At 45.0% G+C, this 144179-nt stretch overlaps 2 protein-coding genes across 4 annotated transcripts in view; both read right to left on the reverse strand.

Annotated features, from left to right (window-relative positions):
• Window positions 1-11082, reverse strand: part of LOXHD1 (lipoxygenase homology PLAT domains 1) — a 315455-nt gene extending 304373 nt beyond the window's left edge. Inside the window, exons 1-4 of the mRNA XM_065406719.1 lie at window positions 10938-11082; window positions 6339-6497; window positions 4386-4537; window positions 3527-3676 (exon numbers count right to left, since the gene is read on the reverse strand). Of these exons, the coding sequence (XP_065262791.1) occupies window positions 3527-3676; window positions 4386-4537; window positions 6339-6497; window positions 10938-11082 (606 nt within the window). The remainder of the gene's footprint in view (window positions 1-3526; window positions 3677-4385; window positions 4538-6338; window positions 6498-10937) is intronic.
• A 23313-nt stretch (window positions 11083-34395) lies between these two features.
• On the reverse strand, window positions 34396-111714 carry ST8SIA5 (ST8 alpha-N-acetyl-neuraminide alpha-2,8-sialyltransferase 5). Of its 3 annotated transcripts, XM_065406699.1 has the most exons (8): window positions 111584-111714; window positions 80820-80927; window positions 64694-64786; window positions 54463-54549; window positions 52998-53142; window positions 46448-46560; window positions 36303-36395; window positions 34396-34864 (listed from the first exon to the last, which is right to left on the reverse strand). In XM_065406699.1, exons 1-8 carry the CDS (start codon window positions 111712-111714, stop codon window positions 34396-34398), a joined length of 1239 nt encoding a protein of 412 aa, XP_065262771.1. The 3 variants fall into 3 exon arrangements, with proteins under 3 accessions (XP_065262771.1, XP_065262772.1, XP_065262774.1); XM_065406700.1 differs by lacking the exon at window positions 80820-80927; XM_065406702.1 differs by lacking the exons at window positions 64694-64786; window positions 80820-80927.
• Between the last annotated feature and the right edge of the window lie 32465 nt (window positions 111715-144179).

Below are 144179 nucleotides of genomic sequence, written 5' to 3' on the forward strand. Positions count from 1 at the left end.
CTATCAGCGTAGATACTCCATCTTCCTGAGAGACAGTAGCTATGTTGACAGGAAAATTCTCCTGTCAACCTAGCGTAGTCTACACCAGGGGTTAGGTCAGTTTAACGACGTCGATCAAGGGTGGTGATTTTTCACATCACTGAGCAACGTAGTCACACCAACCTAATTTTCTAGTGTAGACCTGGCCTAAGTCACAACTCATCGCTACTTCCCAGTCTGCCACTGACTCATCGACTGACCTTGGGCAAGTCCCTGCACATCTATGTCTCGGTTTACCCATTTGTAAAATTGAGATAATAATACATCCCTCGCTCACAGGGTGTTGTGGCTTCACTAGTTTAGGTCTGTAAAGCTCTTTGAAAGGCTCAAGTGGAAGGTGTTATGTAACTGCAAAGCACTAGGAATTTTTTATATCTTTTTAAAAAACTGTTAAAATCAGCCATTGCCTCTTAGTCTCCAAATCAACAGTTATTCAGCTAGAAAACAAGAGACATTCTACTAAGGGTCTGATCATGTAAACAGCAGTAGCAGTGTATCCACTTAACTCTGGTAACGGAAGTAGTGCCACTATAGCCAATGCGAATCCTCACATGACCAGAGTTAAACCAGTGGTTAAGTGTTTGCAGGATTATAGCCTAAGATTAAACTAATTTCTGCTTTCAGTCCTCACACACGTGTCTTTTTCTGCTTCAGGAAAAAATATTTCAGAAACTGTATTGACTATGTTACCCTGGTGTAATCACAATCATCCAGTCAATTATATAATTTAAATGCATAAGAGTGCCAAGAATATCAAAGACTTCTATTCTGAAGTCTAAAAATATCATTCTGAGGCAGGGAGAGAGGAAAAATAACAGGAAAGATAGTAGTGAGAAAAATGTTAAAGATCTCTATGACACGTTCATTAAGATTAAAGGAGTTATTAAGAGTTAAATATACACTTTATTAGTAAAAACATATTATGAGCAGTGATAAATGTGCAACAGATTAAAGACCTGGATTTCAAAATGTGCACACACAATCACACGTTAAAAATGTGTGCTTAATTTGAAGATGTAATTACTACCACCATGCATGCAAATCAACTAGCAGGGTTATGCTGACCTAAGCTGACAGAAGAACTCCTCCCTGAGAGGCAGTAGCTAGGTTGATGAAAGAGGTCTACGCTTCCATTGACTTAGCACTGTTTACACAGGGACTTAAGTTGACTTAAATACATGGCCCAGGAGTATGGATTTTTCACACCCTCGAGTGATGTAGCTATACTGACCTAAATTTCTAGTGTAGACCAAGCCTAAGTACCCAAGTTTCTTTTGCAAGTCAGATTTGGGCACTTTGGCAAATTTTACCTTTAGTGCACCCAAACAGTCACTGAGATCCAATTTGATATTGTAAGTGCAAAAACGCATGTGCAACTTACACATGCTTCCATATACATTTTTTCATGTTCAATATACAAGTAATATGCTCGTGTACTTTTCAAAATTAGACCCTTGATTTAATTTTTAATCTTTTAAGACTATAGCAGGGTTCTCAGGTGGGGTCAGTGAGAAGCAGACACATTCTTTTAGCCAAGGAATGCTGGTATGAACTCAACTCATGCCTGTGTGATCCAGAGAGTGAACACAAGACACTCTTTTACTCTCATCCCGTTAAAGGATTTTAAATTCGATGTAATTTTCCACAGTAAACAAAACATAGCCTAATAAATCCCACTCTTAAAATTACTGTTGTAGGAGAGGAGAGGCAGTTTTCTCTTTAAGACACAGGCCCAACATCTAGTCTTCCTGTGTGACCCCAGGGAAGTCTCTAAGCACTAATTTTTAAAAATCTTGGTCTAAAAGTTAGGCTCCCAAATCAATATTTAGACACCTAAATAAGTGGCCTGATTTTCATAAGGGATAGGGACCGATCAACTCCCATTGATCTTTAGTGGATTTGTGGGTGCTCAGTGCCTCTGGGGGGAAAAAATCAAGCCCTTAAACCTCTCTCTGCCCCCAGCCATCCCTTCTCCCCCCCCAAAAAAGTATAAACTGGATATATTAATAACTAAGGCTAAGATTAATTACTTAAAGAAAAATTCATGGAAGCTGTGACCTGTCTGTGACTTTTACTAAAAATATCTGTGACAAAATGGGGATCTGCAGGTCCCCACACCACCTGCAGTGGGGCAGCTTCACCGTGGCTAGGAGCTCCGGGGGCCCCCACTGTAGGTTGGGTGTCAGAGTTCCAGGGTCCCCCACCGCCCACAGCTGGGAGCTGCGGCTGAAGTCATGGAGGTCACCGGATGTCACAGATTCTGTGACCTTTGTGACTAAATTGTAGCCTTATCAATAACTACCTCACAGGTGTGTTGTAAGGCTAAGTTCATGAATGTTGTAAAGCTGTTTGAGATCACTGAACAGAAAGGCAACATAGAAGTGCTAGACTACTCAATTAACGGGGCTCATTTAGGTTGTGGTAGCTCTCTGCACTGCCAATGAGCAAGCCATTAAGCTCAGCATGAAGGAAATCCATCTGTCAATTAGCAGAGAGCTCGTTAGTTGCTCAAAGCTAATGAGCTGATAAGTTCTGAGGGGAATCTTGTCCAGTCTTCTTATGCAGAGTTTATGTCTGTTATACTGGGCTTAAAAAGCGGTAATAAGGAATCTTTAGGAACCCAACTGACTCAGGAATAACAGGAGTACTTGTGGCACCTTAGAGACTAACAAATTTATTAGAGCATAAGCTTTCGTGGGCTACAACCCACTTCTTCGGATGCATATCCGAAGAAGTGGGTTGTAGCCCACGAAAGCTTATGCTCTAATAAATTTGTTAGTCTCTAAGGTGCCACAAGTACTCCTGTTATTTTTGAGGATACAGACTAACACGGCTGCTACTCTGAAAACTGACTCAGGCTTATTTTATATAAGTTACAGATGGATAACTGGGATCCTTTCATCAAATATCTGGTCTCCTTCACAGCAAACAGAACCTGTAATCCTCTTGCCTTTACACTGTGATTATGGTTATTTAAGAAATCATACAGTTGAAAATGATAAACACTGATTAATGGGTCCCCCAGCCAGAGTGACAGAACTAATATTGACAGGTTTCAGAGTAGTGTATATATATCTCCTCAATATATGGTTCACTCTATATGCATCCGAAGAAGTGGGTTGTAGCCCACGAAAGCTTATGCTCTAATAAATTTGTTAGTCTCTAAGGTGCCACAAGTACTCCTGTTATTTTTGTAGAACTAATATTGGTTCAGATTAGTGGGTATCAGAAACCCTTGTTTTAATGGCTTCTGAAAGACCCACTTTAGAAACACGTATGACTTACTACCACATTAGTATTAAATAGCACGTACAGAAAATGACAATTTGTATTTTGAAACCCACCAGTAATTGATTTTTAAATGGCTGAAGTTTTATAGCAGATGTAAATCAAATTTATGTTTGAGGATTATTTTTCCAGTATTGCTAAATATAAAGAGAAAAGATCCTATCCGTTTTGGAGGCTTTGACATTTAAAATGTTCTTACCCTAGCATCAGTTCCCGAACCTCTCTTATCTCCAGTCTTCACAGTGACTTTGTATAACACTTTGCTGTGCATTGCAGAACTGGATCTGGTACCAGCACTCTTGTACCTGTATTGGGGTGCACTTTGGTGACATCCCTTCACGTGATCAGACTTAAGAAGTTTAAAAACAGAGAAGAAAAATTATTGCTGAGAAACCTTATAGGGTTTTTTTTGTATAGAGTTTTGTTTTTTGTTTTGTTGTTGTTGTTTTTGGTTGTTGGGGAAAGGGGAATTTGTTTAGTGTATAGAAGTAAAGCAAGTGGGGTTTGCGCTGTTTTTTCAAACATTTAGAATCCTTGGCATAAATATAATTCCTACTCTCTCTAAATTGTCTAATAAATAATGTGATACACTACTTTGAAAGTACAAATTCTAATGTTAAATAGGATGATATAGCCCTATTATTATTTATTTTACAAAACCAGCTGAGAGAGAATGGTACTGAAGTCGAAATGGGATGTATGACATACTGACTACTTGTGACTATTAAAGATTTCACAGCACATTTTTGCAACAGCGTGTTATTCTGTGTCTTGATCAAATTCCAGTTTGCTTAAAGTCCTCCTAAAGCTTGGACACTGCATTATTTTACTATGTATCTTCCAGAGTTGTGCAATGTTATTGCCTGCATTAAACATTTCACCCCAGAAGTGGCTGCATTTCAGCAAGGCATGAAGTGAATGTTACATTTGTATATATTATATACACACATGGCTGTTAAGAGCTTTGGAATTCTTCAGGATGAAGGGTTAGATAAATACATAATATTATTCCTTCTAATGTGCAATAGACAAATAAACTGAAATAAAACAGTACGTACAACTGGAAGACACCTGGTAGTCCCCCGCAGTCCAAACTTCCTGGCATAGTAGTCAAACAAGTGGGGATCATTCATTGAACTATACTGTGGCAACACATCAACACAACCATTTCTATACCTATGACCACTCAAGCCAGCACTTAAGGTTCGAGCTACAAAAACAGAATAAATAAAAGGCATTTTATAGCAAGTATATAAGACCATGTCTTCATGTTATTATATAGGTTACAAGTTTAGGATAATATAGCAGCATCTTTACATTTGATGACATTTTTGTATCTGGATTACATAATGATAGTATATGGGATTTTTTTAAAGGATTACAGAGAACAAATCCCACAGAGCTTCCTTAATCTCTCTTCTACTATTTTTTTCAATTATTGGTATTATTACTGCATCTAGAAAATGGCTAGGTAATGGAAATTAAGAAATATTGAAGAGTAATTGTAGTGATCAGGAATTATCACACCGTATTTTGTCTTTCTAGCTATAATATCCTCTTTCTTGTAGAAGAAATTGGATTCTGTAGGTACAGCATTTGATGACAATAGAAACAAGTTTAAAAGGTCTAAAAAGGTAAAAAAGTCTTCCAGAGACAATGTGGTTGAAGTAATAGCTTTTACTAGACCAACTTCTGTTGGTGAGACAAGATTTCCAGCCACACACAGCTCTTCCTCAGCTGAAGAACTCCATGTGGCTCGAAAGTTTGTCTCTCTCTTACCAACAGAAGTTTGTCCAATAAAAGATATTACCTCACCTGCCTTGTCTCTCCGGTATCTTGGTACTGACATGGCTACAACAACACTGCGTACAAAAATTCTTCCAGACATTTAACGTGAGAATGAATATGTTCACTTTTCCTCAGAAATTAATTCTTCTTCTCATGATAAAGATGAAGCTTCCTATTCATAGAACTAATTAATTTTGGATGCCAAAGCTCAATAGCAATCTCAATGAAAATGTGCACTACCCATGATCAAAATAGCATAAATCACACATGATGAAATATATACGAACTGCAAAGGGCCTGGTTCCCCAATGGGAACTGAATGTATTTAGCACTTCTCAAGACTGAACCCTAACCATATACATGATAAAGACTTTAAAGATGTTTGATAAATGTTTTAAAAAGCAAAAATCATAGAAATCAAAAGTAATAGCAAAGTCAGGGGAGTATATATGTACATGTCTCAGTCAGCCTGCTTTTTGCAACAACAGCTCAGAACTAGCTAACAACATGTTTGAGAATTCATTGCTAAAGGAATTTCTAAATAATGCAAAAGGATTAACTGGTAAACTGGCTTTACAGTCTGGAGTGAATAGTAGTTTTTGATCTACTTCAGAAGTTCTCAGCTTATAGGCAGGGATCCACCTTCCTACCGCTACTCACAGTGGACCACAATCATTTGCATAAGGCTTCTATGGTATTAAAGTGATAGGCACAGTACAAAAACCTGGGTAGAATAAAGTAAGTGCAGCTCATGAACCACCTCCTGTTGGAAGTCTCTAGTCTTCTAAGGACTTGCTCCATTATCATTGCACCATTTTCCATAGTAACTCCACAAAAATGCCATGAAAATATGACACACAGGATTCTGGGGCACACTGAAGGCAAAGCAATTGCAACTGACTGAAAGTGTGCATAGTATTAAAACGTCTGAGAACCCATGACCTACTGTACTGCTTCAGAAAGGTGGCCATTTAGTACAAAATCTTCTGAAATCCTTCTGTACACATTTCTCTTAGTCAGGTACATGTCACAGACAGTGATGTCAGCGAGATTTATTATATTTAATAACAGGCACATTGAAACCCACAGTCAAAATCTGCTCCTTTTACAAAGATTTTCAGTAGATTTAATTCTTAACACCTCATTCAAATTATCCCAGCCAGGGAATCACCAGATCATTACATGTTCTTACTGTGTCAACTGAAACAGAAATATTTACTTACCTGCAAAAGGTGCTTTTCTGCTCAGCACAGATTCAACAGGCCTGTGATTCAAGGTTACCCTATATCTCCGGAGAGACTTAGTCCAAGCATCTGATTTGTTGCGTGGGTCATTCCAAATAGGTTTGTCCCGCAGAGGTGAAACATCTCGGAACTGGAATCCTAATCAGAATCAAATAATCACTAGTAATGTTATGTCACAACTTCTAAAAGTGACAGATGACAAAGAGTTTATAATCGAAAAAACATTGTGGGCTTTGTGAAAGAGGTGAGTCTGTCAGCGAGACGTGTATGTAGAGAGGGTATGCCTTGATGAGCTAGGACTGGAGGGTATTGTGTATGTAACGCACACGTCAGTGTGGGTTACATGTCCCCCTCTGTGCCCAATCCACATCAGATGTGAGTCTGACAGAGCCCCCCAGCTACAGGTCCCAGCTCTTCAGCTAAAGCTGTCAAGACTCGCATGTTCAGCTCCGAGGGTTCCCCAGTTCAGTCCCTGATATACTAGCTGCAATCTTGGCCAACACAAATTGGGCCGTGTGTAACCAGCCTTATGCAGTGTGGCTCTCTCTTCCCCTGTAGTGACCGGTGCATGACAGCCTTTATGCTAACAGACCTAGGCCTTTTAGCACAGGCAGTAGAAGCTCAGGTTTTTAGATTCAGAGGTCCCAGGTGTTGTTAAGTGCTGAAGGCTGGAAAGTCACTGCCTCGGTAATACTGGTCAGGCTGCTCAGTGCTTCTATTCCGTGGACTAGCTGATCATGCTAATTCAGCAGACCTCGATGTTACTCATAAAGAACTATCAGAGTCACGGTTCAGTGACAAAGGCACTCGGCCCGGTTCATTGCCCTCAAGGCACAGTCCTCGCATCCTGGCTCCGTGGTTACAGGTACAATGAACACGAGTGCCCAGTGGCAAGGAGTGTCTCAGTCAGCAGCAGGAGTCTCTGCTAGGCTACACAAAGGATTGAGGCGAGGTACCCTGACATTTGTAGACTGAGACAAACAACGGGGATACACAATTTACGTACCACCTTACGTGTTTCAAGACATCTGTTTGTTACCTCCCTTGTTCCTGATATCTTCGACAAAACATCCCTATTAGTTGTTCTGTCAAACCATCTTATCTTGTACTAGATTGGGGTGTATCTGTACAAACTTTCTGAAATATACTTAACTACCCTTATAGTTATGTAAGCAGAATCTGAATGAGCTCTCCCCTGACATCTAGTGGTGAGCTGTGGAAAAGGACTTCAGGAGCTGATCTTGTTTGCATGGGCACACCCACCCTGCCTAGCTGCTCAGCATGATGGGATTGCTTGCCCAAATTATCACTTTTGGCTGGTGTGGAATCCCCAGTCTCCTTGTTATTGGGGCAGGAGTAATAAATGGTTGTTATCCTTGTTGTGTGAATCAAGGGCAGCAGAACTGTGCTTGGCATTTCCCGATTGAGGGACTCACCCTCAACTAAACGGCACTCGGTAGGCAGGGGACATGGGTTCCAAAGCCCAGTGAGTTGAGAGAGGGTGGTGACAAGTACTTTTACCTGGTGGTGTGAGCGGTGCCTAAAGTTCTAGATGCAATTTGACCCTTCTGCTCTCCACGGTGTAATAAAAGAGCTAATTTAGATTCAATTGAGAGTCCTGTTACATGCTGCAGAGCTGAAATCTCTGAAACCTAGGTGTAAGTTTTAGATCTGCTTTGGGACAGTGTGTCTGATGCAAGAGACTGCCCACTGTGCAGCAGCAGGGAGGCTCCCCCACTAACAGCTGAAATCACTCAGAACTGAAATCACTGACAGCTGTGTTAAGTGGGGGGCCCTGAAGACATCTTGGCATGGCCAGCAGGGTGGTGGGTAGAGAGTGCCAGAGCAGAGCCCCACAGAGAGGGGCAGCAAGTGAGTGCCTGAGCAGCAGAGCGAGTAAGATGCCTCCTTACCCCGTCCCCTGCATCCACCCAAGGTGGGAGGTGAACTCTGCAGATGCACCTCTGAACTCTGGGTCTGCACTGACCAAGGACAGCAACTGTGAGTGGAGTGCAGAGAAGGGACGGGCATGTTAAAGGAACTTTTGGGTTGCTGGACTTGAGAACCTCAGGGGGAAAGGACACTGCCCAACTTACTTGGTGGTGGGTCTTTTGCTTGGGGTTTATGTTTATAAAACCTGTTTGCAGTGTTTCCCCAAATCAATGCCACATTATTTCCCTCCTTTTATTAAAAGTTTTTTTACCACACTCAGACTCTGTGCCTGCAAGAGAGGAATTATTGCCTCTTAGAGGCACCCAGGGGTCGGTGTATAATTGTCCCAGGTCACTGGGTGGGGGCTTGAGCTGGTTTTGTGTTGTATTGTTGAAAAGGAACCCCTAGATACTGAACCCGGCCCTTGTTGCTGCTGGCTCTGACAGGCAGAAGGGTTACAGTTAGAAAATGCTTCCTAATATCTAACAAAAATCTCTCTTGCTGCCGATTAAATTGGTTACTTCTTGTCCTACTTTCCATGGACACGGAGAACAACTAATGACTGTCCTCTTTATAACAACCTTTAACATATTTGAAGTCTGTTATCAGGTCCGTCCATCCCCCCCCCTGCCACCCCAGTCTTCTTTTCTCAAGATTAAACATGCCCAGTTTTTTTTAACCTTTCCTCATAGGTCTGGTTTCCTAAACCTTTTATCACTCCTCATGAATAAGTCTCATTGCAGCACAATCACCCTTCCTCCACATAATGACAACACAACAGACCTCCCAGTATCACTACAGCACCTAGCCAGGCTCACCACCAATTACTTCCTTGTGGTACATTTCAACTTTAAAAACCTAGTAAACTTAATTATATTTTGGGCTTGACCCTACCCTCAGCAATGCAGGCGAGCATAAGTGCCTACTTAGTTCAAACTGCAAATTTTTTACTGTTAAATAGGCTTGTTATTTTCATCCTTGACTACTTTAGGAAAAAGGCTTGAGCATCAAGGAAGGGGAATGGGAGTCAGGACTCCTGGGCAACATTCCCTCTAAATTGTCTTTGTAGTGAGCGGGATACAAACTCCAATAGGCGGTACATTTTTGTCCTCAGGCAAGCTTACAGGTTTATTTTTTTCAGACTTCTTACACTGATCTAACTATATATATATGCACTCAGAAGGAAAGTATTTATACGACAGCACACAAACTATAAAGATGACCAAACTAAAATGAAATTCTTAATTTATCGTCTTTTAGTTTAAAGGTCCTCTTGTTCTTGTATTATTGAAAAAGATAAATAGGAGCACCCACTATATGGATGTATACTCTTCATTATTTTGCATACCACTATTATATCTCCTCCAACTCCTCTCCTCTCTCAACTAAACAGATCCAATCTTTTCATGTCACCTCATACAGAAGTCTCTCCACTCTTCCAGACATTTTCCATCACCTATTTCTAAACTCCTACTTCGGTTATATCTTTTTTGAGCCAGAACTGAACACAGTATTCCAAGCAAGGGCACACCACTGATTTATATGACAGCATTATAGATACAGTAAGATTAAGGCAAAATAAAATGACCATTCATCTCAATAGAAACTTGCAAGTGGCAGAGAAACAGATCTCATGATGAGACCTTAACAGAAACACTGGTTTATATAGTTGCAAATTTCCCAAAAGAATTAAAGCATAATCTCATAATAAGGAAACAGCAAGACATAAGAGAGAATTGCTAGGACTAGTGATGATCAGACTCACACCTCCCTGTATTATTTATTAATTGTCTGTCTCCAGGCTCGGTGGGGGAGACTCACAGGGGTTCACAGACCTACAGTGCAGTTGTGGGGGTGCGCAACCCCTTAAGCAGCAACAAGGGTGAGCCAGGTAGCGAAGGCTGTGTGCCTGCTATAGCTACTCTACAGACCAAGGCCTCTTTCCCCACAGCTGGGGCCACAGCCCTCCCTTCTTGCCAGGTCATTAAATGCACAGGAGCACCTCCCTTTCCCCCTGTGATCTCCAACACCCACCCCTACCAGGAACCCCTGCCTTCCCCACTCTGCTCCTTACTCAGGTCTGACATGTGCGGTAGACACAAGATTGCTGCATGGCCGCACATACAGACAGTTTACAGGGAACGTTGCTCCTGAGTACCCTTTCCAGCTCTGCCACTAATATATTGTGTGCCCTTGGGAAAGTCACATAAGGCCTGATTTTCAAAATGTGCACATAGGGGTGTGCAATTGTACACAAACACCAGGACTACATACATAGATCAAGTATTTTTACATCCTTAAATGGCCATGTATGCATCTAACTGTCATCTACACCTGCACAATCACAATTCGTGGTAAATGAATGCACTACTCAGTGTCCATTAAAAAGAGTTAGCGGTAGTTCTACTTTATTTTTAACCTACATGTTATGATGTTTCGATTACGGAAGGATGCTTACAATATAAGGGATCTGCTTTTCTTGTTGTTGTATGTGTACACTTCAGAAGTTTCAAATGTGCACTGATGGAAGAACACAACTTTAAGACTTTACCAGTTGCAAACTGTGTTTCCCCAGCCACAGAATAAACCAGAGATGCAATGAGAGGATGTAGCAGTTACCGGATCGATTCCATCACACACCCTTACCTGTGGATGGTTGTATCCGTGGTGCAGTATGGCTGGGATAGGGGTCTCTGGGTCTCATGTTCTCAAAGGCACACTGTGCAGTCTGGGGATGCAGAATCCCTGTCACTGAAGGAGAGGAGTTATAATACTGCATTTGGGTTGGCATTTTCAGTCAGTGTCCAGTTGATCACAGGTGACAAATCTTGACTGGGGCTGGGTCTTATTAAATTCCTGAAGGTTCAGTACCTCTCCTGCATTAGTGAAATGGCAAGAACAACATTCAAACCAAGTATTCACAAAGATATTTGTTTTGAAGGTATTTGTAAAACAGAGGTGGGCAAACTGCGGCCCACGGGCCACATCTGGCTCACAGGACCCTCCTGCCTGGCCCTTGAGCTCCCAGCCGGGAAGGCTAGCCCCCGACCCCTCCCCTGCTGTCCTCCCTCCCCTGTAGCCTCAGCTCAGCGCTCTGAGTGGCGGGGCTGCAAGCTCCTGCCGGGCAGCACAGCGGCATGGCTGGCTCCGGCTGGGCGGCGCAGTAAGGGGGCGAGGAGCGGGGGAGTTGGATAAGGGGCATGGAGTCCCAGGGGGCACTCAGGGGACAGGGGGTGGTTGGATGGGGCGGAGAACAGGGGGGTTGGATGGGTGTGGGAGTCCCGGGGGGCCTGTCAGGGGCGGGGGTGTGGATAGGGGTCGGGGCAGTCAGGGGACAGGGAGCGGGGTGGTTGGATAGGGGGTGGAGTTCCAGGGGGCAGTTAGGGGTGGGGGGTCCCGGGACGGGGAGGCCAGGGGACAAGAAGCAGGGGGGTTGGATGGGTCGGTGGTTCTGAGGGGGGCAGTCAGGGGATGGATAGGGAGCAGGGGCCAGGCTGTTTGGGGAGGCACAGCCTTCCCTACCTGGCCCTCCATACAGTTTCGGAACCCCCATGTGGCCCTCAGGCCAAAAGGTTTGCCCACTCCCGCTGTAAAAGAAAAACAATATACAGGCATCAAGGCAAGGAGTTGTAGATGCACCCCACACCATTCAGGGGCACGTGTTGTGTGTGTTGCAGACACATCTAGCACCACATTTTGGGCGGAAAGGGTTTAGACACACCTAGCACCATGATGGCAGAAGGGAGCATTGCCCAAACCGGGCACCATTATTTGGAGGCAGGGAGTTGCAGAAGTACACATTACACCGTGTGGGGTGTTACAGACACAGATGGCACCATTACTGGGAGGAGGTGATGCAACCTGGCACCATTACTGGGGTGGGCGAAGGGATGCAGACACACTTGGTACCTTTATGGGGAGGGGTGGGGGAGAGGGGTAAAGACACACCTGCTGGGGACGCAGAAGGAGGAGTGCAGATAGACCTATCTGGGGGGGACCTACCTGTCTTGAGGGGGATGGTGATGGGGTGCAGACAGCACCTGTCTTAGGCAGGGAAGGGGAGGAGTGGGGATACATACACACCTGTCTTGGGGGGGGAAGGTAGGAGGAGGGGGTACAGAAACAGTTGTCGGGACAGGGGGTGTAGACACACCTGACTTGGGTGGGAGAGGAAGGGGAGGATGGGGTGCAGACACACCCATCTCTGGGGGGAAGGGGAGGAGGAGAAGGGGGTGCAGACACAGTTGTCTGGGGGAGAGGAGGGGTGCTAACACACCTGCTGGAGAGGAGGGGGTGCAGACACACCTGTGGGGGGGAAGGGGGTGCAGACTCACCTGTCTTGGGAAGGGGAGGGAGGGGGCAAAAATATCTGTTACAGGGAAGGGGGGTCACACAGCTGTCTCAGCAAGAAGGGGAAGGAGTGCGCACATACACCTGTCAGGGTGGGGAGAAGTGAGGGGTTGTAGACACACCTGTCTCAGGAGGGGGCGTGCAGACACCTGTCAGGGGGGAGTAGGCACACCTGACTTGGCAGGGAGAGGGTGCAGACACACCTGTTGGAGAGAGGGGGGGTGCACACACACCTGTCAGGAGGGAGGGGGCAGGCACACCTGTCAGGGGAGGGGGTTTCAGACACACCTGTTGGGGGGAATAGTAGGGGGTGCAAACACACCTGTCCAGGGAGATAAGGGGTGCAGACACACCTGTCTGTGGGGAAGGTGAGGGGTGCACACACACCTGTCAGGGCAAGGGGAGGGGAGGGTTTGCAGATACCACTGTCTCAAGAGGGGGGTGCACACACCTGTCAGGAGGGGGGCAGACATACCTGTCAGGGGGAGGGGATGAAGACACCTGTCCGGGGTAGGAGAGGAGGGGTACAGACACCCCTGACTCAGGGGGAAGAAGGGGGTGCACGCACACACCTGTCTCGGGAGGGGGATTACACACCTTTCCGGGGGGAGGGGTACAGACACACCTGTCTGGGGAGGGGGGGTCACACACCTGTCCAAGGGAGAGGGGTACTGACACACCTGTCCGAGGGGGGGGCACAGGCACACCTGACTCAGGAGGGGGATCACACACCTGTCCGGGGGAGGAGTACAGACACTCCTGTTGGAGGGGGGGCACACGCCTATCGGGGGGGGAGGGGTACAGACACACCTGTCTCGGGAGGGAGGGTCACACCCCTGTCCAGGGGGATGGGTACAGACACACCTGACTCGAGAGGGGAGTCTCAGGCCTGTCTGGGGGGGGAGGGGTACAGTCACACCTGTCTCGGGAGGGGGGGTGTCACATGCCTGTCCGCGTGGAGGGGTACAGACACACCTGTCGGAGGGGGGGTCACATGCCTGTCCGGGTGGGAGGGGTACAGACACACCTGACTCGGGAGGGGGGGGTCACACGCCTGTCGGGGGGGGAGGGGTACAGACACACCTGTCGGGAGGGACACACCTGTCCGGTGGGAGGGGTATAGACACACCTGTCTGGGGGGGTCACACGTCTGTCCGGGGGGGTACAGACACACCTGTCTGAGGAGGGGAGGGAGGGGTACAGACACACCTGTCTCGGGAGGGGGGTCACACGCCTGTCCGGGGGGAGAGGTACAGACACACCTGTCTCGGGGGGGGTCACACGCCAGTCGGGGGGAGGGGTACAGACACACCTGTCGGAGGGGGGGCACACGCCTGTCGGGGGGGAGGGGTACAGACACATCTGTCTGGGGAGGGCGGGGTGGTACAGACACACCTGTCGGAGGGGGGAGCACACGCCTGTCCGGGGGGAGGGGTACAGACACACCAGTCTGAGGAGGGAGTGGGGTACAGACACACCTGTCGGAGGGGTACAGACACACCTGTCTGGGGAGGGGGGGGTCACACACCTGTCCGGGGGGAGGGGTACAGACACACCAGTCTGAGGAGGGAGTGGGGTACAGACACACCTGTCGGAGGGGGGGCACACGCCTGTCGGGGGGGGAGGGGTACAGACACACCTGTCGGAGGAGGGGGTGGGGTACAGACACACCTGTCGGAGGGGGGCTGCGGGGCGCGGGAGGCTGCCCCAGTCCGGGCTCACTTGGCCGCTGGGCGGCGGCGGCGGCGGCTGGGGAAGTTGCTACGGACGCCGCGGGGCGGGGGCGGGGCCGGGCGGGCTGAAGGGCGGAGCGGGCGGCGCGGTAGACTGGACAAGCCGGAGCCCGGCGCTCCTGGCACAAACCTCCCCGGACGCGCCCCGCGGGTGGCCACCGGCTTCCTCAGCCCGGCCCAGTAGCCCCCGAGCGCCGTCCTGGGGGGCCTGCTCACTCCCCGCACAGAAATCCCATCCAGCACAACAGGCCTCAGCTAGGCAGGGTGGAGCCCAGTCACCCAGACTGCGGCCCTGGCCTAGCCTGGAAAATCCTGGTTAACACCCGGTTTGATCCCATCTTCATTGCAAGAATAAACCATGTTTCAGCCATCTCAGGAGCTTCTATAGTGTCCCCAGATCCACCGCGCAGTAGTTTTCCCAGCGTGGGGATCTATTACACTATGGTGATGACTGTGTCATATTACCCAAGTACAAAAGTTGTGCCACCGCTGTGATACAAGATCATATTTCTTGTATTTGCATTACGATAACGCCGAACAGCCCCCGTCATGAGTGTCCCTTGTAGACAAGCCCTTATAATTACATTGTGAATTCTGCGGGGCTGGGGACAGCTTTTTTCCCTCTGTGTGTACAGTGCCTAGCACAAAAGGGGCTCTACTCATTTCATGAGGCCTCTATGCTCTACTGTAATACAAATGCATAATAATTATGCCCATAATCCAGATCCAAAATTTGCTGCTGAGCCAGACTTGATATTACTGATATTGATAGCAAGAAGAAGAAAATCTTAAAAATAAACCTTTTCTGGCCTTCTTTATATGTCTTTAAAAAGCAAAACAATGTCCAAATCCCTTTTTTTCCCCCTTTGCGGATCACCTTTACATGTATTTTGTGGAAGGAGAATATAAATTGGAAAGTGTATCTATCTTGTTTCCATTCACTTTTTGTTAGTTTCTCGGAGAAAAAAAAACGCTTGCAGTTTCTGCATCCCCTGCTGGATTTGCAGTAAGATTCACGAAAGTATGAAAAAGTCATGCCTTCTTTTCACAGAGCCTCTGACTGGGATAAGTGAGCCAGCTTCAAACCAAAAAGCATCTGCCTGCAGCTTCAAATGAATGTTTTTATTTCACTGTCTGCCTGCCTCCTTCCATTTGATGAAATCGTGGGCTAGAGTCAAGCTGCTCTAAATGTCTTGCCTTAGTACTATCCAGTGTCCTTCAGACTAGAGCATGTTGTTTTCCCTTAAGACATGCCAAGGCACTGACAACAGCCTCATGGTTTTATGAATTAGTTACCAGCTCTGAGGCCCAGTACAAATCTTTGTCAAGTTGTTGGACACTTCAGTGAACCCCATATGGTTTGTAATGCAAGTTCACAGCAAGAGCAGTGTCATCATCAATACTTTCCATCACTGGCTATTCTAAAAAAAGCAAAGCTATTTCTTAGTGGAATCAGGTGTAGTAGAAACAGGGAAAATTCTTGTCTTACCTGTGGATTTTCATTCTAGGCACCTCCCATGGCAGAAAGTCTTCACGGTGTCACATTCCCTGCCTTCATTGCAACTGGGGGCAGACCAGACCTTTGAGTGTGGGTTTAGAACCACCCCTCGGGAAGACCTCTGCAGAATGACAGCTTCTACAGTGAAAAAATACAAACTATATACAAGTTTAAACATCAAACCATTTGCAGCTGAGCCTTGACATTTAATTTAGGGATTTCCTGGAAGAATACCTTCTTCCCTTTCAAACTACTTAACAAGCATGCAATAGCAGAAACCAATTCTTGGTCCTAATGCAGTCCACTGAGAAAGGGTCAGACTGTCTGACATGGAAAGTCCTTGAGGGAAAATTCACAGGTAAACACTAATTGGTCCATATAGATCCTGCTGGTGCATACTAAAAGTTACATCATGCACTTTAACATAGTCCCATTTAAAAGAGTATTACATTAAAGTGCGCTAGGGAACTTTTAGGGTGCACCAGCAAGGTCTACATGGACCAATTAGTGCACTTTAGAAGTCACAACCCCATATGGCCCATTGCTGCACTCTGTAGACCAGGCCTAAATCAAGCTGAACTGAATTAATTCTGACTAACAGACTCTGCAAGGGGCTTTAGTGCAGTTTAAGTGATCCACTTTAAATTCCCACCTTTAGTTAATTTGGATTAACTTTTCTGAGTGTCCCCATGTAGAGAAGCCGTAAAACGGCCAACAAACAACTGAGGGAGCACAAGGTAGAATCAAAGAATATCAGGGTTGGAAGGAACCTCAGGAGGTCATCTAGTCTAACCCCCTGCTCAAAGCAGGGCCAATCCCCAGACAGATTTTTGCCCCAGATCCCTAAATGTCCCCCTCAAAGACTGAACTCATAACCTTGGGGTTAGTAGGCCAATGCTCAATCCACTGAGCTATCCCTCCCCTCAAGGTAAGAATGAAACAGTTATGATTAACGTAATAAGCAGCAGTCAAAGCTGCTTATTACATTGGTCATAAATCATAATGCTTACTAGCCTCACACGGCTGTTGTGAGACTGCATCCATTAATGTTGGTCAAGAACTTTGACATTCTATGTCCCATTCATAATTTTATCTACTTCTATTTTAGAAAGGCAGGCGCTTTTTAAAATGGTGTTGAGGAAACAAGTGACCAGGGAAAAGAAAATGAGTGGCGTAGAAAATACATTGGACACTTCCATCATGTGAAAATAAGTTGCAAACAACCATCCAGCTGGTAGCAGGCATAAGGCAGGGCAAGGGAGGGAGCAGTTGCCCTGGGGCCGGCGATTTAAAAGGGCCCAGGGCTCTTTAAATCAACTTGGGAGCCCCAAGCGGCGTGGGCCAGGCGGCCTGGAAGGGCTGGTTGAGGTAGGCTGACCTCCCAGCCCCACCCCTTCCACCCAAGGCCCCACCCTTCCAGTGGCCAGAAACCCCCTCCCCCCCGGCCCCGTACCAGTAAGTGTCCTGAATTACTTTCACCCCTGTCATTGAGATGTGTCTACAGAAAATATGTATATCCTGCATACTGAAAATTATGTTCTCGAGGGCTGTGAGCTAAGGCAGGTCACCAAAAGGTGATCCACATGCTCCTGTCAGTTGCCAGTAGACTTGGGCTCATAAAAGAAGGGTCTCTCAGCCATCTTTGTTGAAAATGCTGTGAGAAGGACCTTATTTGACAAGAGAGCATCTTGTTAGAATCAATCTTGGAAACAATTATGAAACACTTAGAGGAGAGGAAAGTGATCAGGAACAGTCAGCATGGATTCACCAAGGAGAAGTCGTGCCTGACTAATCTAATTGCCTTCTATGATGAGATAACTGGCTCTGTGGATGAGGGGAAAGCAGTGGATGTGTTATTCCTTGACTTTAGCAAAGCTTTTGATACGGTCTCCCACAGTATTCTTGCCGCCAAGTTAAAGAAGTATGGGCTGGATGAATGGACTGTAAGGTGGATAGAAAGCTGGCTAGATCGTCGGGCTCAACGGGTAGTGATCAATGGCTCCATGTCTAGTTGGCAGCCGATTTCAAGCGGAGTGCCCCAAGGGTCGGTCCTGGGGCCGGTTTTGTTTAATATCTTTATTAATGATCTGGAGGATGGTGTGGACTGCACTCTCAGCAAGTTTGCAGATGACACTAAACTGGGAGGCGTGGTAGATACACTAGAGGGTAGGGATCGGATACAGAGGGACCTAGACAAATTAGAGGATTGGGCCAAAAAAAACCTGATGAGGTTCAACAAGGACAAGTGCAGAGTCCTGCACTTAGGACGGAAGAATCCCATGCACTGCTACAGACTAGGGACCGAATGGCTAGGTAGCAGTTCTGCAGAAAAGGACCTAGGGGTCACAGTGGACGAGAAGCTGGATATGAGTCAACAGTGTGCTCTTGTTGCCAAGAAGGCTAATGGCATTTTGGGCTGTATAAGTAGGGGCATTGCCAGCAGATCGAGGAACGTGATCGTTCCCCTTTATTCGACATTGGTGAGGCCTCATCTGGAGTACTGTGTGCAGTTTTGGGCCCCACACTACAAGAAGGATGTGGAAAAATTGGAAAGAGTCCAGCGGAGGGCAACAAAAATGATTAGGGGTCTAGAGCACATGACTTATGAGGAGAGGCTGAGGGAACTGGGATTGTTTAGTCTCCAGAAGAGAAGAATGAGGGGGGATTTGATAGCTGCTTTCAACTACCTGAGGGGGGGTTCCAAAGAGGATGGAGCTCGGCTGTTCTCAGTGGTGGCAGATGACAGAACAAGGAGCAATGGTCTCAAGTTGCAGTGGGGGAGGTCTAGGTTGGATATTAGGAAACACTATTTCACTAGGAGGGTGGTGAAGCACTGGAATGCGTTACCTAGGGAGGTGGTGGAGTCTCCTTCCTTGGAGGTTTTTAAGGCCCGGCTTGACAAAGCCCTGGCTGGGATGATTTAGTTGGGAATTGGTCCTGCTTTGAGCAGGGGGTTGGACTAGATGACCTCCTGAGGTCCCTTCCAACCCTGAGATTCTATGATTCTATGGTTAGCCGAGTTTAGGCTTTGTAATGAGTGTTATGATTTTATCTGTAACCCTTTGTTTCCATTATTGATGTTTGTTAACATACAAATCTCTATTCTTTGTTAAATAAACTTATACCTCTTTTGTTTATAAACATATCTCAGTGCCGTGTGGTAAGTGGAGCTGCGCTCTAAGGTGTAGCCTGTGGCTGGGATGGTCAGGGAACTGACCCCCTGGCAGGTGGTAGTGAGATGTTTCCCAACCCCAGATGATGTGATGTGGGAAGCATCACATCATCTCTTTGTCTGTCCTTAGACTGTGTGTTCCTCGCAGCATGAACTTTCTCTTCTTGTAGAATGCTTAGCACATTGCTGGCCACTGCTACAAACAAATAAATTGTAACAATAAAATAAAATAATAAAAAAACATTAAATATTTATACCCCTGATGCCGTTCACTGAATTTGATGCCCAAAGCTTGACACAAGCTTATGCTGCTGTCTTCAGAAAGAGGAACCATGCATGGCCATAGTCTCACAAGTTCACTGGGAAGATGGTATATCTTTCACACCTGTGCACATGACAACCACTCACAGCTCTGTGATGGACATACTACATTACATTAAGAGAAAAAAACATTTTAGAGTAAGCAATGGACAGCTAGAAGGTTTTCAAGTAGGAAATATCACCAATACCATAAGAGACAGTTTGATCCAGTGGATGGGGTATCTGGCAGGCACCCAAGAGTCTTGGGTTCTAGTCCCAGCTCTGCAACTGACCTGCTATGTGACCTTGGGCAAGTCACTTTCCCTCTCTGAGACTGCTTCCCCTCCTAGTCTTTGTTTGCCTCTTTAGCTTGTAAGCAGGGGCTTGCTCTTACTATGTGTTTGTCCAGGGCCTAGCACAATGGGGTCTCACTCTCATGATTATAAGCCATGCAATACAATAATGAAGTCATTGTGACACCAAATCAATTGTTGGAATTATTATTATTTATGAAGGATATTATTACAATACTAATTTAACAATAAATTTCTTTATTACATCCAGAGGCCAAATGGATCCCCTTGCCTCCCCTGTTCTTCTCATTGTCCCATGGCAACCTTCCCCTTGACCTCTGGTGATGCCAATTATGTTTTCATAGGATCATCTGCATATAAACAAATGGGAATGCCCTTGTTTCATGTTCTGTTGTGGTCTGTTCTAGATAGGTTCTTTACCACACCCAATCGTTAAGTATCTGAGCGCCTTCCAGTAGTGCATTAAGCAATATGACTAACATCTGTCATGTGTTGTTTGTTCTCTCCCTCAGCCTCCCCAGGGGGAGAAGTGGGTGTGCAGAGGAATGTTTTGTTTTGGGCAGGGATTTGGTTGTGAGGTTTGTTTGCTTTTTAATGTACATGCTTTTATGACTTTATGTTTGAGAAAGCAGGTCAAAGAAGTGCACTTTGCACGTGGAGTGAAAGGTGGTGAAGTTTGTGATGGTCCTTAGTTCCTGAGGAAGTTTGTTCTACAGTGTAGGACCAGCCCCCGAGAAAGCTTTGTGTCTGCAAAGACGAGCTTTACCCTGATGGTAGAAAGTTCCATTGTGCCTGAAGAGTGGAGGTGTTGACCACAGTCTTCATCCTGGAGCTCTAGGTGGTCTTTTAGATATGCAGGGCCTAGGCAATGGAGCTCCTTTAAGATAAAGATAGAGACCTTGAACTTGACTAGATATTCTAGGGGAAGCCAGTGTAGAGAAAGGAGGACAGGTCTGATGTGCTCATGGTAGCCCATGTTGCTTAGGAGACACACTGCAGTGTTTTTTAATAGTTGGAGTTTCTTAAGGGCTGCGGGTTCATGCCCAGGTATATCCATTGCTGCAGTCCGGGAGGGCGGGGGAGTTGACAAAGCTGTGTATAATTGAGGCCAAGTCATCATCCACCAGGATGGGACAGTCTTCCCTAGCCATTGAATGAGGCAGGAGTGGCATCAGTTGTTCATGACTCTCTTTCACAAACTGGGAAGGGCATAGATAGGATGGATCCAGAGGTCTTGGGCCAAGACTCCTTTAGAGTGTCCAATACTTCTTGATGAGTGACTGTACTGAATTCTGGGGATGTAGGGGGGCTCTTGGTTGGTGGGTATATCCAGATCGGATCCAGGCTGTTTGTGACGCTTTCCTGATCTTTTCAGTGAAGTAGGATGATGGTTCTTCACAGCAATTGGTGTTAGATTCTGTTGTGGGCTGCAGTCTATTCCTGGCTGGAGCAGTGATGGGTGTGCTGATAGCATGGTGGCATAACAACAATAATAATACTAGTCAGGGCTGAGGCCAAGAAAAGGGGTGTGTCTGACATCAGACATCCATTCTGATGGATGGAACTAGACTGTTCTCAGTGATACCTGATGACAGAACAAGGAGTAATGGTCTCAAGTTGCAGTGGGGGAGGTTTAGGTTGTATATTAGGAAAAACTTTTTCACTAGGAGGGTGGTGAAGCACTGGAATAGGTTACCTAGGGAGGTGGTGGAATCTCCTTCCTTAGAGGTTTTAAAGGTCAGGCTTGACAAAGCCCTGGCTGGGATGATTTAGTTGGGGATTGGTCCTGCTTTGAGCAGGGGGTTGGACTAGATGACCTCCTGAGGTCCCTTCCAACCCTGATATTCTATGATTCTATGATTCCCTTGAAATAAGATGTCTGTCTTGTCATGACACCCCTACTGCCCTTATCTGCGTTGTGGGGAAGGGAGAAAGGAAGGGAGATGCTACTTACTATTGAGCAGTGGGGAAAAGTTACCACTGTAAAATGTCCTTTAACCAGGAAATGGAAGCTAAGGCTGGAGGAGCAGGGCTAAGGCTCTGTAAGGGCAGCATAGGCTTTTGGGAGCTCTGTTCCTGGTGGGCATTTCTATGCTGGTAGAAGGGGCTCAGGGAGGAGCCATAGCCTCACTCTCACATTTAGAAAATCTCTCATTTACAATTTTTTCCCAAAGTAAACAGTTTCCCATTCCCCACCCCTGCTGTGTCCCCACTGGGGGAGACGGGAGGGAATGGCTGGAGGATCAGGGACCTGGCCCCCTGAAGGATACTCAGGCTCCCAGGCTGCTTCCAATGGGGCTGGTGGTGGGCAGAGTCACCTCGTCCATGCTGGTGGGAGAAGATTCTGACCTGAATCCATCGGTTGAGACAATAATTTCACTGCCCATTGATGGAGACGAAGGATTGCATGCACTGCTATGGAGGATGACACTTTGCAGCTCCTGCGACGTTAAGGAAATGAACCATTTCTTGCTTGCTTGCTTAGCTGAGCGATCTGCAACCTGATAGACTGCAATTATATCATACAGAGTAAGTTTGTCTACTCGTTCTTTCCCTCTCCACATGTTTCCTCTTCTTGATTGACTAATCACTAACGATAATCACAAGCAGCTGTAGGAAGGAAGCGCACCCATCAGTTTTAATGTCAGCAAGAATGAGCACTGATTCCCTCCAGCATTCATCTTAATGCTATGTCTCCAAAGCAATTTCAATCTTCTTCATAATGGAGCAGTTAGTTAACACGGAGAGGGCAGCATTTCTATTACCAGTCCCTAGTTTCAGCTGCTTGTAACCTGGAGCAATAGTAACCCATCGGCATGGAAAATCTCTGACTTCTAGAAAAATTAGGGGCTTCCTGTTATGTTTTTTTGTATTCTCACAAATTCTTGAAAACTGGTGTTTTAATTCTTTTGGTTCTGAAAAGATCATGTAAACTGATGCACTGTGGCTTGTAAATCTGCAGCCAGACAGAATGAATCAGTAGCATCTAGAGATGCGTAAGCTTCCCCTGTTCATCGCTTTAGGGTCATCTCTTTTCAACCTGATTAGAATCCTTTTAAACAAACCAACCATTGTTAACCATTTCACTGCTGATCACTGTATCAGAAATTGCCAACTAAAATGCTCACCTACTTAATATGCCTTACACAGCTCTCCCCACTCAATTGGAATCATTTTGCTTGGTCTCCCATGTGAAGCAGCATTTGGAATGAACTTGTGGGCTGCAACATTGGTTGCTCAATGTCACTTAACTCCTAAGTGTGATGGGACTTTTAGACTTTTCAGTACAGATAACAGAAATAGAACCGGCTAGAACCGGGGGGAGGGGGAAGGAGCAGGCGGGAGAGAGAGAGAAGGGGGGCGGCCAGGGCTACAGCGGGGCGCTGCCACGCGGCCCCTCCCGCCGCGCCGTGCCGCCTGCAGCCTGATGCCTGCCGGGAGGGCTCCGCTCCGGTCGGCGGGGAGGGAAGGATGAGGACTGCCCTGCCGGGCTTGCTGCAGGGCTCTCCCGTCCTCTGCGCCACCGCCCCCTACAGGGCGGCCGGAGCGGAACAAAAAAAAAAAAGCGTCCGTGCTGCCCTAGGATTGGGCAGAATGCCGCCTCGTTCAATCTGCCGCACCAAGCACCAGCTTGCTCGGCTGGTGCCTGGAGCCGGCCCTGTACTTAGATCTACTTACTGCGGTGTCTTCACCGCAGTAAGTCAACAGCGGGCGCTCTCCTGTCAACTCCGCTTGCGCTTCTCATTCTGGTGGAGTACCGGAGTCGACGGGAGAGCGCTCAGTGGTCGATTTATCGTGTCTATACTAGATGCGATAAATTGACCCCTGCTGGATCGATCACTGCCCGCCGATCTGGTGGGTAATGTAGACAAGCCCTTAGTGACCGCAGGGGTGGGCGGTCTCAGGTGAAAGGCCTTGGTTAATAATTCCCACCTTCAAGGATCAGAATGAGGCCAAGCCTTCTGCCAATATAGATTCCCTATATAGGTGCACCACTATAGTATCTGTACACCAAGTTTTGCTACTTTTGCAGTATGATGCAAGATTCCTCTTTGCAAAGGTTTCAGAGTGGTAGCCGTATTAGTCTGTATCAGCAAAAACAATGAGGAGTCCTTGTGGCACCTTAGAGACTAATACATTTATTTTATCTTTGCAAAGTTACCCTCATTAACAGCTGCTGCAGAACATCCTGAGAAAGTTTCTCTTACAACAGAGCAGCCACCAAGAATGAATTGCACCTAGGAAATTGTCTAAAACAAGAGAGCAGTTGAGAGTCTGGTCCTTTTGCAGGCAGAAATGATATTGCTCATAATTTGGTGGAAGGAGCCTAGATACATGGAGACAAATTCATTAGAGATGCATAGATAGGAGTGGAATGCAGATCAGAGCATTATAAGACTGCTGTTTAATACTGCAGGATTTAACATTCACAGTACAATCATTATGGAGTTGAATCCTCAGATGGTGCAAATTAACATAGCTGCATTGACTTCACTCTCCATTTACAAGCCGGTTTATGCCAGCTGAAGTTCTGGCCCTCTGTGTTCAGAGACAAGGAACTGTAAGAGACACAAATTAGTATGGAAGCACAAAAAGAAGTGGAGCAAAGTTTGCTTTTCAAATGAAACTGTTAGACTGGTTTATTTGATAGTTAAATTGTCTTTCAAACACAGTGACACAGACCAAAAAAATACCCTGATTACTCTTTTAGTTATGGCTTACATCAATTGATAGGTTTTCTATCACACCCATAATACAGCTACAAAAACAATAAGCAAAAATTACAAGGTGGAAGATTTCAGTTAACCGTGAGTCACTGAACATGAGATCATTAACAAACCGGCATGAAACTAAGGAGACTCCGTTTGGATTTTCCCCCCCACTTAAAATTGACAAAAAACAAAACAACGTTTATTTTTGTAATAGCCCAAGTTCCATCAGCATGAAGACACAGACGTTTGCACCAGTGCATTGGAGCATTTGTTTCCATCAGATGAAAATGGAGGACATTTAACCAGCATTTTCCCTCTTTTTTTCTCCTTTGTGAAGGCCTCTTTTGAATACAGTACAATTTACATTTGCTGAACACTGATGTCTGGTAAGAGACCTTGTGGTTTACAATAAGGGGGACCCAGGAAAGAAGCAACAAATCACTATCTCCTGTTCTAGGTATAGTAGCAAGCGGATTTCTTCATCACTAAAGTAATAGGCCCTGTAGTCACATCTACATAAGTGTGTCTCACATCTCATAACACAGAATGGTGTAACAGACAGGGATGAGTTCAGACCTACTTGCTTCTAACCATTAATGTTGGCATTAACCATGGTACATACAAGTTGTCCATCTTAGTGCAGTTCAACAGGATACAAGTATCAAGATATATCCAACATATTGTCTGCTTTCCTTGCACAAATTAGTAACACTAATACTAATTTGTAACCATTCTGCATGCTGACACCTATTACAGTGACTGGTGTTATTAAGAATAATGCACATCAACTCACCTAAAGCTCAAACATCGAGAACATTTATGGCTTTCTAAAGGGAAACTCAGACATGTCAATAGCATGATTATTTATTTACAAGCTTCCAACCCTGTATGCTTTCAAGCCAGTTTTGTTCTTCCTCTAGTCTCCCAGTAAGACATATTCTTGCATTCTTTTGTACCCCAAACACTCAGTTTGAGGTTCACAAGGTTTGCGGTATCTGGCCCCTAAACGTTAACGTTAGTGGACATTTGTATTTCTTCCAGGGTTATTGAAAAGCACTTTCCTAAGAACAGTTACTGTTGATTTTTTAATACCATGCAAATGACACACTAATACCCCATGGCTTCACCTATATTAAAAGGACCACAGTGTGATAGGGTTTTTTCCCAGTGATACCAGTTATCAGTTTGCCTGAAACTTTGATTTACAAGCCTTGAGCCCTGTCATTCTCCCATTGAAGCCAATGGCAAAACTCATAATGACCTCAAACAGAGCGGGATTGGGTTGTCATCCTGAATAGTTAATATCACCAAGGAACGCCACACAGCTATTTAAAGACAGCACAGATCTATCCCTTTTCTAAAGGCGTGTTGTGTATGAAAGTCTCATTAATAACTGAAGCTCCTGTAATTTTGTATGGCAATTTACATTGCTTCAGTTAAACGCTTTGCATAGATGATTTAAAATGTAACACTTCTCAGATATAACCATGAAAGTGCAGATATCAGTGGGGAGTGGGGGAGCAGGGAGAGACACAACATTTTTGCCTCCAGATAGGATTTTGTTCCTGTTTACACACATACACAATTTAAAACACAATATTGCTACTGCACAGTATCTACAATTTATAAAAATCTCATTTTCTATTAAAACAACTCACTGAAAAACAAAGGGCTGATCCTGCAGTTCACACTCAGGGCCCAATCCTCTGAACCTTTGGGGTTTGATCCAAAGCACACTGAAGTCAATGAAAATCTTTCTAATAGCTTCAATTGGCTCTGGATCAAGTCCTCAGCACGCTGAGCACCTGCTGAGGACTGGAGCTTTATTCGTAAGTCAGACAAAAACCCCATTGACTCCAAAATTCCAAGGAGAATACTGCAATATGCCTCTTTGCCTGGGTAAAGAGACTGCGGGATTTTGCAACAGTGGGATTTTTGCTCGCTAGTTAAAAAGCAAAGAGTTCTCTGCACCCTGAGATGTAAATCAGATAGAGAAGGGACTTCTGCAGGGTTCATAATAGAGCTGGGCGAATAACAGATTGTTCGGTTCAGTAGCAATTCCAAAAAAAATCAGAAAAAATATTAGTTTTGGATCAAAATCCAAATGTTTTGGCTTGGATCATTTTTAAATGTTTTTGGATTTTTCTTAAAGGAAATTGAAGGAAATTTTGAAACAAAACATTGTTTTGAACCAAAACATCAACATGTTTTGTTTTGAAAATGTCAGAATTAAACATTTTGATTTTTTCAGATTTTTTTTTTTAGGCTTGTTTTCTGACCGAAACAATTTGGTGAAATTGACATGAATTCACTAAAGGTTTCAGCATCACTGAACCTGCATTTTTTTTTTACGGAAAAAGTTTCAGTCAAAAAATTACATCCAGATCTAGCTACAAACTATTCAGAAGAGCAGCTCCCCTTTTTGTAAAGATAGGGGTCTGTGGGCAAATATCAGAGCCTCATAAGGGTCAGAGGAGGAGGAAAGCCCTCAGCCACTTGTCCCAGCACCACTCATTCAGGACCCCCTCCTCCTTATGCAAAGAAACCATTCTAGCAGAGACGGCTGCACTACGGTATAAAAATCTAGCGCTTGCAATATTGCTGTGTCAGCAATATCATTGTATCATTAACAAGCCTGATCACTCTCATGTCAATGTTCCTATTGATTTAATGAACCATCCAGTCAGTGTAAATTATTCATGGGACAATGTTGATTTCTGTGGCCCTCTCTCACTTCATCTAGTCACCTCGGGTGAATCACTCCTCTCTTCCACCATGTCTCACTATGAGCAAGCTATAGGAGGCTGTGGGGAAATGGCTCCTACCCCCGCCCTGCAACAAAAAAATGTGCAGCAACTATGTAGCTATTACTACAGCCACCGAGATGTAATTCCACAGTAATACAGCCTCTGCAGCATAGTCGTGGCTACTGGCTTTATACTCTTCCCCCATGTGGCTTTGATAGCCAATTGGTTGGGGGATATCATTGTCTAACCTGCTCTTAAAAATCTCCAATGATGGAGATTCCACAACCTCCCTAGGCAATTTATTCCAGTGCTTAACCACCCTGACAGTTAGGAAGTTTTTCCTAATGTCTAACCTAAACCTCCCTTGCAGCAATTTAAGCCCATTGCTTCTTGTTCTACCCTCAGAGGTTAAGAAGAACAATTCTTCTCCCTCCTCCTTGTAACAACCTTTTATGAACTTGAAAACTGTTATCATGTCCCCCCTCAGTCTTCTCTTCTCCAAACTAAACAAACCCAATTTTTTCAATCTTCCCTCATAGGTCATGTTTTCTAGACCTTTAATCATTTTTGTTTCTTTTCTCTGGACTTTCTCCAATTTCACCACATCTTTCCTGAAATGTGGCACTCAGAACTGGATGCTCCAGTTGAGGCCTAATCAGTGCAGAGTGGAAAAAATACTTCTCGTGTCTTGCTTACAACACTCCTGCTAATACATCCCAGAATGATGTTTGCTTTTTTTGCAACAGTGTTACACTGTTGACTCATATTTAGCTTGTGGTCCACTATGACCCCCAGATCCCTTTCATAGAACATTAGGGTTGGAAGAGACCTCAGGAGGTCATCTAGTCCAATCCCCTGCTCAAAGCAGGACCAACACCAACTAAATCATCTCAGCCAGGGCTTTGTCGAGCTGGGCCTTAAAAACCTCTAAAAATGGAGATTCCACCACCTCCCTAGGTAACCCATTCCAGTGCTTCACCACCCTCCTAGTGAAATAGTGTTTCCTAATATCCAACCTAGACCTCCCCCACTGCAACTTGAGACCGTTGCTTCTTGTTCTGTCATCTGCCACCACTGTACTCCTTCCTAGGCAGTCATTTACCATTCAATGTTTGAATGAGGGGGAAGGGAAGCAAAATACCATCAAATTCAATGAGCTTCCTGATTTCAAGAAGGTATTTTCTTAAGCTTAAGAGTACTTGAACAGGATAATGGTGGTATTAAGAAAGGATGGTGGGGCTCTCCCTAAAATCCTTCTTTTCCTCCTTTTGATTAAGCTGCAGCATCTGTCAGTGTGCCTATGCCATAAACTCTGGCACTGACCACTGTGCAACTCATTCTACAGTAACATTTTACAGGTAATGACCATTGTGCATCTGAGGAGTGTTGTTTCCCGCCGTTATATTTATTTGCATCCTGGAAAGAGTGGAACAGCATTCCCTGGTCTCACACCCCCATCTTGAAAGCTGCTCCATGAAGCTAGACCCCTGCAACTGCACAGAGCCCCACTGAAGTCATTGTGGGGATGCAGGCATCTGACTTTATGGAGCCTAATGCAGAATTGGGGCCCAAGATGAGAACTGGGCTAAAGTTTCTACTTTTCAAACCTGCATTCACTTTTCACAAGTTAACTTTTGAGCAACACTCTGCAAAACATACCAGGCAGGTAAACATAAACTCTCCAGAAAATAGCATACATGTTATTTCATAGGCTAATCATATACTATATGGGTTTTTCTAGATCTACATAGTTTGTGTATGACTGTATATATCTAATTCTATACAGCTATGTACACTATAATGAAAAGCTTCCTACACATGTTTGGGGCCTGTTTCTGCAGTCCCTACACAAACAAAACTCCCGTTTACTTCCATGGGAATTTCATCTGGATAAACATTGCAGGACTGGGCCTTTGGTGCAGATGTGTAAGTATCTTGCATATACATTTTTAAATTGTTAAAAAAATAGAGTAATTATAGAATCATAATCAAATTCTAAAGACAGTAAAACTACACCTATTACAGTGTAACCGTGGTCGAGGTACGTCAATCAGTTATGTAAAGCAAACAAAGAAAAGGAAAGGCCTGTTACCCTGTAGTTGTGTTTTCTATTATCCTCTTTCCCATCCTAAAAATGGACACACTTTCTTATAATAAAAAGGCAGATTTGCACCATTTTCTCCCCGCTTACAGATGCTTTTCCAAATCTTCCCATGTTATAAGTATCTGTCACAATACATCAGACTCCTTTCAGTCACTGTTGTTCACGTCAACCAATAAAGCAAAGAAATTTCCTCAGCAAAGAAAGTAACCATAGCAAAAGAGCAGCAAGAAACATTGAGCCAAATGTGGACGTCATTACTCAATCCATATTCAGGCAGAACCAGTCAAAGCTGAGTCAGGGATTCAGGATCACTCTTATTATTATAAAGCTTAACACATAACAAAAGGCAATGTTGTCTAGAGAGCTAGGCAAGGCACTGGGCACCAGTTCTAATCCCAACTTTGACACTGACTCACCTTGTGATAATTCACCTAATTTACCTCTGTCCCAGTTTCCTCAAGCATAAAATGGGGATGTTAATACTTAGCTACCTCACCAGGGAGTTGTGAGGATAAGCTAGTTGGTGTTTGTGGAACACTTTAAGAATGAAAAATGTTATGCACACTCTAACGACAATATTGATTCTTACATCATACTTTTCATCCCAGGCTCTCAGGGTATTTTGTGAACAGTAGGGTAGCAATCAATCCCCGAACGCGCTCCCCATCGACTCCGGAACTCCACCAGGGCAAGAGGCGGAAGCGGAGTCAACGGGGGAGCTGCGGCCATCGATCCCGCGCCATGAAGACGGGAGGTAAGTCGATCTAAGATACGTCGACTTCAGCTACGCTATTCTCGTAGCGGAAGTTGCATATCTTAGATCGACCCCCCCCCCCCAAGTGTAGACCAGCCCTAGGTGGCCACTATTATCCCTATTTCACAGATAGAGAAACTGAGGCCCAGAAGTTAAAATGACTTGTCTAAGGTCACTCAGAAAGTCAGCAGCGGGAATAGAACTCAAACCTCCTAATCCCACCCAAATGCCCTAGCCACTAGTCCACATTGCTCTGTATATAGCACTTTTACCATCAAGGCCCTATACATACATTAGTTTAATCAACACATCAAAGATGCAGCCCTCTTTTGCATATTAAATCAAGGAAAAACATTCCACGCACTCAGACATTCATCAGCTCATATATTGTGTGCTTAGTATTTTATGTCTGTTAAATACAAATCAATGCTTGCTCAAATGTAATATACCTTCAATGCTTACAGCAGGACAACAAAACTATAGGACCCTGGAGCATGGGCATCTCTTCTGTTTCACTTGGTATTTTCCCCTGTGAGATTTCCCCTAGGAGCTCTGAAATGCTATAATCAATTACAGTGATGGGTGTTACATAGTCAACAGGCTGCAGAATCTTAAATATCACAGTATTTCCTGTTCTAAGGAAAGGGAGGTATGGGACCATCTCCAAACACCATCCTGGTCACTGCTGGGAAACTCTGACTTTTGAATGAAGACAACTGTACTTCTCCTCTTCCTTTTAGATTTGTTTTCTTTATGTTTTGTTTATAATGGAAGCAATTTTGATAGACGTAGGGATGGGAAGGAGCTCTGAAACCAAATTTCAAAGGAGAGAGTCAAAGTCTTGCAAGAACAGCTTCTGAGATCTCTACATTGTAAACTAAAAACCCTAGGCCCCTGATTCAGACTCAAACCCTAGCCAAAACCTTATATCAGATCCTCCTGTCGCCCCATTAAGGTACACAGCTCTTTACATGCCTATTAAGGCATGTTTCCTGACCTAGGGCTTCAAATCTAAATAAGACAAGACAGTGGGCAACAATTCAAGTGAGGAAGATGAGAAAGTGTATCGTTTGAAGTGGTGAGGTTGAAGGAAGAAAGAGAGGACAGCACGAGTGTCTCAGGTGAAGAGGGCATGAAGGTGAGAGAGTCACAAAGATGTAGGAAGCCATGGGAAAAGTTTGGGAAGTGCATGGGCAGAGGATGGGGGAAGGGGAGACATGAAAGAAGAGATGTGAGTTATAGGTGGGGCGAGATCACACAGAGCTGTGTAGGGGACTGATTTTGACATAGTAAGAGACAGGGAACTAATGGAGGGTCTTAAGGAGAGGACTGATGTGACAGAACGGGGAAACAGAAAGAAGACTGGAAAGGAGAGGTGAGAAGCAGGGAGACTAGATGGGAACAAGTTCCAGTCATAAAAGTGAGAGAGAACCAGCAAGTAAGTTATTAATGGTGGGGTTGGAGAAAGAGCAGATATTATTGATATTCAGCAAGCTGAATTTAGACAATTTGGTGAGAGACTGGATATATAGAGAGAGAAAAGTCTAAGATAACACCAAGGTTGTGGGCCTGGAAAATAGGAAGGAGAGTGCAGTTGTCAATGGAGATAGAGAATTCGGGCTGCTACTACTAGAATCAATAAGTTTGTGTTTGACTTCAAATGGGCCTTTAGAAAGGGAGACAGGAATGAAAGAAGGTAAGAAGGGTTAGATACTAAATTGATAGAAATATTATAAACAGCTAGGGAGAGAAAGGTTTGATGGATTAAATCCAAACAGCAGAAGAAAGATCTCAGGGTCAGAAAGAGGGAGGGAAGGAAGAAGGGAAGGAAATAGTGTTGGAATAGGCCAGGGAAGGGAGAGAGCTTGTCAGATTTGGCAAATTTGGTTTCTGAAAAAGATGGCTACATAATCCTTGTCTGGATCCAACTTCCACATCCTTGGCCTACCCCTAATAGGGTGACCAGATGTCCCGATTTTATAGGGACAGTCCCGATATTTGGGGCTTTGTCTTATATAGGCGCCTATTACCCGCCCCCTCACCCCCATCCCGATTTTTCACATTTGCTGTCTGGCCACCCTAACCCCTAATAGGGATGAGGAATCAGAATATCCTGAAGTCATTAAGAACTCTGGATGTGCAGGATTAGCTCTCTGCTACAGGCCATTAAAGTAAATCCTGGGAACTAAATTAATCTGTCCCCCAAACTAGACAAATTCCATGAAGTTCAATGTATGAAACTAACTTGGCATCAACAGATCAAGAATTAGACCTCAGCAGAACTGGTAACAATAAACGGAAGGGTTCTCTCTGCTATGCCTTTTAACCTCTCTTTAATCACACCTTTGTTTTTCAGTGGTTAAGTGCTTTCTAATCTACTGCCAAAATGGCTTCTCCCATATAGGCCAGAAGAGATGTGGCTAGTTTAATACGGAGACAAATATTGCAAATATAAGATACCTGTGGAAATATTAAACTACTCATTTTACAAATCTTGATAATCTAGGGGAGAAGGCCAGGTCCCAGGGTCCACCCTCCATATTATTTAGACCTAGAAAACACTGAGCCAGGTTAAATTGTACATGTTTATCAAATTACTGATACTATCTAGGAGGCTGCTAAACATTTCAATTAAGGGCTTGTCTGTACTTCAAAGATTTGCCACTTTAATTATGGCAGCATCATTTAAACAGAAAAAGCTCCTAGAGTGGACACACCTATAACGCTATGAAAGTGCTTATATCAGGATAGCTGATTCCTGTACAGGAACTGAAATAAGCTATACCAGGATAAAGCACCTTTTATAAAACTGCAGCAACCCTAGGGCTTTTACCAGGATAACTATGTGAGCAAAAAAATCCCTCTGACCTCACTGACATAGTTATGATGGTAAAACTTTTAAGTGTAGGTTAGCGCTAAGATGGGATAACACTCACAACAGTGTCCCCAACAGAAGACAATGTCTAATAAATACACTTAAGGTCTCTAAATGTATAACTTTAAATTAAACACACACGAACTATGAGAAGTGTCTCCATTGCTTAACTTCATTTCTATCTCCTCCCAGCCCTCCAGCCATCAGCATTTACTTTCCAAAAGCTGCTGTAAATATTGAGTAACTAGAAAGCTTTCCCACTGGGGGAAGCACCTCATCATTCTGGTGCTTCATCAGAATCATCCGGAAAAAATAATCTGCAAGAAGAGCCTTGTCGTCTCCTATGGTCGGTGCCATATGAACCTCAAAATCAGTTCTGCAAACCTCATGTAGAATAGTCTCACGGGCTTCAAGAGAACTATTCACATGCCCAGGCAGAATTCTATGGGGCCAACATATTACTTTGCTAAGGCCAGGTCTACACTACCGCGGTAGTTCGACAGCTGGCAATCGAACTTCCGGGTTCGATTTATCGCGTCTGGTCTGGACGCGATATATCGATCCCGGAAGCGCTCACCGTCGACTGCGGTACTCCAGCTCGGCGAGAGGAGTACCGCGGAGTCGACGGGGAGCCTGCCTGCCGCGTGTGGACCGCGTCTGAACCGCGGTAAGTTCGAACTAAGGTATGTCAACTTCAGCTACGTTATTCATGTAGCTGAAGTTGCGTACCTTAGTTCGAATTTGGGGGTTAGTGTAGACCAGGCCTAAGAAATAGTCAGAAGTCCAGAGCTGGTGACTGCAGGAAGAAAACGTGTTTGGGGAAGGGAGGGAGGCATGTAAGACACAAGGAGGTATGTGGGAAAACAAAGAAGAGGAAGCTGTGAGATAAGATTGATGCAGTTACATTTTGCTGGGAATTGCAGTTTAACCACCTGTTCTGTCCTGCCTGGCTTCTCACAAATGATCTAACCTCACCATGAGATATCACACAGACATGTTTCATCGATGCTATGGGTCATTACACAATAAAGACCACAGCTTATACCTCTCCCCTTACAACTACAATAATGCTTAAAGAATTTGTTTTTAAAACCTTAATGCAAGAGAACAGCAGTTTCAATAAAATCAACAATGTCCGCAGTTGTCTATGAGTCAAAACACCTTTCTAATGCCCTGCAGTATATGCTAAAATTCGCTTTACCCAATGGGTTCCGTTTGGTGCTTTTCCTGAAAGTGAAATGATAGCTACACTAATGTGCTTTGTATATCTCTAAAACCTATTGGAAATGTGCTTCTTGATCTGATTTCCAGGGCAGTGCATATCCTATGATGGATGAGTTTCACTTCACCCAAATCACATAACCCTACCCCATCGAGCAGGAAGGATGCTGGAATCTCAGCTTCTATGGGATGCAATGCTTTGAGAAATCGATATTGAACAATTATTGCATCATCTCAGGATGTAATAAAACTCTTCTACACTAAACATAGACACTGAGTTCCTGTTGCACTTTTACATCGGAGGAAAAATCATCATCATCATCATCAACAGCAGCTGCAAGTCCCGGTATGAACATGCAGGATCCCCTTGCTGTGCATGTGGAGGAAGTTGAAGATTTCTGAGGGCATTGCGTGGAAGCCAGGGCGAGGTTTGACATTGTCGTAGTAATGGTGAGTTATAAAAATCCCTGAGGGGTTCATGGGGAACGCCCAAAAGCCAAAAAGGTGGACCTCTTCACAGAGTTCCAGGGCAGCAGTCACCAGAATCAATCCCGTGCTAATCCGCTTGGCACGCACCCCTTGACCGAGCCAGTAGCGCGAGACGTTGATGAGATACTGAGGGTGGAAATAGTAGACAGCTTGCTGAGATTCAAAATCATCCAGGACGTATTTGACCCGGATAGAGACATCCGTGTTGCGGGTGTTGTAGAAAGCAGGCAGCAGCACCGATGCATTTTCATAAACCTGTAGCACATCATAGAAAGGTTTCCTCCATTTCTCCAGCTTATGGAATCTAAAGAATAAAAGGATACAAGTGATTATCAAGCTGCGAGGTTCAATATGAATTAAACTAACAAACAAGAAGCTTTCCATAAAGATTCCCTGACACAATGAAACACCCCTGATCTTAATAAATAGAGCTGCTTGCAAAAAAATTTTGAAATGATCTTTCAGTGACAAACGGAAAATGTATTTAGCTCTGTGGCTGGTAGGAAATTTGTCATTAAAAAGTTCTGGTAATAAAAAAGGGAGAGGGGGAGAGAGAAAATCATGAATATATTTCACCTTTCCCAACCAGTAAATCCTTTGACTAGTGGTCAAAAAATGAGTCAAAATTTCCACAAAAATTTCATCCCTTATTTTTTCCATCAAAATTTAGGTGGAAAACTTTAAATTTTGAAATGTTTTTACTAATTGTATTCGATACATATTAACACATATCAGTGTCGGGGATTATACAAGAATTAATATCACCTCAGAGCAGAAATTTTAGTGAAACATCTAAAATGTAATCATAGACTTTAAGGTCAGAAGGGACCATTATGATCATCTAGTCTGACCTCCTGCACAACGCAGGCTACTGAATCTCACCCACCCACTCCTGTATCAAACCTGTGTCTGAGCCATTGAAGTCCTCAAATCATGGTTTAAAGACTTCAAGATGCAGAGAATCTTCCAGCAAGTGACCCGTGCCCCACGCTGCAGAGTAAGGCGAAAAAACCCCAGGGCCTCTGCCAATCTGCCCTGGAGGAAAATTCCTTCCCGACTCCAAATATGGCAATCAGCTAAACCCCTGAGCATGTGGGCAAGACTCACCAGCCAGGAAAGAATTCTCTGTAGTAACTCAGATCCCACCCCATCTAACATCCCATCACAAGCCATTGGGCATATTTACCGCTAATAGTCAAAGACCAATCCCATTATACCATCCCCTCCATAAACTTATCAAGCTTAGTCTTGAAGCCAGATATGTCTTTTGCCCCCACTACTCCCCTTAGAAGGCTGTTCCAGAACTTCACTCCTCTGATGGTTAGAAACCAATGTTTGAAAGAAGCTTGTATCTGTTGGGGCCAAATCCCATTCACGTTACTCATGCAAGGAGACACACTGAATGGACTTCTTGAGTGAGGCAAGCGGGATGTAGCTCTATGGCTCCAGTCCTGCAAGCAGTTAAGCATGCGATTAACATTATGCATGTGAGTGGTCCCGTTGATTCAATGGGAACATACAAGGCCCTGCTTAACTTTAAGCACATGCTGCTGATTTCAGTGGGACTTAAGCATGTGCTTTTATGTGCTTTGGTGGATTGGGGCCAGACTGCTCAGCATATTACACAATCAATCCTTTAGGTCTTGTCTAACTGCAGCCAGATTTTCTGTGACACTTCTGTTTGTCTGTTTTGCGAAGACAGGAGGAAAGTCTAAAGGGGTTAAAAAAATTAACGAATTGACCTTTCAGTAATAATGCTGGGATTGACTGTCACAATGTCTGTCTTTACACCAACGTCCACGACATATTTCTCAGATATAGGAGGTAAATTGCATCTAAAGGAAAGAAGTAAAAAGTAAGTTCAAGAATGCCTTGCAGCTGTTCAGGATGAGAATGTGGAACTGTGTTTAAACATTTGTTATAAACAGCAAAATTAGAAGTAGACTGTGAATTAAGAATCTGATCATGGATACACAATCTGATGGACTGTGGTATACTTGGTCCTGCCTCAGCACGGGGGCGAGGGTGGACTAGATGACTTATTGAGGTCCCTCCCAGCCCTACAATTCTCTGATTCTAAAATGAGTTGATGCTTAAACTGCACACTGCAGGTCACAAATTGTTAATGTCAGTGGCTGTAAGAAGAAACATATTTACTCCTCCCTGCTCATGCAAATGTTAACACACACGTGCACCCTGTAGAAATGTCCATTGCTTGTTAATAACATTTCCCTCTTGTCAGTTCATTGGCTTTGATTCTGATTATATTTATGGCCAGAAATATCTGGATGAGACTACAGGAAAAACTAATCTCTAAACTCCCAGTGTTCCTCAAATATCCCCCTCTATATTGTGGATACTTATAGATTCATAGATTCTAGGACTGGAAGGGACCTCGAGAGGTCATTGAGTCCAATCCCCTGCCCTTATGGCAGGACCAAATACTGTCTAGACCATCCCTGATAGACATTTATCTAACCTACTCTTAAATATCTCCAGAGATGGAGATTTCACAACCTCCCTAGGCAGTTTATTCCAGTGTTTAACCACCCTGACAGTTAGGAACTTTTTCCTAATGCCCAACCTAAACCTCCCTTGCTGCAGTTTAAGCCCATTGCTTCTTGTTCTATCCTTAGAGGCTAAGGTGAACAAGTTTTCTCCCTCCTCCTTATGACACCCTTTTAGATATCTGAAAACTGCTATCATGTCCCCTCTCAGTCTTCTCTTTTCCAAACTAAACAAACCCAATTCTTTCAGCCTTCCTTCATAGGTCATGTTCTCAAGACCTTTAATCATTCTTGTTGCTCTTCTCTGGACCCTCTCCAATTTCTCCACATCTTTCTTGAAATGCGGTGCCCAGAACTGGACACAATACTCCAGTTGAGGCCTAACCAGCGCAGAGTAGAGCGGAAGAATGACTTCTCGTGTCTTGCTCACAACACACCTGTTAATACATCCCAGAATCATGTTTGCTTTTTTTGCAACAGCATCACACTGTTGACTCATATTTAGCTTGTGGTCAACTATAATCCCTAGATCCCTTTCTGCCGTACTCCTTCCTAGACAGTCTCTTCCCATTCTGTATGTGTGAAACTGATTGTTCCTTCCTAAGTGGAGCACTTTGCATTTGTCTTTGTTAAACTTCATCCTGTTTATCTCAGACCATTTCTCCAATTTGTCCAGATCATTTTGAATTATGACCCTGTCCTCCAAAGCAGTTGCAATCCCTCCCAGTTTGGTATCATCTGCAAACTTAATAAGCATACTTTCTATGCCAATATCTAAGTCGTTAATGAAGATATTGAACAGAGCCGGTCCCAAAACAGACCCCTGCGGAACCCCACTTGTTATGCCTTTCCAGCAGGATTGGGAACCATTAATAACAACTCTCTGAGTACGGTTATCCAGCCAGTTATGCACCCACCTTATAGTAGCCCCATCTAAATTGTATTTGCCTAGTTTATCGATAAGAATATTATGCGAGACCGTATCAAATGCCTTACTAAAGTCTAGGTATACCACATCCACAGCTTCTCCCTTATCCACAAGGCTCGTTATCCTATCAAAGAAAGCTATCAGATTGGTTTGACACGATTTGTTCTTTACAAATCCATGCTGGCTATTCCCTATCACCTTACCACCTTCCAAGTGTTTGCAGATGATTTCCTTAATTACTTGCTCCATTATCTTCTACTTAAAACGTTTTACCCAAAAGCTAAAATATAAATTAGGTAACACTGGCATTTACACACTTATATGTCTTCTGTTACCATACTATTGGAGCAACTCAAAATCTTATTTGTATTTATGCTCACAGCACCCCCTGAGGTAGGTCAGTGCTGTTATCCCCATTGTACAGATGGGAAACTGAGGCACTAAGGGTATGTCTACCACTGGAATGTGAGCCCAGGCTCAGCCTCAGGCTCAAGCCTAACCCCCCCATCCATCCACACACAAATCGTGCTAACCCAGGGCTCAGACCCAGGGTTCAAGCCCTATTGCTTTGCAGTGTACATGCTGCTCCGCTTGACTCAGATCCTGGGAGTCCTCCAAAAAGTATCCCACAATCCCATAGACCAATTTCCTTTGTCCTTGCTATGTTCCTTTGTCTTCTCTATCTAAAATCTTCAATCTACTCTATAGAAAACACCAGCAACCACCCTCGGTGTACGTCAGCAGCTCAGTAAGTCAGCGTTAACCCGTCCATTGTCTTCTGATCACCAAGCTGCCTACACACCATCAGAGAGCCTTCTGTGTTTGCAATGGAGATAGAACAGAACAAGCCTTTTGCAAAGTGCACTGCTTGATCTCACAGGAGCACAGCCTGGTTTTGGAAACTCTCTGGTGCAAGGCCAGCAGAACTGTGGCCTTCAGTAAGAGGACCAGGAATGACCCTGCACAGTAGCAAATAGCGAAGAGGCTGGCGGCTTTGCAAATATACCGAACCAGTGACTAGTGCAGGGAGTGGGTTAAGCGGCTCAAGAGTGAGTACCGGAAAACCAGGGACCAGAACTGCACCTGGGGGAACTTGTCAAAATCATGCCCATTTTATGAAGAGTTTGGCCAGCTGCCGGGCGCTATGCCCAGAATGGTGCCAACTGTTGTGCATGATGACCTGGTCAGCTGGAATGGTGCCCTAGTGGCCCCAGAATCATGGGCGGTGGGTATCAAAGGCCAGGGGAGGCTAAGCCTCCCCAAACCCAGGCCATGGCCCCGCCCATGTTCCACTCCAAGGCCCTGCCTTCCCCCCTCCCGACTCCCCTGAAGCTGGCAGGGGCTCAGCTCCAGCTGGTGGCTTGGAGCTTGGTCAGCCCAGGGGGACAGGATGGGTCAGTGGCCCAGGGCAGTGCTGGGGCTGGCCCAGGATGGCACGGGGGCAGGTGGGCCGGAGCTTCTCAGTGGGGGTGGGGGCACCTCAGGGTTCCTCTGGTAGGGTTGCCAACTTTGGTTGTATGAATTCCTGGAGATTTCATCACATGACAGAATTTTTAATTAAAGATTAATCTTTAATTCCTGGAGACTCCAGGACAATCCTGGAGGGTTGCAACCCTATCCTCCAGCTGCGTGGGGTGGGCCCTCAGGCAGAAAGGGCAGGGCCAGCGGGCTAGCTTCCCCGAAGGAGAGAGTCATCCACCACCCATGCCCAGGATCTATCATGGGGACTGATGGGAGCCAGCACCAAGCACCGAATGGAGACAAAGAAGTCACCCTGTTGCTGAAACCAGTTCCAGAGTAGGCTCTGGAGACGCTGCACACTCTGGGTCTATACTCAGAAGAGCTGTTTGATGCAGCCCCTGAGGGACAGCCTGCAGCAGATCCAGACAGGACAGAAGCTGCCCCTAAGCCTGGTAAGTTTCTGGCTCCATTTTAATGTTTATTAATACAGTAATGGGAGGGATTTCCATTCTATGAACCAATGCTGCAGTTATGAGAAGCCCCAGCTAGCAGCGTGTATCTGCTAATGGCGGATTGTATGCCAGAGACGTGGCTCCCCCCACCACGTGGAGTTCAAAAAGGCAACTGAGGCATGCAAACATTAAAGAACACGTTGGAAGTGTATCTTCACTGGAAAGGCACAGATTTTTGCTAGGGCCATTCTTGTCACTTAAAAATAATAACCTTATATTGCCATGCCTGTAAGTATGCCTCTCTATAACCATTTTATGGTCTATCAAGCTGCCTGGCAATAGTGAACACTGTGTGCGTGCATGTGTGTGTGTGTGTTTGGGGAAATGTGTTCCATTCACAAATTTAGTCCAGTTCAGTTGGAAGTAATCCATGCAGTCCATAGGTGACAAAACTATTTGTTCCAAATATGACGGTGGTTTGAAATTTTCTCCAGAAACGTGCTGGGGGCTGAGAGGAGGAAGGCTGTGGAGTTCTGTGGTTTTCCATGCAGTCATGGCAGGCTAAGCCATGTGCAAGCTAACGCAGCATCCTGTTGATTCCTGACCCAATCCTGGGTACTGATAGCTGCAAACTTTTCCTGAAGCAGGAACTCCAGATAGGTTGTCACATTTCGGGGAAGGGCGTATGTTCCAGGGCCACCTCAGTAGCTGACCAGCCCAGACTGCTCATAGCTGTGCTGTTCATTCACTTTACGTCTGAATACTTCTGTTGCATAAACTGCAGGTTTCCCACCAGCAGACTGGAATAACATCTCCCTTTGCCAGTCGGGCACCACAAGAACTGTTATGTCCTCCAAAATGTGGAAGGCCTGAAATAACAGAAAAAGCCTGTCACCCCTCACCACCTGCCCTCAAACCCAAGTAGTTTTGCAATTTTCTACAATAACAAATGCAGCTTTGCTTCTTTAACTTACCATTGTGCCTGCAATTCTTTGGCTGCACAATTAACCAAGCTGTGTCCAGGAGCTTCTGTGGGCCGAAGCAGCCTTCTCACAACATATTGAAGTTCCGTTCATAAAAGTATCGTTTTATGTCCTTGAAATTCCACAGAGATCTTTTCTGTGTTCCTGCAGGGAGCTATTTGAGACAATAACCCTCTATGTCTTGCCCTGTTCCAGGCCAATTGACCGCGAGTGGCTGCAGCACCTCCACTGCTCTCCCACACTGCAGCACACGCCTGGGCCAATGTACCTTCCGAGCCCATTCCACGAGGAAGCGTTTCCGTGTTGAACTTAGGGTTGAAGTTCTGGAGAGGGCCACAAGTAGTTCCCATGCCAAAGGCAAAGGGACCTGTGGCTAGAGGAAGGGCATGCTGCCAGGTGAAAGGCTCAGGCTGGCTGCACGGCTTGAGGCCAGGGTTTTAGCATGGGAGCAGGCACTTGCTTCACAGTTCCTGGAATAGGAACGGTGGCTAAGGGAGGAGGACAGAGATGGTTTGAGTGGCCCATATCGCTGACTGCAAGAGTAGCAGCTCCTGCTATATCATCTATGCCTGGCCTGACCTCTGCGCACTACCCTGTGCTGCAGTCCAGAAGCAGACTGGGTGGCCCAGGCAATCGGACCCCAGGTGTGGCTGGGCAGGGCAATATTGCCCCATGCAGCCCTCCATGTTGACCCCCTCCCCGTGTATGCCTCCACCTCCCTCCCACAGCACCAAGTGCATGGCAAATAGGGAAAGAAGGGAAAAGAGAACAGGGGATCAGGGAAAATGCCATGATGGGGTGGGGGTGGGGGATTCTGTTTTGTATGTGGTTTCACTGTTTGCACTTTTTCATGCACTTTGCAGGGTGGGGGGGTTGTTTCTGCAAGCTTCTCTTGTGACTGGTGTTTCGGTGTGGTGATGGCTGCTGGCCTGCCTGGGAATGGGCGAATGTTGTACTTTTCTAAAACACATTTATAATTAAAGCTTTTTTATTTCATCAAATAAGTTTATTTCTATCACTGCTTCACATGGTGTGATGCGTATTCAAAATAATAAAGGTAAACACATGATCAGGGACAATTAGGAATTTGTATGCAAAGACTATCCCTCAACCCAGTTATCTATAGCCATTCATACTTCAATCACTTCCTTACATCAATCCATTTTTGAATAACCCTCTTCCCCCTATTTCATAAGTGGTCTTGTCATTCCTAATTCCACCCTCCTCTCCAAGCACCCCACCCCTCCCCACAATCAGTAAGCCTCATGCCCCCCACCAGACCCCACAAGCACATTCATAAAGGTACTATTTCCCCCTTTTCCATTGGACCATGCAAGTCCATAATGTGGGAGCACAAAGCATCCCTGACTGCTGTTGTCCGGGTGCATCCAGCTCCAGCTGTAGTAGGTGCACTTTCTGGCTGCGGGTATCAATTCAGCGGCCCGTCGCTGTCATAGGCCCATTCAGGGGGAAATGGCTCACCTCTGGCTTCACAGAGATTGTGAAGAGCACAGCAAGCCACAGTGAGGCAGACACCATTGATGACACTGGCATCCAAATGGGTCTGTGGACATCTCGAACGGGATTTCAATCTGCCAAAAGCACATTCAGCAACCATTCTACACCTGCTGAGAGTGTCATTAAACTATCTTTTGCCAGGGCCTCTGAAATCAGGGTACAGTTTCATAAGCCAAGGCAAAAGGAGGTATTGCAGGGTCCCCCAGAATAACGGTGGGGACAGTAACTCCATTGATGATAATGTCATTTGGTGGGGATAGTGTCATTTGGTGGGAACAGCCTGTCCATGAATGTAGACTCCTGATTGCTGGAAAACCCTGGCATCTTGAGTTTTTCTAGTACAACCCATGTGACATTCATAAATCGCCCTCGGGTCCACAAGAGCCTGCATAACGATGGAGTAGTACCCTTTGTAGTTTATGTATTTGTGTGCTCAAACTACGAGCACATGAATCTCATCAATGGCCCCAGTGCAGTTTGGAAACCCCATTCTCTCAAAGCCAGCAATTACTTCAGGACTGCCACTTTGGGGTAAACCACATGCCTGATTGCCTCAGAAACCTCCACAGCCACTTTACCCACAGTTGACTTTCCAACACCAAACTGGTTTGCAACAGACCTGTAGCAGTCTGGGGTAGCCAGCTTCCAAATGGCTATAGCAACCCACTTCTGGACCAGCAGGGGTGGCCTTATGCATGTGTCTTTATCCTGGAAGATTGGACAAGTGGCTTGCAAAGCTCCAGAAATGTAGCTTTCTTCATGCAAAAGTTCTGGACCCATGGCTGGTCATCCCAGGTGCATGACAATGTGATCCCGCCAATCTGTGCTTGTGGCCCTGCTCCAGAAGCTCCAGTCTACATAGGGGGCATCAGAGGCTGTACGGAGTGTACTGAGAACCATCAGTCAGTTCGAGTCTGCCATGCTTGGTGCTCCTCCTCCTCTGCCTCCTCCTCTTCCCGCTCTCTTTATGATGGTGCCGAAATGCGCATCAGCATCTCACGGAAGTGATGCCCATTTCCTGACACAGGAGTGAAAACGCAAGCAAGAGAAGTTCTTCACAAAGTGTCTCCTCCATGTGGCTGGCTCGGGTGGCTGGAAGCCCACTGACCAAAATGACTGCTTGGCGAGATGCGTTGGTGGGTGGTTCAAACTTCCTGTCATGTGCAGGGTGGATCATCAAGTTTTCCCACAGTGCAACACGGTCAAAGGGCTAGCTAGAGCAGCTGCATTTTAGGTGGGCACTAGAGAGTCTGGGATTTGGTTGATTTGACTTAGGTCTGGTTGCTGCAGTGTGGATGCCAAAGCCCCAGGTTCAAGCCTGTGTTAGAAAATTCTTAACCTACCGTTAACAATAAGTGTAGACGCTCAAGCCCTGCGTTCTCTAACCCAGGGTCAGCTGACTTAAGTCCCACTAACCCTGGGCTTACATTGTAGTGTAGACATACCCTAAGAGGCAGATTTTTTTTAACAGTATTGAGGCAGATAGGTGCTTTTGAAAACCTCACCAGGGCTCTATCTACCCCATTAGGCATCTAAGCACCTTTACAAATCTGGCCCTAAGTGCCTTGCTCAAGATCACACAGGAAGACTGTGTGGAGCAGGGAACTGAGCTCGGCTCTTCCAAGTCCTCCCTATCAGGGCACAATCTTCTAATATTGAGGATTCTGCATTAGAAGTCTTATGTAAGATCTGAAGTTGTTTAACAAGACGGCAGTAATGACCCTTTGGAGGGAATGTTGAAGACAATCGTTCATACATTCGTACTAGTGTCCATATCATTTCGGAGACTGACATCATTGTCTATCCTTCAGCCATGGTAGGATTGCTCCCTACGATATTTCTTCTGCTAGCTTGTCCAGTCTAGTTTTAAATTTCTCTAGTAAGTTGGGTTCTACTAATTCCCTTGGCAGCTAAGTCCATAGCCTATTAGAACTCATTTTTAGGAAGATTCCCCAAATATTCAGCCTCAATTTTTAATTTTCTTAATTACCCAACTAGTAGCAAGTATCAGTGCAATACCGAAATACATTAGGGCAACTTCTATTTGTTGAATTAGAAAACATCTTATAAAAATAATTAAATCAGCTTAAACCAACAATATTTTTTGTGCAAGAAACATAAAATCATAACATTTTGTGCAAGATCCTGCCAGGGATCTACTCCAAATGTGTCTGATGTGTTTCCATGTAGTTTTCCTATTTGGTCAGTAGGTGGAGGTAGGCAACAGCAACTGGTGATAAATGGAAATTCCATATATAATCTAAAATAAAATCCATTTTTTCCCCTCTAGAAAACAATGGTTTCAAATCCTTCTAAACATAAACATCCCTGTCAGTGTTAAAATAGGCATCAACATCATTACCACTGACTTCAGCAGCGTTCTTTGGATGTCCTGCAATGTATTTTTAGCAGTTTTAATGGCAAAATGAGATGATTATCATCCCACAGTGAAGCAATATGGCATCAGTTCAGGAAAACCTGCCTCTTCGGGACTGCACTTAAGCACATGCTTTACTTCAAAGTTGACATCAACAGAACTTAAATATGTGCTTAAAGTTAAGCACATGTGAAATGCTGTTCTGAACAGACTTCTGGATTTGAGCATCTGCATTTCTTAATCAGGGCCTATCTTCCTTCTAGACATCAAACCGCTTTCTTTGCATGAGAATCCTAATATTACAATTGTTTCTACTGAAATTCAGTCATTTTTTGACATGCTCTTTCTTTTGATTTGATCAAACTCTCAGGAACCTAATCATTAGTATCAAAATAAACACAACTTCCACTTTTTATCTTGATCCACCACCTCTCTGGGCTGGCACAGGTCAATTACAGGCTATGGAAAGTCCCTGTGTAACAGAAATGTCAACATTCTGAATGAAATCACAGGAAAAAAAGAGTCCAAAAAAGATTATTACAACTAAAAGTTGCATTATGCAGACACTAATGTTATGACTTCTGCTGTACATGCTGCCATTCACCTACTCATGGTTGGCAATCTAAATTCATAACAAGATCCGCTGCTTATTTCAATCAAAGTGACAGGAACAGTCTTGATCAATACAAATAGGTGGGACTCTGTATAAATTCAGTTTGGGTTACCCTGTCTCCAGAAAAAATAGAAACTAGCCTGAAAAGCCAAAGAAAATTACTAGAGGCACAGAGGAATGGGTTTAAAAGATCACAACTGTTTAGTTTAGTGAGGATACAAAAGGTGACATGACAGAGGTGTATTTAGTAATGAACAGTGAAAAGAAGACTCATAGGTTGTTCCTAATTATCCATTGACACCCAATGAAATTAAAAGGCAATCAGCAAGAACCTGATCTCATTTTCACCAGTGTAAATCAGGGTAAGTCACTGACTTTTATGTAACTAAGATCAGAATCTGGTCCAATAAAGGTAAAAATGTAAAAAGAAATATTTTTATGCAATACAATAAATAATCTGTGGAATTCACTGACACAAAATATAAGCCAGACAAAGAGTTTAATAGGATTCAAAGACACTAATCAGAGAGAGACAAGGTGGGTGAAATATCTTCTACTGGACTAACTTCTGCTGAGGGAAGAGCCAGAGAGAGCTCTCAAAAGAGCTCCATGTAGCTCGAAAGCTTGTCTCTGGCTCTTCCCCCAGCAGAAGCTGGTCCAATAAAATACATCATCTCACCCTCTTTGTCATCCTGAGACCAACATAACTACAATACTAAAGACATTGATATGAATAATAAAAATAACCTCCTGAGTTACAATAAGGAGGATGAAAATGTATAGGGATAGCCTCCCTCAGGACATAAACCAGCAACTAACTATGTGGAGTTAGGAAGAAGTTACCCCCACAGACATGTAATTTATAATTGTCTATTAGGTGGGTTTTTCTTCTAAACCATCTGGCCATTGCCAGAAACAGGATAGTTCATTAGCTGGACCATTTGTTCCATTTTGGCAATTCCTATATTCCAACATAAGAAAGAATAGATGTGTGATCTTTTATTTAGTACTATACAATGCTAAAAGAACCGTACTATAGGATGATTACCGAAATACGAAATCTGCACTGTCAATCTCCCGTCCACATCTGCTGTTCTTGAGAATCCCTCCATTCCCAACCACAGCACATTTCTTAAATTGGGAGCGATAGTACGGCATATCCTACAGCAAAACGAGAACAAACCAGTTACTTTCCTGAGACATGCATGTGGCAGCAGTTCCCTTTTCTGCAGCTATACCCTGAATGAAAATCAGATGGATGGAATAATAATAGGCAATTACCATTGGTCCCTCCCTGGGGTCCAATAATCCCATGATACATGTTTATATGAACTGACATGACCATTCTCATTGTAGTTAGAGAGATGCTGTGGGAAACTGGTTCAGAAAAAAAAAAAGTAAGAACACCTGAACCTTTAGCCAATATCTAGAACTGTATGTGTAAGTTTCCATAATGTTAGAGATGTTCTTTCACTTCTAGTTTCCAGATGGGGACCAAAACCATAGATTCATTCTATCATAGGCATTATATTATAAATTGCCTAAAAAACACTGCTCTTATGATATTTCTGTCCTGATTTTACATGCCAGAAAATCTGATCCCATGAAACACCTGGTCTAGTTTAAAAGATTCAAGAGGTCTGCATAGTTTAGAGAAAGGGAGAACATTTGGGATGCTTATCAGAACTGAACCTGGATTCTGGATATCTCTTGCTGTAATAACAGCATCGTAATTATTATTTGCTAGAGTAGAACCTCAGGGTTACGAACACCAGAGTAACAAACTGACCAGTCAACCACACACCTTATTTGGAACCGGAAGTGCACAATCAGGCAGCAGCAGAGACAACAAAAAAAGCAAATACGGTACAGTACTGTGTTAAACTACTAAAAAAATAAAGGGAAAGTTTAAAAAAAGATATGACAAGAGAAGGAAACTGTTTCTGTGCTTGTGTCATATAAATTAAGATGGTTAAAAGCAGCATTTTTCTTCTGCATAGTAAAGTTTCAAAGCTGTATCAAGTCAATGTTCAGTTGTAAACTTTTGAAAGAACAATGATAACATTTTGTTCAGAGTTTCGACCATTTCAGAGTGACAAACAACCTCCATTCCCGAGGTTCTACTGTACTTGTACTGAGGCAGTGCCCGGAGGCCCTAATCAGGGATTGGGCCCCATTGTGCTAAGACCTCTACTGTCATAACACAAAGATGGCTTACAATTTAAGGCCCCGACCTACAAAGACTTATGCATCTGCTTCAGCTTAAACACCATGGCCCATTGAAATCAATGGAAGCGAGGAGCCTAAGTACCTTTGAGGATATGGGCCTGTGAGTCATCACACTGGAGTCAACACAACTATTCACAATGCATAAAGATATGCACATGCATAAGCCTTTGCAGGGTAGGGTCTAAGCATCAAGCATCTCTTCTATATCCTAAAGGATAAAATTCTGCTCTCAGATGAATGTATGGAGCAGCCACTGAAGTTAATGAGAGTTATAATCACATATCCAAGGACAGAATTAGGCCCTTAGGGTGTGAGAAGTGTGAGGCAAAGCTCAGGAGAGCTGACACCCTATGAATATGTAGAGATGTGCTTATATAAGCATGAGAATGCTCCTATTAGCACATACATATTTTATAAGTAATTTCATAATGAAAAATACATCCAGATGGAATAGTGATGTAAAATGAATGTCTAGGTGATTATTTATAGTGCACTACACATGTTGCACATAAGGCATGAGGCTGAAGGACATACAATACAACTGTCCATCTCAGAAAAGCAATAACAACCCCATGGACATGTGCTGCTGGGCTATCTTGTTACTCTTATACAACGGAATTTCCTAGAAATGAGTAAATAGTGGGAAAGGGTTTTGGCTAACATTGATCCAAATTCCAAAGTAAATTTGATTTGATCGTTTTCACTTTCCACACACCTACAAGCCCTACTGATTACTCTCAAAATAAAGAGAAATTTTTCAGCTCGATATTCACTGAAATCTGACCACAAATTTAGATTGTAAAATGTGCAATTCACAATTTGTACTGTGCTGGTTAGTTACATAAATCACGTGGTATTATTGCTGGTCCCTGATTGGGTTACTAATGCAACAAACCGACACAGGCCCCGATTCAGCAGAGCACTTAAACACATGCTTAAATTTCAGCATATGCCTTCATCCTCTTGATTGTCATTGATTTAAGCATGTGTTTAGAATTAAGCATGTTCTTACATGCTCGGAGCAACAGGGATTAGATAACTCATGTGCCTAACTTTAAGCATGTGTTTAAGTGCTTTGCTAAAATGGAGCCATACTGGGTAAAAGCCAATCCTTCCTTATGCAGAGGTCCCGCACCGCACTTACGCACAACATAAGTCTCATGTAAACACTGTTCTGAGGGCATACCTGGAACTTAAACAGTGTTTAAACAGAACCAGATTTCAGGCATGTAAAATTAAAAAGGTCGTAGAGGACTTTTTAACTAAGGTTCTCGGGAAAAGCCGACAGGAGCAGAGGAGCACATGGTTTGGACAGAGACATCCCTTGGGAGGGATTTATTGAAGGGGATACTCAACATCCCAGCAAAGAAGAGCAGATAGAAGTTGATAAAGAAAGGGCAGGAACTGAAGAGAAACAGTCAAACAAAGAGGAATCCAATTCAATTACATCACATGAAAGCAGACAACTAAATACTGACAAATTGTATAACTGCTTGTATACAAATGCAAGAAGTCTAAATACTAATATGGGTAAACTTGAGTATCTAGTATTAAATGAGGATATTGATATAATAAGCATCAGATACTTGGTGGAACAATGATGACCAATGGGACATGGTAACACAGGGTACAAAATATATAGGAATGACAGAGTAGGTCATGCTGGTGGGAGAGTGGCACTATATGTGAAAGAAAGCATAGAGACAAATATAGTAAAAATCTTAAATGAATCAAACTGTACCATAGAATCTCTATGGATAGAAATTCCATGCTTGAATAATAAGAATATAGCAACAGGAATATACTACTGACCACCTGTCCAGGATGGTGACACTGATTGTGAAATGCTCAGGGAGATTACAGAGGCTATAAAAACACAAAACCCAATAATAATGGGGGATTTCAATTATCCCCATATTGACTGGGTACATGTCACCCCTCAGGACAAGATGCAGAAATAAAATTTCTAGACACCATTAATGACTGATTCAATGGAGCTGCTAGTCCTGAAATCCACACGGGGGAGGCAATTCTTGATTTAGTTCTAAGTGGCACACAGGATCTGGTACAAGAGGAGAATATAGCTGAAGTGCTCAGGAAAAGTGACCATAATGTAATTAAATTTAACATCCTTATAGGGGGGAAGATATCAAAGAAACCCACTACAGTAGCATTTAACTGCAAAAAGTGGAACTACACAAAAATGAGGAAGCTAGTTAAAAGGAAATTAAAAGGAATAGTCACACAAATGAAATGCCTGTAAACTGCATGGAAACTATTTTAAACACCATAATAGAGGCTCAAACTAAATATATACTCCAAATAAGAAAAAAACTGTAAGAAGACCAAAAAAATACCACCATGGCTAAACAATGGAGTAAAAGAGGCAGTGAGAGAAGCATGAACCCTGGCAAGTCAAAAAAGTATAAATTAGGCAGGCCAAAAAAAAAGTTTGAAAAGCAAGTAGCAAAAGACACAAAAACTAATAGCAATTTTTTTAAAAATACATCAGAAGCAGGAAGCCTGCCAAATAACCACCGGGCCACTGGACAATCAAGGTGCACTCAAGAAAGACAGAGCCGTTGCAGAGAAGCTAAATAAATTCTTTGCATTGGTCTTCACTGCAGAGGATGTGAGGGAGATCCCAACACCTGAGCCATTTTTTTAGGTGACAAATCTGAGGAACTGTCCAAGATTGAGGTGTCAATAGAAGAGGTTTTGAAACAAACCTGATGACAAATAAGTCGCCAGGACGAGATGATATTCACCCAAGAGTTCTGAAGGAACTCAAATATGAAATTGCAGAACTACTAACTGTGGTATGTAACCTATTGCTTAAGCCTCTGTACCAGATGATTGGAGGACAACTGATGTAACATCAATTTAAAAAAAAAAAGGCTCCAGAGGCAATCCTGGCAATTACAAGCCAATAAGCCTAACTTCAGTACCAGGCAAATTGGTTGAAACTATTGTAAAGAACAGAATTATTAGACACAAAGATGAACACAAGATGTTAGAGAAGAGTCAACCTGGCTTTTGAAAACTCCTCACCAATCCATTAGAATTCTCGGAGGGAGTCAGCAAGTACATGGACAAGGGTGGTTCAGTTGGTACTTGGACTTTCAGAAAGCCTTTGACAAGGTCCCACACCAAAGACTCTTAAGCAAAGTAAGCAGACATGGGATAAGAGGGAAGGTCCTCTCATGGATCAGTAACTGGTTAAAAGATAGGGGATACAAAGTAGGAATAAATGGTGAGTTTTCACAGTGGAGAGAGGTAAATAGCAGGGTCCCCCAAAAATCTGTATTGGGCCCTGTTGTGCTGTTCAACATATTCATAAATGATCTGAAAAAGGGAGTACACAGTGAGGTGGCAAAGTATGCAGGCAATACAAAATTACTCAAGATAGTTAAGTCCAAAGCCAACTGGTGCAGAGTTACAAAAGGATCTCACAAAACTGGGAGACTGGACAACAAAATGGTAACTGAAATTTAGTGCTGATAAGTGCAAAGCAATGCCTATTGGAAAACATAATCCCAACTGTATGTATAAAATGATGGGGGTCTAAATTAGCTGTTACCACTCAAGAAAGATCTTAGAGTCATCATGGATAGTTCTCTGAAAGCATCTGCTGAATGTGCAGCAGCAGTCAAAAGAGTTAACAGAATGTTAGGAAACATTAGGAAAGGGATAGATAATATGACAGAAAAAATATAAAAAAGATATATTAGAATTGGAAAAGGTACAGAGTTGGGCAATAAAAACAATTAGGGGTATGGAATAGCTTCCATATGAGAAGAGATTAAAAAGACTGGGACTGTTCAGCTTAGAAAAGAGATGACTAAGGGAGGATATGATAGAGGTCTATAAAATCATGAATGGTGTGGAGAAAGTGGATAAGGAAGTGTTATTTACTCCTTTACCTCACACAAGAACCAGGGGTCATCCAATGAAATTAATGGGCAGTACGTTTAAAAGAAACAAAAGGAAGTACTTCTTCATTCAACACACAGTCAACCTGTGGAACTTGTTGCCAGAGGCTGTTGTGAAGGCCAAGACTATAACAGGGTTCAAAAAAGAACTAGATAAGTTCCTGGAGGATAGGTCCATCAATGGCTATTAGCCAAGATAGTCAGGGACACAACTTTATGGTGTGGGTGACCCTAAACCTCTGACTGCCAGAAGCTGGGACTGGACAACTGCAGATAGATCACTAGATAATTGCCCTGTTCTATCCATTCCCACCAAAGCATCTGGTAGCAGCCAATGTTGGAAGACAGGATACTGCAGTAGACGGGCCGCTGCTCTGACACCAGTGTGGCTATTCTTATGTTCTTATAACCTGGGGAGGGAATGAGCATTGGAGAGTAAAAGTGGTCTGGTGGCTGTGAGGGAGTAGCCTGGATTTGGGACTTGGGAGACCTGGATTCACTTCTTTGCTCCATCCACAGACTTCCTATAAGATGTCAGGCAAGTCACTTAAGCCCAGATCCTCAAAGGTATTTACATGCCTAATACCCATCAAAATTATTGATTTCAATGGAAGTTAGGCATCCAAATATTTTGAGGAACTGGGCCTTAGGGCCGGCTCTCTGTGCCTCAGATCCCATCTGTAAAATGGGGATAATAGCACTGCTTTACCTCACAGAGGTTCCATGAAGATCAATGCATTAAAGATTGTGTGGTGCTTGGATACTATGATAATGGCAGCCATATAAGAACTTCAGATCAATATTGTGCTGGTCCTCTGCAAAGGGATGAGTTTCAGATATTTCCACAAACATACAGCTTGAAATTCGAGATGTGTGGGTTTGTTACATAATTCATAGTCACATAAATTAGTTTCTGCTCTTAAATTTCAGTGTGCACTGAGAATTGTACATTGGGTTGTAAAGGATTATTTGCTGAAGAAATTTGTGTATAAATTCTAATAAATACATTTGAGAATTCTGCAACATGTTCACAACCTGCAAACAGGTAAAAATCACTGAGTTCTCAAATTTTCAAATAAGAATAAGAATCAGACCCAGACAAATAATGTGTTTAAAATATGCGGACATGTCCTTGTTGAGTTCTGGTCGCTGAGCTTCATTATATGCTGATTTCTAAAGCCATTTCACTAGCCAGTTAACATGTGGTCAGTAAATTCTGCAGTCAAAAGTATACACATTGCATGCCAGCTGGAGCAGATGGCAACTAGATAGAGGAAAAAACAAATGGAATATCAAATGGAAAATGAAGATGCAGGATCAAGGATGTTTGCAAAAATTTCAAAATGTTGGTTAAAGCTTGACTACTATATAAGACTTTGTCCAATGCAGCAGCTACAGTGTAAGGTTTTAGCAAATGGATGCAGACATGTAACACACCTTTGGAAACATTCTGAAGATTTCTTGATTGATATGGAAGATTCCACTAGTATCTACTTCATATTTCAATTTAGTTCCCAGGGGAGTATTTTTCTGTGTGGTGAACAGAAAGGCAGGGGCATTGCAACATCTTGACAACGTTGACCTGTCAAATGAACAATAGGTGAAGAAGTTTACATGAACCAATAGCATGGAGTAAAGCTAAGAGTTAGAATGAGTATTGAAATGGATAGAAATTGCTGTCCCAATGATGTTATGGTTAATGTGCTACTCTCACCATAGATTTCATATTAAACTTAAATATACAGAGGAGTGAGTGATGTGTGCCAAAATGGAGTCAATTTCTTAGTTCACGTCTTTCATTTAATGCCTTTTCTACTTTTGTCTTTGCAACAGAAATCCTTGAATTACTCCCACTCTTATTCCAGAGCACGTTTGTTTCTGAGCCAATGCCCATGTCTCTGATGCCTGTGCATCCACAGTGATAAATATATGTGCACAAAGCTAAAACAATGCTGTGGCTTCATTCAGATAGTGGCCCTACAGGACAGCATTCCAAAGCTGGGTTCTGAAATCATTGTAGATGAACTTCAGCATAAGATAAGATAGAGTGTTCTAGGGACAAATGACAGAGGCCTCTGGATACCAGAACAGCAGCCGAGGAGGCCAGAGAATGGCAATTGAGAAGGCTAATCAGGAAAGATAATCAATGGAAAGGGCCCTGAATACAGAACAAACTATCCAGATTTTCATTCTGATGATTCTGAAGATTCTTGGCTGGCGTAAAGCAGTGTTACTACTGAAGACAGTGTAGCTGCAATCATTTACACCGGTTGAGAATTTGGTCCGCACCCTTGACGCAAGGAGCATCACAATTAACTCTTGGTTTATGACTGGAGCATAGCACTGGGAGGGAGGACTCCAGTGTTCTGTTCCATAGTTGGTCATTGACTCACTGTGATCTTCCATAATCTCTCCAGATTGTGCCCTCGTCTCTCTTCTCCCTGAAACACGCTGGGGGGATCCTCAGCACAGATTTCCCCTCCTTCATAGGTAGGGTGACCAGAGAGCAAGTGTGAAAAATCAGCATGGGGTGGGGTGGGGGGGGGGGGGGTAATAGGCGCCTATATAAGAAAAAGGCCCAAATATCAGGACTGTCCCTATAAAATCAGGACATCTGGTCACCCTAGAGAGGGGTGAGTCTTAGGTGCTTCTATAGCATTCTTCCACCCTCACCCCGTCCTGCTACCTGACTTTTTTAAAATTAACAATAACCAAAACCTACTTAAATGCATTGGTCTCCCCGATCATAATGAATGGTAAAAAGTAACAGCCTCTTGATGTTTTACTTGCTCTTTAATAACCATCGATATGTGAAGACATCACTCCTTGACAATCAATTACATTGAAACTCACCCCGTTAGTTACTGGTAGCTATAGTCTCATTAACAGAAACCCATCTTACTTGAATAGGTTGGCTTCTGTGACATTCATCTCCCATTTGCACATCTGTAGGCTCTTCCACCTGTCAAACAATTCAGTTTGCTTCACCCTAAAGACAAAACCAAAGACTTTTGAGTGCACTTTTATGAAATGCACTTTTCTCCATTCATAACACTGCATTGATGAGGGCATGTAATGGTTATTTGGTAGGAAGAGATAGTTGGGCCACGTGAATGCTCTCTGTCTAAAACCTAATCCCTATGTATGACTGAAAGCACCCCTGTATTCACACCATAAACATTTTTGTAATAACCTTTGTGCAAAATATACTGTGAGGTATCATTTAAAAACTAACACCACACGAATTGTCAGTATTCTTTTGTAATGTATGTACAAAATGCATACTAAGAGTTCTGAACATAAACTGAAATTATGACTAAAACATGTTTATCAGGCCAGTCTGGGGAGTGGGTAAACTGGTTTCTCAAAGACAAAAGAACGAGCTGATGATGCTAGCCAGGTGTCAAAGTTGACTGGCAATTATGTGTCAAGTGGCCATTCTTTGCCAACAAAGGGGGGCAAGAACAGAGCGATCTGCATTTTGGCAAACAACCATCTGGAACCTCCTTCACCACAAGACTCCATGTCTCCTTCCTTTCAGCTGGAATGAACTTTATCTAGGGGTAACCCTCAGGAAAATGCTTTACAAAGGGTGACTGGACTATAAAAGTGAGGGGCAAAAACACCCCAGGTTATTACTCTTTCACTTAACAAGACAAAGAAACCAGCTCTTTGACTTTGAGGGGAGGTCCTGACCTGAGAATTTGGTCAGCCATGTTGCTGGGACACATGGTAAGGATTTTACCTTGAACCAAGTCTACTTTGTTAAGTTTTAGCTACCAGGAAGCACTTTATCTTTATTTCTCTTGTAACCATTTCTGCATTAATTGCTTATACTTGGACTCACTTAAAATCTCTCTCTTTAAATGAACTTGTTTTATTTTTAATCTAAAAAAAATCCAGTGTTGTGTGTAAACTGAACTGTTTGGTAACACCAGTTAAAAGTAGAAAACTGTTGACTATTGACCCTTTACAGGGGCAAAGAACCTTCACGGCTGAGGATGTTAGGGAGATTCCCAAACCTGAGCTGGCTTTTGTAGGTGACAAATCTGAGGAACTGTCACAGATTGAAGTATCACTAGAGGAGGTTTTGGAATTAATTGATAAACTCAACATTAACAAGTCACCGGGACCAGATGGCATTCACCCAAGAGTTCTGAAAGAACTCAAATGTGAAGTTGCGGAACTATTAACTAAGGTTTGTAACCTGTCCTTTAAATCGGCTTCGGTACCCAATGACTGGAAGTTAGCTAATGTAACGCCAATATTTAAAAAGGGCTCTAGGGGTGATCCCGGCAATTACAGACCGGTAAGTCTAACGTCGGTACCGGGCAAATTAGTTGAAACAATAGTAAAGAACAAAATTGTCAGACACATAGAAAAACATAAACTCTTGAGCAATAGTCAACATGGTTTCTGTAAAGGGAAATCGTGTCTTACTAATCTATTAGAGTTCTTTGAAGGGGTCAACAAACATGTGGACAAGGGGGATCCGGTGGACATAGTGTACTTAGATTTCCAGAAAGCCTTTGACAAGGTCCCTCACCAAAGGCTCTTACGTAAATTAAGCTGTCATGGGATAAAAGGGAAGGTCCTTTCATGGATTGAGAACTGGTTAAAGGACAGGGAACAAAGGGTACGAATTAATGGTAAATTCTCAGAATGGAGAGGGGTAACTAGTGGTGTTCCCCAAGGGTCAGTCCTAGGACCAATCCTATTCAATTTATTCATAAATGATCTGGAGAAAGGGGTAAACAGTGAGGTGGCAAAGTTTGCAGATGATACTAAACTACTCAAGATAGTTAAGACCAAAGCAGATTGTGAAGAACTTCAAAAAGATCTCACAAAACTAAGTGATTGGGCAGCAAAATGGCAAATGAAATTTAATGTGGATAAATGTAAAGTAATGCACATTGGAAAAAATAACCCCAACTATACATACAACATGATGGGGGCTAATTTAGCTACAACGAGTCAGGAAAAAGATCTTGGCGTCATCGTGGATAGTTCTCTAAAGATGTCCACGCAGTGTGCAGAGGCGGTCAAAAAAGCAAACATCCAAGGGGATAGAGAATAAGACTGAGAATATATTATTGCCCTTATATAAATCCATGGTACGCCCACATCTCGAATACTGTGTACAGATGTGGTCTCCTCACCTCAAAAAAGATATTCTAGCACTAGAAAAGGTTCAGAAAAGAGCAACTAAAATGATTAAGGGTTTAGAGAGGGTCCCATATGAGGAAAGATTAAAGAGGCTAGGACTCTTCAGTTTGGAAAAGAGAAGACTAAGGGGGGACATGATAGAGGTATATAAAATCATGAGTGATGTTGAGAAAGTGAATAAGGAAAAGTTATTTACTTATTCCCATAATACAAGAACTAGGGGTCACCAAATGAAATTAATAGGCAGCAGGTTTAAAACAAATAAAAGGAAGTTCTTCTTCACGCAGCGCACAGTCAACTTGTGGAACTCCTTACCTGAGGAGGTTGTGAAGGCTAGGACTATAACAATGTTTAAAAGGGGACTGGATAAATTCATGGTGGCTAAGTCCATAAATGGCTATTAGCCAGGATGGGTAAGAATGGTGTCCCTAGCCTCTGTTCGTCAGAGGATGGAGATGGATGGCAGGAGAGAGATCACTTGATCATTGCCTGTTAGGTTCACTCCCTCTGGGGCACCTGGCATTGGCCACTGTCGGTAGACAGATACTGGGCTAGATGGACCTTTGGTCTGACCCAGTACGGCCTTTCTTATGTTCTTATGTTCTTATGTTCTTAATATCTGAACTGCCCAGGAGAGGGCTGGATAGTGCAGAACACACACATTTTGGAGGAAATTAGGGACTGGGAGTATGTTGGGGTCACCCTGCAAGTAGTAACCAAGGTTGCTGGAAGCCAGAGTGCAATTGGTGTGTTGCTGACAGGCTGCTGGGATCAGAGGTGCTAGACCAGGGCTACGGTTATACACAGACACTCAGGGTGTGACCTGCTTGCTGGCAGGCTGCTTGTGAGTGGCCCAAGGTGGGAGCTACAATAGCAAAGCATGGTGAGGCACAACCCCTCGCTGGTCTGGGTTGCACCCCGGAACGGGACACTATGGTTCTTCTTACTGTTATTATTTCTACTACAGTAGTGCCTACAGGGCCCCAGCCAGGATTGGGGCTCCATTGGGCTAGGTGCTGTACAAACACATTCCCTGCCCCAAAGAGCTTACAATCTAAATAGACAAGGCAGGCAAAGGGCAGGAGAGGAAAGAGAGGCACAAAGCAGTGAAGTGACCTGCGTAAGGTCACGCAGAAGTCAGTAACACAGACAGGTACCGTCCAGAACTGTCCGAGTCCAGTGTCCTGTCCACTAGACCACAAATATTATACATCGACATTAAAGACAGACCCTGAAGTCTGATTAAGTAGTGGCAGTTAATGTCAATTCACACATCCTATGTATGCCTGTTTCTCTTTTAATCACACTTATACTTTCAGATTCTCTTCCTTCAATTCTGAAAGAAACCTGGAGAAACAGAACGTTTAAAAAACAAGGTGATCTCTTGTGTGTGATTTTTCTGGATTCCACTTGGTAATGATGGCTAATTTATGGACCCACAGAGATTAGATCTGGAAAAGATTTGGGCTGGGAATTTCAATGGGCCTAAGGGAATTTGGTGCCCAGTTTCTTTAGGCCCCTTTGAAAATCCCATTCTCGAAGTATAAAGCCTCAAGTTCTCCTCTAAGGCCTTGTCCACACTAGGAATTGCAGCCATCCGAGTAGCTGCACCTGTGCAAACCCCTAGTGTACATGTAAAACCACTATAAACTGTGATTTCCACCCCTGCAATGTAACCCTGCTTCACACTGGGAGAATAAATTATTATTAGTGATTATTTATCTTGCTGTAGCATCTAGGAGGCCAGAGCAGGACGCTTTGAGCTAGGCATTGTACAAACACAGAGCACAAAGGGGACCCCTGTCCCAAACAGCTTCAGTCTAAGTAAGCTATCCTGATGCCAAATGAAACTGATAGATGCCTTGCTTATCTACGCTAAGGCTAGGTCTACACTAGAGCTGGTGGCTGTGGTTCCCAGCTTGCGTAGACGGACCCGCACTGGTTGTACTTGACCTAGAACCTAAAAACAGCACTGTGTCCGTGACTGCATGGGCGATGGTTTGGGTTAGCCGCTCAAGTACGTACACGGGGGCCAGGTAGGATTGTACTTGGGGCAGCTAGCCTGAGGAGCTGCCTGGGCCACCACAGACACTCCTAATTTTAGACACTAGCTCAGGCACAGCTAGCATGGGTAAGTCTACACGAGCTGGGAATCACACCTCCCCGCTCAAATGTAGATGTACCCGCAGCAGTGCACTGGGATAGCTACACTGGTGGCTGGCCACTGACAGCTGTAACCAGAGCATGTCCTCAGTGCAAGCAATGCCTAAGACCCGACAACTACTCTTGAAGTTAATGGGAAAAGTCCCCATTGACTTCTCGGGAGGTTGGATCAAGCCCCTAGTGCACCTCTTCCAGTTAAACATTTTTCCCAGCTGTATTTTTTGCTAGTGCTTTGTCCACTTTAGTTTTAATTGTCTCCAGTGATGGGACTCTCTCCACTTCCCTTAGGGAAACTATTCCATAAGAACATAAGAATGGCCGTACTGGGTCAGATCAAAGGTTCATCCAGTCCAGTATCCTGTCTACCAACAGTGGCCAATGCCAGGTGCCCCAGAGGGAGTGAACCTAACAGGTAATGATCAAGTGATCTCTCTCCTGCCGTCCATCACCACCCTCTGACAAACAGAGGCTAGGGACACCATTCCTTACCTATCCTGGCTAATAGCCATTAATGGACTTAACCTCCATGAATTTATCCAGTTCTCTTTTAAATGCTGTTATAGTCCTAGCCTTCACAACCTCCTCAGGCAAGGAGTTCCACAAGTTGACTATGCGCTGTGTGAAAAAGAACTTGCTTTTATTTGTTTTAAACCTGCTGCCCATTTATTTCATTTGGTGGCCTCCTAGTTCTTATATTGTGGGAACAAGTAAATAACTTTTCCTAATTCACTTTCTCCACACCACTCATGATTTTATATACCTCTATCATATCCCCCCCTTAGTCTCCTCTTTTCCAAGCTGAAAAGTCCTAGCCTCTTTAATCTCTCCTCATATGGGACCCATTCCAAACCCCTAATCATTTTAGTTGCCCTTCTCTGAACCTTTTCTAGTGCCAGTATATCTTTTTTGAGATGAGGAGACCACATCTGTACGCAGTATTCAAGATGTGGGCGTACCATGGATTTATATAAGGGCAATAAGAACATAAAATAACCTTCTGCTAAGAGTCTGAGCCAGAATGGCCTGTAGATTTGACATTAGAAGATTGTCTTTCATATCTTCTGGGGAAAGGAAGAGGGCTTCAATGGTCAGCATCATGGGACTACCTTAAAGCTCCAGAAGTTGCTCCTACCTACCTAGATGAGTTCATGTGTGATCTTCAGTATCTGGAACCTAGATATCCTGGTGACTGGGAACTCACAAATATCTAGGTAGAATGGATATGTGATGTCCCCTTTTGGACTTTGATGAAGTTTGAGGTCTCTTTGAGGCTGCTGGATCTTGGTGCATTGTCTTTGGGTTTGAGGGGTTTGAATGCTCCCTATGCTGGTTTTCAATAAAATAACAAGGATATTTTAAGAATAGCTTTATATATAACACTGGTATAATTTAAGACTTTCAAGAGTGTGGAAGTCACTCTTAAAGATCTAGGTCATACTGTACCTTCTGTGGTCCATCAGAGCATGCTAATTTGGAAATCTTCCATTATCCCTGAGGGATAACTAAGGGGAAAAGAATATTCCCCAAGCACATTAGAAGAACCCAGCATGGCAAACAGAGCTTTGCTGTGTTAAACAGCTTATGGTACCACCGTAATACAAATAATTTATAACTGCACATCCAAGGCTAATTCTATCCCATTAAATTGGAATCCACTTACAACTGAGTGCCACTGGATAAGATACAGAGAGGTGATTTTCTCTATGCCCTGCAATCAATATAAGAGAACACGATTCCAGCACTCACAACCTTCAGCCCGCACCCTGGCAAGTTGTTCCTATTCTCACTATTTATTTTTAAGCATGGTGAGTCAGCAAACTAGACAAAGTTGCTATGCCAATGTCCTTCATCCAGGGCCAGTTACAGGGGGAAAGGCAGCAGCCAGCTTTGCTATCTGTACAGAGTCAATGAGGGAGGCATACGTCCAAGATTCATGCAGAGCTGTAGCAGCAAAGTGCTGTTGCTATTGCTTTAGATGGCTGTTTTCATCAATACTTTGCACGTCTAGAGCAACTTTTCCTCTGAAAATCTCAACGCGCTTTACAAACAATAATTAGGCCTATGAGTAGGTAAGTGTTATCACTGAAGCTCTAAGCACCTGAAGGCAGGAACTTTGTCTTTTATACTTTGTCTATAAAGTAACTGGTACCTGGCACTATCCAAATAATAAGTAACTACAATCCCCAGTTTCCAACCTGAGGCAGAGAGGTTAAACATCTTGCTCAAGATCACACACTAAGGGCTTGTCTTCACTACCCGCCCGGATCGGCGGGTAGAAATCAATCTCTCGGGGATCGATTTATCGCGTCTCGTCGGGACGCGATAATCGATCCCTGAATCGACGCGCGTACTCCACCAGCCCAGGTAGGAGTAAGCGCCGTCGATGGGGGAGCCGCGGCGGTCGATTTGCCGCCGTCCTCACAGCGGGGTAAGTCGGATCAGATACGTCGAATTCAGCTACGCTATTCCCGTAGCTGAATTTGCGTATCTGAAATCGATCCCCCCCTATAGTGTAGACATAGCCTAAGTCAGTGGCAGATCTGAGAATAGAGCCCCTGAATTCTAATTCCAAGTTACTCTGCTCTAACCCCTAGAGAACCCAGTCCCTCGGACAAATAGCTGATAAATGATGGCTGAGCTGTTGGGAAATTCCTCCCGCATAGGCCTACTGCTGCAATGGCTAAAAAAAAAAATATATTTTATGGACCAGCCGCAGGTTTTTCTTTGAAGCCAAGGCAAGGGCGAGATTGACTCCAGTAAGTCCCATGGAATGTTCAGGTGGCAACCAAGTCTGCGGGTCCTGCTCATCCTTTGCTTGAGATTCTCAGCTGAATGCCTGTCTGGGGCTGGAATATGCTGTGGATGGAGGCATGGGCGGTGGGTCTCACAGGCCAGGGGAGCCCGCCCACACCCCGCCTGGAGGCCCCCTCCTGCATCCCACTCTTCCTTCGTGGCCCCAGCCCAGGCTGCTCCTCTTCCCCAAAGCAGGCAGGGGCAGGTCAGCTGGCTGGCGGCCTGGGACCTGGGGCAGCTGGTGTGGGTACTCGAGCCGCCTGTCTGGCGTCTGGGGCTGGGGGCGCTGGGGAGGACTGGCCGGTGCGGTCCAGGGCTGGGACAGGGGAGCCGGCGGCTGGGGCCGGCCAGTGAGCCAGGACTCGGGGCGGCTGGTGCGGGGCTCCTTCAGCCGTGGTGGGGCTGGGGAGGGGGACAGGGCCTCAGGCAGAAAGGGTGGGGTCAGGGGCTAGCCTCCCCAAATGGGCGGTTCATGCGCCACCCACGGATGGAGGCATTTTGTCCAGGATCATGTGTTAAAGGCGAAATGTGATATGTGTCAGAAAGCATGAAAGATAGAGGGTAAGGGAAAAACTGTCCTTATACCTATGTCCATTACAGACAGTCCCTTTCAGAGGGTAGCAGTGGGCCAAACAGGACTACCGAGAGTGCCATCATATTTCCTTACCTAAAGAATGCAAACTGCAGAGTTTGGCATGGACCTGCCTATCACACTACCGAAAGCATGCCAGAAATATCCGAAGAGTAGTGTATGTTGGGTTCCTCCTCCTTTCCTGTCCCTTCCTCATCTGATCTGCCAGCCAGTGTTTTATCTTGTCTTTGTCTTGTCTTAGAACAAAAGCTCTTCAAGGCCCTGATTCAGCAAAGCACTTGAGCACATGGTTAATTTTAAGTGCACAAGTGGTCTCATTGAAGTAAATGAAATTTATGCACATGCTTAACTACTTAGCTGAATTGGGGCCCAGGACAGGAAATATGTCTTGATCTGTATTTAACAATAATAATACCTTGCTCTTTCATAGTGCTTTTCATCAGTAGATCTCAAAGGGCTTTACAAAGGAGGTCAGTGTCATTATCCCCATTTTACAGGTGGAGAAACTGAGGCACAAAGAGTTGATGGTGTCCAGTTTGCAAATTAATTCCAGTTCTGCAGTTTCTCATTGAAGTCTGTTTTTGAAGTTTTTTTGTTGAAGAATTGCCACTTTTAAGTCTGTTATTGAGTGTCCAGGGAGACTGAAGTGCTCTCCTACTGGTTTTTGAATGTCACAGTTCTTGATGTCTGATTTGTGTTCATTTATTCTTTTGCGTAGAGACTGTCTGGTTTGGCCAATGTAATGGACATCATTAAATTAGGCCTGAATAAAGACTGGGAGTGGATGGGTCACTACAAAAAGTAATTTTCCCTGTTTTGATATTCACCCCTTCTTGTCAACTGTTGAGAACAGGCGACTTCCACCTTAACTGAATTGTCCTCGTTAGCACTGACCCCCCACTTGGTAAGGCAACTCCCATCTTTTCATGTGCTGTTATATATATACTGCTTACTGTATTTTTCACTCCATGCATCTGATGAAGTGGGTTTTAGTCCACGAAAGCTTATGCCCAAATAAATCTGTTAGCCTCTAAAGTGCCACAAGGACTCCTCGTTGTTTTTGCTGATACAGACTAACACGGCTACCACTCTGAAACTGTTTTCAAGGTGACACATTATTTTTAATAATAAATAATTGTTTAAAACAATACCTGGGCTGTTTTTTTCCATTTACATGTGGAATCTCTCCAGGATTTGTTACAGTTTTGTAGAGAAGACTTTTAAGCTACTTTGTCTAGGACAAACTCCTCTGCTCCATAGCTTAGAACTCAGTCATAGGGTATGTCTACACTGCAACTGGAGAGTGATTCTCCGTGTGGGTAGACAGCCATGCATTAGAGCAGGGGTCGGCAACCTTCGGCACACGGCCCAGCAGGGTAATCCACTGGCGGGCCGCGAGACATTTTGTTTACGTTGACCGGCCACCGCTTCCCGCAGCTCCCATTGGCCGGGAACGGCGAACCACGGCCACTGGGAGTTGCGGGGGGCCGTGCCTGTGGATGGTCAATGTAAACAAAATGTCTGGCGGCCTGCCAGCGGATTACCCTGATGAGCCGTGTGCCGAAGGTTGCCGACCCCTCCATTAGAGCTAGTGCACTAAACATAGCGGTGTAGCTAAAGCTAGCTCAGGCAGCTGCCTGGGCTAGACACCCGAGCATGCACCCAGGCAGTCCAGGCAGGTTTGTACTCAAGAGGCTGCCCCCAGTATAGTATGCTATTTTTAGCATACTAGCTTGAGCAGAACTAGCACTTGTTTGCCTGCACTGGGAAGCGCGCTTCCAGCTGCTACATGGACATTTACCTATTGTGCACTTGTTTTATGAGCACAACTCCCATGGATATCAATGGGAGTATGTGCAGGACATGTACTAAGGAAGCCTGTAGTGAAAATAAGGAATATGCACTGTGGATTGAAGAAGAGAATTTTGTCCTTACATCAGTTATTATTTTACCTTTTTATTATGTTTTAAAACCCCTTTTCAGGGATGTATAATCCTCTTAGGCAACTGATACATTTCCCGACGTACCTGTGGGACCATACAAGATGGAATACTGATACTGCATCGAGCAAATGACAGAATCGTGCTATGCTACTGAATTGTTTAAATTACTTGGCAAATGAAAACACATGATATGATCTCAGTAGAGGGCCCTGAATAGACTATTACAGATGAAAACATGGGCTCCTTACATTAATCAAATTCAGACCGTGGCACTGAGACTGGCCCAAAGCCCACTGAAATGAACGGAAAGAGCCCCATTGTCTCCACTTGGGATCAAATTCTTAATCCCCATTTCTTTGAGATGGAAGCTCAAAATCCCTGCTCCTTAGAGACGTGTCTTTGGCCCCCGCATTATACATGTGTTTGTAACCCATCTGACAGGGCAACCATTTTATAAAGCAATTGCTCATACTTACATAGAGAGCACTTTCACCTCAATGATATCCTGTCTTAATTCCAGGCATTTGGTGGAGTTGTATTCAAAAGGTCCTTCATAAAACTCAAAGTACCTAAGGAAGAACAAGGACAAAAATAACAAAGGTTACAAACAAATGCTAGATTCTGAAACATAGCTTTGTTTATCAAGGGAAGCATGCCTGAAGCCAATGCCAGTGTTCCCTGTCCCTTTTAGGAGTGCACGGTCTGGCCCCAGAATACAGCAAAGTTATTATGCAAAAGCAAAACACTGGTACCATCTGTGACTGCAAAATGCCAAGTGTCCCTGTCCCTTTAGAAACTCAAATGCTAATGGTCAGATTTTCAAGAGAGAGCTCCCACCACCACTTTCCATTTAGCCAGTTTAAATAAGTGGCCAGGTTTTCAAAACTGCTCAGCTCCCGGTTAGGCACCTAAGTGAAGTCACCAGATTTTCAAGTGGTCAGAATGGGCACAAGGTACTTTTTAAAGATCTTTTTAAGTGTCTTTTCTTAGGATGAAAGCTACAATTTCTACATGACAGGAATAGCATTTTGAGTTTGGTTCTTCTTGTCAATATCACAATTTTAAGCAGTTGACCTTTTCTTTGGTTCCCCCCCCCCCTTAGTATACGTTTTTGATCGGAGATCCCTTTAATTTAGAAAATAAGGATTTAAATGGTTAGAAGTGGATTTAATCATTTAAATGGATTTACTACTCTCCATCACAAATAAGACTGATAATCAAGTTTTTGATGCAAACACAGACATGAAAACACAGCTTTCTCAGTTAAACCTACCTACGATATTCGTTGGGCTGGGATGAAAGGGCAAATTAAATTAAATTTCAGATATTCAAATTAGACATCAGAGGGAGCCCATGCTGTCTACGAAATTTAATGAAAACATACTGGAACTACCAAAGGAAGAATAATGATTTCAAACCAAGCTCCCTATCTGCCTAAATATTTAAGTACCATTTCATCACTGGAAGTCAATAAATCAAAATCATTTATCTTTTAGAAGACACACTCTAGCCTAAACAGAAGTTATAGGCTTAATGCAGAAATTAGTGGGGAAATACTATGACCTGTGCTATGCAGGAGGTCAGACTAGATGATCATAATGTTGTCTTCAGGCCTTAAACGCTATGAATCTATAACTACTGACTTCATTTACTATGTATTTTGTATTTTCCATAAGGAAGAAAAGTACGAGGGTTTTCCACTTTATGGCCATATATTGGGAATAGAACTGGAATGTGGGTTGGTTCCTAACACAGTTTTAACATTATTTTTAAGTAAATTGGCATCAAAATACTAAGTTTTCAATAACTATTTCTTTGAAACAGTCAAGGAAAAAGTTACTTCTCTTGGTAGTTCAAGCAATAAGAAGTGCCTTAAATTTTGGGAACCCATCTTGGGACATCTAATCTGGAGAAGTAATGAGCACTCATAGTTCCAAAAGAAGGTAAGGGTGTCTAGGGCCTCACCTATATTCAAAGTTACACCAGTTTAACTTTACATTGATTTAACAGTTGATTTGGTTAAACCAGTGCAAATCTTTTGTGGACACACTTAGATTTAAATCTGGTTCATTCCAATTTATCTTAACTCGATAAGGAATCAGTGTTGGTATCACATCTTTTTGGTCACAGAACTATGTGTACGCAGCTTCTCTTACCAGACTGAGGCTGCAGTCAGGAAACACCACCAAGCCCCACCAGCTGCTGCTGTTTTTGAAGGCATGATGCAGTGCACTTCTACTGCATATAGCTAGGCACAGGGACTGAATATTAATGACACCTGGGTCATCTGTGGGATTTGAACCCAGTCCCTCTGGACCTAAAAAGCATGGCTCACCACTGCTTAAGCATAGTTCTCAACCACGGGTCTGGGGCCCCCTAAAGGGCCATGAGCAGGTTTCAGGGGCCACAAAGCAGGGCAAGCGTTAGACTTGCTGGGACCCAGGGCTGAAAGCCAAAGCCCCACCATGTGGGGTTGAAGCCTAGGGCTCTGAGCCCCGCCACCCGGGGCTGAAGCTAAAGCCTGAGCAACTTAGCTTCATGGGGGCCCCGTGGCATGAGGCCCCAGGCAATTGCCCTGCTTGCTACCTCCTAACGCAAGTCCTGGCTTTTATATGCAAAAGAAACAATTGTGGCACAGGTGGGCCATGGAGTTTTTATGGCATGTTTGGGGAGGGGAGGGCTCAGAAAGAAAACTGTTGAGAACCCATGAGCTAAAGGACTCATCTCAAAGATAGTAGCAAACTCATAATGCTCTTTACATGGTCTGAGCACTAGAGGGAGACAAAGAGCCACACTGTATTCATGGGGGTTACTCCATACAGCAGGGTCCCCGCCTGTCCTTGCAATGGGTATGAACATGAGCCACCCCTCTCTCCCATTGGCCTCTGCCATCTGTCCTTTCCATTCTCTCAAGGCAACGCTGGTAACACAGTAAGGCAGGATGAGTGATCTATGACAGTATTTTGCTGTAGTACAAAACAGCAACTATAAACTGAGGGCCTGATTCTCCTCTGACTTCCTCTGACACTAGATTTTCAACAGTGCCGCTCCACTCACTGGAGTCACTCCTTACTTCGACTGCTGTGAGCGAGAGGAGAGGGCAACCCTGAATGTGCGCATTTCCCTCCACAGCTAGAGGATGAAACGCAATGCCATGCCGACGTCCACCACACGGTAGGCACCACTCAATCCATAGGGGCTTATGTGGGACATAAGGGGTGTGTGGACCTGGTGCTGGCCTTCTGCACAGGGGTGAGTGTCACCCCAAATGAACAGAATACACAGTAAGTCCCTGGAGACCGAAAGACACTGTTAAAATCCAGATGCACACTCTTCTTTCCCATGCTGTTCTGTGTCCATTTCCTAAATTAGAGCTCTGACGTCAAACAGCTCACGTTACCATATGGTAATCCTGCGGGGGGGGGGGAAGCTGGCTTCCGTCAGAGAGGGAGATGGTAATTTATGAGCTATGTATGAAATGTCCTGAGTCCCAGAGACCCCCCTGGATCATTTCCTGTTTACACAAACAGCCAAGCCAAATGCTGAGAAGAGAAAGGATGTGCTATAAACGAGGGGGAATGGGGTGGGGAAAGGGATTATACTAAAACTAAACAGTGCCTACAGGATGAAAGGAAACCCCAGTAATAGTACTGCATTTATAACAGAGGAACTCCATTAAATAACATTTGAAAAGATTAGAGGGCCATATTGTGATCCCCTTATTCTCACTGAGTAGCACCTCGCTTCTCAAATAGCCTCACTGCTTTCAGCAGGATCTTGTGGGAACAAGGGATTCGCAGCCTGGCTCCTCGGACTGGCTCCTACACAGGCGGCTGGTGAATATATTTCTTGGGGGGCTGAGCCCGCCCGGCACTCACCTCATACTGGCAGCTCTGGCCTGCAGGGCTGGGCCCAGCTCTCTGCTCCAGCCTGTTGCTCTTGCTGCTCGCAGATTCATCGCCTGCCACAGTATCACAGTTTTCGACCAGAGCGCCTGGTTGAAAAGGGACCCTGGCGGCTCCGGTCAGCACTGCTGACTGGGCCATTAAAAGTCGGTCGGGAGTGCAACGGGGCTAAGGCAGGCTCCCTGCCTGCCCTGACTCTGCGCAGCTCCTGGAAGCGTCTGGCATATCCCTGCATCCCCTAGGCGCAGGGGGAATGAGGAAAGCTCCACATGCTCCCCCAACCCAAGCACTGACTCCGCAGCTCCCATTGGCTGGGAACTACAGCTAATGGGAGCTGCGGAGGGTGGCGCCTGTGAACATGGAGGCGCCTGGCCGCCCCTGCCTCTAGAAGCCGAACATGCCGGCTGCTTCCGGGAGAGCTGGAGTGCACACCCCAACCCCTGGCCTCAGGTCAGAACCCCCTCCCACACCGTAACTCCCTCCCAGAGCCTGCACCCCAACCCCCGTTCCAGCCCTGAGCCCCATCCCAGATTCCACACTCCCTCCCACACCCCAACCCCCTGCCCCAGTCCTGAGCCCGCTCCCGCACTCCGAACCCCTCAGCTCCAGCCTTTAGCCCCCTCATGTATCCCAAACCCCTCATCCCTGGCCCCACCCCAGTGCTCGCACCCCCATCCAGAGTCCTCATCCCCTCCCGTACCCCTGCCCCAGCACGGAGCTCCCTCACGCACTCTGAACCCCTCATTTCTGGCCTCACCATGAAGCCTGCACCCCTCCTGCACCCCCACCACCTACCCCAGTCCCAGCCCAGTGAAAACCCCAGAGAAGGGGTGGGGCAGGGGCGAGGCAAGGATGTTTAGTTTTGTGACCTTAGAAATTTAGCAGCCCTATTCAGCAGGAGGGACCACCTGTAAAAGGGAGAAGGTGGCTCAGTCTCCATGCCAGTCCAACCATTAGTCTTTCTGGTGAGACTGCTAGAAGAGGGCGCTAACTGTGATTTAGAGGTTGGTGCAGTAGGAACTGATCTAAAACCAGCTCATCTCACATAAGCCATGGAACAACCATCACATGGACTATCACCCTGATCTGGATTTGAACCATCAAGCCAGAGGTGAAGCCCTCCGGCTCCAGGATATCCAGTCCCCAGAGCCAAGCTGTCACAGCTTTAAAGACTTACTGAAATGGTATCTATTAAACACATATTAAAATAAAATCCTATTTGCCTCTCTTTCTCCCCAGTAGCATTTACTCTATTTATTTGCTTTTAATAGAGGCAGCTTGCTGAAATGCAGGTAGGCCTCTTCCTTCAGAACTGTGGTGTGTGTACTTTCCCATGAGAGGCCCTGTACCTTCACCCACTCACTATATTATAAGTGAAGGTTCTGCCTATTAACTCCCACTCTACATTATGCAATTCCTTGCAACTGACGAGGCACTAGGCTTTTAAGTAGTATAATTAGCATAAATAGGTAACATGACAGAAATCTGTCCTCTCTGTTCTCTTCATTAGTCTAAACTTGACAGACAGCTATGAAATGACAGCGGGGTACATTTTATTTTGTTTTAGATTATTGATTACCCAGGTGCACATTCTCACTGACAGACACTCAACAGCCATCCTTTTACCCAGTGGGGCTCGATGTTCTACCTTCCCAAGGACAATGATCATTCTTCCATGAATTCAAAGAAGTTTTTACAATGCATGCCCAGAATGTCACCTCTCTCTACTTTAACTTTCCCCCCCATCTCTGGAAACCTGAGTAATTTTTGTCCCCCACTCCCAAGACCACCAATTAACTGAAAATACACACCGATGCAAAAATATACACACTGACACAAAACTACAGGAATCTTCACATATGTCCAAAATGGATCCAACTATATAAAACATACAGCACACGTACAGGAGCTGTAACATGCCCAAAGATGCAAACACACTGGGTTAGATTTTCTCATAGTGGTACCCTATACACTTTGTTTACAAACTACTGTAGGTACATTCAGGTCACTTTTGGTTATCTAATATTTGACGGCTCTTTCTAGCATCAAATCCCACGTCTTAAGACAACACCTACAGCTGCGAGTGCAGGAAGAGGATTCTTTCCGTATGACTCTCAGTAGTGAAATGAAATGTGATTTGCACTGTGGTCTTCCAGCTTTTACGAGCTGAGGCTTTCTTCCTCTCTAACCGTCATTTCTCCTTCATGCTTTTATTTATAGCAGTGCAGCTTTTGAATTCACTGCTGATAGAAGGAATTGGTACCATGCTCGTGCATTGGCTACTGTAATTCTGGGCTCTTTGATCAACTGCAGTTAAGTTACCTCTTCTCCTTGACCTCCAAGTTCTCCTTGATCATGCTCCATCAGTTATAATGTCTGCAACCTCAGTCCTGCCCTAGAGGGACTCTACCGTTGGGGCATCGGTTCATTAGATACGTTGTGCAGATTTAAAAAATACAGTTTGTCATTATCAGACATGTGTCTTTAAACGAGAGCTTTCTCTCCTACCGGCTTCTGTATCTAAGTCAGCATGCTCAGTTTGTGATGACTGCAAGTTCCACTTCCACAGCAAGGGATCCTGATGCCATATGGACAGGATTATGATCTCACTGCAGGAAGAACAAGCTTTTCTCCAAAACCAAACACCTTCCGGTGGCTAAGAAAATGAGAAGTAAAGGGCCAAGTACTGCGGGCTTTTATGAAGTTCTAAATAAGGGGAAAGCCCTATTGACTTTACTGGAGGATTTGAGTGAGGGCCAAGTCTCTCTTGCCTTCCTCACATGAATAGTTCAATGTGAATACAAGAATAAGGCTAGCAAGGTTTGGCCATTAACAGAGATTTCAGGATTTGGCCCAAATAAATTGATAAATGTATTATCTCCTTTTAAATTCGGACCCCAAATTTGTTAGCCCCACAGTAACACTTACCTAGCATTTTACATCTTCCAACGGCTGTCCAAATATCAACTAATCCTCACCATATCCCTGAAAGGTAGGTAGGTAATTTCCCAAATTTACAGGTGAGGAAGCTAATGCAGAGGTTAAATGACTGGCGTGGCAGAGCCAGAATGAGAACCCAGGAATTCTGGTTCTGCTCTCACTCTACACCAGTGGAGCCCTGTTAACTAGAATGAGATTGCACCAGGAACACTGGCCTCTGATGTTAAGTGAAATAACCTTTCATATGGTATCTGTGAAAGAGAATACCTGAGAACATACCATTGCCAAATGGAATCTCCGGCTTCCATAGCAACTCAGAACTGGCAAGAGAGTGGGAACAGTACAGCATGTGGATCAACTTACACTCCTCTAGGAGCCCGGGACAAAAAAAGTCACATTGCTTTGTATGCTGTTTCTGCAGTCTGATAAACTATCCGTGGTAGCTAGATACTGGGAAGGGTCTTTAAAGTGAAGGAGTGACTTGTGTGGGGGTGGTGTGTGTTGTAATAACTGGGCCTACAAAGTTATCCTAATTGTAAGATCAAGTGTAAGGAGGGAGTAAAAGTCTATTAAATGTCACAACACCCTATAACAATAATAGTTAAGGGTAGAAAGTGGGAAAGGGAGACAGAAAGACTAAATTAGTCTAAACAAAAAAGGCCTAGTCAATTAATTCAAAGACTGTGTTAACAGCATGCCTGGTAAATAAGAAAAGTGGGGGGACTGAAAAATCAATAGACCAAAATTGGTGTGTGGAAAATTAGGCCAAACTGGTAAACAGAATAATAAGAGGAAGGGCTATTCCACCCACCACTCCCTTTTGGGGTCCTTACAAGAAAACCTCGTGGGGAAAAATTAAGAAGCAGCAGCTGTCGGCCAAAAATGCAGGTGACTAAAAGAAAAGTAGGAAGGTGCAAGCTTCACCATCGTGGCTGCTATCCCCGTCTCCTGAAACTCTGAAGTCCACCACAACGCCACTGGGCCTTCTTTGTCCTGGGCCTGAGAAATGCCCTGAACAGGCCCAGCCAGTCAAAGGGACCCAAATGACGACATCGCCACCTCCACTGGCTCTGGCAAAATCCCAGATGTGAAACTTGGTGAGTGTCCTTATCCTTCCTTACCTTATTTTTTCACTTTCCTATCCTTCACCTTTTGTCTTCTCTCTAATAAGAGTCTGGCCTAGCAGGCCAAGACTGTGTATTTTGCAACACTGCTGTAGGCCTGTAACCAGAAAGGCAATGAAAAACAATGCCCTACACCGCCTACTGCTGATGCGCATTTGCCCGGTCTGGGAGTGGCTCATGAAACCATGTGCCGTGCCTGTGTTTTAAGCAGTGTTGTTGCAGCCATGTTGGTCCCAGACATTAGAGAGACCAGGTGGGTGAGGTGATATCCTTTATTAGACCAACTTCTGTTGGTGAGAGAGAAGTTTCAAGCTACACAGGGTATGTGTACACTGCAATTAGTCACCTCTGGCTGGCCCATGCCAGCTGACTCAGGCTCACGGGGCTCAGTCTAAGGGGCTGTTCAATTGTGGTGTGTGATGGGGTGTGACTCACCACTGCGGCGCCTCCTGCTGGCTGCCCTGGGGATTCGCTGTGTATGTCAGTCCGCCCTCTACTGGTGATGTCTTGGCATCCTGGGACCCATGTCACTCCCAGGAACGCAGCATCCTCTTCATGACACAGCCCTCCAGCTGTGCCACACTCTATGTTCCCCCCTTCCAGGGAACAGTATCACAGTCCCTCAGTCCAGCCACTTCCTCAGTGGCAAGTGGGGATGAGGGGGACCCGGGCCTGCCCACTACTCCGGGTCCCAGCCCAAGGACCCTGTGGATGGCTGCCACTTGCTGCGTCCCCTCCGACTTATCTATAGATCTCCCTGGGCCACTTCCCCGTGGCCCCAGCACCCTCTTTGCCCTTGCCTCAGGGCCTCAGCCTGCAGATCCCTGCAGTCTGCCAGGAGCTGCCTTTAGCTCCCTGGGTTTCTGCCTGCAGCACTGCTATGTCCAGGGTGCTTGCTGCCCTCTGCCTGCAAGACAGCCAGTCCTCCTCCCTCCTCAAGCTCCAGGGAGTGACTGAAGCTGCTCTGCTCTGCAGCCCTTCTTATATGGGCCAGCCCAGCTCTGATTGGCTGCTCCTTGCAGCCCCTCTCTGATTGGCTGCCTTCTGGCGGCCTCCCAGGGGCTCTATTAACCCCTTATGAGCCAGTGTGGGGCAGACGCCCCACCACATGGTGTAGACGGTCAGGCTTGGGCTCTAGTCCGAGCACTGGGACACTCCCACCTTGCAGGGTTCAACTGGTCGTAGAACTGGTCCTTGATGTCAGAAGACGAGACGAGTGTTGGGGCATACACACTCACAAGTTTGACTGGGCCCTTAGATGTGAACAAGCATAGTACCAAAATTCTCTCTGATCCATTCGTAGGTGGCTCAATCATCCCCAGAAGTGAGTCCTTGATGGTAAATCCTACTCCATGCTCTCGCGTTTCTTCTGCACTTTTCCCCTGCCATAAAAATGTGTAGTCTTTTTCTCTGAGAGATCCACTTGATGCTAGCTATGTTTCTTGGAGGGATGAGATATTCACATTGAGTTGTTTCAGCTTGTCATTGATCACGGCAGTTTTTACGTGCATCTTTGATCTGCTGAAGGTCCTCAGATAATCCAGTTGTCATGGTGCGAACATTCCAGCACCCTATCTTTAAGGATGTTTTCTTCTTTTACTTGATTTGCCTGATGCGTTGGTTACAATCCACTTGTCATGTTCTAAAACTCTAAGCTCCAAGCACCCATTGAAGCAGGCAAACTGTGGTGGGACAACACCCTATTGTCTGGGGGCTGCCCGGTTTTATGGCTGGCGATAGTTGTCCAGTGAGATACGATGATCTCTCCCTCCGTCGGAGGCAGCCCCTGGCACTCAACTACACCAATCGAGTAAGAGCTTAGAACCAGTGACTGCTGCCTCCCGTGTTGTGTCGATGTTCAAGGCAAAGCTGGAGTACCTCTCCAGGGCGCAAGCCTGGGCAAATGATATGGAGGCCCTGAGTTGCTCATGCATCAGGACCCCCCTCTTAGCGTCACCGGTAAAATCCATAGGAGAGGAAGAAAAAATATATCTGGTACCCAATCCGCTGCAGATACTAAAATGTTAGTACCTGAGCGCCTTTGGGGCTCCACTCTGGATTTTCTGTCTAAATTTACTCTCATAGCCTTACATTCTCCTGAATTCACCCACAAGGCACTGGGGCTTTTCTGTCAGGGGTTGCTCCCTTAGCCTTACACCCTCCTGGGCTACCCACAAGGCAGTGGGTTTGATGAGCCGCAGATAGTACCGTCTACTCCCACTATGGTAAGCAGGCATAGCCTGACCTGACAGAGTAAGTAATAATAGCACTAATAAAAATTAAGAGCAATGGCAACAGTAAGGGCTAGGGATGGGTGAACGTGTTTTGGAAAGAAGAGCACTGACAGACTATGACACTGGAAAGGATTTAGGGGTAATGGTAGATAGCCAACTTAACGATAGCTCCCAAGGTGATACTGTAGCTAAGGGTACGTCTATACTTATCTCTGGGTTCGGCGGTAAGCAATCGATCTTCTGGGATCGATTTATCGCGTCTTGTCTAGACGCGATAAATCGATCCTGGAAGTGCTCGCCGTCGACGCCGGTACTCCTGCTCTGCGAGAGGAGTACGCGCAGTCGACGGGGGAGCCTGCCTGCCGCGTGTGGACCTGCGGTAAGTACCTTGTATTTCGAACTAAGGTACTTCGACTTCAGCTACGTTATTCACGTAGCTGAAGTTGCGTATCTTAGTTCGAACTGGGGGGTTAGTGTGGACCAGCCCTAAGAGCTGAGCACTATCCTCAAGTGTATACACAGGGAAACAGGGACGCTGGAACAATTTTTATAGTGGGGGTGCTGAGAGCTACTGAACCAAACTGTAAACCCTGTATATAATGGATACCACTTCCAGCTGGGAGCGGGGGAGGCGGCAGCACCACCAGCACCCTTAGTTCCAGTACCCGTGCAGAGGAATATCAATTGGAGTAGGGAGATCGTGTTACCTCTGTATATGGCTTTCGGAGACCATTACTGGAATACTGTATCCAGGTCTGGGGTCCACTCTTCAAAAAGGAAGTTGAAAAATTGGAAAGGGTTCAGAAAAGGGCTACAAGAATGAGTCAAGAATTGGAAGAGACATACTTTATAGCGTGAGACTTAAGAAGCTCAATCTATTTCATTTATCCAAGAGACGGTTAAGAGGTGATTTCATCCTGATCTACATGTACGTAAACGGGGAAGAGATTTTTGATGGTAGATGGCTCTTTACATAGGCACCAACTTCCTCGGTTCCCAGGGAGTGCTCTAACCCCCCTTTGCCGCAGGCCCCACCACCACTCCACCCCTTGCCCCAGATCTCACCCTGCCTCTTCCCACCCCCACTCCACCTCCACCCCTTTTCCCCCCAGCGCCTCCTGCATGCCGCTGAACAGCTGATTGCAGTGGGCAGGAGTTGCTAGGAGGGAGGGGGAGGAGCTGATCCCCAAGGCCCGCCAGCAGGCAGGCTGTGCGGGAGGCGCTGATCCGCCGGGCTGCTAAGCACCCACTATTTTTTTCCCTGTGGGTGCTCCAGCCCCGGAGCACCCCTGGAGTTGGCGTTTATGGCTTTTTAATCTAGCTGAACAAGGCATAATGAGATCCAATGACTGCAAGCTGAAGCTAGACAAATTCAGACTAGAAATAAGTCATGAATTTTTAACAGTGAGAGTAATTAGCAATTGGAACAGTTTACTGAGGGATGCGGTCAATTCTCCATCACTTGGAGTCTTTACATCAAGACTAAATATCTGTGTAAAAGATACACTATCGCTCAAAATAGAAATTACAGGCTTATTGCAGAAATTACTAGGTGAGGTTCTGTGGCCTGTGTTATACTGGAGGTCAGATTAGATGATGACAATGGTCCCTTCTGACCTTAAAAATCTATGAATCTCTGAATCCCCTGAACCTTCACTAGTTTTTAGAACCAAACCTTTTATGAGGTTCTGAAATGTTTGGCTAACTTAGTTTTCTTCCATTTCCACAAGCTTCTCCACTTTCAGATTAGAGACAGCATCAGAAGTGTCAAGATACCAATAGGAAGGCTGTTCCCATGAGATTTTTTGCCCAGTTTTCCACATTCTAGGGGTTCAGTCAAGCATCCAAAAATTTGGATGCTTCCCCACACTGGACCTGAATTCCCAAACTGTGGATGTTCGCTCATCACTAAGGGCTGGTCTTCACTACCCGGCCGGATCGGCGGTAGAAAATCGATCTCTCGGGGATCGATTTATCGCATCTCGTCAGGACGCGATAATCGATCCCCGAATCGATGCGCGTACTCCACCAGCCCAGGTAGGAGTAAGCGCCGTCGATGGGGGAGCCGCGGCGGTCGATTTGCCGCCGTCCTCACAGCGGGGTAAGTCGGATCAGATACGTCGAATTCAGCTACGCTATTCGCGTAGCTGAATTTGCATATCTGAAATCGATCCCCCTCCCCATAGTGTAGACGTAGCCTAAGAGCCTCTAGGTCTTAGCTCCTGATCTGCACCACAGGCTGTGCACTGATGATGACCCTAGCTGTATGCATCCCCACCTGAGTGAATCTTAGGGCTTGCACACACTAGCGCTTACTTTGATATAACTTAAGTCGCTCAGGAGTGTGGAAAAGCTGCGCAACTGCCCTGAGCAACGTAAGTTACACCAACCGAAGCGCCGGTGCTCACGGCGCTATGTTAGTGGGAGACGCTCTCCTGCCGACAAAGTTACCGCTGCTCAGGGAAGCGGAGTTATTAAGCCAACGGGAGAGCTCTCTCTCGCCAGCAGAGAGCACTGGCTGCACTACAGGGGCACAGTTACATCCGTACAGCTGTGCCACTGTAGCAATTCTAGTGTAGACTGGCTCTTAGGGATGTCATTGGTTCCTCTTGTTGGATTTCAGGGATGTCTCCATTCTGGAATCATGTGAGAAAGCCCCATGACATCTGCAGACAATTCACACATCTGCACAGTTAAGATTATGATGGTCATTCCAGGGGGTGCCCTCTTCACCACTACTAGCTCTTCCTGTCTGTGTCCTCCTGGCAACAGATCTCATCTCCTGTTCAGTAGAAATCTGATTTTCACCTCCTCTTCTCACATTTAATACATTGCTCATTTGGGATTTAGCACTATTTAGCTCAGCTGCTCAATATGCTTATCACAGACAATAGAGATGGTAATTGACCTCAGGTCTAGTCCTGCCATTGCAGAATCGTTCCTTACAGTATATTCTCCTGCATCTGCATGGTCGCTTCCAACCTATACTTACACCAATATTGCAACAGTGGTAGGAGTATCAGCAGGAACTAAGAAAAAGCAGTCCTTGAGGAAGCATCAAAAGGTCAGACTAGTAGCCCATTCTTTGTCTATTCATCCAGAGTAAACCCTCCCTGCAGAGGACACTATGTAACAGTACTGATAAGAATACCACAGCCTCCAAACTTTCAGGGTCATTTACGTGGTTATTGATTGCTCTGAGAGGGACTTCTGGTAATATCAACAGTAACATGGACTGTCATGTATTCTCTTCAGAAGGCATGCCCAGGACACAATGTGTCAACATCAGTACAGCTTTAGAAATAATGTCTTTGATCTAATTTTTGGAAATTGAGAGACTTCGGTCTCTCTTTGCTTTCTAGGGTGATGCATCAAGACCACATCAGCTCCTTTGTGACACGCAATGATGGGGGATGCTGCAGGGAAACCTATTTTAATTCCATCCTTTCAGAACTCTCTCATTTTGAATACACTGACGTTTGCTTCTTTTAATCAAGTTCATTCCCATCACTCTGCTTGAAATAAGCAGCTGATCTTGTTATCCATATGACCCCCCCGGGGGGGCCTATCAAAGCACATGACAAATCTTATAACATCAATCACTATGTTTGAACAACATTTTTTTCCCCGTTTCCCTTTTTAGCATCACAAGCAATACTTTGGGCTCTTCCTGGTTCTCTCTCATGAAGGATTTTGGCCCCTTCTCTATTAAGAGCTGAGTCCAGCAAGGTGAGGCACTGCCAAATTCACGGACTGTGAAATCTGATCTCCCCTGTGGAACATGGCTATTGCAGGGGATGGGGGCTCCTACCATGCGCTGGGCTCCAGCTGCTAGTCCTGGCCAGGCTGGGGAGGGACAGAACTTCCTCTTCCCCTGCAGGGGCTGCTCCCAGGTCAGGGTCAGACCCACCTCCGGGAACCTCCCCCGGCTACAGGAAGCTCCGGGGCTGCTGGCTGGGAGCCCAGCTCTGAAGGCAGCGCAGAAGTGACGACCCGCCCATACCCTGTGACCTTCAGTGCTGCATACACAGACACACATTATTTATATACATCATAGAGCTCTGCATTGGTCAGAGGTGTGTTAGTTTTATATAATTATAATATCTATTCAAATTGATATAAATATTTACATATACACTTTACAAGGAGGTGGTACTCTCTGATAAACTAGACTATGCAATAAATCACATGTACTATGCACCTTTGACCACCTCGTCTACCTTGTGCTCATTAGACACCTCCCCAGGGACTTATATATAGAATTAAAATCAACATGCCTCAGACCGATGTAATTTAGGCAGCAAGTTCCACATTTGGTAAAAAGAATGACTCATTTTTGTGGCTGGCAGTTTTTAATCAATATCAGCAGTGTATAGCTGCTCAGAGTTTTGGAGTGTTCGGATAAATGCCTGGGAAGTCTAGTGAGCAGAGGCAGAGGAGGTGGCCAAAAGGGCATGGTAAATGCCATTTATCACCTAGCTCGGCAATTCATCATATGGCATCACCTCCAGGTATTTCATACATATAGTTCTTATTTATGTATTTTCAATTTACAGTCATATATGATGTGGGCATATGGATCCTAATATATGTTTGAGAGAGGGACTTACCCGCAACACAAAATCCTAATCCCCCAACTCTACAAACTTTCACACATGCATTTGGCACTGGACTTCAGTGGGGTTTGAAATCCAGATCTGAATTACACATTTACAGCCTGTTTGTATAACAGGCTGAATCTGAACGGAGACACTAACTTTTGGGGGAGTAAGCAGGTTGAAAATCAGATCCAAATTCTTAATCTCTTAATCCCTTATAACTACTTGGAACAACATAGTCAAGAGTTCTCGCTCTCCAACCCCATTATAAAGGATAGTCCAATTGCATCTATCAAGGGTGCTTAGGGGAGGGAAATCTCTACCTTTATTAATTCTCAGCAAGAAGATTTCTTTCTTTGTGTCTCATGCTGTTTTCTCATATGCCAAGTGCCCAGACTGAAGACTTAGTGTATGTGGACTGTAAATATATGCACAAAGAATATAAACAAAGATCAATACAACAAATGAAATTTAAAAATATGCAAACCAACCATTTTAGCCCATGGGCTAAAAATGCAGTTATGTTGGTTCTTTTCATAAGGCTCCCTTGTCTAGTTAAACAGAATGAGTGACTGGTAGCACTGAAACGATATCACATTACAGCTCAGGGATCCCTAACAGGAATTGCAGAGAGCTGCTTTAGTTGAGTGCGACTGTATGATTTTGACAGGACAGCCTTTGTACTTCCGTTTGCCTTTCAAATGCTGTCAGTTCCCTAGATGTAGTGGGGTATGGTTACTGAAATACTCTATGATGATATTTCACACAGAGAGTTTAATTTATCCAGACACTCTAGCGCTGTATTTATACCCAGGAAGTCGATCTGGCTTGGCTTTTTTTTTTATTATTACATTTTTTCGCTTAACTGTGTTTCTAAGAGCTACCCTTCTATATAGTGTACCTGATGCTGCAAGATAGTCAGCACCCTCAATTCCCTTTGAAGTCAGTAGGAGTTGAGGGCACCCCCACGTTGAGTAACCATTTGTGTAACCACCCCTGACAGGCCAACAGCATGATTTGACCTCAAGATTAATAGCACTAAATAAATAAACAGCTATTGCTTGAGCTAAATAACTAAGTCCCCTAGCTAGGAACAGTAACAGATTCATTAATCTCTTTCATGGACCAGCCTCTGAGGTTGGGGGGGAATAACACAGACCCACATTCTCATGAGGACAGTCTCAGTATTGGCCCCAGTCCTGCAACTGGATCTGTGCAGGTGAATCATTTTCCTCGTCAGTGGGGCTCTGCATGGATACAAGGATTGGTCCATGTGAACCTGATAGCAGAGTTGGGGCCCAAATTGGTTAAATCACCTTATAATACAAACTGTGTTTCATTTAACCACCAGCTATATATATATATTGTGTTTAGCAATCGATTAATAAACAATGGGAGTAGATTAAGGCACCAGCGTTCCTTCCATACAAATTAAAACAACACCTCTATGGTAAATCTTTTGGGGATTTCAACTGGTTTCCTTTAAGAAAAAAAGAGTTTTCAAAATAGAGTAAATAAAGGGAATAGTAACATCTTGGCAGAATGATTTTTTTTCTATTAGGCACCCTAACAATTCTACTCCAGGGAATTACAATTTATATATACAACTATATACATATCGAGGGCTAGGTTCACCAGTATGCCCTGGTTGCTTTGCATCACCAGGAACAGTGCAAAGCACCTGGAGTGGCCTGGTGAATCTGGCCCCTGTTATATATGCTGATACTCCCAGTTTGTACAAAGAGAGATCTACATCGATTGGAGTTCTCCCCTCCATAGTCATTCTCTTGTGTGTCTGTACCTGGTGCCTGTGTCACTGCCACTCTTCACTGCTCCATCATCCGTGAAATTAAAGGTCCCGGTCCAATTTGCCAATTCCTCTCCACTCTGCCAGCTAAACTGCAGCCCTCTAATAAGAAAATGAGGCAGTTGATATTTCATGTCATTCATTTGATTAATTCTTTCAGCATGTGTTCTGTTGTCCGTTTCTTGACACAGCAGATAGGAGACATTCACCAAAAAGGGATGGGGGGTTAAATTAAAAAATTAAAATATCAAGAGCCATGACTCATTGTTTTATTATTGTTAATAGTTATGGTTGGAGCTTTCACTTTGCTCAGCCTGATTTTGTTACATACAAAACAAAAACCTGTGGAATTAAAAGGCCAAATTGTCAAAGATAAGCACCTGGGATGTGCCTGCAAAATAAGTGTACATGGACCAAGTAGGTAATTTCATAGAGAGAGAGACAGGTGCATGTGACACCAGATGACTGCATGTGCAAAGAGCTTTGAAACCTGGCTCAGTTTGCAATTTGGACCCACAGGTTTAATAATGATGGAATTTAGATGTTGTCTCTGATTTGTGGGCCGTGTTGGAAAAAGGTTTGAGAATCCCTTCCCTGCCATTATTTATGACATCTGATTGCTTGCCTAAAGTCACATGGTATTGTTTCCATTCCCTGATCGGAGAACTGAAGTGTTATAAACAAATATGAACCATAGCTGCTGCTAGTGGTGCAAACACTCATCCTGACATTAGGCAGTTTTCTTAAAGCCCCAGCTCTGGAACCATGTACGTATGTGAGAATCTCAGCTTCCATTTTAAAAAAATGCTTCTGGCCCTCATGGTTCTGGAGCAAAGCTTGAGACCATGAGCCGAGAGCTCCCCAAAGGTTCAAAAGCCAGCAGCCCAAGAAAAAGAACCATGATTATTTTAAAAAAGAAACTTCTGATTTTTAAGCCGATCCTATGATTTGGGGGGGCCTCACTCATGATTTCTGAACACTTGGGGTGACAATACTGTTTTCCCAATGAAAGTTGTTTACCAGCATGGGCTGGCTGGATAGTGTAGAAGCTGAGCTGTGCTGTGGTGAGGGAACAGGTTGTCAGGTGATTTACCAGGAAATGAAAGGCATTTAGATGGAGGGACGAGGTGATCCATCTATGTCCTTTTACCAGTGTAATTGACAGCTGTTATCTGCACAGGAAGTGAATTAGGAAGGAGGAACTGCCTGAGACATGTAAATTGAAGGGTTTTCTTCCTTCCAGAAGCAGAGAGGGAGGACAACTCCAGTTGTTCTCTGGCCTGCCATCAGGTATATGTTTTTCTAAAAGATTTGCCTAGGAATTATTCTGGGGAAGTTCTATGGTTTGTGTGATACAGGAGGTCAGACTAGATCAGGGGTCGGCAACCTTTCAGAAGTGGTGTGACGAGTCTTCATTTATTCACACTAATTTAAGGTTTCGCGTGCCAGTAATACATTTTAACGTTTTTAGAAGGTCTCTTTCTCTAAGTCTATAATATATAACTAAACTATTGTTGTATGTAAAGTAAATAAGGTTTTTAAAATGTTTAAGACGCTTCATTTAAAATTAAATTAAAATGCAGAGCCCCCCGGACCGGTGGCCAGGACCCGGGCAGTGTGAGTGCCACTGAAAATCAGCTCGCGTGCCGCCTTCGGCACACGTGCCATAGGTTGCCTACCCCTGGACTAGATGATCACAATGGTCCCTTCTGGCCTAGGAATCTATATGATAGCAATTTACTTGTTCCAGATGGGGAAAATCTGTGGGTGGGCACATACTTTCTATACTGTTATAGGTGTTTGAAGGCGCCAGTCAGATCTCTGGCATTAATTTCTGCTAACTACCTAGTGCGCCAAAGTAGCAGTATTTCACAGAATGAATAGCACACCGCGAATAGCCAGTGCTCATCTACCGCAAATACCCTTGCTTGCCAGCTAACGGGGGTGTTGTTAAGATGAACAGCCATCCCCCAAACATCTGTGTAAACAAAAGCCCATTTGTGCAAATAGCAAATAAGGAGGGAAACAAACATGGTCAAACCAAACGGCCAGATGGAGTTCAAACAAATGTTCACAAGCTGGTTTTTGCAGCATGTGGTTAGCTCCACCGTTGCCTCTCTTTGTCTGCAACAAAGTGTTTGCAACATGACCTACTAGCAGGTGTTGTTTCAGTGGTTCCTACTTGTGTTAGTGCAGGCTAGTATGGCAAACTAGCCTCCTCCCACCTACCTTGATTATGAGTCTCTTGCAGGGCACAGCTGCATGGCCACAGACCACCTCCCAACCTATCTACTGTGTGTGCTAGTCCTCACTGGAGCTTGGGCTGCTGGGAGTCATGTGACTATCATGTAGCTTTGGCTTTCCACATAGCTCTAGTTGGAAACTACTATACCAAGACAGTCTGATATAGTATTTAAAGGGTCTGTTGCCAGCATGGTACTAATTATTTCATATACTCATATTATACTATGAATAAATTTCAGTATCCATCATGCAGATATCATACTGCTCATTGCAATGATTATTATTAATTTGCTTGGCACTACAGTCCAAAGGCACCAGTCAAGATCCAGATCCCCAGTGTGCTAGACACCATACTTTTCCTAGACTAGTTGGCACTGCAGGTAATGGCAGTCACAGCCAAAATGTAAATACAGAATTCTTTATCATAGAATATCAGGGTTGGAAGGGACCTCAGGAGATCATCTAGTCCAACCCCCTGCTCAAAGCAGGATCAATCCCCAACTAAATCCCCAAATGGCCCCCTCAAGGATTGAACTCACAACCCTGGGTTTAGCAGGCCAACGCTCAAACCACTGAGCTATCCCTCCCCCCCATCATTTATGAAATGATGTCATTCCCTCTGTAACAATAACTCTGTTTACATACATCTTGTAATAAAGACCAACAGCCTATAAGTAACTGAATGAATCCCATTGACTTTCCAAAGATAAACAGAAATATTTAGCCAGTGCAAAAGTGTATGCTGAATTATCATGAAGTGAAACCGGGTTGTAGAGCAAATTTAGAGTTTGCATTCATTTTGGATGGCGCTACTATAGTGGCCAGTTTAGAGAGTTGCATGGGAGGGGAAAACCACTATATAAAATGTGATCCATCCATTCTGCTCTCTCTCCACCAAAACACCCTGGCATCAAAAGTGGTCATTCTAATTCCTCCATGTAACACATTAAAAGATAGAAGAGCCAATGAAAAAAAAAAGTTGCTTTCTTGGGCCCCACTCCTGCAACAAGATCCATTAACGTATCCCTTTATTCCCAAGTGGAGAATCATGGAAGTCAATGGGAAATCTGTACAGGTGTAAGAGCCCACTACCAGATTCTGTTATGTGCTGAGGAGCCTGGACCATCTCCCATCTGATGTCCATTCTGCAAACAGAACTATCTGCATTTGACTTCTGAGAAAGGCAATGCTGTAAAATGTCCTTTTTATAAATACGGTGGGAACACAGAGACAGAAAGCAGTCTTGGCTGGCATAAATCAGAGTGGCTCCTTTACCTTCAAGGGTACTATGATGATTTCTGTTAGCAGAGGATCTGGCCCAATGTGCATATTTCTGTGTGGCATGTTAGTATAAAGCAGGCATGAGAAAGCTTTCACTCCTGACTACTTTAGATTTTGTGTCTGTTGGAATAAATACTTGTTATTCTCTTCCAGGTTCCTCAGTCTAGCAGATTGGTGACTGCACTTTATAGCTTTAAATAGTTTTGATTTAAATTTAAACCAGTGTCAAATGTTTCTGATTGCACGTCCTCTAAAAATGAGTTTGAATTAATGAAGACAGTAGTGAACAATAAGATGGGGTGATAGTGAGAGAAATAGTCTCAGTGCTTTCAAAGAGCTGAGTTGAAATTTGGATTTAGGCTACATTTGGCAAGTTCAGACTCAGATAAACATTTGCAAACTGAAGTAGACGGTCACTCATCTAGATGTACAATTCGTATCAGTGTGTCCCTTATACATGACCCTTCCTATGGCATAGCTAAAATTCAGTCAGATGGATTTTAGATAATTGAAAAACACTTTAAAAATGTGAAGCAAAATTCTGCCCCCTGGTGCATCTCTATACAGCACATAACTTCTGAGAGAAAAGCAGAAGAAACGCTCAAATGCTCAGACGGGAGGATCTGTTCATAAAGGAAATGATAATTCCATGCTATAATACCCTCTTCTCAGGCCTCATTTGGAATACTCTGTGCAGCAATTGAAGCATCAAGTTTAAAGCACGGCATTCAAATTTTGGAAAAGACCCAAGAGGAGATCAGCAAGGGAACGGAAGGTATGTATGTCTTATGAGGAAAGGCTTCACATGCTTAGCTGGAAATGGCAGAGAAGAGATCGAATTAAGATAAAAACATACCTAAGGAATGCAACTAAAGGTCTGGTTATGAATCTGTTCTCTCTTCATGGTAAGGACAAGCCACAAGGTGGTGAGCTGAGTTTAAGGAGAGAAAAAGTGTCGAGTTAGGTGTCAGGATCCCTCACTAAAGAGAGAGTGACACATGGAACCATTCAAGAATTTAACAACATATAGAGCTATACTACAACTCAAGAAGATACATTACAGCAATCCTAGGACTGCATACCCATATTCGCAAGGAGGAATATGGGTATGCAGGATCGGGTCCATACCTTTGTAATGTATTTTCTGGAGTTCTATTATACCTCTATATTTCGTAATAGAACTGTTCTTACGAGTAAGGCAACTTGCACAAACAATGAATTGCAAAGAAAATGAAGAGTGAGATTTTTCAAAAGCTATCTGCTTTGGCCTAACTCTGCTCCTATCGAAATCAGTGTGGGCTTTACCATTGACTTCAAAAAGAGGAGAGTGAGGCCAATGCTTCAGAATCTCAGCTTTTGTTTTTAAAAAGTTTTTAAAAGTTGGAGATTGGTCCTGCTTTGAGCAGAGGGTTGGAGGAGATGACCTCCTGAGGTTCCTTTCAACCCTGATATTCTATGATTCTAAGTTCCTTGTGGTTGTGAAGAAAACCTTGAAAACATGAACTAAGGGTTTGTCTAGATGGAGAATTGCACGCAGCAAACTGGGATGTAAATCTACAGTGCACTAGCTTACCATGCACTAATTGGTGGTGTGGACCGTGCTACCATGCACTAAAAGTTCCGTAGTGCACTTTGATCCACTGCTGTTTGAAATGGGAATAGATCAAAATGTACAACAGAACTTTTTGTGTGAGATAGCAAGGTCCACATCGCTTGTTAGCTCATGGTAAGCTATTGCACTGTAGATTTATACCCTGACTTGCTGCACACTAACTGTCCATATAGACTAGACCAAAGTGTAAATTGATGCAGTGCTTTCTGCCTGAATCTGCAGATAGCTTGAAACAATGGCTCTGAGACGTGTGAACCACCCCACCAACCTATCTCATTGGGGCATTAACTATTTTGTTGCTTATCGTCTTAGTGGCCGGAATGGGGAAAAGGTAAGATAAGCCTCTGGAATTGAAAGTTGCAAGAAGGACGAAATGCAATGGGGTGGGGGCGGAAGAAGGAGGAAAGAAACAAGAAGAAGAAAAGAAACAAGAAAAGAGGATGGGGAAGGAAGGGAAAGTGGAGGCAGAAATAGTGGCCTAATATGTAATTGGGACAGAGAATCAAATATTCAAAAACAGCCTCCCAAGATATGTCTGTACTTTTTTGTGGCTGCAAAGGATGGATTTATGATCATAAAATATAATCTCCCCCTTAAATTAGCATATTTTCCCACTGCTTGATGCTGAACATGACAATAAAAATCTCGAACAAATAACAATGATAATTAAGACCTTAAAAACAACAAGGAGTCCGGTGGCACCTTAAAGACTAACAGATTTATTTGGGCATAAGCTTTCGTGGGTAAAAAACCCCACTTCTTCAGATGCTGAAGAGCTTATGCCCAAATAAATCTGTTAGTCTTTAAGGTGCCACCGGACTCCTTGTTGTTTTTGTGGATACAGACTAACACGGCTACCCCTTGATAATTAAGACCTTAGTTACCACATAAATGCCATATTTTTCCCTTGATCTTTGTGAAAAATCTCTCCTTGATATCAAAGGGAGTTCTACTGTGGATGGAAGGGAGTGCAGGATCCTAATTTAGAGGCCAACTCACAGGCAATAATTAACTATGGAGTTTGATCCTCTGGACAGACTGAGTTTTACAGACTTGCACTAGAAAGTACTCACAAGTCAGTTCCCTTAAACAAAGAGGACTTGAAGTTTTCAGACCAGTAAATGTCAATAGCAACGTTTTGGCCTTAATCAGTAGCTACAAGGATTGAGCCAGTGTGTGGTTGAATGAACACTGAAGTAATGTGAAAATAATGGGAAAACAGAAAATTAACCAGGCTGCATAATTCTGGAGGGCCTGTCAAGGGTGGTGTCAGAAAGCAGCAGGGAGCCTAGCAAAAAGCCCCTTGCAAAAATCCAAACAAGAAACCACTGCAGCCTGAACTGAGGTTTTAGTAGCGGGGGAGGTCAAATCATGGATTTCTGAAATATTACATAAGCAAGACCAAGCAAGTGAATGAACTCAGATATAGAGTTTAGGATCCATATTATCACCTCATCAGGTTACAGAGGTTCCATCTCAGGGCAGCTTTGAAGGTACACTAAGGATGCAAGATATCTGGTTAAAGTTCAGCTCAAACAAGAGAGAAGATTCTAAAGGACTTCGCTTGGTCCCTGATGGCCCCATTTCTGCCCTAAACAGAAGGATGGTCCTGATCATTTGGGCAGCTCCTGCAGAAGGATTGGCCCACTACTGATCACAGTCTAAATAATTACCTCTTTGTCACTGGAGTGTCATAGGGCAGATCAGGACAAACAAATGAAGCAGTGATTAACCATCTGAAAGCTCAGCATTAATTTCCAAGGAGGTCTGAATAGCAATGAAGGCTCTATGCAAACTAGTCAGGGAGAGACTAGCAGATCCCATACACCTCTAATATCAACCAGTCCCAGGAAATCTCCTGCTCACTTGTTTCTTCTCAGGATGAGGGATATTTACAATGATTTGTCAGGCTGACAGTCCTGTTAGCTCCAGTTACCCTAGAGAGGGTGAATAAACTCAAAGGCAAGCATCAATGGACTGAACCCAATGTCATTTAATGCCTGTAAGCAAACCTGAAACCTGACTAAGTCTGCTGATCCTACATATGGTCCGGTGAAGGGTAACACTGAAGTTAGAAGACAATCCTTTCCCACCACCCACCAGTAAGGGGCACTTTATCCCTGACAGGAGGAGAAATCAGTGTTTCACACTTCTCCCAATGTCTTCCTCTCTCTTCACTGTCTTTAATCTTTCTCTTTCTCCATTCTCTTACTCTCATTCCTTGCTTATCTTCTACATACTTATCTTCTGTCTCAAGTCCTTACTTGAGGCAGAATTATCTAGTAGTCAGACACTGGGAGTGAAAACCAGAGAGCTCTGTCTTTCTAACACCAGCTGTGCCACAGACTCACTTTGTAGCATCAAGAAAGTCACTTAATCTCTCTGTACCTCAGTTTCTCCAAACCTAAAATTGGAATCATAAAACCTACCCTGCCGGGAGGCGGGTTAAAGATTCATTAATTAGCGTGCATAATGTGACGTTACACCCCATATTCATCATAGAAATATTGTTATGATATGAATATGGTATAACTAATATGTTTTATGCAAGATGGGTCATGTGAGGTATCATTGAAAAGGTAATGATCTACTGAATGTGTTTATCAAATTTGTATGCATGTATCATTTCTGTATCTGACATTAGGAATATTGATTTTGTAACAATTACGACTGTGTGTGTATGTGGGGGAATGCCCACCCACAGTAGGCAATCAGCCTGAATGAGCCATTTAAGAAGGACAATAGAACTTTGGAGATACTAATCTCCCACCTTCCTGAGGAGCTTCCTGGGATGTTGCTTTGACACTGCAGGGTCATATAATGATGTCACCTGGTATGGAGTACTGCCTGCTGGACACTGCTGGTATTTTTCCACTGGAAAAAAAGGGTTCCCGCCTTATGTAAATTCTATTTAAGGCTGGGGAGTAAGGCAAACAGGACTCTTCTCCATTGTCTCCCCATCCAAGAAGGAAGATTGCTAAAAACACCTGAAGGGAAAGGCTGGGGCTGAGTCCAGGCTGAGACAGGGGTCCAGTCTGTAAAGAGAAATAACTGGAACTCTAAGCTACAGAAACTCTGCAACCTGCCTAAAACAACATTTAGGGTGAGAAATTACATTTAGGGTGAGAAATTACTTACTTGCTTAGTTTGAATGTTTTGTTTTGTTTGCTCAGTAATCTGCTTTGTTCTGTTTGCTATCCCTTATAATCACTTCAAGTTTACCTTTTGCAGTTAATAAACTTATTTCTTGGTTATTTCAAAACCCAGTTTGTGCAATTCATATCTGGCGGGGGGGTCAAAAAGCTGTGCATCTCTCTCTCCACACTGAGGGAGAGGGTGAATTTTTATGAGCTTGCGGTGTGCAGATCTTTCTATACAGCTCAAGACAATATTATTTGGGGTTTATACCCCAAAGGAGATGTTCACATGAGTGCTGGGCAATCCCCGAGCTGATTCCTCCCACACGGAGCTGATCTCAGTGTCTCCGTGTCCATTTGCAACTGGGTGTGTCCCTACCTGTGTGCGTGCGCTGGAGAAGGCTTGAGGGCCTGGCACAGTGGAACAGAGTGAGGAAACCCAGGCTGGTGCAAAGGGTGGGCTCAATGAGACCCCAGCACATCAGGTGACACCCCGGACGGGGGGTCCAACCTGTCACACATAATATGCCCTTTGAAAGTGTAATATGTATTCCTGGCTCATTAACAGATTTCCCATGTGACCTTAGACAAGTCAGGTGGTCAGTCTCTCTGACCTCAGTCCCACATCTGTAAAATAATAAGAAGAATACCTGCCTAGTACGCAGGGGTGCTGTAAGGATAAACTCATTAATGACTGTGGGCTGCTTGAATACCATGCAGATAAGGGCTAAAGAAAAAAATGTTGAAATAAATAAGGGAGGAGGAATTGCTCAAAGGGGTGGACTGAAGAGGGAAAGAAAGGGAGTTTGCTAGATGAGGGGAATAGTATGGTAAAAAATACAAAACGGAAGTGGGGACAGGAGACAATAGAAACAACAACAGGGTAAGAGGGGTGGCAGGAGAGCAGAGATCAAAATTTGCCTTCCATATGGGGCAAGTTTGCTTTGTGTGATATCCCGTTTGCTTAATTTCGCATTGTGCTTAGGTGGGGGGTGGGGACGGAGACCTCAGAGGGGCTTGAAAATATTTTAATTCCTAGAAGATGTGAAATAGAACGTCCATTTAACAACCACTATCGGTATGTTGCCATCCTAGCAGCATGAGCAGTGTCTAGGCCAGGGGTTCACATGACAAATTTTTTGGTGGCCTCAGACTGCCTTTTTCTTGCTGGTGGCCACGCTGACAATTTTTCCTAAAATACTTAATTCACTTTAGGAAAAACAAATAAATATGCACATATCCATGTACAAATCATTGTAATTTATTTATGTAGGATTTTTTCAGACTCAGTAATAACAATAATGTACAGTGGTCTCTATTCTTTACTGGACCTAAACAGAATAGAAACAGAAATAGGGTGCTTTGCGTGTTCTCGTCTTTTTGTTGTTGTTTCTTTTGCTTTTTTGGTTGCTTTTTTTAAAAAAAACTTGCTAGATAGTACGTCTGCTGCTGTGAAAAGAGATATTTATATGTTTGTTAATATCACTTTTCACAACAGACTTACTCAGCTCTGGGACAAATTAAGCCCTCGATGGGGAGGTGGGCGGGGAGGTGGGCAGGGAGGCCGCGGGTCCCAGGGACGATGGCGTGGGTGGACCAGAGTCTGGAACAAGAGCCTGCTATCGCGTGGATGGAGCCCAAAGCCCCGTGGCTGAAGCCTGCCCCCCCCCCCACCAGGGAAAGTGGGAAATTCACCAGCTGCCTGCACCACCAGCATTTATGTCTCCGGAGGAGGGTGGGGGCCCAGCCCCCACTGGTGGCCCTGGAAGAGGGGCCACTGCTTCTCCCACCCCAATCACCGCCCAGGAGGCTGTGGCCGTAAGAAAAGCCCCTGGTGGCTGCATGCAGCCACAGTGGCCACATTTGAGAAATGCTGGTCTAGGCAGGCAGGGCCGGCTCCAGGGTTTTTGCCGCCCCAAGCAGCAGGAAAAAAAAAAAAAGAAAGAAAAAGCTGCAATCGCGATCGGCGGCAGCTCCACCGCGCCACTTTCTTCTTCGGCGGCAGGTCCTTTTCTCTGCCCCGAAAAGCCCGGCATGCCGCCCCTTCCCCTTGGCCGCCCCAAGCACCTGCTTGCTTGGCTGGTGCCTGGAGCCGGCCCTGTAGGCAGGTCATCCACTGTGTGCAAAAACTCCCTCTACAGGAGGGTGAGATTCAGTATCTCTAAATTGCCTAGATGGTAAAATTATGTGACAAGTGAAAGGCACATTACAGGATTACTTTAATAGCTTCTTAGTATCCGGTCTTATGCTTGGAACCATCATTAAATCGACTCTCAAGGCTCAGCAGCGTAGAAAAATAATAAGACAGACAAGGGAGGGAGATTCAAGGATGCGCATGTCTCTAACAATCCAGGGCCAGATGTTACATCCCTGGTGTAACTCCGTGGAGATTGCGGCTGTAACACCAGGGATGAATGTGGCCCCTTGGGTTCAGAATCTAGGGACAACATAATCCCACTTTACGCAACAGGAGGAACTATGTCAGATGACTCCATGTGTCACTGATGTCACTGACTGACCTGCTCCTATTGCTGTTGAAGTCATGGGCAAAACTCACATTTGCGTTCGGTGGGAGCCAATCTGGGCCTGACAGGCCTAGTTTAAAAGCTTCCTCGTCTCTCCATTAACGTGAGCCTAGCCCCGTTTTAGTTTGGATACGTGCACGTGGCTATTCCTCTCCTCCACACTAATACAGACCAACCATTCATTGAACTGATTGTAACACTGATTTGTAACTTTATGATAGGTGCAGGCAGTTGCAGGGTCCCAAACTGCTGCAGATGGAGGAAAGATTGGGCTGTGCATTATTTCCAACTCTGGTCCACCTGTCACAGAGAGAGATCAAGCCAGCCTGGGTGACTGCACCGGGGCCCCAAGCACATTGCTTGTGCTCCAGGACAACCCTGAATAAGTGGATTTTTTTAAAACCACATTTTAGCCATAAGATGGGAGAACAATTAGCCTAGGGTTGTGGTGATAAGCCATCTGATCCGCAGGAGATGGTGAGAAAAAGGATTTGAAAAGGGTTTGTGATCATGGGAGATAGCAGGTGTGCTGCATACTAAATGAAAGGACTAAATCAAACAATTTAGGTCCCCAGGAAGTCAGTAAGCAGGCTTAGTAGGTGCAGGATAAGCCCCGTGTTTGTGGACTTGGTGTAAGACTGGTTCATTACACAATGGACCAAATGGAGTTACAGTAGGGATAAGCTTGGCCCGATAGATTAAAGCGGGAATTGATAGTCACAGAGCAGTGCTGGAGTCTATTTTGAGTAGCACACAAGCAAGATTGAAGACACAAAGGTGGGAAGCCACTATATAACAGTGACTATAATCCCAAACAGGATTTAGTTTTATGTAGCACCTTTCATACATAGGGCTAAATTCTGCTCTCAGATGAGCATATGCGGCTTCCATTAATGTTGCATCCATAATCACTGCCCACGCATTGCCCTGATTTTGCATACACAATAGACTCAACAATAGTACAGCCTTGGACACTGGCAATAGGGACGTTGGTCAGGACACCAGAGGTACATCAGAACTCGTTTCAAGATGCTCCATGGGAATCTTTAGCTTCCATCCAGAGAGCCACCAGAGCTGGGGAAGGGAGATCTTGGACTGATGTCTAATCAGGAGTTAGTCTTATGGTTAATAATTAGGGGATAAATCTTGGTATCCCACAACAAAACCCTAGGAAGACAAGGTAATGGTGTCAGTTTCATCCCACGGGAGGCAGGTTTAGAACTTCCCATGCAGGATGCCCTCCCAAGCCACAGTTGTACTGCGACCCACAGGGAAATCCCATGTTTTAGTGCATTCACACAGCCCCAAGTGCACGGAGATCTCATATAGAGGTTTCCACTTGCTCAAAAGGATGAGTATGGTACCATTTAGGTTCAGCCTAACCCCCTACTGCTACACAATTTGGGCTATACTATTAGGCTATTCACCCCCCCACACACACACGCATAAAAACAGAGGGCATGATCTGTCTGTGACGTTGCACCTCCATATGATTTTATGAAAATATGCTAATGAGTGTGAATATAATGCAACTGGAATATGCTTCATGCAAAAGGTCTCTTGTAAGGTATCATTACAAAGCTTATAATCTACTGAGTCTGGTCATCCAATTTGTATAAATGTATCATTCTTGTATCGGAAACTAGAAATTTGAAATATAACTCTGAGGTCCTACTGTAATTATGCAAAGTGTGGGCCAGTAATGGTGGTTTGGAATCTTGATGGCTCTCATCAACTAGGACAATTGTTTGTAAATGGCTCTGTTTACTTGCAAACCTTCCTATGAGTCAGTCCAGGAAGAATGAAGGCTTGGGGTCTCACAGGACATGTGAACATGTCACATGATACTGGAATCCATGTTTAACCTGGTGTTTTCCCATTTAGAAGGCGGGGTGGGAACCCAGAGAAAGACAAAGGATTCCTGCCTTTTGCCAAAGCTATAAAAGGGGGTGGAACAGAACAAGTGGGTTCCAGTCATGAGAAATCCCCTAGTTACCACCTGAGCTGGAGCTAACAAGAACTGTACCGGGGAAAGGATTGGGCCCAGACTAGGAAGGAGTCCAGTCTGTGAAAGAAGCTTATTGGAACATCTCTGAGTGTGAGATTTACCTGCATTTAGTTTCCTACTGTATTAGTCTTAGACTTGCGTGTTTTGGTTTTATTTTGCTTGGTAACTTTCTTTGTTCTGTCTGTTATTACTTGGAACCACTTAAATCCTACTTTTTATATTTAATAAAATCACTTGTACTTATTATTGAACTCAGAGTTAGTGACTAATACCTGGGGGAGCAAACAGCTGTGCATAACTCTCTATCAGTGTTATAGAGGGCGGACAATTTATAAGTGTGCCCTGTATACACTTTATACAGAGTAAAACGGATTTATTTGGGGTTTGGACCCCATTGGGAACTGGGTATCTGGGTGCTGGAGACAGGAGTACCTGCTAAGTGGTTTTCAGTTAAAGCCTGCAGCTTTGGGGGATGTGGTTAAGACCCGCGTCTGTCTTTGCAGCAGGCTAGAGTGTCTGGCTCAACAAGACAGGGTTCCAAAGTCCCAAGCTGGCAGGGAAAATGGGCTCAGAAGTAGTCTCTGCACATCAGGTTGCAGTCCCAAGGGGGTTTCTGTGACCCAACCCGTCACACTGTCCCTACCACCAGAAGGATAAACCAAACACTTAGGGTATGTCTACACTACGAAATTAGGTCGAATTTATAGAAGCTGGTTTTATAAAAATCGGTTTTTTACAGTCGATTGTGTGTGTCCCCACATAAAATGCTCTAAGTGCATTAAGTCGGCGGACCACGTCCACAGTACCGAGGCTAGCGTCGACTTCCGGAGCGTTGCACTATGGGTAGCTATCCCACAGTTCCTGCAGTCTCCACCGCCCATTGGAATTCTGGGTTGAGATCCCAATGCCTGATGATGCAAAAACAGTGTCGCGGGGGGTTCTGGGTACATGTCATCAGGCCCCTCCCCCTCCGTCAGAGCAACGGCAGACAATCGATTTGTGCCTTTTTACCTGGGTTACCTGTGCAGACAACATACCATGGCAAGCATGGAGCCCGCTCAGCTCAGCTCACCGTCACCATATGTCATCTGGGTGCCGGCAGACGTGGTACTGCATTGCTACACATCAGTAGCTAATTGCCTTTTGGCAGTAGACGGTGCAGTATGACTGGTAGCCGTCATCGGCTATCTGGGTGCTGGCAGACGTGGGGCTGCATTGCTATACAGCAGCAGCTCCTTGCCTTTTGGCAGTGGATGGTGTATTACGACTGGTATCCGTCGTCGTCGTACTCCTCAGTGAGTTCGGTCAGAGGCACCTGGGCAGACATGTTTTGTCTCCTGGAGACTCAGTCCTGCCGGCAGTCCTATTGAACCGTCTTGACAATGATGGCTAGCAGTCGTAATACAGCATTTTCTGCCAAGCACCCAGAAGATGCCGATGGCTATCAGTCATGCTGCACCGTCTGCTGTCAGCTTAAGATGTAAAAAATAGATGGACCAGATTTGTTCTGTATTCATTTGCTTCCCCCTCCCTCCATGAAATCAACGGCTTGCTAAACCCAGGGTTTTGAGTTCAATCTTTGGGGGGGCCATTCTGTGTGACAGTTGTTTGTGTTTCTCCCTGATGCACAGCCACCTTTGTTGATTTTAATTCCCTGTAAGCCATGTCATCACTCGCCCGTCCCTCCCTCCCTCCGTCAGACAATAGTTTCGCGCCTTTTTTCAGCCCAGATGCCATAGCACTGGGATCATAGAGCCCGCTCAGATCACCACTGCAATTATGAGCACTATGAACACCACGCGCATTGTCCTGGAGTATATGCAGAGCCAGAACATGCCAAAGCAAAACCAGGCGAGGAGGCGATTGCAGCGAGGCGACGAGAGTGATGAGGAAATTGACATGGACATAGACCTCTCACAAAGTACAGGCCCCAGCAATGTGCAAATCATGGTGTTACTGGGGCAGGTTCATGGCGTGGAACGCCGATTCTGGGCCCGGGAAACAAGCATAGACTGGTGGGACCGCATCGTGTTGCAGGTGTGGGACGATTCCCAGTGGCTGCGAAACTTTCGCATGCGTAAGGGCACTTTCATGGAACTTTGTGACTTGCTTTCCCCTGCCCTGAAGCGCCAGAATACCAGGATGAGAGCAGCCCTCACAGTTGAGAAGCAAGTGGCGATAGCCCTGTGGAAGCTTGCAACGCCAGACAGCTACCGGTCAGTCGGGAATCAATTTGGAGTGGGCAAATCTACTGTGGGGGCTGCTGTGATCCAAGTAGCCAATGCAATCAAAGACCTGCTGATATCAAGGGTAGTGACTCTGGGAAACGTGCACGTCATAGTGGATGGCTTTGCTGCAATGGGATTCCCAAACTGTGGTGGGGCGATAGACGGAACCCATATCCCTATCTTGTCACCGGAGCACCAAGCCACCGAGTACATAAACCGCAAGAGGTACTTTTCAATGCTGCTGCAAGCCCTGGTGGATCACAAGGGACGTTTCACTAACCTCAACGTGGGATGGCCGGGAAAGGTACATGATGCTCGCAACTTCAGGAACTCTGGTCTGTTTCAAAAGCTGGAGGAAGGGACTTTCTTCCCAGACCAGAAAATAACCGTTGGGGATGTTGAAATGCCTATCGTTATCCTTGGGGACCCAGCCTACCCCTTAATGCCATGGCTCATGAAGCCGTACAGGCAGCCTGGACAGTAGTCAGGACCTGTTCAAGTATAGGCTGAGCAAGTGGTAGAATGTGCATTTGGATGTTTAAAAGCACGCTGGCGCAGTTTACTGACTCGGATAGACCTCAGCGAAGCCAATATTCCAATTGTTATTGCTGCTTGCTGTGCGCTCCACAGTATCTGTGAGAGTAAAGGGGAGACATTTATGGCGGGGTAGGAGGTTGAGGCAAATCGCCTGGCCGCTGATTACGCGCAGCCAGACACCAGGGTGGTTAGAAGAGTACATCAGGGCGCGGTGCGCATCAGAGAAGCTTTGAAAACCAGTTTTGTGACTGGCCAGGCTACGGTATGAAACTTCTGTTTGTTTCTCCTTGATGAACCCTCCCCACCCCCCCCAGTTCACTCTACTTCCCTGTAAACTAACCACCCTGCCCTCCCCCCTTCGAGCACCGCTTGCAGAGGCAATAAAGTCATTGTTACTTCACATTCATGCATTCTTTATTAATTCATCACACAACTAGGGGATAACTGCCAAGGTAGCCCGGGAGGGGTGGGGGAGGAGGGAAGGAAAAGGACACACTGCAGTTTAAAACTTTAAAACTTTAATACTTATTGAAGGCCAGCCTTCTGATGCTTGGGCAATCATCTGGGGTGGAGTGAATGGGTGGCCAGAGGCCCCCCCATCGCATTCTTGGGCGTCTGGGTGAGGAGGCTATGGAACTTGGGGAGGAGGGCTGTTGGTTACACAGGGGCTGTAGCGGCGGTCTCTGCTCCTGCTGCCTTTCCTGCAGCTCAATCATATGCTGGAGCATATCAGTTTGATGCTCCAGCAGCCGGAGCATCGACTCTTGCCTTCTGTCAGCAAGCTGACGCCACCTATACTCTTCAGCCCGCCACTTGCTCTCTTCAGCCCGCGATTCAGCCCGCCACCTCTCCTCTCATTCATATTGTGCTTTTTTGCACTCTGACATTGACTGCCGCCACGCATTCTGCTGTGCTCTGTCAGCGTGGGAGGACATCTGGAGCGCCGAGAACATATCATCCCGAGTCCGCCGTTTTCTCCTTCTAATCTTCACTAGCCTCTGTGAAGGAGAAACATTTGCAGCTGGTGGAGGAGAAGGGAGAGGTGGTTAAAAAAGACACATTTTAGAGAACAATGGGTACACTCTTTCACGTTAAATTTTGCTGTTCACATTACACAGCACATGTGCTTTCGTTACAAGGTCGCATTTTTCCTCTTATATTGAGGGCCTGCCGGTTTGGTGTGAGAGATCACTCACGCAGTGCCAGGCAACAGATTTCGGCTTGCAGGCAGCCATGGTAAGACACAGTCTTTTGGCTTTTTTAACCTTCTTAACATGTGGGAATGGTTTCAAACAGTAGCGCCCTCATTTCCCATACCAAGCACCCATTGGGTTGGCCATTTAAAATGGGTTTGCAATGTAAAAGGAGGGGCTGCGGTTTCCGGGTTAACATGCAGCACAAACCCAACTACCCCCCCCACACACACACACACACAATTCTCTGGGATGATCACTTCACCCCTCCCCACCACCACGTGGCTAACAGCGGGGAACATTTCTGTTCAGCCAAGCAGGAACGGGCACCTCTGAATGTCCCCTTAATAAAATCACCCCATTTCAACCAGGTGACCATGAATGATATCACTCTCCTGAGGATAACAAAGAGAGATAAGGAATGGATGTTGTCTGCATGCCAGCAAACACCGGGACCATACGCTGCCATGCTTTGTTATGCAATGATTCCAGGCTTCGTGCTACTGGCCTGGCGTGGTAAAGTGTTCTACCATGGCGGACGGGATAAGGCAGCCCTCCCCAGAAACCTTTTGCAAAGGCTTTGGGAGTACATGAAAGAGAGCTTTCTGGAGATGTCCCTGGAGGATTTCCACTCCATCCCCATACACGTTAACAGACTTTTCCAGTAGCTGTACTGGCCGCGATTGCCAGGGCAAATTAATCATTAATCACTACTCACGCTTGCTTTTAAACCATGTGTAATATTTACAAAGGTACACTCACCAGAGGTCCTTTGTGTGCCCTAAGGGTCCGGAAACACGCCTTGGGTGAGTTCGGGGGTTACTGGTTCCAGGTCCAGGGTGATAAACATATCCTGGCTGTTGGGGAAACCGGTTTCTCTGCTTCCTTGCTGTGAGCTATCTTCATTGTCTTCATCATCATCTTCCTCGTACCCCGAACCCACTTCCCTGTTGCGTGATTCTCCATTGATGGAGTCAAAGCACACGGTTGGGGTAGTGGTGGCTGCACCCCCTAGCATGGCATGCAGCTCCGCGTAGAAGCGGCATGTTTGCAGCTCTGCTCCAGACCTTCCGTTTGCCTCTCTGGCTTTGTGGAAGGCTTGCCTTAGCTCCTTAATTTTCACGCGGCACTGCTGTGCGTCCCTGTTATGGCCTCTGTCCTTCATGGCCTTTGAGACTTTTTCTAATATTTTGCCATTTCGTTTACTGCTACGGAGTTCAGCTAGCACTGATTCGTCTCCCCATGGCGAGCAGATCCCGTACCTCCCGTTCGGTCCATGCTGGAGCTCTTTTGCGATCCTGGGATTCCATCATGGTTACCTGTGCTGATGAGCTCTGCATGGTCACCTGTGCTCTCCACGCTAGGCAAACAGGAAATGAAATTCAAAAGTTCGCGGGGCTTTTCCTGTCTATCTGGTCAGTGCATCTGAGTCGAGAGTGCTGTCCAGAGCGGTCACAATAAAGCACTGTGGGATAGCTCCCGGAGGCCAATAACATCGAATTCCGTCCACACTACCCCAAATCCGACCCGCAAAGGCCGATTTCAGCGCTAATCCCTTCATCGGAGGTGGAGTAAAGAAACTGGTTTAAAGGGCCCTTTAAGTAAAAAAAAAGGGCTTCATCGTGTGGACGTGTCCAGGCTTAATTCGATTTAACGCTGCTAAATTCGACCTAAACTTGTAGTGTAAACTAGGTCTTAGTTGCCCAAGGTTTTCAGTTGGATCCTGAGAAATACTGGTCATGATTGCTTGTGTTCTTATGAAAAGTGCTACAAGACCTGCAGTGTCCAAGCAGAATAGACAAGGCTTGACTTTTACAGTTTCATCCGCAACGAATAATTAGGACTAAAGTGAAACTTAAAAGGAGACAGTGTAGGGACAGTGGATGTCAGGGCAGAACATTACAGAGGGGTGAGGGAAAGGCTGAATGAACTGGAATGGTTTAAAGCAACAGAGGGCAAGGACATTCTGGGGAAACAGGAAGTTAAGTCCATAGCATGTCTACACTACAAAACTAAGTTGACCACCGCAGTAATTCCATCGCTTGTGCGTGTCTATGCTTTGTTCCTTGTGTCGGCAGTACGCGCTTTCACCAGGAGCACTTGCACCAATTGAACTGTCAGTGTGGGGCATTGTGGGATGGCTTCTGAAAGCCAGCAACAGTCAATGTAATCAACACAGTATCTACACTGACACTGCGTCAACCTAACTACATCAACATTGACTCTACACAGCTTCTGGAGGCGGAGTTAAGTTGGTATAGCAGGTGAGTTACATCAGCGGGAGCGAAATATCAGTATAAACACTTACAGAGCTCGGTCAACATAAGCTGCCTTGCGTCAACCTAACTCTGTAGCATAGACCAGGGCCAAGTGTAAATGTGAGTCTGTCTGTTAAAGTAAGGCAATGTAGTGGAAGATACAGACACGTGTGTATATATGTACGTACCATCATGTACAGTTCATAAAATAAACCACAGCATTAAACTGATTTATACTTTCAATACTCTTTCTTTTCTCTATTTATTGCTTTGTTTCTGCCCTGATGTCCCCCAATATTAACCCTGACATCTACCCAGAAAAAGGTGCACTTAAGTTTTTGCACCAATTTTCAGTTGTTTTTTTAATTTTTAAAATAAACCCTGATAATTTCCCTAGAAATTTACAAAAATGAAGGGCCTGGCATATTTTTTAAGTAAAGTATTGAAGAGGAGCTATTTGAGTGGACAAAGGATTTGCCTTGATGCCAATAGCAGAAGCATTTAACACAGAAAGCAGGGAACTACTGGAGTAGCATAAGGAACAGAATTTAGTTTTAATTTGTTCACTATGTTACTTAATATGCTGAAGGTCTGAGCATGCATCAGGGTATCAAAATGTGCTGGTGTAACAATGCTGGAGTCACCAGTGCAAAGAACGAGACCCAAAACTGAAATTACTGTAAGGGTCATGGGTAGGTACTGTGTGTGGTTATTCAGTTCAGCAATGAGCTGTTTAAGATAATAAGGCTATGAATAAAGTAAGTCAACAGCCAACCACTACAGTACCCTGAACAGAAGAAGGATCGGAAGACTAACCCTCGTCCCAGTACAGCCAGTGAGAATTTTGCCATTGACTTCAATGGGAGCAGGATTGCATCCTAAGACAGACACAGCTCTGAAAAACACTGTTGTCATTCTGCTTTTATCTCCTTTTTAAAAGCAAACAGGAACTGATGAGTCAGAAGAAATGATTCTCGCACTGTACCCAGCCACTAGTTAGCAGGGTTAGGATTTTTGTTCTGTGACATTTTCACAGTAAAAATTAAGTTGCAGCCAACAAAGGAGCTGTGAATATTTGCAAATTTCTGCAGAGTTTTAACGCATGACTCAAGAACGTGTGATGTCTCTCCCTTTATTTGGTTCATGAAGAAGAAGCACGAATGGAAAAAGGTATGAGGAATGCCCTCAGGAAGTTTTGAGGCAGTTCCACAGCCCACCTGCCATATTCTACCCTGTTCGACTTTGCTTCTTGCACTGTGCTCTTCACTGCGGTATTTGAGCGCTTAGAACACAGTTATAGGACTGTCCGCTGTTTGTAACCAATCGGAGTTCATAAACTATTTTTAAATAATCAAGTAACTAACATCCCACTGACAGAGAGTACGGTACTGCTGCAGCTCATTAAAACTGAGTTATCACTTATATTCTACACCCTTATTTACAGCTACTTATAACTTTCAAAAGGAAAGGTGCCATTTTTAGTAACCAGTCATACACAATCATTTACTACAGGATGATCGTAAAAGAAGAAGAACTCTTTTCGATAATACTTTTTACTTATATAGCAACTTTCACCCAAGGTTCTCAAAGCAATTTATAAGAGTGGTTAAGTATTATTATCCCACAACTTTCATAAGCACAAATTATTCCTCAACTTTCAGCGCAAATGTGCTAGAGTTTCCTATGTTTGTTCTCTGCCCAATAGTGTTTGTGTTTCAAATTGCATAACAATCTATTAGGCTGTTATTCACCGAAATTAGACCCCTTGAAAGCACAAGATTAGATCCCACTTACTATATTTTCTCCAGTTCTTTGCTCAGTCAAGTATTAAAGGTCTCCAAGTTACTGCATTATTTAAGCATCAAAAATTAAGTTTTCCATCTGTCAGAAATTGTTCAGATACTTGCTTTAAGCTCCGATAACTCAAACAGCTTTGTTTTAAAAATCGTAATACTTAACCCTTCCTTAGTGCATTCCATCTACAAAGCACTTTACAGACATTACTTAATTCATTACAAACTAAAGCACTTCATACTTTACAGGGAGCTGTGAATGAGGATAAGTGCTTCTGACATCGCTGAAGATCTGGGGGTTGAAATAATGAAAATGATGGCTGTTTAAAGACAGAATATTGAGCATACATTGCATCGCCACTTCCTTGAATCATGTTATCAGCAGTGTAAATCAGTGTAGCTCCAGTGGCCGATCCCCAGCTAGAGTAAATTGCTGTAGTTTCTTCGAAGTTAATGGTGGTACCCTAGTTTACACTAGTTGTTGATCTGGCCCCTTAACTTTGGAAGGGTGTACACAGGCACAAACTCAGAATGTTCACAGCTGTGAAAAATTCACAATGATCGATAGGACAGACAGATGGCCGAGGGGGAAGAAAAGCTTTACAAGTGTCACAGAGCAAGTTTGTGTAACGTCTAAAGAGTTTGGATCTTTTATTCAATATAAGCACTCAACATCAGTTTCCCATGAGAATCACCTTCCTCAACTGTTGGACAATTTCATCTGTGTAAGCAAAAGGAGGACTGAACACTAAAGCAGGGGTCGGCAACCTTTCAGAAGTGGTGTGCCGTGTCTTCATTTATTCACTCTAATTTAAGGTTTCGCGTGCCAGTAATGCATTTTAATGTTTTTAGAAGGTCTCTTTCTATAAGTCTGTAATATATAACTAAACTATTGTTGTATGTAAAGTAAATAAGGTTTTTAAAATGTTTAAGAAGCTTCATTTAAAATTAAATTAAAATGCAGAGCCCCCCGGACTGGTGGCCAGGACACAGACAGCGTGAGTGCCACTGAAAATCAGCTCGTGTGCCGCCTTCGGCACGTGTGCCATAGGTTGCCTACCCCTGCACTAAAGTATCAGGGGGTAGCCATGTTAGTCTGTATCCACAAAAACAATAAGGAGTCTGGTGGCACCTTAAAGATTAAAGAGTGTCTACTTGGGACTCGTTTTCCTAGAATTTCCCACTGTTATCACCTATGCTAGCAGTGGTGTTAGTGAAGAGCAGCTGCTGGCATTCAGTATGACAATGTTTGGCTGCTGGTGTCTTGGGTACTCTACTGCTCTTACTGTTATCACAGGTGGCGCTGCAATGGTGAGCCATTGTAGGATAATGGGCCACATCCTCTGCTCGTGTGAATCAGTGGAGTTCCACTGAAGTCAATGAAGCTAAACTGATTTGCACCAGCCTGGGACCTGCCCTGATACGTTGAGTGTGGACAAGACCCACAGAATCCCTTTATAGTCAACACTATACTGTGCTGATGTGTAACTCCTATTAGTGATAATGAATAACCAGTGGAGAGTGAGAGAGGAGTGCACCACACAGAGTGCTCATGTACTGAATAAGATATGAAAAGCAGCTGTCGCAGCAACTGGTATAAACACTTTTAAAGAGGAGTTAAAGAGTTAGGCTTGTTGGGAATCGTTAGGAAAGGGATAGATAATGACAGAAAATATCTTATTGCCCCTTGTGATGGGGTGTGCATACCTCGCACTAGCCAAGATGGGGTTAAACCCACATTATGGACAGCAGAAGTCCTGCCCCTTAGGTCAGACTGGGCATGCTCCAGATGCTCCAGCAATATAAAGGGAGGAAACCCAGCTCATTTGGGGCTGGATGCCGGAGGGGAAGGACCTGTGCTGGAAGCTTCTGCTGAGGACCGGCTACCAGAGGCGGTGAGTTGTATGGGACCGTGGTGCTCGCGCTCCACCAATATGAGAGCACAGGGGCCCGATTCCACCAAAGTTCGGGGCCGGGTCTCTCCCCCGGCCCTGCCTGCTGCCCCTGCATGCCTCCCCCAGAGCATCCCCCCCGGCCCCACCTGCCACCCCTGGGCAATTTAAAAGGGCCCGGGGCCCCCGCCACCACCACCGGCAGCACAGCGGGGCTAAGGCAGCTTCCTGCCCACTCGCTCCGCTTCCAGAAGCGTCCGGCACGTCCCTGCGGCCCCAGAGGGAGTGGAGGGGCTGTCTCCACACGCTGCCCCAGCCCCGAGCGCCAATGGGAACTGCGGGAGTGGTGCCTGCAGGCAGCGGGGTGTGGAGACACCTCCGGCCCCCTGCCTAGGAGCTGCTGCCGGGGGGGTGCAGGTCGTTTTCGGGAACCGCTCGAGGTAAGCGCCGCACCCCTCATCCTCTCCCGCACCCCAGCTCCTTGCCCCAGCCCAGACCCCGCACCCAAACTCCCTCCCAGAGACCAATCCCTCCCCCTCCCACACCCAAACTCCCCCCCCCAGAGCCTTAGGCAGGTGGGGGGGGCAGGATTTGGACCTGTTCTGGGCATCACCAGAAATTATATAAACCTGCCGCCCCTGCTGGCTGGCCCCCGCCTGCGGAGATTGGAGGCCCCAAGGGTCAGCTTGGACCCCTGCGACCAGCAGAGCCCCAGGAAGTGACCGGTGCTGTGGAGCCTGGAAACCCCAAAGCCTCGTGGATTGCCACACCGGAGACGACAGTAGGAAGTGACCCAGGGAGGGTGACGGAGTGGTATCTCTCACCCAGGTACGCTCAGCATGTTTCGGTGGGATTCCCCGCTGAGCCAGTGATGGACCACTCCGCCACTGCCAGGGCCCTAGGTCAGGGCCCAGTGGAGTCGTGTGGGCCCGGACCCCCCCTACCTAAGCCACCAGCCATCCGTGTTAGTGGCCCCTTGGGTACTGGCTACTAGGCCACGCTGCCCTGCACTAAAGGGCCACGCTATTGACTCTGGCTGCTAGGCCACACTGCCTGTATCAAAGGGCAGCACTATTAACTCTAGCCGCTAGGCCACGCTGCCCGGGGCACTAGGACTATTAACTTTATGCCGGTCCTTAGACCCCAGGGTGGAGAGGACAGAGACGGACAAGCGGACTTAACGGCGGTGTCCACATACCCCCTGGCACCCCCCACATCTTTATTACAGCATGCAGATCTGCTCACCCCATCTCAAAAAAGATATATTGGAATTGGAAAAAGGCAACAAAAATTATTAGAGGTATGAAACAGCTTCCATATGAGGAAAGATTAATAAGACTGGGACTTTTCAGCTTGGAAAAGAGACGACTGAGAAGGGATATGATAGAGGTCTATAAAATCAGGGCTGGTGTGGAGAAAGTAAATAAAGAAGAGTTATTTACTCCTCATAACACAAGAACTAGGGGTCACCAAATGAAATAGGCAGCAGGTTTAAAACAAACAAAAGGAAGTATTTCTTCACACAACGCACAGTAAACTTGTGGGACTCTTTGCCAGAGAACGTTGTAAAGGCCAAGACTATAACAGGGTTCAAAAAATTCATGGAGGATAGGTCCATCAGTGGCTATTAGCAAGGATGGGCAGGGATGGTGTCCTTAGCCTCTGTTTGCCAGAAGCTGGGAATGAGCGACAGGGGATGGATCACTTGATGATTATCTGTTCTGTTCATTCCCTCTGGGGCACCTGGCATTGGCCACTGACAGAAGACAGGACACTGGGCTACATGGACCTTTGGTCTAACCCAGTATGGCCATTCTTATATCATGGTGAAAGTGTAGACATACAACAGCACAGCTGCAGCTGCATTGCTCTAGCATTTCAGTGTAGACACTCACTACAGTGACGGGAGGGGTTCTTGTCCCAGAGAGGCGATAGGTAGGTTGCTGGAAGAATTCTTCCGTCAACCTATCTCTGTCTACACCCAGGGTTAGGTTGACTAAGGCCTGGTCCACACTAACCCCCCCACTTCGGACTAAGGTACGCAAATTCAGCTACGTTAATAACGTAGCTGAATTCGAAGTACCTTAGTCCGAACTTACCGGAGGTCCAGACGCTGCAGGCAGGCTCCCCCGTCGATGCCGCGTACTCCTCTCGCCGAGCTGGAGTACCGGCGTCGACGGCGAGCACTTCCGGGATCGATCCGGGATCGATTTATCGCGTCTAGACAAGACGCGATAAATCGATCCCAGAACATCGATTGCCTGCCGTCGGACCCGGAGGTAAGTGTAGACGTACTCTTAGCTACTGAACTCAGGGTGTGTGGATTTTTCACACCCCTCAGTGACACAGCTGGGTCGACCTAACTTTTTAGGGTAGACTTATCCTTAAACAATATACTGTGGGACAGAACTGCTTAACATAAAGTGAGAAACTGACCAGGGTTTGAGGCTTTGTTGTCTCCTTCTGCAATCTCCAATGTCCTTCTGCTCCTAAGAAAACCCAGACCAACAGCGAAACTTTGTTTCACATTCCGATAGGTAATTTGTCACGAGTCAGTGATGTAGGACCTTAGCTAGGGGTATTTCATTTCACCAAGAAAATATTTCCCATCTGGGTGGGAAAGTTCTCTAGTGGACAGAGCACAGAATTGAGAGTCAGGAGATCAGACACATTCAGTGACCTCAGGCAAGTCAATCCATTCACTTTCCCAGCCTGCATAGATGCTGATAACTCGATGCTGATACCTACTCCTCACAACACCCACACGAGGGAGTTAACTGATGTCTGCGTTGCAGTCCTTGGATGCAAGATGCTAGGGACGTGCCAATGTTGGTGTAATCTTTCATTTTAAGAGTGTGATTTTTTTTTTGTTTTTTAAGTACTAGGTGCCAGTATATACATGTAGGTGAGATTTTATGCTAACATAGAATGCAGAAAGCCTTTAAATACTTTAGTGCATACACTCCGAATGCAAAGATTTACTGTTTCTTGCTCACTATATGGTTGTTTGAGAGTTGTTATATGTGTTTCTAGTGAGAGCCTCAGTGGAAAACTTCACTTAAGTTCTTTAATAAACTTTAAACATTATTCTGGTTACCTGCGTGTAATTCAGAGGGCCAAATTCTCTCCTGCATTTGAGCCCCACTCTGTGAGGGAGTCAGGGCAGTAGAGGGCTGGCATCTAATGGATTCTATGCCAGTAGAAGATAAATGTAGCAGAGCATAAGACGGGTACATTTTCCTAGTATCTGATAGGTCCCCTCCTTCCCCTGACATGCCCCCTATGCCATGGGCTGAGGGAGGGCAGCAGTTGGTGCAGAAGCCACTTTTACATCTTTACAGGATTGGGGAGCTCCCACAGACCAGGAGAACGTTCTTCTGTCCACTTGTTGAGCAGAATCCAACCTCTCTGTGCCACCTGGACCCCACAAAGGGGCCAGATCTCAGCTGAGAATCTGACTCAAAATATAAAAAAAAATTCAGATGCCCAATGTTGAAACAACAGCACACACTAGAGCACGCTGTGGTTCTCGATATATATATAAGAATCCCCAGGATTTAACCTACTTCAGCAGATCAATGGAGAGGACATTTTTAATCATATCACATAAACCCTGCAATAAAAATAATTACCCCAGAGATCAGTATTAAAGAAGCCTAATTATGCCTGACTTTATTACCATTTGTTATTTCCATAGATATGAATGGAGCAGGCCTAAAAGCTCACGTCACATGCCGTTCTTCTTCTTCTTGAGAGTCTCCCAGAGTTCTATTCCTTCCTGTCACAGTCCCTGAGCCAAAACCCGCAGTTCCTGTTCGGGCAAAAACTTCCACCGTGTGCAGCGGGAGTTCAGCCCAAGTAAGGACTGCCAGATCTGGCCGCTTGATTTTAATCCATGCACCTGTTTTCCTCCCCCTGCCCCCCTCCTGTTACGTTGCTAGAATTTCAGCATCTGCAGAAGGGGGAGGAGAGAAGGGAGGGTTCCTGGAGTAAGACAGGACCATCCCTTGCATCTCAGTGAGCGGAGGTGACCTGTCACGGAGTTCCTCCTGTGTTATGTGGTTTCTCTCCTCACTAAGTCCATCCACGGCTGCTCCACAGGGAAGGGGCTTTGGGAGCCTGGCTATGCTCCTTGGCAGCATCCACGGGGCTGAGCAGTGAGCACCCCCTGGCACATTGGAAAGTTGGTGCCTGTAGCTCCAGCCCTGGAGTCGGTGCCTATACAAGGAGCCGCATATTAACTGCTGAAGAGCCGCATGCGGCTCTGGAGCCACAGGTTGGCCACCCCTGCTTTAGAGGAACTCGGGGTATGTCTACACTGCAGGCTCACTGGTGACTGCATGTAGGGTATGTGTAGCTACACACCGCAGTGAAAAGCAGGCTGCATCCGCACTGTGGTGTATAGCTACGCACGGCCGTGAAAGGCTCTGCCAGGGGGTAACCAGCAGGGAAAAGCTCCGGCAGCTCCCTGCTGCCCAAGTCTTTCTCTGCAGCGGGGAAAGGCTCTAGCAGCAGGGAGGCAGCAGGACATTAGATGGGGGAGGCACCACTTGGGCACATAGAGAGCTGTGTAGGGTACATGCCCTAAGGTTCTGGCCTGTTTCTATTCGCCTAAGCAGTGCCACAAGCTACACTGCTATTTACACCCATGCTAGGGGTAGAGTTGCCAACTTTCTAATCGCACAAAACCGAATACCCTTGCCCCACCCCCCACCCCACTGCTCCGCCCCTGCCCCTCCCCTTCCGAGGCCCCACCCCTGCTCACTCCATCCCCCCTCCCTCTGTTGCTCACTCTCCCCCACTCTCACTTGCTCATTTTCACTGGGCTGGGGCAGGGGTTTAGGGTGTGGGAGGGGGTGAGGGCTCTGGCTGGGGGTGTGGGCTCTGAGATGGGGCCAGAAATGAGGGGTTCTGGGTGTGGGAGGGGGCTCTGGGCTGGGGCAGGGAGTTGGAGCACAGGACGGGGCTCGGGATGCGGGCTCCAGACTGCACTGACTTCAGGCAACTCCCAGAAGCAGCCAGCATGTCCCTTGGTTCTGAGGCAGAGGCACGGCCAGGCAGCTCTGTGCATTGCCACTGCTCACAGGTGCCGCCCCTGCAGATCCCACTGGCCACGGTTCCCAGCCAATGGGAGCTGCGGAACCGGCGCTCAGGGCGGAGGCAGCGCATGGAGCCCTGGCTGTACATCTGCCTAGGAGCCGATGGACATGCCAGCTGCTTCCAGGAGCCATGCAGAGCTGGGTAGGGAGCCTGCCAGCCCCACTGCGCCGCCGACCGGATTTTTAATGGCCCGGTCAGCGGTGCTGGCCAAAGCTGCCAGATTCCCTTTTCGACCGGGTGTTCCGGTTGAAAACCGGACACCTGGTAACCCTACTAGGGGGGGCGTGCGGTGTATGTACTTTACACACGGCAGTAAGGAGCATGCAGGGTAGCTGTAACCTCAGTGGGTTCAGCCCCACAAACCCTTCCTGCCTTGCAGGCCCCTTCCTATTCCCATGGGCTTCTTGCCAGGATGAGACAATCTGGTCCGATGTTCTATTTATGCTTGAAAGCATCATAACTTTACTCTGAGAGTAATTCGGGTCACTTTCCAGGTTTCCCAAAGTACTCTGGAGAATTTCTCTCTGCTGCCTTGGGAAAAGTACAAGAGGCCTATTAGTGCTGCCCACAGCGAGTCCTAGCACAGGCGATAGTAAAGCCAGAAGCATATTGAATCATAGTGAGAAACTTGGCCTCGTGGTCAGCCAGTGTCCTCAAGCTCCAGCTTGGCAGGCAGTGTTGCAACTATAAATATCCCACTTCCTCCCTATAAAGATGTTCTTAAACCCACCCACCCCCAGCTCAAGAGCGTTATCAGGAGGTGCAACAAATAAAGGATCTGAGGGGGGGTCTGACCAACTTTGCAGCCTGTGTAACATTTTAATGGAGGGCCCGGTCCAGGAGGACGATAAGGAGACACCAATCGAAGGATACGTGCAACTCTCATTAGCAAGTGGCCCAGTGAGCAAACCATTGAAGAACTGTAATTTTATTTACAAGCTGCTGTCTGAGTATAGAAGAAGGCAGCTTCAAAAAACTTATGTTTTTAAAAATGTGGAGCATTTACCCAAATGATGTAAAGAACTGCCAGACCACAACCATACCCCATTGCAGAACCGCGAGAGAATGAGAACAGTGGGGAAGTGACAAATTATAGTGACTTTACATACAGCAACTACCCTCCCCTCTTTAATATCTAAAGGCCTGATCCCACCAGGTACTGAGTTCCTTCAACCTCCATTGACTTCACTGGGAGAAGAGCCATCACCCCACCTCAGGATGGTGTCCTAAGTACTTTCTCCCAAACACTGGAAGAAAATGTGTCTTGAGTGGCATTGGGGGGACTAAAAGAACAGGAGTACTTGTGGCACCTTAGAGACTAACAAATTTATTTGAGCATAAACTTTCATGGGCTACAGCCCACTTCATCGGATGCATAGAATGGAGATATATATACACATACAGAGAACATGAAAAGGTGGAAGTAGCCATACCAACTCTGAGAGGCTAATTAATTAAGATGAGCAATTATCAGCAGGAGAAAAAAATATTTTGTAGTGATAATCAAGATGACCCATTTCAGACAGTTGACAAGAAGGTGTAAGGATACTTAACATGGGGAAATAGATTCGATGTGTGTAATGGCTCAGCCATTCCCAGTCTTTATTCAAGCCTAGATTGACCAAAGACACAAACCACTAAAAGTCACAGCTAAGCTTAACACGAGTGTGTATTAACCTACACTTACAAAACTTGTGACATCTCCTTGCTTCCGCTTTTGTAATAGCGACCACCAGAGCAGGACAGACTAAAATAACAGGACCTGCTTTTCTTAGCAAGTTAAAGCTTGGGAGTCAACTTTTGCCCTTTCTTGCATCCTCTGCAACCCCACTGAAGTCAACGGAGAAACGCAGGATATAAATCAGGACAGAGTTTGGCCCAGTAGAAGAATTTTAACTGCATCTTCTCCCCAGAACTGGGTTGGTTTTAATGTGGTTATTTTTCTACGTTATTCACTCACATTTAGGGCTTGATTTTTCCCCTGCCCCTTCTGTTATCATTTGCATCTGTGTAAAGTCAGTGCATAGTGGTTGTGAAACGCTACCATGGTGAGAGGAAATTTCTCATTTGGTAGTATTTAAAATGCATTTTGCATACACAAATGACTACTGAAGATGCAAGGCAGGGGAGAATCAAACCATAAATCTCTTTTTGCCCGTTACTCTTAAAATTAAAACATAAAAACTTCCACAGCAGTCCCGTGTTATTGAAGCCCAGGTGCCTAAAAGGGTTTAATAGAAATATTTCACTTTATAAATCAAACCATCCACAATATTTTTTAAATAGATCCTTTAAGGCTCAGGTAAACACTTGATGTTCCCAGCTGGTATTTTGTTGTGACCTGAGCAGGAAACATCAAATTCACCATTTTCAGGCTGATGACTGATGTGATCTTTAGGCGAGACCGCTGATTCAGACACACCATCCTTCTCCCAAATTAACACAAATACTGTCATGGAACAATAAAGTGAGCCATTTGTTATTCTGACCTCTGATATTGCTACAATCATGTGAATTTCTGGAAATACATTTGCATTTATTTTACAAAAGCATTAAACTTCTACAATTATCTCACTTCATTCTTTCTGGCCAGTTTTGCCCTGACATACACAGGATGACACAGAGCCATGTGGCAGGGTACACAGGGTATAAATCAGGGCAAAATTTGGCACATTGGGCCAGATCTTCAGCTAGTATAAGTCTGCATAGGTCCAATGATGTCAGCAGAACTAGTGATTTACACCAACTGAGATTTAAAATACATACAATTAATATCTTACCTAGCATTTTTCTTTAATAATCCTGACAAATGCTACAGCTGCCAGTCACATTCTCCCACACTCTTGCCAGGATGTTCATGCTATTAGTGCATGATTGGATTCCCCTTTGCACCAGGATCTCTGTCACAAATCTGTCTGATCAGATAGAACTTTTTCTGCTACCCTCTTACCTCTTGAGATAGTTTCTCCCATACAGGATCTGCTGCAGCAAAGTGACCACAGCAAAAGCGCAGATGAAGATGAAGAACAAAGTTCTGTTCCCCAGCAAGTCCCTGCTTGACGAGGGGTCACTGTATCCCATCCTTGTGGAAAAAGCTTACTTGAGCTCTGTTGGGTAGAATTCAGTTCATTGTAGCGTTCACGCTCTTTTCACTGAAAGGCAGTGGGAAACATTTGCTAGCTTTTCTGTGAGAAATCCAAGGACAAGGTGTCCCATTGTTCAGCCCTGCTGCCCCCTTCTTGCCCCTTTTGGTTGTTAACTAAAGAACTGGGCGCAATGACTCATTTCCACTGTAAAGTTTCCAGGAGCATTAGATGTGGGTAACATCTAAAAATCATCTATTCACAGCTCTTTCAGACAGAGCAGTTTGTGCTGTGTGAGAGGCATTCTGTTCCCCGCAGTCTCTCTCATAAACCCGCTGCTAACAATTATCTACTTCAATCCCACTTTGATATTCCAGATGGGAGAAGCTGCAAACAAAACAGAAAACTGCAGCCAGTGGAAAATACAGGGCTCCCGCAACCTGCTTCGGCAGCACATAGTCATCAGCTCTTCTTTGCTTCTGCTCAGTGATTCCAGTGAAATGCACTTGCAGGGAGACGTGACCGGGGTATACTATTCTCGAACAAGTATGTAATGATTTCATTCAGCCCCCTGCAAAAACACCAGCAGCAATCTGGTTAGGCTATCATGAAAAGCTGCATTTTATTTAACAAGGTGAGGTTCAGATAATACCTTTGATACTGTAACGTTTGCGTACAGCATGCAGTGCCTTTCGTCATCACTGCTCTCTGTTTGGGTTTCTATGTTTTTCCTGGTTATTCCTCCGGAGTAAGCCTAAGCAAGGTCACCGTGCATCTCTTCAAGGACAGAGCTCTCCGTTCCTGCATGCTGATTTATTGCAGGCTTTGGATTGCCTCACAGCCGCAGATGGGAATATTGACTTTCAATGCAATCTTAAAGAACTATTCATCTAAAGAGACAAATATTCTGATTGTTCCTCAACCATGAACAGTTCTCTTGTTATGGGGTGAAATAGCGAGACCTTGCCTCCAGCCATCAGAACTGTTATTAAGCTTTCTAGTTGCTGGTAGGGGCTCGATCCTGCTCTCATTTGAATCAATGGGAGTTTTGTCCTGGATTTCAGTGGGAGCAGTGGGAGCAGGAGCAGGTCCTGAATGTTTATTTCTGAAAGCAGTGACCTATGAAAGTGGCTCAGCTGGGAGGTTATTTTACCTCCATAACACATGAAAAAACTATCTTTTGGGAAAAAATTGGAAAGTCCTTTGTAAAACAAGAAGATTTTAATATGAATAAACCAGCAAACAACTCAATCAATGTCCAGTGTGCCTTTATCCCAGCTGTTCAAACCAACATGCTGGGGCCTACACTGAACTGTGCAGGAGGGTGGGGCAAAGATAGTACTGGGGGGCTGCATAGGGGGCAGAAAAGCTGTCTGCCTCTGGTCTATTCCGTGGGATAAAATAGAACCGTTTCAGGGCAAGACACAGATACAATTATATTATCTCTAGTCCCATTCAAAGCTCCAATGTGAGATCCCTAGTGAAGTTATTACAATTTAGGTCTTGTCTGAAGTGTAGTTCTATACTGACAAGTGGTTTCCACAGAAATGGGACAGTTTGGTCCATATTCAATATCTCTCATGGACTCTACCCAAATGTGGTCCGTTTGCAAACAGAAAAACACCATCTTTTTAACTACCAGCCAGGAAATTCAGCCTGGGATCTGAGTCCAGATCTGATCTTGGCAGCTCACACATCACCACCACCAAAGATTCTGCATTCAGAACACAAGGCCCAGTCTCCTTAGTTTACAATCCTTTAATGATGCACAAGGCGCTGTTGGATCCAGTACACTCTCCCACAGCTGTACTGAAAGACCAGTGGCAGCAAAATGAAGTCAAAACTTAATTTAGTGAGTACAATAATTATTGGGGTGTAAACTCTGGGGCAAAAACCATCTTTATTCTGAATTGATACAACACCCACCACAATTAGGTCCTGACCAGGGCATCTAACACTATCATAATACAAATAAATAATATTAATAAACTAAGCAGATTTGATTATGAACTCACACAGGTCGACCTATTTTCCTCAGTTCATTTTAGCCCTTTAAAAACAAATTAGCCATTTACTTTGTTCGGAAAAATAAATGACAAGAATTTATTCATTCATATCACACAGAGGAATAGACACATTGACAGCTGTGTAATGAAGCCACAGCCACAACAGGATCCCATCTGTCAAAGTCTCCACCCACAGAACCAAATATGGTCCTTCTAAAAAATTATGCACTTAAACACGTATAATAGGACAGTAGTTTTATACCAGGATCCCCTGAGAGTTCCCTCCTGTCTAGCTGGGATCTAGCCAGACCCCTGTTGCCATTCAGCAGTAATGGAAGGGAAGCAGTCATGAGTCCCAGGCTGAGAACACGTGATATGGACAGATCTGCCTGTGGAGATTAGAGGAGAGGTTTTGAAAGGCATAAAAGGGGGCGAGGTGCTCATCTCCCATTGACTTTGAAAGGGAGTTGAGTGTCTAATTGCTCTTAGTACCTTTGAAAATCTTGCCCTAGAAACCTGGTTCTCTTTGGAACAAATGCTGCTCTGTTACACTGCCGCAAATCTGGAGTAAGACTTCTGACTGCACCAAACGTACCAGAGAGCCTAATTTGGCCATTTACATATTTCAAGAGCTAGTAGTAATCTCAGCACCTACCAGCAGTGTGATGCCCTGTGATCCTCCAGATCTTAGAGGGAGTAGCATTAGGGGGTGGAGGGGTGGGGAATCACACTAATATATTGTACTGCCCCAAACCAGAATATCCATTATTTATTTCTGATCCTGGCCTACATGCCGGTATTAGCTGCAACAACTCTCTCTCCTCAGCATCAACATGTGTGCAATCACTCAGGAGTAGTCAGGCTACCTGTGTTTTTCACCTTCATCTGCTAAATCAGAGCTAACTGGAAAACATGGTCCTTGAGGACACTGAATTTTTGACATTCCCGGGAGAATTTTGAGTCCTTGAAGCAATGAACAGAGTATGAGGAAATATCTAAGAAATGGAGAGGTTTCCTGTGACAAATATAACCTTGTACAAATACTGTCCCCAGTAATGTGTGTAAAGGAAATTTATACTCATTGCCTTCAAACCAGCACTACAGCATATCAAAGGAAAACATAAGAACGGCCATACTGGGTCAGACCAAAGGTCCATCTAGCCCAGTATCCGGTCTTCTGACTGTGGCCAATGCCAGGTGCTTCAGAGGGAATGAACAGAACAGGTAATCGTCAAGTGATCCATCCCGTCACCCATTCCCAGCTTCTTTCAAACAGAGGCTAGGGACACCATCCCTGAAGAAACACCTCTCTGCAAGAACTGAGAAATACGATGTCGATACTCAAATTTTCAAATGCACCAGCAATATTTGCTGGAACATCCATGTGTGATTTTTTTTTTTGCACTCACATGTGCATGCAAAATTGTTAACTATTGGCACAATTGCCCATTTGCACACTTGTTTCAGTGTCCCTTTGAAAATCTGGCTTTTCATTTGTGACCATCTTTTAAAGCTTCCTACTCCTGGGATGAGTCAAATGAGACAGATTTTTTTAAATGTTTACACCAGGTGTGAGCAAGCATCTGGCACAGAAATTGGCTATCAGGAATGCAAGATGGGGTTGCAGTACTTTGCATCATGCATATCACTGGAACTAAAAGCCAGGTTGCATGTAACAGTGTTTTTTGAGCTATGGTGTGACCTCTGTATTACACCATACCATGAGCTACCAGTAGCATGGGATAGCCTAGATAATGTTTCCCAGCCAAAAACCAAGCATGAAGGAAGCCTCTCTCATGTCACTGATACGGATAACACATGCAACACAATACTACAGCCTAGACAGCACAATATTGGAATGTGTAAGAGTCAGGTATAATAATAATATTTTGAATATCTATATCATCTTTCGCCTGACAATCTCCTAGTGCTTTACTAACACAAACTAATAAAACCTCAAAATACCCCTATGAGATTGGTATGCATTTTATTTCCATTTTACAGTAAACTGTCATGGGGTAAGAGGGAAAATCCTCTCATGGATTGGTAACTGGTTAAAAGCTAGGAAACAAAGGGTAGGAATAAATGGTCAGTTTTCAGAATGGAGAGAGGTAAATAGTGGTGTCCCCCAGGGGTCCAGTGCTGTTCAACATATTCATAAGTGATCTGAAAAAAGGGGTAAACAGCGAGGTGGCAAAATTTGCAGATGATACAAAACGACTCAAGATAATTAAGTCCAAAGCAGACTGCGAAGAGCTACAAAGGGATCTCAGACAACTGGGTGACTGGGCTACAAAATGGCAGATGAAATTCAGTGTTGATAAATGCAAAGTAATGCACACTGGAAAACAATCCCAACTATACGTATAAAATGATGGGGTCTAAATTAGCTGTTACCACTCAAGAAAGAGATCTTGGAGTCATTGTGGATAGTTCTCTGAAAACATCCACTCAATGTGCAGCAGCAGTCAAAAAAGCGAACAGAATGTTGCGAATCATTAAGAAAGGAATAGATAATAAGACAGAAAATATCATATTGCCTCTATATAAATCCATGGTACACCCACATCTTGAATACTGCGTGCAGATCTGCTCACCCCATCTCAAAAAAATATATACTGGAATTGGAAAAGGTACAAAAAATGAGCAACAAAAATGATTAGGATTATGGAACAGCTTCCATATGAGGAGAGATTAATAAGACTGGGACTTTTCAGCTTGGAAAAGAGATGATTAAGGGGGGATATGATAGAGGTCTATAAAATCACGATGCGTGTGGAGAAAGTAAATAAGGAAGTGTTATTTATTCCTCATAACACAAGAACTAGGGGTCACCAAAGGAAACTAATAGGCAGCAAGTTTAAAACAAACAAAAGGAAGTATTTCTTCACACAATGCACAGTCAACCTGTGGAACTCTATGTTGTGAAGGCCAAGACTATAACAGGGTTCAAAAAAGAACTAGATAAGTTCATGGAGGATAGGTCCATCAATGTCTATTAGCCAGGATGGGCAGGGATGGTGTCCCTAGCCTCTGTTTGCCTGAAGCTGGGAATGGGCGACAGGGGATGGATCACTTGATGATTATCTGTTCTGTTCATTCCCTCTGGGGCACCTGGCATTGGCCACTGACAGAAGACAGGACACTGGGCTACATGGACCTTTGGTCTAACCCAGTATGGCCATTCTTATGAACAATAGGTGAAGCTGAGACACAGAGAGGTTAAGTGACTTGCACAAGGTCGCACAGTGAGTCAGTGGCAGCACTTGGAAAAGAGCCCAGGAGTTCTGACTCTCAATCCAGTACTCTAACGTTTCCTCCCTCCCATTAAATTGCTGGGCTATCTAATTCTGTGAAGCACCTTAATTATCTGACGTTAAAACTACAAATATTGTGGCAAAGTCACGCCTCTTGTAGCTCGAGGTACACAACACTCTCATGCCTATACTATGAGGCTGCAAGAGGCAGCCTCTCTCTCACATACTGCTGGCCCATATTGTGGTATGTGACATGTTTGCTAAATACTGTCAGAGATAATCCATTGTGAAAAATTCTTTCAGATTACATGGTGAGGCTCCGGGTGCCTTAGCACAAACATGAATGTGCTTCAGACAATGATACAGAGAACCCATTGTTTGCTCAGAAGCCAGAATGAAGCAAAATTGAATTAACAAAAAAATACTGATATCTAATCCCAAATACTGGGGGAGATCTTCATTGAAAGCTGATTCTGTGCATCTGACGTCTGCAAGCCAGCTCCACGCAGTGAGATTTGTAAAAGGACAGAATCTGGTAAGAATCTTACTGCACTTCTCATGTGCAGAGGTGCAACAGAATTTTCCTTTCTTCATAGACATCATAAGGGCCTCATCTTGTAAACTGCAGCACGTCTGAGAGCAAATGGGACAGAGGGATGCATACTCTATTCTGCTTTTTGATTTCAGAGGGTGTATATTTGCAGGATTGAGGATTTTCATATCATTCCTTCCACCAAATCCTTGTTCAACTCTTTTACTGATGATGGGTTGTAGTTTTATTTGATGACAAAGATATCTAAGCCTTACATAGTTATTATTTGGGGGTCGGGGGCTTTTTAAGTTTCTTTAAATTGAAATAACTGTTATAAATAGCATATTAAATTTGAGTCAAAATTTCAGACATACTATGTCTCTTCAAAATTAAGCAAAATAAGCTCATGACTCATACGTGGAATTTCTTTCAACCCTCTCTTCACTCCACCCCTGCCCCCCCCCCGCCCATCATACTCAGCCTATTTGTGGCTGCTACATATGGTAAAGAACCTACATCCAGTATACCTGAGCAACATGTATTGCAAGAGATTTTAGTTGAATGAAGACTATTTTTAACTTACTTTATGCTTGTGCTAATTACTGGGGCCCTGATTCAGCAAAGCACAGGCTTAACATGCTTAAGTGCTTTGCTAAATACAGAATTTTTAAAATTAAACATGTACTTAGAATCATAGGACTGGAAGGGATCTCGAGAGGTCATCTAGTCCAGTCCCCTGCACTCAAGGCAGAGCTAAGTACTAAATCAGTGGTTCTCAAACTGTATGGTGACCAGATGTCCCGATTTTATAGGGACAGTCCCGATTTTTGGGTCTTTTCCTTATATAGGCTCCTATTACCCCCCACCCCCTGTCCCAATTTTTCACATTTGCTGTCTGGTCACCCTATCAAACTGTGGGTCAGGACCTCAAAGTGGGTCACGACTCTGTTTTAATGGGGTCGCCAGGGTTGGCTTAGACTTTCTGGGGCCAAAGCTGAAGCCCGAGCCCCACTGCCTGGGGCTGAAGCCCTTGGGCTTCAGTTTTGGCCCCCCCGCCCAGGGCGGTGGAGCTCAGGCTTTGGCCTCCACACCTTGGGCAGTGGGGCTCAAGAGGTTCAAGATTTGGTCCCCCCTCCTGGGGTCCTGTAGTAATTTTTGTTGTCAGAAGGGGGTCACGGTGCAATGAAATTTGAGAACCCTTGTACTAGACCATCCCTGACAGGTGTTTGTCTAACCTGCTCTTAAAAACCTTCAATAATGGAGATTTCACAACCTCCCTAGGCAATTTATTCCAGTGCTTAACCACCCTGACAGTTAGGAAGTTTTTCCTAATGTCCAACCTAAACCTCCCTTGCTGCAATTTAAGCCATTGCTTCTTGTCCTATCCTCAGAGGTTAAGAAAAACAATTTTTCTTTCTCCTCCTTGTAACAACCTTTTATGTACTTGAAAACTGTTATCATGTCCCCTCTCAGCCTTCTCTTCTCCAGACTAAACAAATCCAATTTTTTCAATCTTCCCTCATAGGTCATGTTGTCTAGACCTTTAATCATTATTGTTGCTCTTCTCCAATTTGTTGACATCTTTCCTGAAATGTGGTGCCCAGAACTGGACACAATACTCCAGTTGAGGCCTAATCAGCGCGGAGTAGAGCGGAAGAATTACTTCTCACATCTTATTTACAGCACTTCTGCTAATACATCCCAGAATGATGTTTGAGGTTTTTTTGCAAGCGTTACACTGTTGACTCATATTTCGCTTGTGATCCACTATGACCCCTTTCCGCAGTACTCCTTTCTAGGCAGTCATTTCCCATTTTGTATGTGTGCAACTGATTGTTCCTTCCTAAGTGGAGTACTTTGCATTTGTATGTAAGTGCTTTGTGGAATTACTGCCTAAATGAAGCACATTGTTAAATATTAAAATAGAGCAAATCAATATTAAATCTGTTGCAGATAAAAACCAACATAGATGTATTAGCATAATCTATTACCCAACACAATGTCTGGTCCTTCATGGGTGCCATAAATCCCTGAGTGATTCAGTTAAGTCTGAGATCCAGATATTAAATGTGAGTGCAGCAAAGCTGAAAGTGTCCATGGTCTTTTGAGGCCATGAATAGAAGCCAAAAGGCATTCCAATTCCATATCCTCTAACAATGGAACTGTCTGGGTGGGATGAGACCTCACAGAAGCAGAATATGGTTTGCATATTGAAAGCCTATTAGATTACATATTGACTCACATGAGCTAATATGAAAGCAGCTCCATTCATATTACAGTCCATGCACATATGCAACTTATTTAAAAAGTGAGATTCACACACAGAGATTGCAACACGTCGTTTCCACATTGCACAAGGGATCTCTGCATGGGTCAGTGAATGGGATCCTTCTTCCTTGGGCAAGAAGCTCCAGCACAGCATCGGTCACGGTTCATAGGCTATAGTCACTGTTTTTTTATTATTAGTGGCAGCTTATTGCAGAGTGTGGGATAGACTTTAAGAACATAAGAACGGCCATACTGGGTCAGACCAAAGGTCCATCCAGCCCAGTATCCTGTCTACCGACAGTGGCCAATGCCAGGTGCCCCAGAGCGAGTGAACCTAACAGGTAATGATCAAGTGATCTCTCTCCTGCCGTCCATCACCATCCTCTGACAAATAGAGGCTAGGGACACCATTCCTTACCCATCCTGGCTAATAGCCATTAATGGACTTAACCACCATGAATTTATTCAGTTCTCTTTTAAACCCTGTTATAATCCTAGCCTTCACAACCTCCTCAGGCAAGGAGTTCCACAAGTTTCTAATAGCTGCTATATTAGCTAGTGAATTTAAAAGAGTATGGTACTGAATCTAACTATTATTTGTAATACAGTAGTACACCAAGACCCAAAGCAATATGAGGGCCCTATTGTGCCGAGTGCTGTACAGACACACAGTGAGACAAATCCTGCCCAGAGTTGGGTGAATAGCAAATGTTTCCATTCACCGGCAATTCGGGGGGGGGGGGGGAGACACTCATTTTGGGTTCAACCAAAAATGAAATTTTAACAAACTTTTTGGAAAAATCAAAAAAGTTTAAAAAAAAATCATTTCAGGTTCAATTAGATGTTTTATTTAAGCTAAAACAAAAATGTTTCATTTAGATTTTGAGCATTTCATGTTTAATTTTTTAAATCAAATTAAAGGAAATTTCTAACCAAAAGATCATTTCAAATTGAAAAATAAAAATGTTTAATTTCCAAAATATCGAAACAAAATGTGTTGATTTTGTTCAGATGGGGGACAGGATGTTGAGGGCGGGGTGTCAAAAATGTCACCCAGTTCTGGCCTTTCCTGAAATGTTTACATATGACTTCCTTCATATTATTAAATACTTTCCCACTTATATAGCACCTTGTAAGTGTAGCTCTAAGCGCTTTACAGAGTTGGGTATTAAAATTGCCATGTAACCAACAGAAAAAAATGGAGATAAAGATAAATGTGATAACAGCTCACATAAGTTATATATGTTACATATATGTGGGGGACTAATGTAAGAAAAGCCACGTTCGTACTAATTCATATGAGTCAGTACTTGAACTTACTGAAATCCTACGGATATAGACCTAAACTTTCCCAAATAGCTAGTATTTAGGATGCCTCTGGTTTTGGGTTTCCAACTCGAGTCACCTTAAAGGGGCCTGATTTTCTGAATGGCATCTCAAGCTGGGCTCTCAAAAATTGCATCACCCAAAATTTCTAGCCATTAATGAAAATGTAGGCCATAGAGCCCGATTTCTGTGGTCCTGCCTACCCGGAATGCCAAATGAAGTCAGTGAGAGCTGGCGGTGCTCAGCATCTCAGAAAAATCTGGCCTGTGTTACTTACGCAGCACTTACACAGGTGTTACAAACACTGGTTCCACTCAGGTTTTGCATGGGGGCCCACGGCTTGGCTCAAAAGAAACAATCCATGAGCTGCTGAATGAGCCATACATGTTCCTAATGCTTGAAAATATCAGGACCTTGCTCCTGCTCCCTACTGAGTTCAATGACAGCAGGATCAGCACCACTGGGTGAAATCCTGGCTGTACTGGAATCAATAGCCGAACTCCCATTACTTCAGTAGGGCCAGGATTTTACCTGTTAAGTTCAAGTACGGGTGATGCTCCTGAAGTTTCGTTTTCCATTAGGTACAGTATTACTAGTATAATGAGCAAGAATCTCCTGAGCTTAGAATGGGGAATACTGCTAGAACCACACCTCATTTAATGGCAAAGTGCCCTTTGTGTATTTGTTTTACTGTTGTAAATGTGCTTCTCCCTGCACACACATTTGTGTTACTGTAACAATGATATATTTCAATAAGAAGGATAGATTTAATTGAGAAGGACGACTAAGATTTGGTCTTGGCACATAGTTTGCTGTGACAGTGAACAACAGTACTTGAAATGGGGAAGGAGAATAGTATTTTTCTCTTCCCCCTCCTAACAGATTCCTTTGTATTGTAATAGTTGATGAATTAACTAAATGATTTGATCATTTGACATTGTACAGTTATGCGTGATGGAGGGGAAGAGATCAGAATTCAGAAATGATGGGAAAGTCACCATTGTCCTAAATGTTTCATCGTTCTGAATTAATTTTGTGTTTGTAAGAATAGGGTAATCAAAATGAATATATTCATTAGCTCCTTGTTACATGTATTTCCACAGTTGTCCCACTGTAATTCAGCTTTGGCTACTGTTCATTTAATAAAAATCTCTTCTGAAGGACACTCTCTTATAGCATTCATTAGTAATCAGATATTGAAAACAGCAAGGATTGATCTTTGACCAGATGTTCATACTAGTTAATTTTCCAGACTAAGCCGATATATTTTTAAAAGCCTGAATATTGTTACTTTAATGACTCAATCTCGCTCCCTAAATTATTTCAGTCTAAGGCACAAATTCAATTTAAAAAAAAACAAAAAATCTCCCTCTGGCTTTCATTGACGTCAAACAGCTCACCCCTTCAAAAAAAAAATTTTTCCTGGGCTTGTGGCTTTCTGCATCATGGAAGCTTCCCAGAGTTTCTACTGAAACTGTTCCAAAAGAAGGAAGCCTCTACCCAGATACCACTGCTAACCCTAGATATGCACGTTCAGGGTCTCTTGGTTTTCCTCTTATGTTCATATTATGGGTCTAATTCATAAATTGTGCCCACACAATGTCAGGCCTAACTTGCATTCACAGTTACAGCGACTGCTGGTTCAAGCAAACCTAGAGCCCCCTGCAATGCCATTCTACCGGGCCTTTGGCTCAGGGTCAAAATCCACTGATGAGTGATCCTCTAATCCACAGGTTCTCAAACTGGGGGTTGGGACCCTCGGGGGTCATGAGGTTATTACATGGGCGGTCACCAGCTGTCAGCCTCCACCTCAAACCCTGCTTTGCCTCCAGCATTTATAAGGGTGTTAAATTAAAAACACTTTTTTATATATTTATGTGGGGGGGGGGTGTCACACTCAGAGCGGTCACCAGTAAAAAAGTTTGAGAGCCACTGCTCTAATCTGCCATAAATGTCTGTGCCATTATTACTTATTACATGTATTACAATAGTATCTATAGGCCACAACTGAGATAAGATCCCCATTGTGCTAGGCACTGTATATATCAGCGATTCTCAAACTGTGGGTCAGGACCCAAAAGTGGGTCACGACCCTATTTTAATGGGGTCGCCAGGGCTGGTTTAGACTTACTGGGGCCCAGTGCTGAAGCCGAAGCCCGAGCCCCATGGTCTGGGGCCAAAGCTGAAGCCTAGGGCTGAAGCCAAAGCCCAAGGGCTTCAGCCCTTGGTGGCAGAGCTCAGGGGGCTTTGTCCTCCCGCCCGGTGCAGTGGGGCTCAGGCTTCGGTCCCCCACTCCCGGGGCTGTGTAGTAATTTTTGTTGTCAGAAGGGGGTCGCGGTACAATGAAGTTTGAGAACCCCTGGTATATGTGCATAGTAAGAGGTAATCCCTGCCTTGACAATTTTATGATCCAGATAGACATCACAGAGAAAAGGTGAGAGAAAGGAAGTATTATTAGCCCCATCTGACAGATAAGGGACAGAGACATTAAGTGACTTGCCCAAGATTACAGTTAGGACCCCGCGGGATCCATGCTGAGATTTCAACCACATCCAAAGTTTGGTTCGTTTCTACACATTATGAAATTCCAGCAAATTGCAACTACCTATGAAGTCACCCTGATAAAATATCTCCAGAGTCCAATTTAGGAACAAAACTGAAAACATTAAACAAGCTAATGAAGCAGGGCTGGCTGTACCATGAGGTGAACTGAGGCAGCCGCCTCAGGTGCCAGACTGTGGGGGGGTGCCACTGGGACCCAGAGTGTAGAAAATTGTGTCTGCTGCTGGTGCATATGTATTCTCTCTGCTCTAGATGCACAGAGATGGTGGAGTGCTGTGCTGGAGGAAGGAGGGCACAAGAGACATAACAGGCAGGCAGGAGAAAAGATGAGAGGGAATAACAGAAAGCAGCAGGAGCTGCAGGGAGAGAGAGAGAGAGAGGAGGAGAAGCCTCTTATGTACCTCTCTAGCACCCCCAGGAGCCAGGACTGATTAACACCTGCTGCTTCCCTGAACCCACTTGAGGAGAACAGGCAGTCAACTGAAGTAGTAGGAGCCAGTTAGGCCCTTAAAACGCTGATATCTTCCCTCACTCAGAACCTGCTACCAGCCTGCTTATTTGTCCCCTTCAATTGAGTGTTGAGAGCCACTATAGCTGGCACAGAACAGCAGTCATGAGTGAAAGAAGAAAACGCCCCTCTGGGGCAGCATTCAGAAAAAGAAAGAAAGCAAAGGAAGCTTTTCTATCTAAGCAGGAAGGAGCTCTCCTGAAATACATAGACACAAATGTTCACGGTGAGCCTTCCGGCCCCAGTGAGGATGTGAGTGGTGAGGAGATGCCGGATCTTCCAGTTAGAGTGCAGGTGACCTGGCAGCTACTGCAGCATCCATATCTCCATCTCAAATAGATGTAACCATGCACATTGCTGAAGAAAAGTGTAGATCAGAGAAGAGTGTGGTGGAGGCACAAGAAACTGCTGCTGCTGAGTTTAGTTCCTTAAGTCTAGATGATCCAGGACTGTGGACCCACTTGAGCAGTAGCCTGAGGGACTTCCTTGTACTGCATGGGCCTCAGCAAGTGAAAAACTTCATGTTCCCCAAAGACAATGAAAATAGAAGTTTCCATCCAACACATTACTGGCGTGAAATCCCCAATGGTGACATAGTGGAGAGGCCATGGCTTATGTACTCAAAAACCCAAAATGCTGCATACTGTTTTTATTGCAAACTCTTCCAGTCTAACAATCCAGCCACATTTGGTTCTACAGGAACAAAGGACTGGAAAAATCTGGCTAGAAATCTGGCATGCCATGAGAAGGCAGCAAATCACCAGAGAGCATTCCATAGGTGGAAAGAGCTTGAGATGAGACTAAGGTTAAAGGCCACCATAGATGATCAGCATCAAGAGAAGATTGCACCAGAGTCTGTTTACTGGCAAAATGTTCTGAAAAGGTTCATTGCCATTGTGAGAATGCTTGCTACCCAAAACCTAGCACTGCATGGCACTTCAGATCAACTGTATGTGCCAAACAATGGAAACTTCCTTAAAATTGTCGAGCTGATGGCTGAGTTTGATGCTATACTCCAGGAGCATCTAAGAAGAGTCACCACCCAAGAAATGTACACACACCACTACCTTGGAAAAACAATTCAAAATGAGATCATACAGTTACTGGCAACAAAAGTAAACAGAAGATTGTGGCAGATCTGAAGTCAGCAAGATATTACTCTGTTATTCTGGACTGCACACCTGACATGAGCCATATGGAACAAATGACTGTAATGGTGCGTTTTGTAACAACAACAGAACCTAGTGAAAATGTCCCTGCAATGGTGACTGTCAGAGAGCATTTTCTAGAATTTATTGACATTGATGATACTACAGGAGCTGGTGTGACAAATGTGCTTCTTAAAAAGCTGGAAGATACAGGAATTGCGATAGCTGACATGAGAGGTCAGGGCTACGATAATGGTGCCAACATGAGAGGAAAGAACAGAGGAGTGCAGACACGGATCCGAGAGTTAAACCCTCGAGCTTTTTTTGTCCCATGCAGTTCTCATTCATTGAACTTGGTGGTCAGTGATGCAGCATCAGCTTCTAATGAGGCTGCCGAATTTTTTTAATGTAATTCAAAGCATCTATATATTTTTCTCTGCATCAACTCATCAATAGCAAATTTTGAAGCAACATCTGTGATCCTCTCTGACACTGAAACCACTGAGTGCCACACGATGGGAAAGTCGAGTGGAGGCGATAAAGCCTAACACACACCAAATTTGGAAGATGGATGATGCCATAGTTCCCATAATGGAGGATAATGCTATGACAGGAACTGTTTGTGGGAAAACAGTGGCAGAGGGAAATGGAATCACCAGAAACATACATAACTTCAAATTTCTGTGTGGCTTAGTGTTATGGCATGACATACTGTTTGAAATAAATGTTGTAAGCAAGAGACTCCAAGGTGTTGACCTTGATATATCTGGCGCAATGGAACAACTGGATAAATCAAAGTCATACCTACAATCTTACTGGTCAGATGAGAGATTTCAAAATGTTCTCAAGAAGAGTGCACAGAAGTTGGCAGAGGAACTTCACACTGAAGCTATTTTCCCACCAATTCAAGAATACAAGAGTCACTGAAGAAGACGACATTTTGATTACGAGGCACAGGATAATCCCATAAGAGACCCCAAACAACAATTCAAAGTTGAATTCTTTAACCAGGTGCTAGATTGTGCAATACAGTCAGTTGAAGAACATTTCATGCAGATCAAGGAATACAGCAGTATATTTGAGATGTTGTATGATATTTCAAAACTCCTCACTATACCTGAAGAGACCTACACCAGCAATGCAGGGCACTAGAAACAGTGTTGACACATGATGACATGCGCGATATTGATGTGAGTGATTTAGGTGATGAACTGAAAGCCCTTTCAAGATACATTTCAGCAGGATCAACTCCAAAGGCTGTTCTGGAATATATGTGCACAAATAAGATGACCACCCTCTTTCCAAATGCTTTTGTTGCTCTGCGCATACTTCTAACACTTCCTGTAACAGTTGCCAGTGGAGAACGCAGCTTCTCCAAGCTGAAGTTAATAAAAACACATCTACACTCCACAATGACACAGGAGAGGCTGGTCGGCCTTGCAACCATCTCAACAGAGCATGAGCTGGCCCAGACTGTGGACCTTCAGGAAGCAGTTCAAATCTTTGCAACCAAGAAGGCACGGAAATCACCACTTTGATTATTCAAACAGATAAAAATGCCAGTGTTTACTATGCAGACAAGAAAAGTTACATTTGCTGTTCGGGCGTTTGAAAGTGAAGTGTTACTTAAAATTTTTGAACAAGGTATTTTAAGTTGTTAGTTCTCCTTTATTGGGGTAGGTAGCAGAGCAGTACCATGAGGAGTAGAACAGGAAGAAGGCAGAATTGAGACCTTTCAAAGTTTTGGCCCAAGCGAGGGGGCATGGGGGCGTCATTTGAGCTCCCCGCATCAGGTGCCAAAATGTTGTGGGCTGGCCCTGTAATGAAGTCTTCTCAGGCTGAAGTCTTAGATTTCCTGTTCCAGTATGGGGCCTGATCCTGTCAAGTCCTGGGCGGCAGTGCCCTCGATGCTGAGAACAATGGGGCTGTAGGGTCAAACACAGTGCCTCTGGCCCAAAGATATTTAGGCTCCTAACTTCTACTGAAGTCAGTGGAAGTCACCTTTGAGGATCTGGGCCTCTTCACTAAAGCAGTTCTGGTCAGACCTGAAACCTCTGGGGTGTGCTGCCAAGGAGACCTAATCCCATCACTGAGCTTTCTTGAGTTTTGCTTTATCCCATAGAACCCAGCAGTTTACTTCTTCCCAACAGTACATAGCCAGCACCGTATTGCTATCATAGGTCACTGTAATACAGGTCAAATGCTTTCTGCATTTATCAGTGTGTGGTAACAACCTCGCAATGGCTTTACCCTTTTGCTGTTTAAGCAGCAGGGAAGGCTGCAACATGCCATTTGTTTAAATAATTGAGACGACTGTTTTTGATTGGGGGGGTTCGTGTTTTTCCTTTAAGCATGACAAAGGGAGAAGACGGCATGATCGTAAGAACGATAATAACCACAGCCCATTATTAATCCAAGATGCAGGGAAGCTGGGACAGCATTTGGCCTACGGGAGGCAGCGCTGCATAAGCAGGCTTGCAGAAAAGTCTTTGACAAGGACAAGCCTCCCCAGGAGAGCTGCAGTTTGAGCAGAGGGAAGCAATGTGTGTCATTTAGCCATGAGTTTTCACAGAACGTTCTCCTGCCTTTAAGCTTCTGCGTGATCATCATTAGTAGTAGTACTAGTATTTAAATGTTGCTTTCAATCAACCCTAGACATTCTAGTGGAGCTGCATGCAGTAACTCTCTAGAGTTAAAAGGTCTGTGGGTGTTTTTCACTGCAGAGTGGGTGGGAAGGTATATGGGGAACACTGTAATTCAGTCACTTTAAATTGAAACTTCATCATAAAAAACACACACACAAGTCAGCCTGAGAGCAGTTTCCAATCAATTAAGCCTTATTTTAGCATCAGGGAAGCAAGTTAAAAAAAAAAAAAAGTTCTCTTGGCACTTTCTGATGCTTTGTCAAGCTGTTGCTAGAAAGGGCTTGCTGGTAACAAATGAAACTTGCTAGGGCATTTTGTGGACTGCATTTTTTTTTTCTTGCTGTTAAATGACAATCAACGAAATCAGCCGAAAAACAAACACACACAGATAACCTGCAGGAAATCAAAGCCTGAAAGGCAGTAAGAGGAGCTGCACAATGCAAAGGGCAGCAGAGGGACGGAATCCTTCGTCACCTCACCCCCGGTTACAGAACACTAGCAGAACCACCCTGGGTTTGCTGCCCTCCCTCTCACAAAAGGAGTGGTTTGAGGGTGGATTGTCTGACCACACTTTCACCCGACCCTAAACCCCAAACCACCCTCTGTGTTTCTGCAGATTGAGCCCCTGCACCAGGGTAGTACAGATCCCGCCTGCATAAGCTGTCCTTGGGCTGCCTCTCCTGCTCCTCCCCCCATCTCTGCATAGTGGAGCTACATCTATTGCCATTTTGGCCCTAAGTGTGACGAAATGATGTGTTGAATTGTTCTATATTATTCGGTCAGTAGATGTCTCTGTATGCGGTATAGAGCAGCAGTTCTCAACCAGGGGCTGCGGATTCCTGCAACTGAAGCACACGGCCCTGAGCCCTGGTGCCCCTGGAACAGAGCTGCGGGGCTGAAGCCCCAAACCCCCACTCAGCCCACAGCTGAAGCCCCAGCACCCCTACCCTCCCATGCCTGGTGGCTGAAGTCCAGAGCCCTGAATGCCCCCCCAAGTCCCACAGGCCCCACACACACATCCGGTGGCTGAAGCCAGGAGCCCTGAGGCCCCCTGCTGGGCCCTGGAGTTTTTATAGTATGTTCTGGGGTGCCTCAGAAAGGTTGAGAACCCCTGGCATAGAATTCCAGACAGGCCATGGCCCTTGGTAAACAAGGAAGACAAAGCAGGGGCTGAAGCAGCGTGGAAGTCTGGTTGTTTGGATCTATGCGTTTAATTCTTTTCTTTAATAAAATGTCTCCAGTTTCAAAATCATGATACTAAGTAAGTGAGGGCAGGATCTGGGTCCGAGCCCACACAGGTAGATATTTCCCAGTAGTTTAATAACAAATGTCAGAGTTCAGTTACTACAGTTTATAGCACCTAATTATTTTCAGAATGATGCATGGGGGTTTCCGTTCTATTACTCTCTGTGAAGGGGCACGCTCCCACTTTCCAACTGTTTCCTAGTTGGAGGGCAGAATAAAGAGATTATTTGCAGGGATATTTGGGATAGGAGTATTAGTGTGCTAAGGCCTGGTGTATTTGTTATTATTGGGGCAGTCATGTTTGTGTAGGCTGGTCACTGTGCCAGATTTGGTGGAGAATGTGGGCATAAGCGGTCCGCCCCTGACACAAGGGCCAAGGCAAGGACAGCAGGGCTATTGCCTGAGACGGTGGAGAAACTGAGGAACAGGACAATGGATCCCGTATACACCGGGGTATATTATGGAGAGACCCCAGGTGTTGTCCCTGGGTGGGTCCCGGTGTCAGCGTCCCCGAGGAAGGGGGCTGATGTCCTGCAGGGAATCCGGGAGACCCAGGAGGAACGATGGGAGGTGCAACGGGCCCTCCATCGACAGATGGCCCAGCTAGAGAGGGAGCAGCGGGCCCTAGTCCAACTCCTCCGGCAGGAATGTTGGAGGAGCCGCCGGCAGGACGCGAAGTGGAGCGCCAAGGCCAGGAGGCCTGTGAAGGGGCGCAGGACTTGCTACGCCTGCAAACGGGCAGGGCATCTGGCACGGAACTGTCCCTATTGGGGTAGGGGCAGGGCGCCGCAACCCCAGCAGGGACGAGGGGAGGTCCCGAGAATGGCTCGCCGGGTGAAGCAACCCGGGCGGTGGCTGACTTGTTGGGCCTGTGGGCGGTCGGGCCATGTGTGGAGGATATGCCCAGGCCCAACACAAGAGGTCCACGTCGGTCCTGGTAAGGGGACAGGACCCCAAAGGGACAATAAGAAGTCCTGGGCAGCCCAGGGGCGAGAAGCCTGCTGGGGCTGCCGGGAACCGGGCCATCTAAAGAGGCATTGCCCCCTCAGAGGGACTGAGGGACGACAAAAGGAGGTGCCTGTAGGCCCGGAGGGACCAAACATGGCCGAGGCGGTGACTGGGATAGAGGGGACACCACAAGAGGCTGGGACCCAGACCGTCGCCATGCCAGTCACGGAGAGAGAGACCCCGACGGAGTGGGCCCAGCAAGAGGCTGGGGACCAGGTGGGCCATGTCCAAGGAACAAAATGGACCCAGGTGGTTGTGGGACAGATGACCAAGGGGACCCAGACCCTGAGGGAAGAGGGCCTGGGGGACCCGGATCTACGGGCACGACTCGAGGCGGCAGAGCGGGCCCGCCGGCAGGCAGAGGCGCGTACCCGGGAGATGGCCCGCGGCTGGGAGGCTGCGGAGCGAAAATGTGCAAGCCTGGAGGGGCGGCCCTGGAGGGCCAACTTCGGGGACCCCAGGCCATAAGTCTCCCCTTCCCCCCAGAGTTTAAACTGATGTAACTTTCTCACTGAGAAGCTACAAGAGAGAGGTGCAGCAGGAAAAGAAACTATCAGGAAGGCCCAAGTTGGTGCAAGTTAGACTACTTCCCACTATTTTAACTTGCATGTTTTTTCTAGTCCTTAACCTGCTGCTCTGCACCACATGGAGTCATTTACACCCATGGAAAATGGATAAAAAATGCTATTCAATCAGAATTCTCCACTCCCCACCAATAGCATGTTACACTCACTTTGCACAGGTTAATTGATTTCACAAGATGCAAGACACAGCAGAATCAGGACCATTCAGCATGTAAATGACACCAACTTAGGCTCCCAGATACCCATCTACATGTAATTTACACCACCTTATGTATAGCCTCTGGATGTGGCTCAGAGACTGTAAAGGAAACTAGTTGTTGACCTGCTCCGTTTCCGACCTGGGCCAGTTCACCCCTCCTTAGGCAACCTGGTGACCCCAAGCTTCCCAGGGATCACCAAATTGATGCCGAACTTAGTGCGGACACCCGGTCGGCATAGCCCACTGCAGCCCAGAACTCCAGAGCTCCAGCGATCCGCCAGCCTCAGCCTCGTGATGGCAGCCTGCCTAGTCCCTGGGCAAAGGAAGAGCACATCTCTTCTCTCATTAGCATCCCTTCCAGCTGACGAAGCACTGAAACAATCACTGTCCAGCCTGCCTCACCATAGTTTCATTATAACCATAGTTCTGTGACACATGAACAGGCAGTGAATTTGTTTAAATGGTCACTGACTTTATAAGAACAAAGACTTGGAGGGCCAAATTCTGCTCTGAGTGACACACAGGCAAACCTCCCAGTTCCAAAAAAACACTTGTATTCACTGGAGCTGCAACCTGGAATCTGCACTTCATCATTCCCTAATTATTATGCACGGCTTGCCTTTAGCCATGGCCTTTGCATTTCACATTTCTACAGTCATGGAATCCCCCCCTCACCGCAGAATCGAGCTGCAGAATCTAAGCTTTCATTAAAAAAAAAAAAAAAAAAAAATCAATACTATGTTTCTAGCCCTCACAGTGAAGACAAACTTGAAAACGTGCAGCGAGTATGAACCGATTCAGTGATATCGGCCTGAGGCCAGGCCTACACTGTGTTGCTGTAGTGCAGACGCTTCCTACACTGACGAAAGGGGGTTTCTTCCATCGACCTAACTGCATCTACGTCAGGGGTTAGGTCGGCATAGCTATGGTGCTCCGGGGTATGGATTTTTCACACCTAGGAGTGCCATTGCTATGGCAACCTAACTTTTAAGTGTAGGCCAGGCCTGAGTCTGCGGCAAACATCAGCCATAGGAAGTGTGAACTGGGATGTTAACACTAAAACCAAAAGCGGCAATTCAAATGTCAACACTATTTCAGAGCTGATTATTTTAGGAGAAATGTCCAACACACGTGCTTATTCCAAATCCCCAAATTGTCTCCCACATTTCCCAGGGGTCCAAGAGCACCAATCACCCTTAACCTGCATTCAGAGCCACCCCAAGGGGACAAAAGCCCTAACTATCACCTACCAATCGCTAACAGAACAGATAGTCCAGTGCTTCGGGCGCTAGCCGGAGGCCTGGCATCAATTCCCTGCTTTGCCAGACTTTCTACATGACCTTGGGCCAGTCATTTAGTCTCTCTCTGTGTGCCTCAGTTTCCCATCTGTAAAATGGGGATAATTGCACTGCCCTACCTCACAAGTGTGCTGTGAAAATAACTACATTAAAGATTGTGAGGTGCTCAAATACTACGTAGTGCCTCAGATAAAACCTTCAACTGTGGCATATTAAAAACTGAAAATGGGGGATAGCATAAAATGAATTTAATATCCAAACAAATAGCACTGGGGCTGATTGTGTTTTTCAGTTTCATATTTAATTCACTGAAAACATCTATATTTTAATTTTGGTGAAACTGCCACAAAAATTCCAGGCTGCTGTACCAAAGGGCCATAGAAGCCTGAGACATTGCCACAGATTTTGGGTTAAGCTTTCCACAAAGTACATGGGTCTTCCTTTCAGGCTTCATCATGGACGGTGGTCACTGGTGGATTAAAGAATTGTCATACGGATCGACTGATCCTGCCCTCTACCGTTAATGCTCCCTCATTCCCTGTAAATCCTCTCCATTACCAGTCCTCCTGCTCTTACGATTTAAACAACAAACAAACAAAACTAGGAAACCCATATTCATCAATATTTTTTACTCAGCAGCACATGCAAGAGTGGCTTTGGGACCTTGCATTTTTTACTTATTTGAGAGACATGAAGTGATAGAGGTATAGACAATAATGAAAGGTCAATCAGGTGCTTTCACTTACCCTCTCTCACTGGACTAGAATTTAGGATGTAATTGAAATGAAAAGGTAATACAATTAAAACCGGTAAAAGGAAATACCTGTTTATACAACGCAGAGCCTTTGGAACTCACAGCAACAATGTCAAGACTTTGCCAAACTGATTTGACTGTGTCTTTGAATGAAGAATAAAAACTTTTACAATTACATAGATTAGATATAAACCTTCATGACTCAGGGCATAAATCAACCGCAGACTGCTTTTGGGCAGATTATTCTGTAACTATTCATTACGGGGTTTTCTTGCACCTTTCTCTGAAGCATCTAATACTGGCCAACGTCAGAGACAGGATATGGGAATAAATCAAGCACTGGTTTGATCTGGCATGGCAATGTCTAGGATTACTCTAGATAAAGCTTAATCCTAATTCTATCTAATCTAGGCTCTACACCATGCCCATCACTGTGATATTTGAGCACCTAATTCACCCTTGAAGATAGCCATCATATGGAGCTCTGGGGACAAGGGGGATTGGGAGAGGGATATGAAAAGGGAGGGAATTAGGACAATGTCAGGGCTCTGAAGGGGGGATGCTGAGATTCAAACTCACTCTGAAAGAACCCCTCCTTTTTAAAAATCAGACCTAAACCACATTGGTGATGTCATGCTCCTGGAGTTTAAAATTTAAACACCATTTTTGCTATGTAGGTTGCTAACATCTGCACACCCAGGCTACGCTTCCTACTACTCAGCTCTGCTTGTTGTGAATACTTCAGGAAGAGAAATTAAAACGCCAGCTGCTAACAAATGGAAACTTCACTCTCTGTACAGTTTGGAGGTTTTAATAGAAACCGATGCTCTAATAATAAACACTTAATGAGTGAGCAGATGCCAAATTTCAGTGGAGTTATGCCAGGGACGAATCTGGCCCAAAGAGTAATGCACACATCTCATATAAAATTGAATAATTGGGCCAGATTCTGTGCCTCCACTGACTTAGGGCCCAAATCAATTCCAATTTAAATCAATGGGAGCCTGTCTATTGATTTTCATGGGGGATGGATAGAGGTAGCGCAGTCTGGATCATTATGTTCTGTCAATTCAGGAACCTAATTGGGTTTCTGCATCCTGACCAGCATGTGCAAGCTTAGTTCATAAAACGGCCACTGAAGGCCTTACCCTGCTTCCAGTGAAGTCAATGGTGAAACCATTGACATCAGTGGTGTAGAAGCAGGCACATAGAACCTGGCACATAGAACCTCAGGCCAGCAAAGAACTAAGCACCTTTATCCTCTAGTGAAGTCTACAAGAGCTGAAGGCTCTGAGCAGTGCCCAGAATGCACTCAGCATCTTCCAGGATCTATATCCAGGAAGAGCATTTCAGGCCACCTGGGGTTTTTTTGTTTTGTTTTTTTGTTTTTTAATTTTGTTTTTTTACAGCACTGATAAAAGCATTGAGTGATTGTTTTAATTAGTTCTGTAATATTTCCCCCAGGACTTTGCCTGCAGCTGCCTCAGCCCATCTGGATGGGGGAGGGGAAGCTATTACAAAAGCCAGCTCCCCCAGAGTGGAAAGGACTTTCCCCTGCAGCTGCCTCTGTGTAGGTGTGGGAATTATTAGAAACTGCTGGATTTGCAGCAAACGTTCCTTGAAATATACCTAAGAGTTGATCCTGCTCCTAGTGAACTCAATGCCCACGCTTCCATTGACTTCAGTGGCAACAAAATTGGCCCTGGCAGCTTTTTCTGGGAATGCTGCTTTGCAATAAACACACTTGGTGTCTTCTCTGGGGGAAAAAAATTATTATTTACAAAAAAAGTTTGTAAAATTGGTAGTTTTTTTTCTGGACAACTTCTTGAGAGAAATGTTTATGGCTTTCAGACAAAATGTTTGTGGGGGGGAGCAAAAAGATGGTGGATTTCTTGCAAGTGGTGTGGTGGGGCATAAAGGTTTTATTGGTCCATGTTTGGGGTGTCCTGAATAAGTGACTTGTGGCTTCATCACTCATGAGGAAGGCAACCGTTCCCAACAACTGCTGGTGAACCAGTTAGACAACATCACCCATTATATGTATTTGTATACACGTACATTTACAAAACTTGAGCTGATTTTCCAGCAGCCAGTCTGTTCAACTAAAGATGCTAAAAAGAATAGGTCGTCTAGCAGTGTACAGGTGGCATCATTGCCTCCTGACCACTCCCTTTATGGCTGAATGTGGTGCTGCCGTGGCCTGCCTCAGTTTCCCCATCTCAATAAGGTCACAATGAGGTCATGTAAGAGGCCCAGTCAAGGAGAAGCCAAACATTCTGCTTTACAGTATATCTCACTTCAATAAAGCCTTCTGAAAGGAACACTTCTATATAAGTTTAAAGGCTCTTACCTCAGAGCCCAGATAAAACTTAAAAGTCCCCAAACAAAAGTCTCTGGGGTCCCGCAGCGGTTCCTTCTGCTGTAAGGCCTCAGGCTTCTCCACTGCCTGGAGAGCTCTGCAGTCTCTCTCCTGCTTGGTCAGTGCATAACACTGGAAGACCAGGTGCCAGCTCACTCCAAGGCCCCGAGGCCTCACTGAACACTGACAAATGCATAGCTGGAAGCAAGTCTGACTCACCTGAGTGTTGGCATTGTTAAAATAGAGATTACGTTTATAACAATGTGTTTAGACTTTATGAAATGCTTGTAAACTGCTGCATGCATTAATCTCTCTTAAATACTACCTTATAACATAGGATACAGATATAAGTGTTTGCTCTGTAACTATAAAAAAGTGTTTACTATGAGACTGGAAGCCCACACAGTCAGGAGAAAAGCATTACCAAATGTGAACACTAGTTCACCATAAGAGGGGTCATCTCTGGCCCAACAAAAGAAGGCCTATAGATATCAGACAAGCCATTGTGGAACATGAGTGGACATGTTTCCTCCCTCTTGTCCCCCCACGAAGGGCGGACATGCACAAACACTCATCCCATCACAGTTTGAACGCTAAGGGAAGGGAATAAAAATCCCTGTCAAAGAGGAATTGTCACTGTGCTTCTTGGAATTCAGAGGGCAACATTTCTAAGCATAAGCTGCCTGCTTTGGGTTAGCCCTAAAGGACATATAGAGCTTGAATACTATAGCAGCTTCTATTACCTTTTGGAACCTAAGACTGTTTCTCACATGTAAGTGTGTGTATGTTTACCTGCTTTGACCTTGTAAATAACTCATTTCTTTTCCTTCGTTAGTATTATAGGATTGGCTACAAGCATTGTCTTTGGTTTGAGGTCTCAAGTACAATCGACCTGGGGTAAGTGACTGGTCCTTTGGGACTGGTAGCAACCTGAATATTGTGATTTTTGGTGAAAGGGACCATCGATCAGAAAGGCAGGCTTGCCTGGGTGGCAAGATAGAGCCACAGACAGTCCCCATGGGCATTCTGGTCTCTGTTAAGGCTGTTCTAATGCTTGAGGAGTTCACATTTGTTATTTGGTTGGTGAAGTCTAATTGTAGAACTTACAACCAGTTTGAGGTTTGTGCCCTGTTCCTTGACAGTCTGCCTTGAGCTTAGCACTCATGCCCATGAGCTACTCTAGAGAGCCTGACACTGGGTCTCTCCCAGGCCACCCTGTCTGGAAAGTTCTGCAGTCTTTCCTCTACTTTATCAGGGTCTCTCTGAGGCCTCCCTACCTAGAAAACTTTTGCCTAGTTCAGGCTCTCTGAGAGGCTCCCCTCCTCAGGAACTTCATTTAACTGATCTGTCCTAAGCCTTTGATTAGACCCAGGTGTCACATCTGGGTCACGAGTGGCCAGACCTAGTAGTCAGATCCAGAGTCTGCAGTCACAATACAGGAGTCAGCTGGGTCAGGATACCAAGAGATCAGAAGCAGGAGACAAACTGGAGGTCAGAACCTCGAATCAGATACTAGGAAATCAAGCCAGAGGAATAGGAGCAGGAAGCACACGGTCCAGAACAGAGTGGAGCCCAGTTGTTCAAACAGCTCCCTGTTCCTGCTGATGGCTTAAGTAGGGCCAGCAGGCCAATCAGCTGCTCCGGGACTCCACCAATAAGACTGCAGGGGCAGAGCCTCAAATTGGGGCTGGGCTTCATGGGTCCTAGGAAAGCAAGTATCAGCAGGCTACCAGGTAGAGGGTTGGAGTGTGACTCATCCCATAAACACTGTGGCTCCAGGTTTGGACCTGGGTTGGTTCATGCCCTTCACGGAACCCTGTCACTGGTAGGCTGGGCATCTTACTCCCTTAAAGGGCCAGCCTTGTGACAGGCGATTCAATCAAAAGGACTGAGAGCAAGAAAGATGTTGGGTTCTAAATGCAGCAGAGCCACTGATTCACTATGTGACCTTGGCCAAGGCACTTGACTTCTCTGTGTATGTCTACAGAGCCCACAGCAGTGAGCCTCTCATCCTGGGTCAACACACTTGGGGTTGTGGGGCTTGGGCTACCGTGCTAAAAATAGCTGTGTAGACACTGGAGCTCTGACTTGGAAGTCTAGGGAGGGGAGTGGGCTTCAGAGCCCAAGTCACAACTTAAAAGTGCTGTTTACACAGCTATTTGTAGCACATGTCTGTCGACTCAGGCTCGGTGCTGCTGGATCTGTAGATGTGTCAACCCTGCTGGGAATGTGGGGAAAAAATCCAAGGGCACTAAGAACCTGGTACTGTGGCTTAGCTAAGCTTTGCTGGGTAACACAATTACAAACCCTAGGACCCAAAATAACAGTGATGCAGGAAGGCTCTGGGCATCTTCACCAAGGAGCCTTGTTTGTGCCAGCCATTAATCCAGGAGAGTGCTGTTAATGGCATCAGATTGCTTTCCTTCTATTAATGCCATTTAAGGTCACCTTGAAGGATACCAACTTGCCTATACTTTCCAGTCTGAGATTCAGGCAATGCACTCAAGCCTGGGCCAAAAGGGGGGGGGGGGAAGGAACCGAGGGCTTCAGGGGATAAAAAATAGACAAAATAATGAGATGTTAAAAATATTAAAAATAGAGTCTAACATTGATATGACCATAATAATAGAGAAAGAAATTGTTGGAAAACAAGCAAGTGAGGAAACGAATTGCCATCTAGTGGAAGCAGAAGAGTAGTTCAGCTCTGCAAAGAGAAACCTACATCAAAGATAACCTTTAAGGCAAACGTCTCCGCTTGGAGCCCTACCGCCAGGGCCGGCTCTGGCTTTTTTGCCGCCCCAGGCCGGGGGTAGGCGGCGAGCCCCGGCGGGGGCTCCGTTCTCCCGCCGGGGGGAGGGCGGCCGGAGCCCCGGGGCGAGGGTGGCGAGCCCCGGCGGGGGCTCCGCTCTCCCCCCGGCGGCCGGGGGCAGGGCGCCGGGGGGGAGGGCGCCGGAGCGGAGGGCGGCCAGAGCGCCGGAGCGGAGGGCGGCGAGCCCCGGTGGGGGCTCGGCTCTCCCCCCGGCGGCCAGAGCGCAGGGCGGCGAGCCCCGGCAGCCGGGGGGAGGGCGCGGGGGGGAGGGCGGCCAGAGCGCCGGGGGGAGGGCGGCGAGCCCGGCTGTGGCCCCGCTCTCCCCGGCGGCCCGAGCGCCGCGCCGCCCCCCTCCAGGTGCCGCCCCAAGCACCAGCTTGGTTGCCTGGTGCCTGGAGCCGGCCCTGCCCACCGCAAAGCGCTTATCTGCACTGCGGAACTCTATGGCCTATGCTGCGTTTCTTCAATATGAAGACTCATCACTGGTGCCAATGGGAAGCTCCACAGGAGAGCCAGTGCAGATCAGAAAGCTCCTCTATAAGGGCAACATTTGCCTAACTTGGTGCGGCTCATTGCATCAGGTCTTATCTGTACAAGGGGAAAGCCAGACTCACCAGTCCCAACCCAGTAAACCAGCTCTACAGGGAAAGAGTATGCTGACTTAATCACTAGCAATCGCATGAAGGTCGCTATTCATAACAATTCTGGGGCTAATAATGTTACTTTCTAGTGCTCAAACTCCACCAGTAGCTAGGGACTTTATTTATCACTACTTCACTTACGCACATAGGGGCAGAAGTCAACTGGAGTTTTTCAGTCCAGTCTCTGGATCAGAACCATGTGATCCATGTGGGATATGACTGAGTCTAACTGTGAGCTCTATTTTGTGTTGTAATCTCCATTTTGGATTAGGAGATCTATTTTGTTTTGTGTGCTTACCTTATGTCTAACCATAATGTAGTCCAGACAGCCAACCTGCCCAGGAAAGGCGCTTAAAAGCTAAATGAATGACTATGACTGAGAAGCTATCACAGAGCAATCTAGAGCTACCTACTTTGATTGTCTCTCAGCTGATGGCCCAGCCCCATGGAACAATGGATTTTCTACAAAGGGGTACCAGCATGGCTGGTAGATCTGCAGCTTCTCACCCAGGCCCCATAGCCAAACAGGGAGACTATATTTAAGGTGAGGATGTTTCTCTGAGCAGAGGGGAGCATCCATCACCATATTCAAGAAGAGAGGGCTGGAGAGAGAGAGAGAGAGAGAGAAGGCGGGAGGGACTCCACCTAGTCTGAACCACTGAGGAGACCTCAGACTCATAGAAGGGGTGAGATTAGATTAAGAGCAGGGGGTGCATCTCAGGACTTGTTATTTTGCAAAGATCTGTAACTCTCTAGTGCTTTTTTAAGCATAAAGCTCCTGTGATTAAGAAGTTATTTTGCTAAGTCTCTGTTCTTGCTTTCCTGCCATGTTGTCCCCAAAGTAATTAAATTAGAAGTCAGATGGAATTCTGGAGGAATGCATGTAAGCAATTGAGGGGCTCAGGAAGTCTAAGACTCTGGGTCCAGGGTCTGGGGTGGTTGGACTATGGAATCCCAGATCCCAAGGAAGGACCCAACTATAGGTCTGAGCCTGGGAGTATCCCTAGAGACCCAGAGCTAGAAACAGTGACTAGACTCAGCATAGACCTAGTTGACTTGGAAGAATATGGGGCCCAACACTTGGATTCACTTGCAACAAACTGGTGACCATCCGGAGTGGGACTGAGCCAGGTTGTAACAATTCAGTCTTCTCAGTGAAGTAATTTTGCTATGAACTACAGTGAGAGGAGGATCAGGATCATGTATGGAGTCTTCATTCTTGTGTACTGACAGCCACTGACAGCTGGGTGGAGGTCAGTTGCATGCTTGAGAGAAGAATTTGACTAAATGAAGAGAGAATAGACAGCTTCAATCCATGTGAGAAGCAGTCTCTATTAGTCTGTAACTAGGCTTTCAGATCAAAATAGGTGAGGATTACAGTATCTTAAAATACTGTTTTGCCTGAATCCACCACTTGTGACACCCCCAAAATTTATTTCACTCTGCGGTCTTTAATTCTACTGCATGCTTTCAGGCAACGAGACAAAAACTAACACTTGGATCCTTACTCACTACAAGTTGGACCTCCACCATAGCTCTAGCAATACTTAAGATCACTTGATGACTCCATGATGCTTCGAAGATGGACACGGCCTTCAGCTCTGCTATATTGTAAGGCTATAAAATATTCATATGCTGTAAGGGTTCTCACAAACACCTCTCACTTTTAAGTGTGTGTGAGGCTTTGTGAACAGTCTTAGTGCAGAGATGGGCTTGACCCAAAATGTTTGGGTAGAAAACCAAACTATGTTCCTGAACTCTGTCTCTATTCTGAGCACAACGAAAACTCCAGATCTGAATAGTCCTGAAATATGAAGATGTTCCTCTCTGAAACCAAACTCCAGGGCTTGGTCCTTTCATCGTGATATTTTATACCATTCATATTCTACCAACTAGATTGAATGGTTTCACAGGGAGTCAATTAGAGATCCACAAGTGGAATAAGGAGAAGCTTTATAGCTCCAAGATTCTTTTCTTATACACTATAATTAAAGAAAATTCTTAATACACTGTACATGAACATTAAGAAATCGAACCATGCTTTATTAATTATGAGTAATATTGTAGCTCAGGTATCAGTATCCTTCCCGCCAAAATGATGCCTTTAAAAAAAAAAAAGGTAGCAAGTTATGGAAATACAGGGCCTGATACTACTCAGCTGTGAACGCCACCCATTAGCGGGATTACAGATATCTGCTTGTTTTCTACAGGTTTCAGAGTAGCAGCCGTGTTAGTCTGTATCTGCAAAAAGAACCCACAAGTACTCCTGTTCTTTTTGTTTTCTACACTCTCCCAGGAAAACTTACATTATGTATTCTTCATAGTGAGTGACCAGTGCAAAAATGTTAAGCAGCATCATACCTACTGGGGCTGGTCTGGAATATACTGATTCCAATATAATTAGGGATCTGATGGTTTTTATGTCTCATCTTGTTCCTCTATTTTTGTGTTTCACCAATCCTAAAGAAAGTCAGGGTAACTGGAGCATGTAATTTCAGAAAGGTGCAATGCTACTAGCCACCTTCCATGCCTGTGACTGGAAGATTCATTATTGTAACTGGCCCAACATTTTTGAGTAGCTTATATTGGATCCAAGTTCAGAGTATCACTCAGAAACAGGAAATGAGATCTGGGATAGGTCTCCTCAAGGGACATCTGTGAGGAATATTCCGCTGTGATTAACCTGATAGCATCTTCACAGCAGTTAAAGATCATCTATCTATCAGCTGAAAAAAAAATAAACGACCCGAAGAAGTCAAGTTCAATCAAGCCAGTTTCTGGGTCATATGTCATATCACTAAATTTAACTTCTCATTTGTTTATTCCTCATTAAACAGTCATCTTTCATTATGACACCTATTTATTTCCTACTTCTGTTAGCATTCTACACATTTCCATTATTACCATAAACTATCACTGGATAGTAAAGCACTTTGAGATCTTCAGGTGACAAGCCCAGCATAGTTATTACACCTAACTAATCCCTTTACCAAATTCTTTAGGGGGAGATTTTCAAAGGCACAAAAGAGAGTTCATGCCTAACTCCCATTCACTTTTGTGCCTTTGAAAATCTCCCTCTTGGTACTATGCATTTATCTGCATGCATCTGACATCTCATTTGTACTGCACCTTCCTCTGAACTCTCTCATTTTTATACACAAAACATCTCACTTTAGAATACAGGCATTCCATTTTGAAAATGAAATCCTAAATTGTTTGGAGTTGATTTGCGTTTTTAAAATCCAAGAGGCTTAAGCAGATCACCAAGGATCTAAATTTTGTGTAAAGGTTTGAATAAACGCATCAGAACATGCCCCAGAGAAAATCACATGTTACCAGCTGCAAGAGCTCCAGACAGAACAGTAGATCAGCAGCAATCAGACTTTTGCCAAACAGACTGGCAGACTATGCTTTCTCATTTACCTTCAGTGAGTGTGGCAGCTTTTCTATCATCCCAGCTCCCTTCTCTTTCTGCTTCTCCTCCACTGTCAAGCTCATGTTTCTTAAGCTCTTCAAATCACCAGGTCTCCCCACCCCTCACCACCTCCTCCTATACGTGTCAAGCCAGATCCTGCCTCTGCATCACGGATATTTGCAACCAATGCACTGTTCCAGCTTCCCCCTGATGTCAAATTTCAGTCCGCCCACAAAACACTCCCCTTGCCTGGGCAGTTGTATCAGTAGCTGGAGTGCCCTCCCGCACTGAAATCCTGCCTAAGAGTTCAGCAGGGGACAAACAGTGGAATTATGGGGGCCTGCTCCGGTAGAAGTCAATGGGAGTATCATGGCTTTATTAGTTATAGGATCAGGCTTATGCTGTTCATGAGCTGCTAATACTTCACTCCCTTTCAGCCCCCCTTTTCGACTGGATCTGCAATATCTGGCCTATTTCTTCAGGAGCTTTCCTTCTCCTTCATGTGACAACAGCAGCTGTTTTTGCGAGCACAGCAGCCTGTTTCTTGAGTGAAACCTCTGCTTGGCTCATGATGCGCCACTGATATGCGGCAACGTCCAGTGTCCCTTTGAGATTCTTTTAGTAGCATTTCTAATATCAAACCGTATTTCCACCTTAAAAAGAGGTTTTAGTCCCTGCTGGAGGGGATTCCCTCCCTTTCAAAGGTGAACAAAAATCAAAATCAATTCAGCTTTTAAAAAATGTATAAGGCAAGACAAAAATAGATTTATTTAAAAATGTATTTAGGCCTTGATCCTGCATGTGAGCAGTCCCATTGACTTCTTTGGGACTACTTGGGTGAGTAAAGTTCTACATGCAGATAGATAAGTGGTTGCAGAGTCAGGGTCTTAGACTATAAGCTATTTAGGGCAGGGAAAGTCTTTTATTGCAGTGGTTCTCAACCTTTCCAGACTGCTGTACAGGGCCGGCTCCAGCTTTTTTGCCGCCCCAAGCGGCGAAGCGGGAAAAAAAAAAAAAGATAAAGCCGTGATCGGCGGCACTTCAGCGGCAGCTCCACAGCGCCGCTTTCATTTTTCGGCGGCGGGTCCTTCGCTCCAAGAGGGACTGAGGGATCCGCTGCTGAATTGCCGCCAAAGACCCGCACGTGCCACCCCTTTCCATTGGCCGCCCCAAGCACCAGCTTCCTTCGCTGGTGCCTGGAGCCGGCCTTGCTGCTGTACCGCTTTCAGGAGGCTGATGTGTCTTGCCTACCCCCAAGTTTCACCTCACCTAAAAACTATTTGCTTACAAAATCAGATGTAAAAATACAAGTGTCCCAGCACACTAGTACTGAAAAATTGCTGACTTTCTCATTTTTACCATAAAGTTATAAAATAAATCAATTGGAATATAAATATTGTACGTACCTTTCAGTGTACCGTATATAGAGCACTATAAAACAAGTCATTGTATGAAATTTTAGTTTGTGCTGACTTCACTAGTGCTTTTTATGTAGCCTGTTGTAAACCTAGGCAAATATCTAGATGAGCTGATGTACCCTCTGGAAGTCCTTGGCATACCCCCAGGGATACGTGTAGCCCTGGTTGAGAACCACTGTTTTATCGTTTATGTAACCCTTCTGCCAGGAGGAGTTGGCAATAACAAGGGCTGGGGTCAATATCTAGGGGCTCTTCTTAACAATAGACAATAGAACCAGCTCGAGCACCCATCCAGTAATTTGGGAAAATTCACCATCACCCTGGGCACCGCTCAGCGGCAACACTTCCCCAGTCGCAAGCATTGAGTCTGGGTATAGCAAGGAAAACTTAATAAAAAGAGAAAAGGAACCCAGCATTAATTTGGGAAAAATACCTCAACTATGATTGAAAAGCACCTGACCGTGCGCAAATACCCACCCCA

This window comes from Emys orbicularis, chromosome 6 (genome assembly GCF_028017835.1).
Source record: "Emys orbicularis isolate rEmyOrb1 chromosome 6, rEmyOrb1.hap1, whole genome shotgun sequence".
Classification (NCBI taxonomy): Eukaryota; Metazoa; Chordata; order Testudines; family Emydidae; genus Emys; species Emys orbicularis.

What these genes read in the sequence shown, in the direction of transcription:
- ST8SIA5 (XM_065406699.1), bottom strand. Translation starts at nt 111,714, where the DNA reads ATGGGATACAGTGACCCCTCGTCAAGCAGGGACTTGCTGGGGAACAGA. An exon ending in GGGAGAAACTATCTCAAGAG is followed by an intron (nt 80,928 to 111,583) that starts GTAAGAGGGTAG and finishes TTTTCTTATTAG; the next exon opens with AGGGCTGCAGTTTAGCTGGC. An exon ending in ACAGAAGCCAACCTATTCAA is followed by an intron (nt 53,143 to 54,462) that starts GTAAGATGGGTT and finishes TTCATTTGACAG; the next exon opens with GTCAACGTTGTCAAGATGTT.